Source organism: Fistularia commersonii, chromosome 21 (genome assembly GCF_037954325.1).
Source record: "Fistularia commersonii isolate RoL2024-O1a breed Wild chromosome 21, RoL_Fcom_v1.0, whole genome shotgun sequence".
Classification (NCBI taxonomy): Eukaryota; Metazoa; Chordata; class Actinopteri; order Syngnathiformes; family Fistulariidae; genus Fistularia; species Fistularia commersonii.
Window position 1 is genome coordinate 15,643,978 of NC_141304.1, and position 141,653 is coordinate 15,785,630.

Here is a 141,653-nt window from a genome sequence, read left to right on the forward strand (position 1 = left end):
GCATACACACACACATACATAAATATATAAATGTATACATACAACCATACATACAGTTGTATACATAAGTACACACATAGATGTATACATACATTTATCCATATACATATATTCATACACACCTACACACAAACATGCACACACATACATATATATGTATTGTACATACAAACTTACATATATTAATACAAACATACATATACATATGTACATTTAAACCAACATATATACAAATACAAGCACCAAAACACATACATAACAACATATACATATATACATAACATACATATATATACATGCATACACACATACATATGTGTGAGCATGCATGTATACATACACACATACACACAAGCATATGCATACACACAAGTATATGCATACATACTAAGCCACAAACAGATGCAAACATACTTTTACACATAAAAAACATATATATACACACATACATATATACATATATAAATACACAAATATATACACCCACTTACAAACATGCATATATACACACATTCACATATACATAAATTCATACACACTAACCTACAAACATTTAACAAAAAAATTAAATTTATAAATATACTTACATACGCACATACATACATGGATAAAGACACACATGAATACATACATACATACATACATAAATATAAACGTACATACATACATGCATATACATACATACATACATACATACAAACACATACATGAATAAATACACGCATAACATATAACCATACAAGCATATATTTATACATACAAATGTGTATATTCATACACACCTATATACATACATGTACACACACACATACATACATTTATATATCCATACATATCTATATATATCTACAAATATTCATACAAACATACATAGTCTTATACATTAACATCATTATACAAAAGCACAAACATACATAAGTACATATACACATACATACATTCATACTCTCAAAAATACATACATACATACAGACATACTTACAAACATACATAAATATACATATATACACGTACATACATATACACACAGGTATACAAATTTATACAAACATACATACATACATACTTATGTATTAACATAAATACATACATATGTACACATAAACATATATAGGTAAATATATGCATAAATACATACACAAAAAATGCACACATACATACTTGCACACACACTTACACATACATAAATACATTTAGACATACATACATATGCAAAAATACATATATATACATACAGGACTGTCTCTGAAAATTAGAATGTTGTGATGAAGTTCTTTATCTTCTGTAATGCAATGAAAAAAAGCAAAAAATACTTTCTCAAGATATTCTAACATTTTGAGATAGGATTCTTGCGTTTTCTTAAGATGTGAGCTATAATCAGCAATATTAAAATAATAAAAAGGCTTGCTATATTTCAGTTGATTTGTAATGAATCCAGAATGTATGATATTTTTGTTTTTGTAATAGCATTACAGAAGATAAATAACTTTATCACAATATACATAAATATGTATATATGTATATGTATACCTACATACATGCAAGCACATACATAAATATATAAATATATAAATACAACCATACACATATGTATACAAACAATCATACACAACTACATACATATCTGCACATACATACATACATACATACATACATACATACATACATATATTCATTCACATAAATATATCCATACATCCATAAATATAAACGTATACATTTACAATGACATTTAAACAAACACACATATAAACCTATTTAAATACATATACACATACATACATTTTTACTCACAAAATACATACATACATGCATACAAGCATATATACATACCTACATATAGACATACGTACACGCATACCTATATACAAACATACATAAATACATATAAACTGACAAACATAGTAACATACATAATATTACACATAAAAACATAAAAATACATACATACATACATACATATATTCATATAAAATACATACATACATACATACATTTATACATAAACATACATACATGCACACATACATAAATGCAAACATACAATCACACATGCATACATACATACATTCATACACACAATCATATATACATACATAAATACATACAAACACACACATAAATAAATGTATATTTACATACATAAAAATATATGCTATGTTGATACATATAAACAAACTTAAGTACATATACACATTCATAGACAGATACATACCTAAATATAAATATACATACATACATATAAACATACATAAATACATATATACTCATGTATATATGTATATATATGTATATACACACATATACACATACATACATATACACAAACATATACATACATACACACCTATATATTGACATACATAATTACATACATACAAACATACATACATACATACATTCATTCACACATACCTAAATTCATATATAAATACACACATACATGCATTTAAACATACTGAAATAAATATACACACATATATATATACATCTAAACATACATACATACATACATACATACATATATACAAATACATATACACACATACATATAAACGTATCTACATACATACACACATACATAAATATGACATGTATACATACAGCCATACATACATACTTTTATACATACAATTGTATAAATAGACACAAACATGGTACATACATTTATCCACACCTTCATTCATAAACATCTACATACATACACGAACAAATATATATATCCTCATACATTCATTAAATTCACATACATATATACATACATTCACACACAGACATAAATACATACATACATTTAACCATGCATACATACATACATACATACATACATACATAGATTCTTACACAATTTCATATACACATACATATCTATATACATAAAATATATAACTACATGCACACATATACAAAGATACAAACACACATTCATGCATACATATATTAACTTACACAAATATATAAACATATATATACATATTTACATACATAGAAATATGTATACATGCATACATATAAAAATATTTCAATGCATATACATATACATACATAAATATAAACATACATGCATACATACATAAACACACACATACACACATATATAAATCTACACATACATACACACACACACACACACACACACACACATACTTTTATACCAACACAAATACAAATGTGTACATACATACATATTCACACATACATACACATATACACAAATACATGTAGATGATTACATATACATGCATATATACCTACATACAAACATACACACACATAAATACATACATCTATACATACAACCATACTTACATATATTTATACATATAAATTGATACATAATAACAAACATACATCTACACGTACATATATCGATGTACATACATGCACTCACATACTTACAGACACATACATACTGTCATACATACATATATACATTTATAGCTCCATATATGCATACACACACATGCATTCACATGGATACATTCATACATACATATAAACATTTACACCTACATATCTACATACACATATGCATACATACAAACATACCAAGACATGAATACATATTCACATTCGTAAACACATACATACAAACATACATACACAAACACATACAAATCTACATACACAAATACATACAAGCACACACATGAATCCATCTATATTTACATACATAAAAATATGTATATATAGATACATACTTATATTTACATACATAAAAATATATAATCATACATACATGTAAAAATACATATAAACAAACATAAATTTATACATACGTCCACATACATCTATTCTAAAAAACATACATTGCAATTAATACATTTACACCGACATATAAACAAACAGACATATATACATACATACATATACAAACATATACATACACGTACATGCATAAATATATACCTACATACACACCATGTAAACATACATAAATACATATCCACATATATGCATTTATACTCACAAGATACATGCATACATAAAAACATATATACATACTTATACACATATATATCTACATATATGCATACATATGTAACAATATACATATATAAATACACACACATACACACATACAATATACATACATACATACATACATTCATACATACATATATACATTTACATACACATGAATACATACATACATTCATAAACACAAACATAAATACACACGAACATATACATACAACCACGGATACATAAATATATACATACACCCATACATCTACAGACATTCATAAATACATTTACACATACATTTATTGATCTATACATACATACATACATACATACTTACACATTTACATACATACATATATACATTTAAACATACATAGACATACATAAATACATACACACAAAAATGCAGAAGATACATACCTACATACAAACATATACATACATACATACAGATATACATACACAAATATATGCGTACATATATACACAGACATATGTATAAATACATATAAACATACAGACACATACATACATACATATACACACACTTTCATACAAACATACATACATTCATACCTACTTACATAAATGCAAACATACATACATTCACACACATAGATACATTTAACCATGCATGCATACAGACGCACACATACATACATACATACATATACACGTACATATTTACATACTTTATACCTACATACATAGAAGCATATATAAATATACACATATATACATACAAACATGCAGACTTGCATATAAAAATACATACAACTAAACACATAGGTACATGCATAAATACCTACGCACATACACAAAAACACATACTACACAAACATCCTTTCATACATATTCATACACACACATACACATACATACAATCACAAATACATACACACATATACATACATTATTATATAAATGCATACATACATATGTACATACACACCAGTGACGCGCAGTCAGTAGAGGCAGGGGAGGGCGGGCCTCCCTTGTCATCACGGAAAAAAAAATGCAAAATGAAAAAATAAATTAAATGGTTATATTTATTCAGTGATTTGTATTATGAAGTGATTTTCCACGATTTTTTTCAAAATCGATGTGCGGTGATTACGTCAGTGCCTCACCACCCATGAACCTCACCACACGTCACTGATACACACATACATATATACATACATACATACATACACTCACACACACACACACACACACACACACATACTTACTTAAATATATACATACATGTATTCATACATATAGACAGACAAATATGCATACATACATACACCGAAACATACATACAAACATAGATACGTACATAGTTTTACACATACTAACACACATATATAGATACATACATACATACATACATTGAAACATACCTAAATACACAGATTCACACATACATACATATATACTTTCATACATGTACATACACATACATACATATATGTACATACATATACCAACATAAATATACTTAGTTATACATATATACAAATACATACATACATACATATACACACATACTAACACACATATATATATACACACACACATATATATATATACACATACATGCATATATACATATCTATGTATAAATATACACGTAAATTCATATATATGTACATACATACATACATATAAACATATATATAAATATATGCACACACATACCTATATGTAAAACATTTAATTTCTTTTTCTCCCTTCAGGGGTCACCATAGAGAATCGACCTTCTCCATCTATTCCATTCTCCGTATCCTCCTCTCTCACACCAACTACCTCCATCATATCTTCTCTCACTACATCCATAATCTTCTCTTTGGTCTTCCTCCAGACCTCTTGCCTGGCAGCTCCAATTCCAGCATCCGTCTACCAATATATTTTCTATCCCTCCTCTGTCCATGACCCAACCATCTTAGTCTGGCTTCTCTGACCATCTCTCCAAAACATCTAACATGTGCTGATCCTCTGATAGACTCATCCCTGATCCTCTCCATCCTGGTCACTCCCAAAGAGAGAGTCCTGGAAAGGAGAGGAATGAAAGTTACTCGCAGCGAGACAGAATAGATGTATGAGAATGAGAGAAACCTGGGTGGAACGGTGAGGCTACAGGGAGAGGAGATCAAGAAGGTGGAGGATTTCAGGTACTTAGGGTCAACGATCCAGAGCAACAGAAAGTATGGAATATATAGCAATATATATACATACATACACACACACACACACATATAGATATATATATATATATATATACACACACACATACATACATATATATATACACATACACACACACATATATTTATAAATATATATACACACATATATACATACATACATATATATACACATACATATGTATATATATATACACACACACACACACACATATATATATATATATATATATCACTGGCATTTCTTTTTACACACACACACACACACACACACACACACACACACACACACACACACACACACACACACACACACACACACACACACACACACACACACACACACACACGTCAATAGAAAGTAAAATTATCAATATATCAAAATCTAATTCAAGTGCTTCTTTGGAATCAATATTTGATCATCAAAAGGAAAACATCAAATCCACTTTATGACACAAAAAAACTTTATTTATAAAAAACAGACATGTGAGAGTTGTGATGTGCTTTGATTCGCGATTGAGGGTGCCCCATAGCTTTTAGCAATAAACATAATTTTTTAGAGTTTTAAGGGAGATAACCAGGATTTATTATAACCAGAGTCAAAGTCTTCTCCACCTTTATTCAGTTTGATGGGTAAAAACTTCAACACTTGACATTTGACCTTAAGGAGTCTGAGAATATATATACATGTATATAAAAGTACAAAACTCGCAAGCAATAATCACATGACTGAATGGGGAAAATCCCCTGGCTGCATTTTGAAGAGAATAAAACCAAGGATCCATTAAATGGCAAGTAAAATAGAGTATAAACACAATAAGAAAAAAAATAAGAAATTCAACTTCATCTTCAGTGCAAGAAAGACAGTCTGTTTTAGAACAAACAGGTTTAAATCCTGAATTTACACTGATTGCAGTTTCTTCTTTTCACAGCAGGAGAAGCCCAGATGGTCCCCCGGGTGGAGGTGGAGCGCTGGGGGCCCACGGGCTGAGACGGGGCCCCTAAACATGGCTTCTCCCGTGGAGGCTGAAGAGGCTCTGCAGCTTGGAGACCATGGAAGACAGTCTGGTCTTGCAGCTGCAGACACAGGTGTCAATCAGTTCGCTGTCACAACACCAAGCTGCCAAATAATGAACCCAAACATCTATATAGATGATTTTAATCCACGGTTTTCTGCCACGGCTTAAAAAACCTATCAATAAGTTCCAAACTGTTTTTTTAGAGAACAGCAAACGTCTTAATTCTTTTTTTTTTATTCTATTAACTGCCTGTATTCATCGTCATAGTGACGTCTTCATTGGATGTATCGAAGAGTGTGTGTTTTTTTTTGTAATTAAAACAATTATCATTTACTTATTTGGTTTGGCCTTTTTTGCTGTTTTTTTTTTTTTCAAAATCTTGTTTCTAAATCAACACTCACAACTATGAATGTATTTTACCCACAAACAGATCTTGGGATTTTTTTTTGCCTTGGTGACTTTTGTGGGTAAAATTATATTTATATTTTATTCTATTACATATACATATATATACATACACAAACGCACACACACACACGCACACACAAATATATCAAAAATCACTTGAAACAATTATTTATGTAAAATCACAAGATTTTATTTTTCTGCCCCTCTGTGACGAATATAGGTTTTCTGATGGGGTGATTTTCCCTTTTTTTTAAAAAAAAAAACAAAATGTCTGAGCGACAATGGCTAAAACACAATTTGACAGTAAAGAAAATTTTCTTTTTTTTCATATAAAAGTCACGAGATACTTTTTTCCTGACCCCTTTGGACAAATAAAGTTTTTCTGAGTTTCACGTTTTTAAAATAAATGGTAAGCGATCATGGTTAAAACACAGAGTTTGAAAAAAAAAATTACCAGCATATACATAAATATATATTTCTTTATATATATTATATAAAATCACAGGATTTTTTTTCTCCTACATTTTTTTCTTTTTATTGATTTAAAAAAAACATTTGAGCAAATTTGGTGGCAAATAAAGTTTTTGTGATTGGGAGATTTTCACTTTTTTTTTTTAATAAATTGTAAGTGATCGTGGTTAAAACATAGAATTTTGGGGGGGGGGAAATGAATCCCTGAGAATGCATCCATCCATCCATCCATCCATGCATCCATGCATCCATGCATCCACCGCCTACGGGTTGTGCTGCTCAGGGTGGCCGGGGATGCCGCCACCTATCCCGGCTGCCTTCGGGCAGCGGCCGGTCTTGAACCGGCGCGGCCACATAAACCGACACACGACCGTTCGCTCTTTCGTCCTCAAATGCGGGCGACGAATCCGCCGTGCGTGTTTGTCGTGCGTGAGAACCCCCCCCCCCAGCAAACGAGTCTGAGTTGTGCTTACATTTCGGGCCGGAACCGCCGCTCCTCGACGCCGGGCCTCTCCTGCGTCGCCGGCGGCAGCGGCTCGTCCTCGGGCTCCGCCGGCGGCTCGTCCTCCAGGCGGTCCCACACGGCGGTGTCGACGTAGAGCGCCCCGGGCAGCGTCCGCTCGGCGGCCAGGCAGGTGATCCAGCGGCAGAGCGGGCAGAGCACGGTGAGCAGCCCCGGCGCGCCGCCCTCCGCCAACCGCTCCAGGCACGGCCCGCAGAAGGTGTGTCGGCAGTGGAGGCTGCGCGGGACGCGTCCGCCGCGGCTGTAGCGCCGCAAACACACCGGGCACTCCGGCTCCTCCATGCACGCACGCGTACACGCCGGGAGCGGAGTGTGTCTCCGGAGCAGCCGCCGTACGCGCCTTTTTAAAGGGGCGCGGGTCACGTGACCCCGGAAGCCGGTGGAATGACGTCACAGCGGGGACGCGCATCGGGGACGCGCATTCGCGACCGAAGCCGGTCTGGTCTTATTTACCCTTTTATGACATGAGATGAGATGAGAGATGAGAACAACTTTATTAATCCCGAAGGAAATTGTTGTGCCAGAGTTTCAAGTAAAAAAAAAAACAAAAAACATAACAGTAATAGATAATAGTAGAAAGGAGGAAGAATAAGAAATATAATGAAATATGAATTGTCCTAACTGTTAGCAGTAACTACAAAGATTGACATGCGTCCCTTTACTTCTTTGTTTTTATTCACTTATCTTGAAATTACTGTTTGCTATCCTATATTTTAGCCGTATAATTATACCTTTATAAATATTATCGCCTTTGTAGTGACGGTAAAACGTCTTTTTAATGAGCAATAGCTGTTGTTGAGCCACACAAGCCCGAAATAAAAATAAGAATAAGAATAAGAAGAAGAATAAGAACAACTTTATTCATCCCGAAGGAAATTGTTGTGTCAGAGTTTCAAGTAAAACGTAACAATAATAAATAATAGTAGGAAGGAGGGAGAATAAGAAATACAAATAAAACTATAAAGTGTCAAAGTCAAGGCTATAAAGTGTTTTAAGGTCTTAAAAAGTACAAAGATTTGAATATTCCCTTCGGCTGAAGGAAGAGGAATTAAAAAGTCTGATAGCCTCAGGTAGGAAAGACCTCCTGTGGAGTTCAGTATCACTCACTGTTCCCCCTCAATTCCAGCTAAAAAATAATTGCACCCCAAACCAGCCCCGCATCATTCCCAGCAACCCCGAAATCACGCAGAAAACAAGCATCAACATAAAACCCCAACATTCCTGACTCACTGCAATACATAGGTGTGATTATATTTGTTCTACTTCATGTGTTCTTGTTTTGTGCAATATTAGAATCTCATTGTAATTTTCTGTTTTGGTCGATAAAGATTAAAAATAAATTAATAAATAAAAATAGTTGGTTTTTTTTTCAGGATTCATTAATTTTTAGTAAATTTTCTCTCAAATCGATCCTTTTTTTTTCGGGTAAATCAACTCACCTCCAATGAAAAACAAACGAATTGAAGTTTTAATTATTATTGGTGTTACAATTTTAGTTATTTTCTCAATTTAAAAAAAAAAACTTTTTCAACTTCATATTCTCCTACAATTGTATATCGTAGATGTATAATGTATATTTATCATTAATCATGTGTCATGCCCTAATCCTTTATCTTTCTTGGTCTCAGCCCACTTGCATTCCCGCCTATCTTTGTTTATTTATTTTATCCTTGTCATTGCTAATGTCACTCTAAGTTGTCATTTAACTTTGGTTGTTCACCCTCACTGGCTTTTTTTCATTCTTATCCTTTATGTTGTCGCTGTTGTTGTTCTTTCTGCCATCTATTTGTGTTTTGTTTTTTTTGCTATTTTCTAATTGTCCCTGTTCATATCTATTGACACCGTTACACTGCTGCGAAAAATGAATTTCCCCAATGGGGATCCAAAAAATGTCTCTTATATAAATGAATATGAACTTAATGAAATAAGGTAAACAAATATTGACCTTCTAGCTGTCTTTTACCCTTCACCTTACTAGTAGTGATTTTTTTTCTTTTTTACATGGCCTCCACTGATCTAGCACTTTACACTTGACCTCATTCATCCATTCACTCAGGGCTGCAAACCAGACCATCGGGAGCAACTTGGCCGTCCGGTGCCTTGTTCAACAGCAAGCCAACACATTGGGGTTTCAACCCACAACTTCCTCATTGGCAGAAAACCAGCTCCAGTAACTGCTACATCTTGTCATGGTCTACATACACACACACACCGTGATGGATGAGGTGCGGCATTTCAAGCATTATGCATGAGATCTTACGTGGGCTAAAATAAAAACTAAGCATTTATAATCCTAACCAGGAAGTACACCGCTCTTTAAAACATCGAGACCTTTGACACGATGGGTCGAGTTTTATGCTTTGCTTGAATTGGAAAATGTCCCCATTGTCATTTGAGGACCTAAAAGCAGACGCGTGTTCGAGGGTTTCCTCTTGAAATCAACCCCTTCCCAGGGGCGGTTTGGGGGAAGCAGGAGGGTGAGGTGCAGGTCTGTGTGTTTGAGAAAATGTAAAAAAAAAAAAAAAAAGGACATGTTTCCAGACAGCCTTCCTAAAATGCCCCGCCAGGCGGGGAAATTTATTTGCATTTACTATGAAAACATACAATGTCACAAGATTAACTGAAGCATGAGACTCCGAAACATCTGCTGTAGAATCACACCAACGCGGGCCGGCGGCGCTCTCCGCCCCCGGGGCGGGCGGCGTTGATAAAAGAAGGGCGAGAACTAAAAGGCAAACGTGCTTCTGGACCTTCTCCCGCTCTCCTGGCAAAACATTGGTCATTATCTAAACATTCTGATCCCAGTGGTCACGATTCGCCCGTGTTTGTCCGCACCGCCGCGCCTCAGCGAAACACGGGAAATGGTTTTCTCATAGCCCTGGCTTCGCCGGTCGAGGCGTGATCTATAAATAAAAGAAATCAAAGAAAGAAGAAAAATGTGGGTTCTTTTGTTTGGACCTCATATAGGCTGCCGCTATACCGGTCTGCTCGGCCAATCGGAGAAAGAATGCGGGTCTTCGTGTCGGTGCCGACGCCGGCTTCGCTGATTGGCTCATGGGTTGACAAAAGAGAAGCTCCGGCGTTGCGTCACATGATATTTTTCTCATGATTTTGAAATATTTAAGATCTGGGGTGGGCGCATCTGCGGTGGGAAGCCTTTGCGAGTCCTGACTCGCTCCAACGCAGAACACGCAGATACTGTGGGCCCGACACATCAATCCGGAGGAGGCTGTTCTTTGACGCGTGGAGGGAAAAAAATAAAATAAAAATAAAGCACCGCGGGTGTCACGGTAGGGCAATTGTCCCACCGCTGGGAAACCTGGTCTGGAGGGCAAAGCGTGCGCAGCGCCGCCGTGCACCTCAGTGATGTAACCGACCGGTCGGGGAACGCCGACCGAAAGCCAAAAAACAAACACGTTGATCAGGTACGAGCCTGAGGAGACTTAAAAGTCCGGATAAGCGCCAGAAGTACTGGTTCCTTTTACTCGCTCTGCAAACCCGGTGCCAGATGGAGCGCCTGATAAAAAGCTCCGCCCGGCAACACTCTACCGCAACCCATGAGCCAAGTTCGTTCCTGCCGCCGAAGCACAGAGAGGAATCACGACCGTTTGATTGAGCCCCGGAAAACCCCCCGGGGTCCACTCCCCCACCTCCTCTCAGGCGGGAGGGCGGGCTTCGAGTTGAGTCTCCGTCTTCCGAGGGTCCGAGGTGGCGGTGGTCGAGGAGGGGTCTGGCCCAGGACTGGACTTAGTGTACTTGTCGAGTGTGGAGTCCGCTCGCCGGCGGGCCCGCTGCCGTCACTCCTGGGCTATGCTCCGCAGCACGTACTTCACCGTGTAGGCGAACGCCGCAAAGCCTACGATCACGAACAGGTTGGCGAGAGCGCCGCCTAGAAGTCCGTGGTTGCGGTTGGCCTGCTGCAGGCCGGGGGCGGGGTTGGCCCCGCCGAGCGGAACGGGGCCTCCGTTGAGGGCGGGGAGGCCGTAGTGGGCCTGCTGGGGGTCCCCGTCGGGCACCACGTCGGGTAGCGGGAGGGGCTGGGTGCGGGCGCTCAGCTCCTCCTGGACCTTCTGTTTCTGCTTCATTTCCTGCAATGAGAGGGCGGAACGTGAGTCGGCCGGGGCAGGAAGCCGAGGAGGAGGCCGATGCGGCGGCGCGCTCACGTCGACGACATCCGGGAAGAGCTCGCAGAACACTTTGTCCTTGAGGTTGAAGGCGAGGCTTTGGACAGACAGCTGTCTTTTCTGGAAGGTAGAAAAACACAAAGGTCAGCGCCGGGCGTCGGACGTCGGGGCCGCGTTCGCGCCGACCGCTCGGGACTCACCGTGTAGTCGGAGGTCTCGATGCTGCCGAGGGTGGGCCCTTTCTCCACCATGAAGCTGAGCAGACCCGTGAGGATGGTGGAGACGGACCAGGCGGGGTTCCACGTGTCCGGGTGGAAGTCTGTGATGGACAGGCATAACCTGCGGGCGCAGCGGACACAGCACACCGTTCTTACCTGCCCGGAGTCCCTGAGCAGAAATCAAGTCAAATAAAGTAAAACCTCACCTCGTGTTACACTTGAATCTCCCGTTGGGTGTTATCATGTAGATGCTCGGGGGTTTAAAAGGAAATTCCCGTGGAAATATGAGCTTTCCGTGATAATAACCCCCTAAGGAGAAACACAGCCAGCGGTCAAATACAGGCTGTTACAAAGAACAGGTTCGACATGTTTTTCTTGGAGGTGACTGAGGTTACAAACAGCAAAGTAAATTGGGAATACATATTTTTGGAAAAGTGCTGATATGTATTTTCTCTCAAGACTACTTGCTTCGATTGTTTTGCTCTGGTGTATTTACTATGACTGGTTGTTATCCCTAACCTGAACAAAGTTATCTTTTCATGAAGCGTGTCCAGGCTGCTATCTTTGTGATATTAATTAGAGCTGATAGCACATCAATCATTCGCCTTCAGCTGTGATGAAAAGCGCCCTCCCTTCTTTTGTTTAGCCGTGCTGTCAGTAGCAGATGAAACTCAACTCCAACAGAAAGCGTGACTCAAGTACCAGTCAGGAGCCTCAAGCCTCAACTTGTCCAAACATTGTGAATTTGGGGTCCCGACGGAGAACGGGGACGGACATAAAATCAGAAGTTGTTCTCGCTCTTTGGTGATCAGAAGCCACATTGTCACACAAACACTAAAATACTATCAGCCTCTGTGATTCTCAGCCCCGGAGGAAACGAGGCGTCGAGGGTCAAACGGGTTTTTACCTTCATATGGAGTTTTCTCAGGACCTCTGACCACATAGTGCCTGGAGAGGAGGGAGACAAGGAGGGTCAGTCGCTCAGCCAAAGTCCCATTCTGGGTTGTCGGTTGAATAAATGAGAAAACCGCTGGGTGGATTCAGTTCATGTTGGGATTTCCTGAATTTGCATTGTCTCTCTGTAGAGAGACAATGCAGAGACAACGCAAATTCAGGAAATCCCTGTGGAGGCTTTTGAGTGCCCTTTTGGCATCCTCATCAATCTCATGACTAATTTTCAGTAGAATTTTATGCTTCCTTGGTATCAGGTATGATAGAGTGGATGATAAAGAGCGTAGAAATAAAAAAAAACAAAAAAATAATAAAAACACAGAACAGACTTTGGACCAGGAAACTGTCCAATAAATGTGGCTTGATATCAAATCCAGTTGTTTGCTTTCACACCGATAACAACAGTTACACTGGAATATGTCAGACTACCAATCATCACTATTGCAAAAAAAAATTAGATAAAGACCTGTGTGCTCAGGTGCCTGAGGCTGGCTGCTATTTCACATGTGGAAAATGTTGAGTGTTTTAGTATTCAATAAAATAAATAAATAAATCAATAAATAAAAAGACTAGAACCAGAAGAGAGGTCAATGTGCGCTGGAAAAATAAATAAACAGCTTTTTCTTCTCTGGCACTTGCGAGAGTCCAGCAAGGACTGACCCTATATGAGCAAGAAGAGAAATTCACTGAGAATTTGAAAAAATCCTGTTTTTCCTTTTCTCCAGTACATATATACACATATCCATACACACACTTTGCTTGGGGTGAATTATTCATTTTCTGCTTAGGATGGCAGTTTTACGGCTGCTGTTTGTCACACAGGCCAACCTGAACCCAAAGAGATTCACCTGAAACCAATCCAAGGTAGAGAAAGGACCTCCTGGCCGTGTGTGTTTATGTGTTCGGTTGTCAGCTGGAGGAGGAACTTTGACACCTGAATATCTCCAAATGGCAAAAAGAGTAATCCAAGATCATCTCTATAACTGCCATAAGCCAGCCTTGATTTTTTATTAATCCCGTTTTACAGACGTACTAGATCTCAAAGGTGAGACTGCTTGAACACATTATTATGGGGGATAAATATGAGTGTCTGCTCGTGTTTTTTTTTCTCAAATCGCAATGCGTGTTGTTTATGTAAATTGTGAAAATCCTGAAAAATAGAAACAAAGTACAAGCAAATCGGGCACTAAGTTGTTGGGTTTGAGAAAAAGTGAGACTCATTTTAACTGGACTTACCATTCTAAGATGTTGGATGGGAGAGGTTCTGCACAGATGTAAGGCACAGGGTCTTTCTTTATCCTGAGGTAATCCTGCTTAAGTCGCTGAGTGGCTGTGGTTGGAGCTCTCTTATTCCCGTTGTTGTTCATCTAGGGATTTAAAAGACACGCAAGGGAGCGGGGGGGTATCTTAAATAAGACTGAGACCAACTGCTGTTCTCAGCAGTGACATAAAAAACAAAAAACAACCAAACAAACAAATATACATCTGAAATGTAGTTTACCTGAGTGTAAAGGAAAGGAACGTGATTTTATTGACCCAATGTGGAAGAGGCAGTTTTTTCAAGCAGTTTTTTTGAGTTCCCTAATTAAAAAGATAATATTTTGTCCTCAATGTTTAGGCGGATGATACACCAATAAACATTGTGCTTACTTAACGATGGTCTGGACAAATAACCAAAGTCCTCACACCTCAAGTGGCCAGCTGCACCGTTACATGACAGCAAATATAAATTGATCATTGTTTTCCATAGCTGTACATTTTATCCTATGGAGCCAATATTAGTGAGCTGAGGACAACTGAGATCCCCTCTGAGATTTCAATGTTTGACTAAAACTTTACTTCTGTGTTCAAGCCAAGAAGTAAAAGAGGGCTGATATTTTTATGTGTAAAAGGCCTCGCCATCAGTTGAGCTCTGAGTGAGTGCACAGAATTATCATTTCAAAATAATTCATGACTGTTCTTCTTCAATTTACTATGAGGCCTTTTCATCCAGTTTTTCGATATAGCAAAATTAAATAACTGATCTGTGGAGTCCTGGCATGAAAACGGTTAAATTGAGAGATTATAATTCCAATTGCATGCTCAAAGACTACCTTTTGGGGCAGAGCGACCACAGACTGACGTGCGAAACAGCACAAAACACAAATCCGGAACTCGCAGACAGACTTGCTGTCCACAAACGTCACTGAATCGTTTTCATAAGTAGATAACGAACTTTAAAAGCCGCTAAATTGTTTACAATTTGCGTTTGCGACTTCTGGATCACATGACCGGAGAGATACGTTGAGATGCCAGCTGGGTGAAAGGCTACATCTCACGCAGACGTAAACACTGGCTGTAGATCATAGATGCAGTTTAACCTCTTATCTTAATACGTCCATTCGAGATACCTTTGTCACGGACGTTCAGCAGCGAGTTGCTGTCATGCGTGTAACAGCTGACCACGTAACGCGGATTAGCTTAGCGTGAAGTGGAACGGACTCCGTGGGGTTTGGCAACAGCACCACGATCACTTCCCACTGGCTGACCGGCGACATAGCGTTGGAACAGCTTACGTTAGCCCCTACGCTGTTGTGAAATATGATCTTCTCGGGATAAATTGAAAAACACACAACACATCGGACGGTTACTATAGTAGCAAATATACAAGAAAATGGCGCGGGGGTTAATAACAAAGCTGCCAGGCTGGTGCTAATTCGTTTAAACACGAAATGTGAAAGCTAGCGGGAACAGGCTAACGCAGGCCAAAGCTATGAGTGGCTAGCTAGCGCTAGGGGATAGCTAGCGGCTACGGTTGTTGTCCGAACGGGAGCTGTGCCTCACATCACTCGAACTTACAAACTACAAGCCATGTCGTGCAGACATACCTCTCCAGAGACCCCCGTGGAAATAGGGATTCGTGAATGAACACGAAATAGGACCGTTCTTTGTGTTTCCACGCCCCAAAACCTGTAAGTTAAGACGATGACACCAACGGAGGGTTAGCAAGCGTTAGCAGGAAGAAGAATTAACGTAACACTTCCGGGTTTCTTCTTCGCTTGTATTAAGGAGGTTGAAACGATCCCGGAAATAAACACTACTGCCCCTAGTGGTTTGGCGGTGATGTGTTGAAAAGCATGAGGCGATATCTAGGACAATCCCGACGGTGCCAACTGGACTATATTTCATTTCTTGAGGGAGCTATTAAACAGAAAAATACTGGCATCACTTTATTGCACCCTCTGCTCTGTAAAAGCGTCCCGTGCTTTCATATGTGTTTATTTGAAGAAAAAACAACAAACAAACAGAAAACGTACATCGTTGAATTTTGAGCGATTCATTTTATTTCTATCATCTGCTCACACAGTTGGAAAATGATCCATTCTTTCGTTTGATTTGCAACACACAAAATTAAATTATACAGAAGATTCGATGTGCACCCCGCTAGATTGAAGCCAACATGTGAGGCTCTTACAACTCATCATAGAGAGTAGTTCTCAGTCTGTGAAGACTTTTGCCGGATTGGAGGAAAACATGAAGATATGGGTGGAAAATGAGGTGTTGTGTGTGCAGGAAGTGCTAAAATGTCCCTTTTACAGATCCGGATAATTTAGCAGATACATGCTAAGTTACTTATTCTCTATTTGGAATGCAGTATGTTGGGAAATCAGTTAGTACACCTGTGTTTTGTTTTGTTTTTTCAGATACCGTTGGTATGACTGACCCACTTCCATGCCAGGAGTCCAATTCTTGTTGTGGTTCTATCCACTCAGACGGTTGGAAACCACCCAGAAGGTAAACATTTCCCGGGAAAAGTCAAGTTGTATTAGGTAAACAAAACTGAAAGACTGAAAAGGTTATCTTCTGCGTGACACAGCAAAGGCACGATATACCCGTGACCTTCTTAAGGTCAAAATACGAGGGGATTTATGAAGACATCTGGATGCGTTGATGAAAAAAAAAAAAAAACGGTATGGGGTTATGTAACTATTTATGACCATTAACCAGCGCCGTTGATCTGTCTGCAGGTAATATAACCACTTATCTTTGCAGCTCTTTGTCCCCATCAGCAAAATGTCACAAATAAGAGCATAATTCATCTTTATTCCAGTGTGAACAGTAGCTAGAAGCAGAAGTGCACGGCGGCACCTCGGCTCTAGGGCTCCTCGCTGCAGCGGCTGAACTGGACGCTTCTCCTCCTCAACTTTTCGGGCTGGAGAGACGCGAGGAGAGAAAACTCGCGAAAGACATCAACACAGGAGATGTAACCTGCGGAGAATCAAGGGTGATCGTTCAGCGGAGGAGAAGCCAGGAGATGCATTGGCGGGGCTTCGAAAAGGGGAAACTCACAGAGCTGGAAAAGCCACGTTTTTCCTGTTTTCACACCTTATTTTTATAGCAGTTACTTATTTTGAGTCAGTACCGGACTTGAAAATGACCTCTCCAGATGGGACTTTGGGTTAGTGTGCAGAACACAACATTAGGAATTGACTGGGAGTAGAAGCGAAGAGCTTCCGGAGTCCCATTACTTCCAAATCCTGGGCTATTGCAGATTCCCTTCTTCAAGGTTCTGCATGTAGCGACCTTAGAAACCCAGCTGACGCCTCACATTCCCACACACAAACAAATAGTGGACTTCTTGTTAAAACTACCACCCTTGCCGTGCCTTTTCCCAACCACAACCACTCAAGATGACTGATTACATCTAAAGCGCCTCGTGACTTCTCAGCCACGTTTATGTGAGTAAACACCACACACTCCTCACACCACATTCACACCACGGGCCCCAAAGTCCACGTGTGCTTTTCCTTTGAACCATATTTGTTTTGTTATGTTTTTTAATATGAAACGAGGTCAGCGTCCGATATCTGCATTAACACGGGCAGCCAAGTGCACGTGTATCCAAAGTTGGCGTCTGAAGCAAATACGGAAGGGAGGAAACCGACGGTAAAAAAGGAATAAAGAAACTGCCGTCACCATTTGCAAACGATTGAGATGAGAAAAACAATAAGAATGCAGGAGGAGAAAACAGGGAGGCTCCGGCTGCCAGAAGGGATTTCACACCGCTGAAGTGTGTTAATCTCACAATACAAATGTCACCTAAGGGGACAGGAGCGTCCCTTTAGGGACACATAAGGACCCGTGACCATGAGATCTGATTGCACCGCTACCTTTGTGCAGGTTTCAGATGAACATGGCGGAGGCGCAAACCTCCCAGCGGCTTCACGACCTTGTTCGTCCTCTTGCGCTCTCCGCGGCGATAACAAATGTTGGATTTTTCGTTGCGACAAACAGAACGAGTAAAGCTCGAAGTACGGTGAGAGGATGAGCGAGCCCTCTTCTCACAAGTCAGGAGGACGGCGTCCTGGTAACATCTCAGACAGAGATGTTACTCCTTCATGAGTGGAGACACAGCGTTCACGCCGCCGCACAGGTCGCTCGCAGACCTCAAAGCTGAGATGGCGGATGAGATTGGGAGGAAAACCCCAAATTGTGTCATGAAATGTGCGGCGCATATTTAAAACAGCTCATCGCTGTTCTTACTTACCAGAGGAACACCGACCGAGAGCTACACGTCTATCAACCCAGCCGCCGTTAAAAACTTTTAATATCTCTTACGGACGGCGTGCAGAGAGGAAACATCACGCATTCCACGGTTCCACGCTGAGCGTGCGGCGAAGACGCTCCACCCTCTGTGCTGTGGAGGCCTTGTGAAATTGGCACTTGAAGAATGGCTCATCATCTCCACCACACTCCAGCGTGTGCAGAAGAACGTAGAACCCACAAGCTGAGGGCGCATATTTCAAACGTATGATGTCATTTTTGGACTAATGTTTCAATCACCATCTACACCGCGGACCGTTCACACACACACCGCGATGCACCGATTCCGTTAATTTGACTGGAGTCGTTTTCTCGTATCGTGCTACGCTGCGATCAAAGAATCACAAGCCGCATGTCACCGACAAGTTTTCTCCCCCTGATTTCTCCCCGGTAGACAGATAGAATCACATCCAGAGAGGTTTAAAATGCATTCCTGAGGAAAGCGTGTGAAAGACAAAGACACCCCGAAGTCCCCTCGCCGACACCATCAGAGCAGAGACCCAGAGGATCACACTAGACGGCCCAGGATGCTTCACTCACTCTATCCCGAACATCCTTGGGCTTTACGCTCCTGCTGCCCGCGGCAACCCCTGCGGTGACAGAAGCAGCGACATGTCAGTCACAGTTCATCCCCCCTGTTGGACATTTATTGTAACCCGGACAAAAATGGCGATCGGCAGGCGGGGGAGGGAGGGTTAGACATTTCTGGTATGTGAGCGAATGTGTCGTAAAGGCGAGGAGAAGAAGGTTTTACAGCAGGAGACGGCGAGTTATTCGAGGCACTTTGTCGCGGCCGCCGGCTGAACGCTCACGGCTCGGCCCCGACGCCGCCTTCGACATCCGCGTCCTCGACTGCTGCAAAAAGCCAGGATGTTGGTCCCGGCCCCAAAATAGTATTCTCTCAACACCCAGAGGCGTTTCAAAGTAATGGCACAACAAGATAATTAGCACGTCTGAGCTTCTCTGGATTTGAGAAGAAGCGCCAGGCGTCGAGAGAATGATTCATGTGAGAGATGGGACAGAAAGGAGCGAGAGGGAAGCGGAGGTTAGTTCATCAAGAGTTTCTCACTTTTATTGTATGCATTTTCTTTTTTTTTTTTTTTGATTTTCCCCTCAGTGCTTCTAAAGACAAGGTAGAAGTATACCAAATATATCCAAATGCCAGTGTGGAAGAAAAAAAAAAAAAAAAAAACAGTTCTGAGGAGAGGCGGCGTTGAGTGTTCTGCCCGACAGCTGTTTTTTTTTTTTTTTTTTGAAAGTTAAAAAGACGAATATAAGACGGATCAGTGGCGCCGCCTTTTAAATACACAGGTGTTCTATTTACAGCACGTTTTCTCAGGAACAGCGAACCTTTTACCACTCCTATGTCCATTAAACACCACGACACGACATTTAATACTTCAGCGAGGGGCCGGCGCCCCGACGGTTTCGGTCACAGTAGCTTCGCATCGTCCGCCGGACGCGTTTTCCGTCCACCGCGGCGTCTTTCGCCAGGACGCCGGGGCGCCAACAGTGTTTCTACCACTCTGTCACTTCACGGAGCGTGGCAAGACCTACACCTTCCATGGTTTTTATTGTTTTGTTTCTTTTTTCCTATGATGGTGACTCACGACGGACGCGTTCCCTTTAAAAAGTCTTTGGCAGTGAGACGTTAAATTAAGAAAAAAAAAGGTAAATGGCAGAAATTACTACTTCCGGCTTAAGTAAACGGCGAACGGTAACGCGAAAAGATTTTTGGTGACACGGGACGCGGTTGTCTGATCTCGATGGGCCTTCCTGATAAAATAGAGTGAACTAAAAATTACAAAGGAAAACCAGAAGGTTTTGTCGGTTCATGCTTAATCCACAGGACTGCACTGCACGATTCCACAGAAGAACATGATCATGCCAGGATTGCGGATGATGTCGACCGTAGAGCATGCAGCAGCAGCAGCGGCGGCGGCGGCGGCGGCGGCCGGCGAGGTCACCGAGTCCTTCCGTCCCGTGTGCGGAAACATGTACTGAGAAAGTGCATCGGCGTCTCACCACAGAAAACATCACGGGAGTATTTACATGAACCCGGAGGCCAGGTCGGACGACGCGCCCCGGGTCCGCACGGGGTCAAAGGGTAACGTTACGCGCTCGCCGCTCCGGTTTTGTCAAAACGCCTTCTTCACCTCGCGGCCGGCAAACGACAAAGGATCCGAACCTCCACGCGCAGGAAGACGCCCGTCGGACGGACGGCTAAAAATCTCTTTCGGTTGGTGCGTTTTCTACGTATAAGGCCTTTCCACGTTCCTAAAAGGGACGCCGAAATGTTTGATGACGGCTAGCACAAGGTAACGTCTACACACCCTCGCCGAGTTCTACCGGCAAAAGGTCGGAGACAATCATCGACAGAAATGCAGACGGAGACTGCACCCCAAAAGAAACGCATTGCACTGATCCCCGGGGAGACGGGACAAAAAAAAACCTCTGAATGGACGACAAACATAAAGACAGTTAATGAAAAATATATATATATATATATAATACTGTAGATGGGGAAAAGTGCACAGTTTTTCCGTTACATAATGTTTCATGGTCTCACATTTTTTTCTTTTCCTCGCTCAAAGCAGGCAAAAGTCCTGACCCGCCTCCCGCCCCCGGAAAAGCCCTTCACTTCAGTATTCTAGTCACAGTTTCTCAGAAAACCACCCGCCTTCACATTTAAACGGCGAACCCGTGTCGTTTTCCCCGGAAGGGTATATTTACATTTCGGCGCGTGGATGGAAACGTTGAGGGTTAACCTGCGCCGCGGGGAAACGAACCCCCCGCAGAAAAGCACAGAGTATGACGCGGCTAACGTAGCATGGCGGTGCGGAGGAAGGGCAAGCGGGGACACGGGGGGATGCAGAAGAACAGAGGTGGTGTCAGTAGAGTTAGAAAGGTCCATCAGGGGGTCTCCGGGTGACATCTCTCTCCAGACGCCCCGGGAAGTCGCCTCCGTCTACAAAACATGACCTCTCGGGGAGGAGGGCGGGGGCGCGGCGGCTACGGCTAGGTTTCGGTGGTTTCCGGACGGGGAGGTGAGATCTAATCGGAAGCGCCGGGCGAGCACTAGCACTCCTCTATGGTGAGACAGATGAACTCCTGGATGCACTTCCTATACTGCTGCTCGGTGGGGCTGCTGCCGGGGTATTGACCTGGTTGTCCCAGCGGAGCTTCGGCTTCTCGCATCTCCTCGTTCATCCTGGCCAGACGCAGCCTGGAGGGTCGGAGCAAAGACGCGGGTCAGTTCACACGGGACGCCGCGGGCGTGTCGAAGAGAAAGAGGATTTAGATGTTGATGTTTCGAAAAGCCAAAACCAACATTTCCAGCGGCTTTGGATTTATTGTCAAAGAAAGTATAAGGCTTAAAGGTGACGTCACAGTGCAAATATGGGCCGGCAGCCGCGGGGAAATTTTATTTTATTTAGGTCCTTATATTTTATACTGTAATTCAATGGTGATCTTGTCATATTAAAATAAAATGCGTGTAATTTCTGAGGGCTCATTAGATGATTTTATTTTACATGTTGCGGCCGCTGGACGCTGAGGTTCAGGAGCAAAAATCACATTCATGCATGTTGAATAAACATTTTTAACTGAAAATATTTTGCGGTGTCGTTTCGTGTCGCAGCGGCCGTCTATTTTATTTCCTAAATTAAAGGAGGGCTCAAATAGACGTCATTTATTTGAAGATAAACTTCAGCCCAAAGTCCAAAACTTTGGATTGAGGTTCAGGAGCAAAAATCACATTCATGCATGTTGAATAAACATATTTAACTGAAAATATTTTGCGGTGTCGTTTCATGTCGCAGCGGCCGTCTATTTTATTTCCTAAATTAAAGGAGGGCTCAAATAGACGTCATTTATTTGAAGATAAACTTCAGCCCAAAGTCCAAAACTTTTGGATTGCTTTGATAACTGGTTGGTTTCATAACCGCGGTACAGTTGACCTTGTCGGCCTGCACGGTTCGATCGCTGCCAGAATCATCATCACGATTTGTGAATTGGCATTTATGTGCAGCACGAAAACAACAAACGCTCTGTGGCCGCCTCTCCTTTTTAACAACTTGTGTAAACGTCGATTTCCCCCCGGGGGTCAGGAAATTGCGTTCGGGCGCCGAAACTCACAGGGTGACGATGTCGGCGTTGGCGGCCTGGACGGCGATGCTGAGCGGGTCGTGACCCTGCTCGTCCACCTCCGTCTGCGACGCTCCTCTCTTGAGGAACAGACACACCTGGCTGCAGGGAGGAGAGCTGGTATGAACGTTGCAAAACACCTGCCGCAGTTGGGAAAGCGGCGCTATCGCAAGACCCGGAGGTGTGATTTAAACCCTGCCGCCGAGGCCCCCGGGCGCCGGGCTCTTACCCGGTGTGTCCCAGGTAGGTGGCGTGATGCAGAGGCCCTCTTCCCCTCATGTCCCGCTGGTTGACGTCGGCGCCGTTCTGCAGGAGGAACTCGCAGGCGATCAGGGAGCCCTGTGGGAGGGACGGCAGGCGCACACAACTCCAGCCACGTTCCGTACTGTCTTTAATTTAATCCCATTTGCACCTGTTTTTAGTTTATCTACTGTTTTTTTTTTTTTTTTTTTTTTATTTGTACTGCCGATTGTATACTGCTCCAAAAAATAAAGGGAACACTTGAACAACACAATGTAACTCCAAGTCAATCACACTTGTGTGAAATCATAGTGTCCACTCAGGAAGCAACACAGATTCATTTGGACTTGTTTTAAGGACATTACATCAAAGTTGGATCAGCCCGGAGTTTGTTTTTACACTTTAATTTGGAGTGTGATTCCTAATCCAGACCTCCATGGGTTGATACAATTGATTTCCATTGATCATTTTGGTGTGATTTTGTTGTCAGCACATTCAACTGTGTAAAGAGCAAAGTATTTCATAAGAATATTTCATTCCTTTAGATCTAGGATGTGTTTTTTAAGTGTTCCCTTTATTTTTTTGAGCAGTGTACTTGTTTTTAGCTTTATCCACCCCACTTGTAGTTTTTAATTTGATCTCATTCTTGCTTGTTTCAAGTTTTATCTACTGCTTCCGTACTGTCTTTAATTTAATCCCATTTGCACCTGTTTTTAGTTTATCTACTGTTTTTTAATTTGTACTGCCAATTGTACTTGTTTTTAGTTCTATCCACCCCCTTGTACTTTTTAATTTGATCTCATTTTTTACTTGTTTCGAGTTTTATCTACTGCTTCCGTACTGTCTTAAATTTAATCTCATTTTCACCTGTTTTTAGTTTATCTCCCGTGTTTTATTTTGATCTCATCTTATTGTCGTGCTGAGCTCTGCTTTGCTTGTAAACTTGTCGACCCTGAAAATGAGGGAGACCTCAGTGGTCTTACAAGTATAAATAAAGGTTATTATTATTATTATTATTATCATCATCATCCACGTCACGTTCAATTCGCCATCCGGCTTCCGCGTGTCTCACCCCGATGACGGCCTGGATGAGGGGCGTCTTCGCGTCCTCCTCCTCGCCGGCGGCGTGCACGTCGGCGCCGTGCGCCAAAGCCTCGGCCATGAGCGGCAGGTTGTGGAGGCGGGAGGACCGGTGGAGGAGCGCCCCCGGGTGAAGCTCCCGCGGGTCCTCGGGGTCGGACGAGACCTCCTGTTCGATTTCCACCTCGCCGCTGGAGGACTCCTCGGACTCCTCCTCCTCTGCGGGGGAAACACGGTCGGTAAATCTGTCGGGAGCCGAGCGTCCGAGATCATGTGATCCGTCTGGAGCGCTTTAAGCTGTGTGAAGGTATGGAGACAAGCCTTTACACGCAGCTCATCCGCTTCTTCACAACAATTATCTGCCTTCTGGAGATAATTGTCGTGTTTTTAAGCCGTGTGACAATCTGGTCTTTACACGCTTCTCCCACACCACCTCACTTCCTGTGCTCTTTACCTTCATCCATAAACCTTCTAGACCTCCTCCAACTTGATCTACCCAGATCTCCACCCGTCCACGTCCAAACCATCCCGGTGAGACTTTATGGCCGGATCCTCCAGACCAGGGGTCGGCAACCCGTAACACCCAAAGAGCCATTTGGACCCGGTTTCCTCGGAGAAGAAAACACTGGGAGCCGCAATTAGTTTTTGAGGTCTAAAATAAAGGTACCGCTGTATATATTGCTTTTTATTACCTTTACACTTTGTATAAACAAGTGTGTTGTGTGTTGCTTCTGAAATTCACAAAGTATTGTGGAAAAAATTAAATTTTATTTATGTAATGAACTCATTTTAAGCTTTGGGCTTTCAGAGCGTGTAGCGGAGCCTTGACCTGAATTTTGAAAATAAATCAGGAGAAAATCACTGTGTCAGTAAACAATAAAAAATAAATATTTGCAAAATATCTTCATAGATATTTATTTTACCTGGTTTAAGGGACTTCTGCTCCTGAACTTCTGCACACAGCATCTGCAAATCGGGACTTTACCGGCTGGCGGGTATACCGGCTTCCGCCAGTGTGACGTTATTTTGTGCGGCAAAAAATAGTAAATATAATTTTATTTAATATTTCAAGATCACAATAATCTTCCAACTCAGAACTAAAAGTTAAAAAAAGGAATTAACACAAATAAAATACACTTCAATTAAATATTTATAATTTATTTTCCCAAGCCGCTCGGAGCCGCAGTGTAAAGATGGAAGAGCCGCGGGTTGCCGACCCCTGACCTTAGCGTGTGCCGTCTCTGATCGACTCCTTCCAGATCTTCTCCATCCTCCTCCACCTCTTCATCTCTGCTGCCCCCTGTCTTCTGCTCGGCATCTCCAAACCAGACAACATGGCCGCTCTCACCTTCTCCCCCTTTCCCTCTGTCCTCCTTTATCACACTTTTCACTGCCTGTTCCAACCTTCTCCAACTCCTTTCTTCATCTCAACACACCTGTTCTCCATAAGTGTGTGTGTGTGTGTGTGTGTGTGTGTGTGGATGCTGATGTCCCACCTTCCTCCGTGACGCTGTCCACCACGGATCCAAACACCAAGATATCCGTGCTGCCGTCGGTGCTTCCTCCCAGGCCGCTGTCGCTGCTGAGACCTGCAGGACCAAACAGCGCCAAGCAGCGGACACGTTAATCATTACCCACACACACACACACACACGTTTATTAACAATCAATGGCAAAAGAGCAAAGCGATAATTCCGTCGTTCGCATTTGATGCAGTCGCCTCAGGAACGAGGCGTTCTGCTGACTTACTGCGAGGGCCGGATCCAGTGTCGAAGTAGGAGAAGAGAGAGTCCAGCTCGTCCGGACAGAACAGGGAGTCTCTGCGGAACTTTGCTGCCGCCGCTGCCGAGGAGGAGAACATCAGCCGAAGCTGAGGCTGAGGTGGCCTCCACGTGTTACGCGTGGCGTCTGCGGACCCACCTGCCGAGAGGTTCGCGGGCGAGGCGCTGCCGGGCTCGTAGCGGTGGTATTTCCGGCGGACCTTGTTGGGCGCCCGGGCGGAGCTGCTGTGTCGCTGGCACTTCTTCACCGTCCAGGGACGGGACTTCCTCTCCCCTTCCGCCAGGGCTTCGCTCCCGCTCATCTTCTTCAGGAAACGCTTCTCCACGTACTTGGACTTGATCCAGGCCTCCTTCTCCTGTCTGCAAGGACGCCGGGCAGGGGGACATTTTCACATTCATTCATTCATTCATTCATTCATTCATTCATCCACAACGCCGACCTACAACCCGGGGAGCCGGAGCCGATCCCAGGTGCTGTTGGTGGGGTTCAACCTGGACCGTCACACACAAACATTCACCCTCTCATTTACACATAACATGGAGATACACACTCATTCACCCTCTCATTGGAACGTCCTAGACCAGGGGTCGGCATCCCGTAACACCCAAAGAGCCATTTGGAGCCGGTTTCCTCGGAGAAGAAAACTCTGGGAGCCGCAATTACTTTTTGACGTCTAAAATAAAGGTACCACCGTATATATTGCTTTTTATTACCTTTACACTTTGTATAAACAAGTGTGTCGTGTGTTGCTTCTGAAATTCACAAAGTATTACGGAGAAAATTAAATTGTATTTATGTAATGAGCTCATTTTGAGCTTTGGGCTTTCAGAGCGTGTAGCGGAGCCTTGACCTGAATTTTAAAAATAAATCGTGAAAAAAATCAATGTGTCAGTAAACAATAAAAAATAAGTATTTGTAAAATATCTTCATGAATATTTCTTTTACCTGGTTTATGGGACTTCTGCTCCTGAACTTCTGCGCACAGCATCTGCAAATCGGGACTTTACCGGCTGGCGGGTTTACCGGCTTCCGCCAGTGTGACATTAGTTTTAGCGGCGAAAAATAATAAGTATAATTTTACTTAATATTTCAAGACCACAATAATCTTCCAACTTAGAACTAAAAGTTAAAAAAAGGAATTGACACGAATGAAATACACTTCAATTAAATATTTATAATTTATTTTCCCAAGCCGCTCGGAGCCGCAGTGTAAAGATGCCGACCCCTGAACTAGACATACATTCACCCTCTCATCCAGACATCATATAGGTGGTGAACATTCACCTTCTCATCCACATGTTGCACGACACCACAATCATTCTTACTCTCACTCAAACATCATATAGACCCACAACCATTCACCCTTTCATTCACTTTTCATCTAAGGAGCAAATATTCACCCTCTCATTCACATGTATTTAGGGAGCAACCATTAAATCTGTCATCCACATGTGAGAGGCATGCAACATTCACCCTCTCATTCAAACATCATATATACACGCAAGCGTTCACCCTCTCATCCAGACGTCATTTAGATATATAACATTTCACCTTCTCATCCACATGTTACAGACATACAAGTATTTATCCTCTCATCCACACATCATCTAGTCCAGGGGTCGGCAACCCGCGGCTCTTCCATCTTTACACTGCGGCTCCGAGCGGCTTGGGAAAATAAATTATAAATATTTAATTGAAGTGTATTTCATTTGTGTTAATTCCTTTTTTTAAGTTTTAGTTATTATATTTATTATTTTTCGCCGCACAAAATAACGTCACACTGGCGGAAGCCGGTAAAGTCCCGATTTGCAGATGCTGTTCAGGAGCAGAAGTCCCATAAACCAGGTAAAATAAATATTTATGAAGATATTTTGTAAATATTTATTTTTTTATTGTTTACTGACACATTGATTTTTTCACGATTTATTTTTAAATTCAGGTCAAGGCTCCGCTACACGCTCTGAAAGCCCAAAGCTCAAAATGAGTTCATTACATAAAAAAAATTTAATTTTCTCCGCAATACTTTGTGAATTTCAGAAGCAACACACGACACACTTGTTTATACAAAGTGTAAAGGTAATAAAAAGCAATTTATACAGTGGTACCTTTATTTTAGACCTCAAAAAGTAATTGCGGCTCCAGGAGTTCTCTTTTCCGAGGAAACCGGGTCCAAATGGCTCTTTGGGTGTTACGGGTTGCCGACCCCTGGTCTGGAGGGCAAACAATCCCTCGCTCATTTATACGAAATGTAAACAATTCACCCTCTCGCCCACACGTCACGTCGAGGTATGAAACGTTCACCCTGTCATTCACCCTCGGCTTCACGCTGCCATATTGAGAACTACAGATATCGGCGTGCGGCCGTGAAGGTCGAGGTTGAGCTTCTCCCGGCGAAGACGGCCGGCTCACCTGGTGCTCGACGGCGCGGGTTTCTTCACGCCGAGCTCCTCGCAGGCGCCCTCGTAGATCTGGTTGATCACCGTGTTCCCCAACTCGCACATGAGCTGAGGAGCGGGAGGAGGACATGAAGCTCACGTCCATGGGAACAGAGGAGCTAGACCTTCGGGGAGACGCACCTTGAGAAGCTCCGGCTCCCAGGAATCCAACGTGAGCGAACGCACTTTGGAGCAGTGAACGCCGAGACTCCTGGAGAAGAGATGAACAGGACCGTGGAAAAATCCGCAAAGACCTCTGACCTTCATCTAGCGCATCTTCTACCTACCTGTGGATCCCCGAGCACTCGATGCACAGCAGCACCCCGAGGTTGATGGAGGCCCAACACGGCGCCGCCTGGCCGCAGTCGCAGCACAGCTCGTTGCCGGGCAGGTTCTGCACCCTCTGCAGGAGGCCGTCACCTCCTCCGCGCGCCGCCTTGTCCGCCCTCTCCCCGCGCTCCCGGGGCTCGCTGGCGGAGTCGATGCTGCTGGTGGACGGCGAGGCGGTGCGGTCCAGTCGCTGCACAGACCGTCAGACCGGGAGGTTTCCACAAAGTCGCCCGAAACGTCCGGAACCGCGGGCGTCCCACCACCGTCCGTACCTCTACGTAGTAGTTGTCGGCGATGTCCTTGTAGGCGGAGGCGATGCTGGCCTGCACCGCCTGGATCCACGCCTGCCGCAGCTTCTCCGACTCGGCCTGCAGCATGCAGCTCCTGCGGGGTCACCGGACGCAAGCGCTTCCTGTCAGGACCCGGCTGAGATTCATTTAGATGCTATTTTATGCTATGCTATTTATATGCTATTTTTCCTCCAGCAAAGATAGCTTTCTGTAACCACACTTTGGGTTTGGAAAGGTGCCCACAAATCAATGATTTTATTATTAATGTTATCCTTATTATTATTATTATTATGAGACTTTTAGGTTCACGGCGGTTCTGATACTCCCAGTTAAACTCTGCTCAAGATCAAGTTCAAACTCAAAAGTGACCTTGGGTTTAGAAATGTTCTGACAAATGAAATATTATTATTACTATTATGGTTACTATCTGTAGAATTGAAGATATTATGATAAAGAATTTGATTACTATTTTTATCATTATTATTGTTATTGTTCCTAGTATTATCACAAGTATGATTAGGAGTGTGATTTTTTTCTTATCATGTTATTATTTATAGTATTAACACAATGATGATGAATATTATAATTATTTCATTTAGGCAGTTCTGATACTCCCAGTTTCAGTCCCAAGTGACCTTGAGTTTGAAAATGTTCTCACAAATGAAATATTCTTATTATTATTGTTGTTGTTGTTGTCTACAGCATCATCACAGTTGAGATTACAACAGTGATTATTTGTACCATGATGATGTTATTATTCATAGTAATATGGAAAGATTGCAGAGACAAAGGCGAGTTCAAACTTTATTCTTCTGACACCAACTTAGAACTGACAAAGAGGTTCTTATGACCAAAATGCCTGGGACCTAAACCTAAATTATTATTATTATTATTATTATTGTTATTGTTATTATTATGAGATGTTTAGGTCCCCTGCAGTTCTTCTACTCCCACTTAAACTCTGTTGCAGTTTAAAACTCCAAACTCAAAAGTGACCTTAGGTTTAAGGAGGTTCCTACACAAAAAATACATTATTATTATTAGTATTATTGCTTATTACTATTAGTATATTCATAATTATGATGAATATTATTCAGAGCCATTCGGGTTCCCTGCAGTTGTTCTACAAACCCCCCGTGGCCGACGTGAGAAGAGCAACACTCACTTGGTGGGCGAAACCACCTCGAAGCAGAACCTCCTCTCGTTGTCCTCACAAGGTTTGACGGAGCAGAGCCTCAGGTCCTCCACCACCACCGTCAGAGCGTCCTGTCATCGGCAGAGAAGTGCGTCACAGACCTCGGACATGTGATCCGCCCAAAGCGGGTCACCTCATCAACAGTGTCTGCATTGATCTCCGGGTTCCTCCGAAAGCGCTCGGCGAGGGAGGCTTGGACCAGAGAATCGTACGCTACCTTGAGTTTCTTCTGGTAGACCAGCTGGCTGTTTTGGATGGAGAACCACCGCCTTCGGGGGACAAACGGGGAAATCGGTCGGAGAACTTCTTCAATTCAGCTCCTTCGGTTTGCAGAGAAGACCGAAAGTTACCTGTTCCAGGTCTTGAAGGCGTTGCTGGCCCTCTTGAAGAGGTAGCCCTCCATGACCACGCCGTTGGGCGCGTCCACATTGAACTCCAACTTCGGGTCGTCGTAGGAAAAGTCCTGAGGAGACAACGCAGGTGCTCAGCAGGTGCTTTTTGCAGTTCCTACAGCCTTTTCGAGAGCTCCTGATGCTTGGATAATCATCGGAGCTCATCGCCAGATGCTCCCGAAACACTGCAGAGCGCCATTTGCAAAACCTACGGCGGCGACGAACGGGAGCGTCAAGGAGGTTCCTTCTGGCCTGCTGCACCTCAGAGGGCTTCCACACAACAATACAGCCAGAATAAGTGTGGAGGTAGCTAACGGCTAACGGCTTCTTCACACGGCGAAGCAGTGCAGGGAGAGGATAAAAACACCTCAACCATCTGATGGTCCACAGTTGTGATTCCATGAACGCTGCGGTAGCTTCCACCTCCATGTTGTCCATCTCGTCCTCCTCTTCTTCTGTGGTGGTTCAGTTTGGAGTGTGGAGCTGGTTCCTACACTGGTTCCTACCTGGTGGTCCTTCGCTGTCTGTGGCAATGCTAAGCTAAAAGGAGACTACCTCCTGGACCCAAACTGGAGCTGGACGCTTCTCAAGGCGTGGACTTTGAAAAGTATTTCTATTTTATGCCATTTAAAACTTTAAAACTCGAAGCTTCAGCTGAACATCGGACGTCTTCTTCACGACGAGAAGGTGGACCCAAACATCCCGCTGAGGATGGCGAGATTTTCTCTCTGCCGCTCCAGTAAAGCTCGTGTCGCACCTCCGCTCGCTCCTCATCCGCTCCTCAGGTGACCTTTAAACATCTCATCAGATCTACGCCTCCTCAGCCGTCAGCTGGAAACACCTTCTCCGGTTTCTCCTCGACGGCGAGTCTGAAGACGCCACTCGTGCAGCGAAGCGCGAGACAAAAAGGGCGGATTCACAGGAGAGAGTTTCTCCACTGTGGACGAGGCAAGCAGAGTCTGACCGACCCTGGGGAGATGATCATCATCATCATCATCATCATCATCATTATTCCTAAAACAAATCAATAGCTGAACAAAGCTGCTCTGCACGTGAAGACAACCACGGCGTTCTGAACATCCGAGCACCGGTGGATATCTGAGGATCTGAGGAGGACACGGAGCAGATTTACGAAACCCGGGATCCTCCGGAGGAACCCCTTAAACCGTTAGAGGGTCGGGCTTCTCACCAGGGTCACCAAGTCCAGCAGGGCCCGGATCTTCATCTTCACCATTCTGGCGTGCAGCAGCATGTCCGCCGCGGGAACGCAGGAATAAATAATTGAAGAAATAATGAAGATAACGAGCAGTCGAGGCTGTGCAGCGCTCACGCCGGGCGGCCGTCGGTCACTGTCGGCCCACGGCGGCTCGCTCGCGCCGTATCTGGGGCGCCGAGCACGTGCGCTCCAATCGGACGCCGCCGCCAAGCGCTCATTAGCATACAGCTGTCTGAGCGCGTGACCTCTCACCCCGGATCAAAGCTGTCCAAAGCTGTCCACGCCCCAGCCTGAGGGCCCGGGGGGGTCGGAGGGGGTTCGGGGGGGGGTTGGGGGGGTTCAGAGGGGGTCCGGGGGGGTCGGAGGGCTTCCTCCGCGCCTCTGAAGGCCTCAGCTTCCATCTGTCTGCGCCTCGGAAAGCCATTCCTGCTCAATCAAGCTGACATTATGGCTCCCCGGACGCCCCGCTTCCCACCTTAAATCAGCCCGGGTCTGGAAGAATGCAGCGCACAAGTGTGTGTCTGCATCCCCACACACACACACACACACACACACACACACACCGCTCCCCGCTGGAAAGACGTCTTTCCTCCACGTGCGCACCGACAGATACTTGAGTCTGGAAGTACTCTGTCTTTTTTATTCTGGTTGTTCTCATTCGCTTCCTGCCTCGTTTTGTTTATTTCCTTTATCTTAAGAATAAGAACAACTTTATTCATCCTGAATAACATTGTTGTGCCAGAGTTTCAAGTCAAACATAACGATAATAAATAATAGTAGGAGATTGTATAAACAGTAAAAAAAAAGGGGGGGGGGAGAATAAGAAATACAAATAAAACGAATAAAACTAAAAGTATCAAAGTGAAGGCTATAAAGTGTTTTAAGGTCTTAAGTGCAAAGATTTGAAGATTCCCTGCAGCTGAAGGAAGAATTATCTTGTCATGTTTATCATTGTTATCATTGTTACTGTCCCTCTGTTTGTGTTTTGGTTATTTTTTTTTCCTTCTGTTTTTTTCCTTCTTATCCGCGATGTTGTTGTTGTTGTTACTCTCTCTGCTTTCCATTTATTTGAGGATGTTTTTTGGTTTTTCTAATTTTCTCTCTATTTATTTGCATTCATATTTATAAGACACTTATAACCGTAACTGTTCTCCTGCGGGGATCTATAAAGTTTATCTCACTCAGCGCTCGCCGTGTTTCAGAAACGGCGGTCGGACGGCTGCAGAGACGAGACCAGCCTCACTATTTCAAATTTAAAAACAAAACAAAAACAAACTTTATCGTAATAATATTAGACGGTGGATGAACGAGCCCCAAGGCGTCACTTTACTCTTCATCCTGCCGTTTAATGTCTCCGTCTCACCAAACAAAGTGGTGGAGATGCAGTGACAGGAGGAGGAGAAGCAACACCTCCCCTGGGAGCCACGCTGAAGATCTGCAGACACAAAAGCCTGCTGGCAACGTGGAGGCACGGCGGACGTGAACGTCCTTCCACAGAATGACGGCTCTCACGGTGAAAACGTGGAGACGTTCATCCGTTCACTCGTCATCGTCCTTGCAGGAAGGGAGCCGAACCCCCGCTGAACCCCCCACATGTGTCTGGACCGCAGGAGGAACCCTGAGAAACCCACAGGAGCCCCATGCAGACACGGGGAGAACCTGGAGAACCTAGAGAACCTGGAGAACCTGGGGGCGTTCTGGCTGAGGAGAAGCTCTCACCAGGCCACAGCCAATCCAAACCCTGTTCTCTGGATCCTCCTCTCTCACACCAACTACCTTCAGATCTTCTCTCACCACGTCCATCCATCTTCTCTCTGGTCTTCCTCTAGACCTCCAACTCCAGCATCCGTCTACCAATATATTGACTCTCCCTCCTCTGTCCACGACCCAACCATCTCTGACCTTCTCTCCAGAACATCTGCCATCTACCTAACCCTGGGATGGACTCCTCCCTGATCATCTCCATCCTGGTTGCTCCCAAAGAGAACCTCAGCATCTTCATCTCTGCCACCTCCAGCTCTGCCTGCTGTCTTTTCTTCATTGCCAGTGTTTGTAGATCATCTCACCAGTGTCTCCTCCACCTTTCCTTCTGGCTGATGTTCTTCTATCTCACATATCCTCTGTCTTCATTCCTCTCCTTTCCAGAGCATACCTCCACCTCTCTAGATGTTCTTCCACAGGTTCCCTGCTCTCATTGCAGATCACAATGTCATCTGCAAACATCCTTCCAATAAAAACACATGCTGCCCTCAGTGCTGTAAGTGGGATTCTTTTTATTGATATATTTTAAATAAAATAAAATAAAATAAAATAAAATAAAATAAAATAAAATAAAATTAAATGTTATTTTATTTTTAATTTTATTTCTATTTTTATTTTTATTTTTATAAAAAAAAATAAAAAAAACCTGTACATGCTCTGAGCCCGGACCTCATTGCAAAATTTAACTGTGCCTGCAAATTGAAGATTAAAAAAATCTTGGTTGTTGATTATGTCAGCGAACCAAAAAGACACATCCTGCTTGTCAAAGCGCCCGATCAGGAAAATCACCCGGGAAATATTTATTTGCATAATAACTCCAACTTTCAAGTGAACAACACAAAAATTCCTCCGATACTCACTTCCTCCCCGGTGAGCGACCTGCCCTTATAAGGAGGAACGTACCACATAAATCAGCGACGCCTTGCACCGACACGTTTGCCAGTTGGAAAGAAACGGCTTCCTGCGCCGGCGGTGAAGACCTTGCAGGACAGTCATGTTCACCAGGAGACCCGCGGAGGTCAGGACCGATCTTCTCATGAAGAAGAGGTCCAGAGTAATATCTGAACGCAGAGAAACGTTCATTCCGGTGCTCGTTCCTTCGTGCTTCTGAACCTCCACCACCAAAAGAGATCACCAGATCACACTCCGGGTTCTGGTGGGAGAAACCTCCACGGTGGAATACGCGCTTCTTCTCACCACAGCGAGTGTCTCCAACTACCTCCAAGATGAGGTCTTCTGCAGACCAAGTGAATCCCGACAACCTTCTCACGTCCTGAGAAGAACCTGAACTCCAACACTCGCATTTGCATCTAATGATTTGTGGTTTCTGCCCCCGAGGGCAAGAGGGAGATTTACATCGGCGCCAAATAAGCAATGCAACCACACACACACACACACACACACACACACACACACACACACGCCATCTGCAAAGACAATACCAGCCAGTCTATTGATTCAGGTTTATGGTCATCCCATGCTGGCGGCTGCTGCCGGAGCCAGTTTGGGATGACCATAAACCTGTTCTTAAGAGATCAATGCACACACACACACACACACACACACACACACACACACACACACACACACACACACACACGCACACACACACACACAATTGTGCTTAGTTAAACGGAAAAGGAAAAGCTAATATTAACATATGTATGCGAGCGTCTGCCTCCCAGCGTGACCCTCCAACTGGAAGGTTGATGGTTCATTGTACCGCTGCCGTTGGAATGTGTGTATATGTGTGTGTGTGTGTGTGTGTGTGTGTGAGGGTGTGTAAAAGCACTTTGGAGATGCAGGGTTATGAAAGGGTTATGCAACCGGAGGAGCAAACACCTGGTGAGGCTCTTCTCTGCACTGTGATTGGTTTCATGTCCACAACCAAGGCGTCAAATGGAGAGTGTGCTGCAGCTCCCGTCACGTGTGTGTGTGTGTGTGTGTGTGTGTGTGTGTGTGTACTGCAGTACTGGCCATGCTGTGTGTCTGGGGTTGGGTCGGGGGTAAAGAAACACAAATACAGAAATAAAACACTCTTACCTGCATTAGAGTCTGGGTTGCGCGGGTTCAAGCGAAGGCCGTGGAGGGAGAGAAAAAAAGGGAAAGCAGGATTTAATAGATTTGCAATAACCGATGGAGTTGCTGAATTCACAGATTTCATTCAGCTTCGTGCCGTCGAGGGGTCGTCGGGCCGTCGGGCAGAGCGCCGCCGCCGCCGACCGAAGCCGGGACGGGAAAAGACGCTGGCGCGGTGTCAGGTAGCAGATGGATGAGCTTTGTTTGAGAGCGAGCAGCTTTTGTGGAGCCCAGGGAGATAAATACATCACGGGCTCTTTGTGGGGCTTCGCTGCTTTATTACAGAGAAGGGATAAATTCTGCCCTCGCAAAAATAGGACGTCATTATTTTGGCGGCTTTGTGTTTCACTGGCCGAGGCCTCGGAGCAGACGGACGTAAAAAGCGGACACGGGACGGGACGCCGGCGACCAGACGGCCTTTTAAGAGCCGCCTCGCTCGGCCGGCCCAAACACCAGGGAACACGAGGACGCCGGCGCGTCGCCCCGGCAACAACGAGGACTCCAAAATAATAAAAATGATAATATTTCCTAATCGGCTCTGGCGTTCGAACATGCTTGTGCCAGAAAACAACATGTTGTTTCCCGCTCTCCCATCTGGGGGTTGGCGGTGCAAGACCTGTGTGTGTGTGTGTGTGTGTGTGTGTGTGTCTTTGGAAACATGCGTGACGTGCAACAATCCGTACTTTCACCACGGAGGGGGGGAGGGGCTAACACACCACGCTAACATTGCATTGCTAAATTGGAAATACATCATTACGCCATTATATTTTGGATCTCTTGGAGATCGTACTTTCTTTTTAGAACTTTGGTTGGTCCAAGGAGGTGCAGAGCTGAGTCCTCTGCTGCACAGGAGAGGATAATATGTGTGTGTGTGTGTGTGTGTGTGTGTGTGTGTGCAGGCGTGCTGCTGACTCACCCTCTGCTGAATGAGGGCATGTTTGTGCTCCAGCTCTCTCTTCTCCATCGCCGAGTCGATGACCAGCTGATCCAGCTGTTTGCAACCAGGGGACGGAAAAAAACAAGAAAATGATCGCAACAGAAAAAAAAAAGGGTAGAAATCAAATAACGTGCAGATGCTGCAACATCTGGACGACTTAACCGCCTGGATGAACAATAGTTTGATTGTTCTAGTGTGTGTGTGTGTGTGTTTTTATGCCAAAAATGCTTGTTACCATATGCTGTGTGTGTGTGTGTGTGTGTGTGTGTGTGTGTGTGTGTGTCCTGGCGTGCCCCGCTCTGCCTTGCCTGTGCAGCCAGTCTTTTCATGTAGGGGTCGATCTCATCCAAGATGTTGAAGCCCTGCTGGAAGAGTGTGTACTGGGCCCGCATGAAGGACAACATCTGCAGGGATCAGAGAGACGCTCAGCCTGATACCAAACACACACACACACACACACACGTGCAGAAACACACACCAAGGCGAAAGACTTACTGCATCCAGGATTTCAAACTTCTTCTTGGCCTGAAGCACATTGATCTGCCAAAGACAAAGAGCCAAGGTTCATGTTTCAGAATGGAGTTGGATCTTCATCCAGCCGCAGGGTGTCAGCGCCGCCTGCTGCACAACCCTGGTCCTGCCAGGAGATCTTCCCGCTCAGCGCGCCGTACCTGCAGGACGTAGTCCAGAGCCAGGTGTCTGAAGGCCTTGCGGCTGAGGACCAGGGCCTGCGTGGCCTCCTCGGCCTCGTGGACCTTGTTCCTGGGCGCCTGGGCGTTCTTCACCTGAGCCAGCTCCATGTCCTCGCGGACACGGTCGAACTGCTTCTTGGTGTCCTTGAATTTACGCACATCCCTGACGGACGGAAGAAACACAAAGGTAAAGTCCGGGCGACTCGGGGGCTACGGTGGACGTTTGAGCAGCTCAAAAACAACCTACTCTTTTATGAAGGTGTGAAGCTGCTGCTTGATGGACCTCTGAGCCTGGTCAAACAAAATCTGCAGACGGAGAGACAAGGAAAGAATCAAGGCACAACAGTGTTCGGATACTGTGACGATCAACAAACACAGAGGAATGAATTCTACAAACAGACTCAAGAAGGTGAACACAAAGATGTTCATTGAACTTCTAATGGGTCCGAAGTGAGTGTAGTACCGCACTTTCACCACAGGGTGGCGCTATAAACCTTTCACATGATTAATGGAGGATAACGTGTATACACACACACACACACACACACACACACACACACACACAGACTTAGGACATCCATTTCCAGGAGACTTGGATGTTTAACCTTGAAGACAATCTTCACCATTAGAATTGATGATGAACATCAATCATCCCGATGAAGATGGTGTGTCTCTTACATGTAAAATGCACACACACATGCATGCACGCACGCACACACACACACACACACACACGCACACACACACACACACACTTGGGTTTGAGTCACAGGGGATACGTCAAGGTATATTGGTATTCGGGCACGCCCGGCTCTTCCTGGCATGTTAACATCTTTCAGACATTCAGAGCCTCTGGGGTCCCATATTACACAACACACAAACACACACACACACACACACACCAAAACACCCACCCACACCCGGACACGCATATAAGTGCACACACACACTTCAAAATGTGACCTCACTCTGTGACAGTGAATCTGTCCACGCGGACCCATGTTTGTGTGTCTGATTCGAACCATATGCTTCCACAGATGTGTGCAGCAACTGAAACACACACACACACACACACACACACACACACACACAGGGTGACGTGGAGGCCCGAAGATGTGCGGGTGTGGATGCCCTGCAGCAGCTCTTCTCCTCCTCCTCTCTGGTTGCTGTGGAACCAGCGAAGGTCTGCACGTCTGCCCAGCGTGGAGTCGCCAGTTCGGCTGCGTGACGCTATTTTAATCAAACTTTGTGTGGGAGTGGGAGTGGGAGTGGGAGTGGGAGTGGGTGTGGGAGTGGGCGACCCGAAGGCCCGAGAAGGTGTGATTGACGGCGCGACTTCCCCCGTGAAACCACCTTTTCTTCAGGCTTCTCAAATCAAATCAAATCTCATGGCGGCACCGGCGGCCTCCCACTCTCACACACACACACCGGGATGACACTAATGGCTCATCTCTGTGGACGCGGAGGGAAAAGACACAGCGAGTGGAAATCTGTTGATGCCCCTGGACCACTCTCCTCACACACAAACACACACACACACACACACACACACACACACACACACACACGGTTCTTTTTTTTGTAAAACGTTACACAACGCACGTCCTCTTTTGCCCAAGCTTGTCCTCCTTTCAGGTCTTGGGTGGGTGAAGATGCGTCCTGCAGCTTCACCCACCAGCTTTGGACAAAACACTACGGGAATTGCGTTACCGTAACGACGGCTCTCTTTGTGCGACACGATTTTAAAGCACTTATTTGCTGAGGAACGGAGAAGCGCCTTTCAGATCAGCTCATCTGCAGGACGGACGGAGATGAGAATGACAGAAATCACAGCGAGTGCGACTTGAACCTTGAGGATCGTGGAAGAAACAAGACCCGGGAATCCACAGAAGGACATAGAAGTCTAGATGAATTGAGAGAAGACGTCTCCTTCTAAGCCAGATCTTCACCGTCCCTCTTCTGTCACGTCCAAACAGCATGACTTCATCTCCGGAACGACAGCTTTCATACCAATTGTCCTCAATATCTTCAATAAAACACACAGGCGTTGTGTCTGCATTTCTACCGCGACACGCGGACCGGATGGAGAAGATCAGGGTGAAGATCAGCAGGAGACAAAGTCACAACCGGATGAATTCTTGTCGGAATCTCCTCGCAGCAGCACCCGGACTCGAAAGTCTCCACTTGGAGACGTGAGAAGTCTCTTGGACGAAATTCAAGTCCTGTTGCCACGACGAGGAGATTCCTACAAGAATTCACCGTGAGCTGGATGACTGAGGACCTCCGCAGGAGATGGTCTGGACGTGGACGGAGGAGGGATGGAAGGACGCTGAGGTCGCAGCCCAGAGGAGGGAGATGTTCTGAGAGGTTCTGCTTTCAGCCCGGCCTCGAACGGTGTGTGTGTTAAAGTGACTCACCATGTGGTAGTTGACGATCTCCTGCAAGCTTTCTCCGCATTTTTCAAGGCATTCCTGCAAACACACACACACACACACACACACACACACACACACAATGAGCAGCAGCTCAAGCTCCTGAGAGCTCCTGACCTCGGAGACACGTGGCCAGACACATTCCCAGTCGTGTAAAGTGTTAGCAAACATCTGCTGCCCGCGGCGTCCTGGCAGCACAGTTTACACGCTCCGGACGAATCACGCCAGGAATCGCCTGAATGTCCGTCCTGCGCGGCGGCCGCGTCTCGGACGCTCACCGATATCATCTCCTCCTTCTTGCACTGCTGGGACAGGTCCTTGATGCCGTTGACAAAGAGCTTGTTGGCGCTGACGTAGGCCCGGCCCGCTTCGATCATCCCGCTGCACAGCTTCACCAGCTGAGGAGGACAAACGGCTGACGTTCAGACCGGGAGGGTCGAAGAACCGGACAAAGATGAGGAAACACTCGGGTCCCCTAAGACACACTGAAACCTCATTGGACCGTCTAAGTCACATGGGTGTTACACAGGTGCTTAGGGATGGTATACCTAAATACACTGCACACACACCTGTGTCATTTACATGCCTATGTATAATAGACATATACCTATGTATGTTGCACATGCACCTATGTATGCTGCACATGTACCTATGTATGATACACATTTACCTATGTATGATAGACATGTACCTATGTATGTTGCAGATGTACCTATGCATGTTGCACATGTACCTATGTATGTTGCACATGCACCTATGTATGTTGCACATGTACCTTTGTCTGATACACATGTACCTATGTATGTTGCACATGTACCTATGTCTGATACACATGTACCTATGTGTGTTAAACATGTACCTATGTGTGTTAAACATGTACCTATGTATGTTAAACATGTACCTCTGTATGTTAAACATATACCTATGTATGTTAAACATGTACCTATGTATGTTAAACATGTACCTATGTATGTTAAACATGTACATTTGTGTGTTAAACATGTACCTATGTGTGTTGCACATGTACCCATGTATGTTAAATGTACCTATGTATGTTAAACATGTACCATGCATGTTAAACATGTACCTATGTATGTTAAACATGTACCTTTGTGTGTTAAACATGTACCTATGCATGTTGCACATATACCTATGTATGTTGCACATGTACCTATGTATGTTGCACATGCGCCTATGTATGTTGCACATGTACCTATGTATGTTGCACATGTACCTATGTATGATACACATGTACCTATGTATGTTTCACATGTACCTATGTATGTTGCACATGCACCTATGTATGTTGCACATGTACCTATGTCTGATACACATGTACCTATGTGTGTTAAACATGTACCTATGTGTGTTAAACATGTACCTATGTATGTTAAACATGTACCTCTGTATGTTAAACATATACCTATGTATGTTAAACATGTACCTATGTATGTTAAACATGTACCTATGTATGTTAAACATGTACCTTTGTGTGTTAAACATGTAACTATGTGTGTTGCACATGTACCCATGTATGTTAAACATGTACCTATGTATGTTAAACATGTACCTATGTATGTTAAATGTACCTATGTATGTTAAACATGTACCATGCATGTTAAACATGTACCTATGTATGTTAAACATGTCCCTATGAACGTAACCCCGCCTGCAGGTCTGCCATGATTGGCCCGACTCACATGTTTGTCCTTGAATAACATATGTTGGGATTTTCTGCGAGCGGGCAGTGATTTGATAGTGATTTGATAGACATGATTTGCGTCTGGGAGAAGGAAGATGGCCGGTTATGTAACGGCGCTCCGATCCACCGGCAGGCTCGTAAGGCCAGTGATCCGGGACCGAAGACCACCGAGAGCCTTTTCTTCTTCATCCAGTCAGTGAGTGTGTCCTCAAGAACACTGCCTGTATTCCACCCTCATCCCGATGTGTGTGTGTGTGTGTGTGTGTGTGTGTGTGTGTGTGTGTGTGTGTGTGTGTGTGTGTGTGTGCACATCAGAACAAATAAACAAAACCATCGGTTTGACTGATTGAAAACGGCCACAAATTTCAGAGAAAAATGTCAGATTTCAAAAGAGCAGACCGCAGTTTGCATTCTGCGGGGAATATTCAGCATCACGGTGGGATTTAATCCTGCAGACAAAGCAGCCGAGATGAAAGTGATACCGGAGGGGCGATGCTTTGCTTTTCACTACATGTCGGAAACCTCGCTGTTTGGATCTCCGGGTTCCTCCACCACTCCAGAAACATCATGGAAGACGCCGGATGTTTGACTCTGCAGGTTGCAGGTGAATGACAGGGTGAATGGTTGTATGTGTGCAGTTCCCTTCACCTCGGGTCTAGTGGCTACCTCCCATCTTCATCTCCACAGTAAGATCAATTATCTCCGTGTCCTTCCTGAGTCCAGAATTCTACGTCTCGTCTTTCCTCGCAAGCTCCTGAGATTCCTGCGACTCAGATGGCCCCCGAGTCCAGAAATCCACATCTCGCCTTCCTTGCAAGTTGCTTGTTCCCGTGACTCCAATCGCCCCCAAGTCCAGAAGTCTACTAGTCTATGTCTCACTTTAACTCACCAGCGCCTGAGACTCCTGCAACTCCGATCGCCCCCAGGTCCAGAAATCAACATCTCCCCTTCCCTCCAGGTTCCTGGTTCCTGAGACTCCAATTGCTCCCAAGTTCAGAAGTCTATGTCTTGCCTTTCCCCGCAAGCTCCTGAGATTCCTGCAACTCCAATCGCCCCCAAGTCCAGAAATCAACATCTCCCCTTCCCTACAGGATCCGGTTCTCTTGAGACTCCAATTGCTCCCAAGTCCAGAAGTTCATGTCTTGCCTTTCCCCTCAAGCTCCTGAGATTCCTGTGACTCCGAGTCCAGAAATCGTCATCTTGCCTTCCTAACAAGTCCTCAGGTCCCGAGACTCCGATCGCCCCTAAGTCCAGAAGTCAACGCCTCGCCTTCCTCACAAGTTCCTGAGCCTCCCATGACCTGAGCCCAGAGGCAACCTGGATCCAGCACAGTCATCCTTTCACTTCCCTTGTAAATCAACCCCTTAAAACACCTCATGGATTTGGGTCAGGTGCCCTCCAAAGATCCTGACCACGAATGAATGAATGAATGAATGAATGAATGAATGAATGAATGGATGCCACTCTGGCGCTCCAGCTCATACAACCACCAGCCTGTCCACCACCGGTTGGCCCACAAGGACAAACCCTTCTCAGATGATGTGTGTCACAGTGTACCAACAACGAGGAGCGCCGGGTGAACCTTCTTATCACCTCCAGGTGGTGGTTCCTGGGTGTCTGGGAGGACAAACAACCCGCCGGACCAGAAGACCGTCTGGGAAAAAGATGTCCAGATGAATGTGGCGTTTGAACGAGGTGTTTAATATCTCCGCTATCTGAGGGCTTCCGAGCGCAGCTTGGTGGTTTCAAAAAGACGAGTGTCAGGATCTGCTTCGGCTGCTGCTGCCGCCGCCTCAGGCTGGTCTGACAACATATCTATCAGCCAAGCGGCTGATCTGGAGGACGTGATCTCATCACCTGATGGAAACCTCAACGCATCCATCATCAGCTCAGTTCACGTGTCAGGATCTGGTGATGACCGGTGGGGAGGAGCAAGATCTGGCCTCCCTACCGGGGCTCTGGGTGGAGAACCTTTTAAAAAAATCCACCGCGATCGTCCAAACCGGCGTCCATCTCGGTTTCAGGTTTCAGCCGGGACGTTCCTCAGGCAGCTGCGGAGCGACGCCTCATCAACGCCACAAATCACCCTGATGGATCCCCCCGACACCCCACTTCCGACCCCCAGCCTGCTGCCATCTCAGCTCGGGTTTCAGCAGCAAAGAAGTCAAAGTTCAATGGACAACAAATCATCTCCGAGTGTGTGTGTGTGTGTGTGTGTGAGTGTGTGTCTGTGCACCGGGCTAAACAAACAGCTGGAGACCTGAAGATCTTCTCGTCCTCTGACTGAATGAGGAAATATGGCCGCCGAGAGAAAAACAGCTGTGACTTTTGCAAAAGCACCGGCAGCTCTTGGAGCTGGTGGACATGAAGGAGAAGAACCGGAGATGTTCGGAGCTGGTGGACAAAGAAAAGAAAGACTGAAGATGTTTGGAGGACCAGCTGCTGCTCCACCACGTGGACGTGACCTCATCTGCTGGACCTCTCCGAGCTTAAACTCTATTAGCTTATCTGAGGAGGCATCGCCGCGGCTCCGAGTCTCCTCAGGGACGATGAGACATCCAACCCGGCGGAGCTCCACGTCTCCAGAACCCGCTCTGACAACCATCTTGCGTCTGGAGAGGAGCTTCAGACGCCCGGCAAACATCTCATTTGCACCTCCCTCACGTTCCTTCCTTCCATTTGTCATTTTTTCATTTAAAAAAATGACGTCTATCTCGGGGTTTTTCGGGATTTGCTTCGGTGATTTCAGAAAGCAGGACGTCGTCTAAGCACTCCATGAATATTTGATCTCCGTCCGCTGCTCCTCTGTTTCGGAGGAGATGTTCGGAGCTGAATAAACACCACAACGGGTGGAGAGGAGAACGTCTGCCGGTGTGAAAGGAACGGTGGAGAAGACGGGAGATGGAGATGTGAGGACGATGGAGAGGATCAGGGCGAAAGCACGGGTGAGATGTTCTGGAGATGAAGTCACACTGAGATGGTTTGGACGTGGATAGAGGAGGGTTGGAGAAGATCTGGGTAGAAGGAAGCTCAAGTTGGAGGAGGTCTAGAGGGTTCGTGGATGGAGGGGAAGAGGACAGGAAGTAAGTTGGTGTGCGAGAAGAAGGTGAGATGGAGGTAGATCTTAAACACGACAATTATCTCCAGTCAGAAGGATGCTGAGGTTGGAGGTCTGGAAGAAGACCACTGAGGAGATGGAGAGGAAGATGAGATGTGGAGACCCCTGAAGGGTGCAGCCCAGAGGAGAAGAAGATGAAGAGCCCGATCCTCTCCATCCAGTCTTCTTCTTCTTCGTCTTCTTCTTCTTCTTCTTCTTCTGAGATGTTCTTCAGAATGAGGGCCATGTTCAGTTTGGCGTGCGAGCCGTATCTTCCGTCTGAGTACGTTGAATATTTCATCCGTCCCAGGGTTCACCGTGAGGAGAGCGCTGCTGAACTCCAGGGCTTCTGGGCTTCTGGGTCGGGATCTCACCGGATCTTCTCGTATTCGTTGCTCCCGCTCGGACCTCCTGGACGAGCCCTCGGGCCTCGGCTCACTTTGACCGGATCCCTTTCACGGGGAAGGAGCGCAGAAGAACGGCAGAAGAACGGCAGGAGAACGGAAATAGATAAATCGTCTCTTGATGCCGTTTTTATCCCTCCGAGCTCCTGATCAACCTCATGCACCTCCTCGCAGCCTAAGAATACTCCTGACGGCTATATTTGGAGGTTCACGTCACGTTGTGGATAAAAATAAACTCCTCCGTGGAGGTTTGGAGCTGCGGGTCAGAAGGTCCACGCCGTCCTGCTCGGCGTGAGCCGTCGTGGTGACCTCCGAGCGTCTGGTCCACCTATGGAAGCCTGTCAGGAGCCGCCGGTCCGTCTTACCTTGTCCAGCTTCGCTTCGATCTCCACCACGTCCGTCTCCACATCGTCGATGCCGGCCCTGGAAGAGGAGGAAACGGGGTCAGGCGGAGATGTTTTTCAGAGAGAAGACCCCGGAACGTTCGGTCAGAGGATCTAGATGAACGGATCTGGAGAAATCCAAGATGTCATAAGATCTTCTTCTCCTTTGGGCTGCCGCCTTCAGGAGCCACAGCCAATCATCTGCCTCCATCCAACCCTCTCTTCTCACAACGACCAGCTCCATCCATGAACCTCCTCTCCGGTCTTCCTCTAGACCTCCTCTAACTTCTAACTTCTAGTGTGACTTTATCTCCAGAACATCTCGCACGTGCCGTCCCTCTCATTCACTCCCAAAGAAGAACCTCCACATCTCCATCTCTACCTCTGATCTTCTCCTCAGTGTCTCCAAACCAAACACTGTGGCTACTCTTCACCCCCACCTTCACCACCTTTCCTTCACCTTTACTCTTGCACATGTTCCTCCACCTCTTCTCCACCACCAATACTTCATCTCCTCCACCTTCTTCATCTTCTGCAACCTCAGCGTTCCACTCGTGTTCCTCTCATCCAAACACATGCATTCAGTGTTGCTGCGGCGAACCTCCACCTGCCATCTTCACTGCACATCACACCATCATCTCCAAACATCTCCATCCACGGAGATCCCCGTCCAACAAGAAGGTGGACTGCGTTCTTCTCTCGGAAGCGGGCGGAGTTGGTCTGGGGTTTCGGTGTTAATAAACAAAAATCGTTCCCGGCGTCGTCTTTCACGCACTTGAGGGCTCGGTTGCTATTGGCAACGGGGCGTCCGGGCCACAAAGGGTGGAGTCGGATCCTCACTCGGAGAACGTTAAAAATAATTCCACAACCACAACCAGCGGCTAGCAGCTAGCGGCTAACGGTTAGCGGCTAGCGGCTAGCAGCTAGCAGCTAGCGACAGCGAACACCTGCTCCGGAGAACAACATTCCCAGAATTCCTCCCTGCAGCTGAGACGCCCCCCTTTTTCTAAATAATACTTGGAAATGCACGGCTGATTCTCTCGACGTGCGCCTTCTTTGGAGCTGCACTCAAGCGGCGGCTGCACTGTTTACACAGAATGCACTTTGCCTGACCACATGACACCAACACATGTGTGTGTGTGTGTGTGTGTGGGGGTGTGTGTGTGTGTGGTCTGCATAGAAAGCAGAAGGTTTTACAGAGGAATCCAGAGAGCTCAGTTACAGGAGGAGTGTGTTGTTGTTGTTGTTGTTGTGTGTGTGTGTTTGTGCGTGGGGGTCATGCACTGATCCCAGCAGGATCTCCTGCTTCCACCTTAATCCCATCCAAGTTCTGAGAAGGACACGGAGAACCTCAAGGCCCGAGATGTGAGGACGATGGACGAGGGATTGAAAGTCAAAGCTGCTCCCGAGATGAAGGAGGAAGGAATGAGAAGGTGTGAAATTAAGGAAAAAAAAACAAGAAAATAAATACATATCAAGCCCAATTCATGATCAGTTTACTGAATATCTCTTATAGCACAGAAATAATCTTTTATCTTGCGTTTACATCCTAAAGAAGGATCAAAATCCAGAGCTTCCGCAGTTCTCCTGCCCATCGCTGCATCGGGGAAGTTAAACCATCCAGGCTCGGAACGGGAAACGATGCCGTTAAAGCACCGAGGCGGAGAAACCGGGTGTTTGACGCTTCGCCGACGCTCTCGGCTTCCACCCGGCAAAGACCCGCCATCCCACCAACGGGCTCGCGTTCCGGATCCTCTTCTCCACGGCGCCGACACGCACGTGTTTGACGGCGGAGACCGCGGATAAACGGGTTACGGGCCCGGCGAGGCTCAGCACCAAAAGCGGCTTTGCTGCCATTGATGAGTTGCGAGACTGTTTGTCCTCCGGCAGCCGCGGCGCTAATGTGTTTCCTGCCAACGGGGACGCCCGAGAGTTGGGGGGGGGATTAATGCAAAAAGGGACGGCGTCCGACCTTCCCGAGGAGGATTGTGGGTAATTCTGCATCTCCAGACGTCCGGCTGAAGATGCAGGGAGACGACGCAGAGGAAACGGCAGGGAGTGTTTAGAAAGGCTGTTTAGATTCATGAGAAACATCCTACTCTAAGAATCATGATGCCCAGTAGGGAGTGTGTGTGTGTCTGTGTGTGTGTGTGTGTGTGTGTGTGTGTGTGCTCATCCTTGTTGCCAATAGTAACTTACTGTAAAGGGTCTGACATCATCAGTAATGGGGGAGGGGGACCTCCAGCGCTTCACGAGCACTTCCATCAGCCCCAACAACCATCCAGAGTGTACAGTGTCTATTCTGGTCTCTGCACCATGTGTGTACTCTAGCATGAAGTGTGTGTGTGTGTGTGTGTGTGTGGATCCTCTCTCTCATCTCTGCACACGCACACACACACACGCCTTGTCCTCCAGCCCACGAACATCTGAGCTTGCCATATCTTCCAGATCCACAGCGTCACATGGCATCACATCTACACAGGGATCTGTTGGAGGGCCGGGGGCGACAGCCGAGCGGGACGGGCCGGACCCCCGCTTGCATGCAACCAGGCGTCACACACACACACACACACTCACACACACACACACACACACACACACGGATGTGTGATGCACATCCAGCCAGAGATATTCACCTGGAGAGAAATGAAAACAAATGCTGCTGAATGAAGGAATGGAGGTGTTTTTTTCCTTCACGGACGTCACCAACTCATGCATACAAGTTCTATATATATTATAAACACACACACACACACACACACACACACACACACACACACACAGTGCAGATGGATTGTCAACAGTTGTTTGTATAATCCCAGAATTTTAATCTGTGAGCATCTGGGATCTGACTCAGCAAGAAAGGCTGCGATTGGACATGACCTCATTTCCTGCAAACATCAGGTGGATCTCTGTCTCTCTCTCACACACACACACACACACACACACACACACACACACACACACACACACACACACACACATTGCCCCATTACCCTACTAAACACACGGTGTGATGGGAAGCCTCCGGAGCCGTAACACCAAACGCGTCTAAAATCCACCCATTTCAAAAAGAGGTCCAGTTTCCGACCTGAAGCTGAAGCCATGAGAAGAACGAGAACACAGAAGGTGAAGTTCTCCTGAACAAAGTTGGACCATCTTCTCCTTCCATCTTCCACACTTCCCTCCTTCCTCCAGCTCTTCCTGGGGAACCCTGAGGTGTTCCTCCCCAGGGTTTCCTCCTCTGCTGGTTCCAGCACCAGAACCTCATCCCAGGAGGCCTCCTGAGCAGATGCAGCCTCCTCATGTGGCTCCACTAGATGCCGGACACACACACACACACACACACACACACACACACACACGTACATATCTCAATCATCCACCAAGTTGATCTACTGAGATCATCTCCAAGAGAAATATTTCACCGTGAGTTTAATCTGGCTTATCTGTAATCACCTGTGTTTCCAGGGGAACCCCGTGGTATTATGGGATGTAAACCGACGGGATGTAAACCGTCCTCATTTATAATTTATACAATCTCTGGATCCTCCATCCAAACATTTAGACAACACACACACACACACATGAAAATATACCCGTCTCAGAATGGGAAGCAGCGGGCTCCATGGCAACCATTCATTGACCCCAATCACCATAGCAACAGGCATCACCCATCACGCTTTTTTTTTCTTTTTTTTCCCTCCCCCCCCCACTGACCATTTCCTCTTTGTCTGCTGGGCCGACATGAGTGTGATGTTTGTGGCGTTAGTGCGTTTGTGAGGTGGATTTCGGGGGTTTCGGGGCTGCAAACCCCAAACGATGTCTCATTTCTTTGTTCTTTAGTGCAACAGTGCCATTGATTTCTGTGTAATAATGTTTTACTGCACAACAACCCCACTTATACACAAAATGACTACATGTACATACACACGACATATATTTTTACATACCTTTATTTTCATTTCTGTCTTTCCATCCCTTCTGCTCTTTGTATTTTATTTTCATTATTTACTATTTGATTATTAATTTTAAACAGAGTTCTGTTTTGATTCTTCCCCACTGGACTCTCTGGCTGGAGCCGCTTTAACCAAAAGCAATTTTCTGATTTTCCACTCCACGCGAAAATCCGTCGGTTTAAACCTCCTCTGGCTCTGACGTGGATCCGCGGGGCGGCGGTGTGGATTTCCCCCCCGCAGGATACACACACACACACACACACACACACACACACACGCACGCACACACACACACACACACACGCCGGATGAGAGCTCTCCTCAGCATCCACGCCAACCCTCGCCGCTCGCACACCCGAGTTTTACCCGGGTTTGCTTGCGTGCTTTTGTTCTGTCGATCCATCCATGACACTCCTTTCCAAGCAGCTGTGCAGGAACCGGCGTCCGTGCACGGGAGTGTGTGTGTGTGTGTGTGTGTGTGTGTCCGGGAATATCAAGCCACACACTCCGACAGAGGAGGGAATTCACGGCGTGTGTGTCGACGGCGCTCGGCTCTTTCACGCGTCAAACAAAGGGTGAGGTCTCAATGAAGAGAAAACACACGGCCCGCACAGACCCGCCTTTCACAGCCACACACACACACAAACACGCACACACACACACACACACACACACACACACACACACACACACACACACACACACACACAAGCATCTTATGTGAGGTCGACAACGACGCCTTCACTGCCTCCCCTCTTGGCCTCCCGGACGCACAACAAACATCACACTCATCTCCTGGAGAAAGGAAAAACACACACACACACACACACACACCAGTCCGTCCTGATGAAACAGGGAGTCTACGAGCCTGAATCGTGCATTTGTGATGCTTCCCTTGGCCTGACACACACACACACACACACACACACACACACACACACACACACACACACACACACACACACACATACTCACGCCAGTATGTCCTGATGAAATAGGGAGACGATGAGCCTGAATTGTGCATTTGAGACGCTTCCCTCAGTCCATCACACACACAACGCAGACACACACACGCAGACACACACACACACACACACACAAACACATCAGTCTGTCCTGAAGAAACATGGAGACTACACGCCTGGATTGTGCATTTGTGACGTTTTCCTTGGCCTGTCACACACACACACACACACACACACACACACACACACACACACTGCAGCTCATCGCATCCCACACACACCAAACGGATTATTCACCTTTTTTTTGTGGAATCTCTGTATTTGCTTTTACAGTTGTGTAATCAGATTGACAGCCACGTACAACTAGACACTTCTGACACACACACACACACACACACACACACACACACACACACACACACACACACACACACACGGTTCAGTCCGCACCGCTGCACCTTTTCTCAGGACGGCTCCGTCCCAAGACTCCCGCCGTCGATGTAGAAATCCTTCTGTCTAATCAACCAGAAAGTGGACTGGCTGCTCCTCGTCCTCCTCACAACCAGAAGGTCCTGCTTGGATTCCCACAGTGTGTGTGGAGGCTCCACGTTCTCCACGTTCTCCATGTTCTCCACGCGTGTGCATGGGGTTCCTCGGGGTTCTCCAGGTTCTTCCGGTCCAAACATGATATGATGTAAATACGTATTGACGTATTCAGCTCTTACTTTATAATTCTAGCGTGTCCTTGCATGTTCTTAGCATGTTTCTGCTGCGGCTGCCCAATCATTTCCCAATCCTGGGATCAATAAAGTCCATCTGATGAGGATGAGTGAGCGAATGATCGTACGTCTCCATATGTCATGTGAACGGGAGAATGAATGAATCTGTGCATGACATGTGAGTGACACGGCGAGTAGTTGCACGTCTCTAAATGATCCGTGATTGGTCTGTGTGTTGCCATGTGTTTGTTCTGGTCCAATCACAGCAGGGAAAGGCTCTCATGAATGAATGTATGAATGAATGAATGAATGTGGGGCAAAGGCCGCGCCATAGATCGATGCAATCACACAAACAATAAGAAAAGAGTTTCTGGTCCTCCCTCCAGCTGACAGGCCGCCGCCGCCGCCGCCGCCGCCGCCATTATCCTTAACGCGATGCGTCTGTGTTAACATTTCTCACAAGTGCGGCGCTCTCTGTAAACACAATGCACTTCTAAATACTCCCTGCCCGAGTGGTCCGGGACGTGGAAACGCCATTATATAATTCCGGAGTGCATTCCAGCTGCGGGCCGACGGGAAGTGCGCTGGAAGCCTCCGAGAGCGAAGCAGGCGGGAACCGTGTCTCTCAAATGTATTGTAACTCCAACTCAAGCCAGGTGGAACGGCTTTCTCCCCTTTTTTTGTGTGTGTGTGTGTCTTGGAAAATGAAACATTTTCCTCTGTCTTCCTGCCAGGAGAGGAGGCCAGGAAGCCAAGCGGCGGGGGGGGAGGACTCGCCGAGGGAAGCTGCTCTGCTGACTCGGAGAAACCCCGCCGTGGATTGCGTCATCTGGACCGGCCTCTCGCCCGAACGTGAACGAGAGAGAAATATGACATTGTGAAATCAAACGACCCGACTGGAAAACGTCCCTCTTTCAGTTTACAGAAACCCCCTCGTTGTTGTTTAGCAGGCAGATAATGTAGATTTTTCAGAGATGATTCATGTGAGATGAATGCAAGGGGAGCTCAGGAGTTGTATGCTCATTGGAACAAGGTGTGTCAAATCTGAGGCGGAGCTACTTCCACGATACAGTCGAGCATTTTTGTCACATACGCTCGACCTTAAAGGGCCATATGGTCGAAGCCTGCCGTCTGACCTTCGCGTTCACTTCCTGCGTAATCCTGAGCTTGCGGATGCGAAGCCGAGCTCGGCAAACGGAAGAGTACCACTAGAGATTGTGGGGGCCAATGTTGTATGCTCAAGTGCCGCTGGCGAAAGGAGAAGAGAAGAAGGAGACGACAACATGGCGCTGTGGATTTAATGGCTCCATCCTCCGGCGGATGTATTGCTCAACGACCGTGGCGACGTCAAACACGCATGCGGGCAGTGACATTTGAAACAGACGTACCAATTTACTTACGTAACCTGAGCATACATGAGTCTCGGCAAGTTGGATCCTGCTCACCTGCCCGCCACCCCTCATACTGTGAATGTCTTCGAAAAAACTGGAAAACAGATGGACGGGCAGTCGAACTGAAACACAGGCCAGGCGTGTAACCTCCAGAAACCGCCGCTTTCATTTTCGAGTCTTTTTGCTTTCTTTCAAGACAATTAGGGCCTTTTGTCAGGAGAGTGTTTAGGCACAAAGGAAGTAAAAGCCCCTTCGGAAGCAAAACAGGACAGCTCATCCTGAACTGCAAGATCTCTAGGAGGCCAAGCTCCCCGTGGGGAACATCAGCAGCCGGCGTGCACAGATGCAACCAGCGTGAGAAAGGCAGGGGAGGAAGGAGACCCCTGCCGTCAATAAGCACTTCTTCCCAAGACTCCGACGCGTCCGTCCATAGGATCGGAAGCGACCGCAGAAAAAGAGTCGGAGAGCAAAAACATGGGATGGAAAGGTGCACGGGGTTAAAGCGGTTCATTGCACTTGCAGTTTGGGCTTTAGCCGTGAAGACCTCAGGATGAAGGCTAAACGAGGCTCTCGGGCTAGCGTTCAAATTTGGGAGGTGTGGATTTGACCCGCGGGCTTGGAGGTGGAGTGTGTAGCGTTCAGGGACATCTCTGCGCCAGATATTCACAATTATATAGTTATTAGTGCATCGTGTATTTCCTGTGCATCGTGTATTTGCAAGTGTATTTGCAGTCCCTATGTCCTCTATTGTAAGTCGCTTTGGATGAAAGCGTCTGCCGAATGCAATGTAATGTAATGTGATGTAATATTAGCCTATCACCTAAAGCTAACGTGTGTGTGTGTGTAAAGCTATCTCAAGCAACCTGGAATGGACAAACACCAACTGGGCCTGTTGTGTTTTTTCACAATTCTTTTGTATGTGTATTTTTAGAGGCGGCCTATTTAAGGCAAAGTACTCTCGGAATAGTCTTTTCCTTTTTCCTGACTGTGTTTGAGGACGGGCTTCCGAAGGCGCGGTATCAGTATGCGGCGCGGCGCTTCGGGCTCAAGTAAGAGACTTGCCGTTGAGCTGTGAATCGAGTTACTGTATCCGTCGGATTTGTATCCCGCTCTGTCGTTACGTCGGAGGAATCGCTTCCCCAGCTGGAGTTCAGCTTCCAGAACGACATTATTCGGCGCCGTTTACTTCACTGAGGAGTCACTGTTTATTCTGCTCGACGCCGTTTGATACTCCGACCAATTACGGCCGGACTGGATACTTTTGAACAATTACTTCTATTCAGCGACCGCTCCGGAGAGCTGAATGAAGTAATAAGACAGTAAATCCCTTGGGTTTCCCCCCATTCTGAACAAAATTTCCCAAATACAAATATCGTGTTGGGTGTTTGAATCAAGGCGAATCCCCGCAGGCCACCGTAGGTCCTCTCAACTGAGGGCTGCGTTTTAATAAAAGAAGCGATTGTATGAGTTCAGAGACAAACTATTCCGGGATTATTTTATTCCTCGGAGTGTGTCAAAAGGCAAGCGTGTTGAAACTCATCATATTTTAACATTCAGGTTGTTTTGCGATCACTGAAATACAAGCGTTTTCAATCTGACAAGCAGAACGCCGCGACAACCATCCTCGTCCGAAGGCCGGAGGACAAAAGCGGCGTTCGGCCCGTGGATTTGTACCCTGCGACGTCGTTACATCCACGGGATACATTTGCTAGCGAGAGGTTTAGAAGAAACAACTAGTCACCAGCTGGTAAACAAACTCTTGCGAGAAGCCGACCGTTTCAGGCCCAGAACTCAGGAGATACAACTGTGTCCATTATCAGAGCCTCGACCGCCCGCGGCTCCAAACCAGAAAGACACTTAAATGGGAGCAAATGTGCACGTTGTCCTGAAGGGAACCTCAGCTGTTTGTTTCTCCACAAACAGGCTTTTCAGGATTTACACACAAAAGGAAAACTAAAATCACAGTTGTCAATTTTGCAAGCGGCAAAGGTTCAGATCCGCACCTGTCCAAACTGAGCTGGTAAAAACACAGGAAGAAGAACCCGGCGATTCTAAACACCTGTCAGTTGTTGGCAGACGGCGAGGAGAATGTTAACGCGCTGATGGACGTCCAAAAAGAGAGGAGACCTCCAAACCTCCAAGGCTCCCGTTCTCCTGGAGCGTTTGAAGCCGCTCCTCTTATTAATGCATCTCAGTGCATGACTTGCATCCAAAAGAATGTGTGATTCAGATAAGACCGACCCTTTGTGTCACGCGCGCACACACACACACACACACACACACACACACACACACACACACACACACACAAAGTATACTATGTTAAAGAAAGGTAGGTCAATGTCTGCCTGGTCAGAACTTCCAGTAGGAGCTGTTGATGTCAACATGTTCTGTAATCAACATTTTACAAGTGAGAAGAGTTGGGGTTTGAGGCGTCCAATGAACCTCCTGCATGTTTTTGGACTTGAGAGGAAACCGGAGAACCCGGAGGAGCTCGGAGGAACCCCGCGCAGACCCGGGGAGAACATGGAGATCCCACACAGAAAGACCCCCTATGGGAACTTCTTGCGGCGAGGTGGAGGTGCAGTCCGCGCCGCAACGCCCAAAAAAGAAAACAAAATACGTAACACGGTGAAACTCAACACCACTCTGGACTCTGCGTTGGCAAACAAGCGGTTCTCCAGCTTTGCTTTAAAGAAACACCAGAGCAGCCTGCAGGTGAAGAGGTAGACCGTTCCACAGAGCTGCTGCACCACAAGATAAGGCCCCCAACATTCAGACCTTGGGGCTACAGGAGGCTGGAACCCGGCACGCCGGACCAGGCATGAACCACTTCGCCAAGTCAGATGGACTAACTCACCGCTGAGGAGAAACACCACAAGAGAGGCCGGCAAACACGGACTGCTACCTTCTCAAGAAGGTCTCGGACGCTGTTCTTGGACGAACCGGATAAAGCGACATTCCAGCAATCGGACTGAGCGATAACAACCGTACGGCATCAGGCGTTACAGATCGGGGCGACCGCGAGTGATTGACAGGTTTCCGGGCGCTTCCGTGTTTTCACTGTTGTTTTAAAGTAAGACAGGAAGTGCCGGACAGGCGGATGAAGGTCGCGTTCCCCCGTCTAAGATCCGCCAAATGCTGACTTTCTATTCGTGTACGTACGCTAACAAAAGCTTTCCGCTGCACTCGCTTCAGAACGGGTTGTTTGGACACAAAGTCCTTGGTCCCAAAGGTGAAAACGATAAACCTTATCTTGCCGGTACTGCGGCCTCAGCTCCGGTCTGCGCCTCAAATATTCCCTTTTTCTGGACGCGAACGATAAAAGGAGTCAGCTCGATTGATTCCGACTGTCTCGCTTTTTGCCTGCGGCGTCGATCCATTGTTTACCGCTTATCGGACGCCAATCGTTGGCTGACGTTGGGCAAGAGGTGCATCCGGGATCACATGGTCACATGTAGAGACCGGCAGCGGAACCAGGACCTCCCAGACCCGTCTCCGAACTCGCCGTGCTCATGGGCCAAATTAAATTTCCCTGGTTTAAATGAAGCGAAACACTATGAATCCGCTCCCGACATGCTTTTGTTACGTGCTTTTAAATAAAAAAAATGTCTAAAAAATGAACAATGAAAGAGAATGTAAAGAAATAAAGTGGTTTTATGAAGTGTATTTACCTTGATGGGACAAAGATGCTGGTGCTGGAGGAGGTCGGAGGAGTTTCTTTGGTTCTCTATCCTTTAACTCAACTTACTGGCATCACCCTTAACGTTACAATGCTATGCTAAATGTAGCGTGCACACTTTACTACACTTTGTCTGAGCGAAGCAGCTTCTCTTCTTAAAACCATCAAATCGTCCCAGACCGTCTTTAGACGACTCTTCCGACGCCTCGTCCGTCCACGTTCCCGCCGTCCGCCGCACCCAATCCCCGTTAACGTCTCCTGCCTTCTCAACAACGCCTCGTTTCGTGTTTTCCCGTGATTCACTCTGGTCTAGCTAGCAGCGGCCGCATCTCCCACCGTCTTTAAACGCCACGTCCCGGACCGGCTCCGGATCGATCTCACGTGGACGAATATGTTGTCACACGGTTGTCACAAGTCGCCGGTTTAGCGTTGTCTTTTTGGAAACACTTTGCCCTTCATTGTGGCTCCCAGGCGCAAGTCGGACTTCTCTGATGGCAGCGCTTCCAAGACGACGGCGGCCTCGTATCACGATAAAACCCCTAAATTAAGCTAAGCTAGGGCTTCATTCTAAAGCACAACTTAAAGTCATCAGTTACTGCTCTGCTTCGAGCTGCGGGGGAGGGCGGCGGAGAACCCGTGACAGAACCCGACCCGGTCCCGCAGGCGCAGCAGACCCGGTCCGCCTCCAATCCAAGGTCATCTGCGGTGGAAAGCGCTAACCGACGCATCGCCCTGTTGTCCCCCTTTGAGATGCCGTTTTCCAAACTACCGCTCGGCAATAACTGGAAAACAATCGTATGAGTGACGGCCATCACCGCGCCCGAGTGTGTGTGTGTGTGTGTGTGTGTAAAGGAAATGGAATCTGCTGAACAGCCCACACCGGCAGGACATGAGGCTCACAAACCGGACAAATTGAGTTTAGCGTAAACATTTATACGTGTAACGGACGCTCGGGACAATCCCGTTCCTGTTGGCCGGGTCGGAGATGAGCGATTATCCGGGCCGTCAGTGTGACCGGAGGGGGGAAAACACTGGTCCGATTCAGAGCGCGGTTCACGGGCGTGCACGCCGTCTCCCAGGGCGATTTCGCTCGACGTGAAAACCCCCCCCCCTCCCTCCCTCGCGTTAATGTACCGCGACAACATGTGACAACATTTGATCAGGAAACACATTTGTCTTTTTTCTTCCTGCGCCGGCCAGAAAAGTCAGGGTCGATGGAAAAGCGAGGGGAAGTTCCTGACGGGAGACGGACGAAGGCCAGATTCGCACCGGCACGAGGGGTGGTCCTGCACGAGACGCGAGCCCGGGACGGGGATGGAGTTACATTCGTTCACGGGGGAGGTCATAAAAAAAAAAAAATAAAACCCGGAACAATTTCTCAACAAGGAGAAAGTGGAAAAAGAGCAGAGGGAGATATTTGGAGAACTCCCAAACGCTCCTCTCTGGCAGCTCTGAAGGTAAATATCCCTTTACCGTGAACGGCAGAAAGGTTTCTCCCTTAAAGTAAACACGTCACGGACGGAGATGATACCTCAGAGGTGAGCCATCTTTCCACGAACGTCTTCTGGGCGCAGAGTGTCGACGTCTCACGTTTTATACGAAGGCACATAAATCTAAGAGTCAAGCGGAGGTCATGCGACGCACATGTTGCGTTCTCCAACCTCTTTTACGCCACCTTTCTGGTGCGTCTTTAAAGCAACGTGACCCTTGACCTCCAGGTCCTCCAACTGGAGAATCTGTGTGGAAAGTAACAAAATCAATTCAATCTAAATTCATTGATGAGAACCGGACTTTTCATGCTCCCACAATGGGCGACGCAGCGGTTAGCGCTCCTCCACCGCCTGCAAGAAGGCCTCCGTGCGGAGACTCCACGTTCACCGAGGGTCACCGGACGCCCGACGCTGTCCGGACATACGTGTCCTTGTCACGGAGCGGTCCAGGGTGCGCCCGCCTCCGAAGGAAAGTTCTCAACACGGAACATGTGCACGGATTCAAAGAAACCAATAAAAACAAACGTTTTTTAAACCTGTGATTGTCCTGGACGGCCAATGATGGACAAGTCTGGGTGGTTCGAAGGGCTTCTAGCGCCGCTGCATAACTTTAAAATGTTTTTCTTCTACGCCCGACTTCACAAATTCTGAGTGAAATCCTCAAGTAGCTGCGACGTCTAGAAGAAAAGCGATGACGAGGCCCATTGAACCTCCGAATGCTTCCCAGGGAGATAAACTGATTGCGATTACTTCCACAGCTGCTGGACACAATGAGCGCGGCTGCAGCGAACACGCAATCTTTAGCGCGCACGCTCTGTTGCGGCCTCTCGTTCAAAGTAAACTCGCCGGTGGCTTTTTACCGTGAAACTCTCAGCTCCGCCAAATTCACCCTTCCGGGACCTTCCCGTCCGTCCGGCCGGCTACATCTGTCTTCTCCGCGGGGACGTCGGGCAGCCGCTCGCCGCGATTCCCACCGTGACCGAACCGGCGCATTCCAGGAGAAATGGTAAACCCCGGCGCGGTCATCCTTCCTTACCGCTTGAAGACATATTGTCCATTATCCACCGCCGCGCTCCAGCTGTTCAGATTTTTCCGCCTGTACGAGGACGGAGGGCATCCGCTGAGCGAATGGAAGGAAGCGTCTCCGTGTGAAAGGAGGCCGAACGCCTGAGTGTGTGAGTTTGCGCGGGGGTTGGAATGATGGCTCCGACAAGAAGTATGAGGCCGCTGACGAGGCGGACGGGGTATGTTTTCATTTGGTTACATGGGATTGCACAAAAACGCGGACGTGACAGGGGAATCCATCAGCTTCTGAGGAAGCCATCACAGTTCCCCCTTCTCCTCCCGCGTCTTCCGAAGACGGTCCCGTCCATCACATTCGCGGTTTGGGCTCCGCCGGGGTGCTGAGATCCAGCGAGGACTGCGGCTGGTGGGCTGCCAAACGCAAAGCGGAGATCGGTGATACGCGTCTGCTTGACTTCCAAGGCCGACTAAGTAGAAAACCGTTGGGAAAAGTCATCTCGGCCAAATAACGCTTCTTCGGTGCTGGAATCGGGGGTTGGTGCGGCGCCGAGATACTGAAGGGGTCCGAGATTTGTGCCCGAGCCCACAGAGACCCAAAAAATGTACTCCGAAACTGCAGTACCGAAAAGATCAGACTCAGGAAAAAAAAATCCTGCCAAGTCTTCATATTTCTCTCCAACATCATTTCCACCCTGGAGTTCTCGGTCCAAAATGATGTCTCAAGCCCTTCTTTGGCGGCGACTTTCTGCATCACGCCAAACCAATGAACAACAGAGTCCACAGGGTGAAGGTTGAGTCAGTAGATGCGGCGTCAACTCCTGACTCATCAGAGGACTGCGCCCGACGCCGTGCGCGAGGGAAATGAATCACGACACGACACGGCGGCATTTCGTTTTCATTTTCAGACAACACTTTCAAACGGTTCCAGGTGCGCACCAGACCGCAGGGAGGCTGCAAGGCATATGGCGGTCCAGCAGCGGCCGCTGGGATTTAGGGATGAACTAAAACACGGAGTTCTACGGCGTCCGCCATCGTCGCCGCGGTCAAACCGTCTGTGTGCGTCAGCCGACGGCGACCTCGCCGAGCGTACCCGATTCCAAAAAGTGGCGTTCTCGAGGCTTTCCGCTCTGTGCCGTTCTGCTTTTAGGCGCCGCCGTGTGGACCGACGGCCTGAACGCAACCGAAGCTTTTCGTTTTCACCCGAAAACGTGGCAGTGTAAAACAGAAGCTCAGCCCTTCGGTGTCATTAATGACCAGAAAGGTCACGGGAAATTTGTAGGACGCGGTTCGGGAACTGAAAGGCCTGACGAATCCACCACTCGTGCGGCGTCCCTGCCGTTCAGGACGGCGACGGGAAACGGCCTCCACGGGAAGGAGAGGGCGTTGATTAAAGTGCAGACGCTCTGACGCAGCTTATTTCTGCCTCCTCCGCAGTCACACTGGCCCAGAAGACGGGCTGCGGTCGGAGGGAGAAACAAGACAAAGAATAAAAAGTTCAAGTCATAACAACAAAAAAAAAAAAAAAAAAAAATTGAAAGTACCGACCGAGGCCAAACATGTGTAAAAGAAAAGTGTGACGCTCCAAAATATGAGAAATCAGAGAAACCTGGAGTCGGGCTAAAATGTGAGCTACTCAACTGGACCCCAGATGTTGCAGTGAAAGTCCACACACACACACACACACACACACACACACACAGGGTCTCTCATGCCTGTTTGCTAATGTGAGCAGCGCCTTCCTTCTAACGGTGCAGCTGGTCCTCACTCAGGTGCAACAACCCGCCCGACGTTCCCCACCAGATCAGTTACCATGACAACCAGCCGCCGGTCGCCGTCCCTCTCAGGACGTTTGGTCAGACGCGCCTCTCAATGCAAGTATGCCTTATATTTCTACTTCATTTCGAGCTGTCAATCACTCACTTACGGACAAATTACGAACAACACACACACACGCACACATACGGGGTGAACACACACACACTCTTGAACCAGCGGACCACCTCCGGACCGACGTGTTTGAATGCAGCGTCACCGGAAGCGAAGGGAAAGACGGCGGGTTTGAAGCTGCCAGATGCTTCCCAGATGTTGTCTGGGCGACAAACATCGGCTCGCGGAGGAATGACCTCTTCTGGTGGGAACACGACGGTTCGTCGCCCCGACAAGGAGAGGGGATTTCACCGGTGTGATACACACACACACACACACACACACACACACACACACCCGCTGCGGGAAAATGTGTGTCTGATTCAGCGAGGACGGCCCTAAAACCTCGGTGGGACTGGATGTGAGTCACTTCAGCGGGACGTAAACCCTTCTGATGCTGGTTTTTGAAGAACGTTTCATCCCGACCCACAAATTCTTCAGGATGAGAAAGCGGCCCGCCGATCGGCGGCCTCGCCCTCATAAAAATGCACGAGAAATCCAAATAAACGCGGCGACATCAAGAGGGTTGTGTTTCCCTTCGGCCGAACCTCGCTGTTTTGTCTCGTTTCAGAAAGGAAGACGCGCCCACGGACGCCGCGTTCTCCTGGCTCTTCTGCGGTCTGCAGCGGAGCACCAGCAGGACATATGCCCAATCCACTGCGAGCGCAAACACACACACACACACAAGCTGCCACATGTTTCACACATCCAGTGTTTCTCCATGCGTGCCTCGGTGGGTCGCAAACGCATTCCGCATATTACACGCCGACCGGCTCCTGTGATTTAACAACTTCCCGAGGGGAAGTGAAATCTCCACGGAGATTCGGGGGTCTGGCGGTTTTAGACGGCCGAGTCGACCGGAGGAGCTGAGAAGGAAGCGGTGAAAGAGCGGAGGAGGAGGTCCGTTCACCAAGACGTTCATGGAGTTGAGCTGAAGGCGGCTGAACGTGGACCGAGGCGTTTCGTGCTCAGGCACGTCCAGAAAGCCTGCACATATTTCTCTTTTACACCTCCTGACAGGAACCGCTTTGGTGTTTGTCCTCGATGGCTGCAGATACCAACACAACTGTTGCGTTACTGTGTCGGAACCTTGTGGTCAGGAGATGATGGATGTGCGTTGTTAACGGGCCCGTCTGTTCATAGGTGTATCTGCCGGAGCGTCCTCTCCAGGGAGGCGACGACCGCGCCGATCAACTCTGATTCATGACTTCGGGGAATTCTCCGGTCTAATCCGGTCTGAGGAGAAACCGATCGAAGCTCGGACGTCGGGTGAACCATCTCCTACGAGAGAAATTGGTGCTTTGGTGAGACCGGGATCCGATCGAGGGCTACACTCGAAGCCACGGGGGAGCCGGAACCAATCCCAGCTGTCATTGGACGAGAGGCCGGTTTACCCCGGACCAATCAGAGGGACACTTATAGAGGCTAACAACCGTTCACCCTCTCATTCACACATCTGGCAAATTTAGGTTCTCCAATGAACCTCCTGCACGAGTTTGGACTGTGTAAAGAACCCGGGGAACCCTGAGGAACCCCATGCAGACAAAGGAGAGCAAACAAGTCCACGAGTTTCCACGGGGTCGACCCGCCGCGGCTCAAGGAGACGGGAAAGAGGCGGACAGAGTGTGAGCTTGTGGAACATCCAGATGATTTCATCAGAGCGCTGTTACCGCTAATCCTATTTCATATGTAGCATCCACGCTAAGTCCCCCCGCAGCACGTGCAGCGGAGGAGCAGCAAATCCGCTGCGCCGCGGATCGCTTCACGTGCTGCCGTGGACGCGTTAGCTCCCCGCTAGCCGGTTAGCCTCCCCGCTCGCTTCTGTCCATGTCCAAACCATCTCACCTTCACTCTCACCTTTTCTCCACCTTCTCCTTTGCTCCTCCGTCCTCTCCATCTCCACCCTTGGGTTCCTCTCATCTTGCTGCACCTAACATCCATCCCTCTCCTCTCCAGCTCCTCCCTCCGTCTTCTCTAGATGTTCCACCACCTGCTCCCTGCTCTCACTACACATCACCGTCCACCACAGGGAACCAGAAGGTCCTCCGAGGTGATCCCAGGGGGTTTTCTCATCCGGAATAGCGGCCTTATTAGCCCCGGAGACAAGCTAGCTAACATGATGATCCCCTTCCATCCACATGTGTGGATCAACACCGACCTCAAAGATCTCCTCACGCTGGTGTTCTCCTATCTGGTGCACGGACACGCTCTCCACCCTTTCCTAGAAACATGATGCAAAGCGTCCGGTCGGGGCTGTTGACCCACCTGCTGTAGCGCCGCGCAACTCTGCATGTCCTCTGCGGAGACCAAACATCAGCGTGGAATAAAATGTGTAAATGGGAGTTATATAACACACACACACACACACACACACACACACAATCCGGCGCAATCAAACCCTGTGACTCCTGCCGTCCCAGCGCTCTTTGAACTCGCCATAATTTGTCATGCTTCTTTCATGAAAGGCCTGTTTCCTGCCTCGCCGTTCACACGCGCCGCATCCCGCCAGCGCCGTCCAGATACTTTCACCAGCACTCGTGCGCTTCCTCGTGTGTGTTTTGGTTTGACGACACCAATGAGTTGATGGGTGGTTAAGCGGTTTCTTCCCTGGAGAGAGGAGGGACGGCTCAGCTCGCTATTCGGGCGAGAATAAGTCCGGTCGAAGCGGAGTTCCTGAACGCCACTGATCAGATTGAGATCGAGCGGCAAATCAGCCTCGGTGCGCGAACACGCTAACGACGTAGCGGTCGCGCGTGGCACTCCGTGTCGTCTACATCGTTCATCACTGTGTTCAACCGTTCTCTTTCAGTAAGCTAGCTCATTATGGCTCCCAGAAGGATTCAAAGTGCTCGCGGTGTTAAGAAATGAAGATTGACAGCGGATGTGAGGAGGGAAATACTAGCTAAAGGTGAAAGCGGCGTCGGTGTTACAGATCTCCCCAGATGCTACGACACGCCCGAGTTAAGCGACTGTACCATTCTGAGGAACAAAGATGCGCTACAGACGGCTGATGTGGCTAAAGGGGAGGCTACGCTAACCAAACGAAGGTCTCGAGTCTTAGAACAAGTAGAAAAGTTTAGCTTGGATAATGACAGACAGCTAGCTGGAGATAGCATTAGCGTTAGCAAGGGTCTCATATGTGAGCAGGCTTTGCTTTTGGTGATTTGGTGCTGACAAAGAACAGCAGAAACACAGCAACAATCCAGGTTAGCTCTTATTCCTTTCTGTATTTTTGCCACAAATAAACCCTTAAAAAAGGTTCAGTCTGATTTTGGTGCTGGAGAACGGATCGGTGAAACGCCGATTCGGTCAAAGAAGGAACGACATCGGTGAGCCGAGGTTCTGCCGGATCTCCTCCGCCTCTTTGGTTTGCAGGCTCAGGACGGCTAACGGACGATGTGAAGTCCAGGCCCGGCGTCTGCTCGTCGTCCATCTCGACGAGCCGTGCGCCAGAAGGTCGGCCGGCCCGCACGCGCTCCGCCACGACCATAATGAAAAACTAAAGCGGCCGCTGCCCTTTTCGCAGATTAACCCGCCCGAGTCGACAAAGTCTCAGAAGATACACTCCCACTGATGGACGGCCTTGGAGATATTAAATCCACGTAAATAAAGCCGTCCCACCGGATCACGCTGTGATGAATTGTTTGACCTTCCCATACCTTCCAGCGACCTACAAAACTAATCCCCTTGAGATTACGGACAATCGAGAGAGAGATTTGCGGCAGTAAACGGTTAAAAAGTCAGGGGAGTTTGGTGAAAAGGCCTCCGGAAATTTATTCAATTTGCTCAATCGCCTTCGTCTCCATATACGGGCGGGAGGAGGGTTCGGAGGACACATCTGGGCGGACGCGTCAGGAATGACTGACTTAACACCAGCAACTTAACGCGAGCGGTCTGGGATCCGCGTTCCGTGGGCTGATGTCACGGAGAGGGTTTATTTTCTAGGAGGGACGTTCACTCAGAGAAGGACGCCGCGCTCTCCAGCTTCCATCGCGTCAACGTCGGCCGGCTTGGCAACAAACCATCCTGTTCAGCAATTCAAGACGTTTTCCTCTCGACTGTTAAAGCACTGGCGCTGTTTCAAGGTCGCCATGTGCTGCGGCGTTTACTCTCACACACACACACACACACACACACATCGTACTGGAGGCACGCTGGCAGATGTGTGGAGCTGGTGAGCAGATAAGAGCCTACACCTGAATCCTCTCGGTGGCGGCCCCAGCAGCGCGTCTCCTGCTGCTTGTTTCCATATCTGGGAAATCCACCATCTCCGGGGAATTAGGGCGCGGTCGCAGAGCGAAATCCCAGACGGTTACCGGAAAGCCGGGCTGCCAGACGTTTAAATTCAGGAAAACCAAAACTAAAGAGGCGACGGAGCCGCATCCTCGGATGTCCGATCACCTGCTTTCAAACGTGAAGCCACGGGATTCCTGCAGAGCGAGGGGTTTCAGCTTCATCGCCGTGGAAACAATAGAATCGCGTTTCCACTGCTACGGCGAAACGGGAAAGTCAGAACTGGCGTGCGGTGCTGTACGTACGCGCCTCGGACACACGACCACGCTAACAACTACACGCCATTCATCAACGACCATCTCCCAGACAGGCGTGCGACTTGGGCCGATGTTTTGCACGTTTAAGATAAGATAAGATAAGAACAACTTTATTAATTCCAAAGGAAATTGTTGTGCCAGAGTTACAGAAAATATAACAATAATAAATAATAAAAAGAAAAGGCAGAATTAGAAATAAAAATAAACTATAAACTATAAAGTGTCTCAGTGAAACTTTAAAGTGTCTTAGTAAACAAGTGATAAAATTAAAAGTGTCTTAGTAACAAGTGAGGTAAGGAGTGCACAATAGTATGATAAAAGGAAAAATTGTTGTGTAGCTGTTATGAAACCCTGTTCCGAGGGTTTTATTTTATCTAATTCCACTTGCACGGACGGGGACTCCTTTTTCTTCAAATCGCTGCCATCAGAGGAGTCTGACTTACGCCTGAGAGCCACAGTGAAGGGCAAAGTGTTTCCAAAAAGACAAACACCGACCAGCGACCGTAAGCGGAGCCGCGTTAAAACAAATTCGTCCGCGCTGTTGAAAAACACTTCCTGCGATAATTATTGATCTGAAAGCGTGCAGCTTTGGGTTCTGCATGGAAACACCTTCTGCTGATTTGACGGTTGCAATAAAAGGACGGTTTCACTCCGTCCATAAATGGAGTTTAGACAGAAAGTGTAATTCAGTTTAGCATAGCATTGTAGCATTCAGTGTGCAGCCAGTAAGTTAAGGAAAGGGTAAATAAACCATTTTAATCCTTAACATTATCTTATATTATCTATTATTATTATTATTATTATTGATACATTAAGATAAGATAAACTTTATTGATCACCACAGGACATATTCTATTATCACCGCAGTGTAACAGTTGTAGTATCAATAAATATGAATATAAATAGACACACAATTAGAAGACTATTAAAAGATAGCAAAAGAATTTGATGTTATTTGTGATTTTTTTAAATGTATTTTACTTATTTAAAAAAAAAATAACAAAAGCAGGCGTCTGGAGCGGATTCATAGCATTTTAATTATTTTAATGCCTATATGGAATGACTTAGGCGGACTTTGCACACACACAGCTGTAAAATATAGATGTTTGACTCGTGGGTCTGACAAAGGACCAGGGACAACTCTTCAATGTGTGTGTGTGTGTGTGTGTAGTGTGTGTGTGTGTGTGTTGAGCCTGAGCACATTGTAAGCACTGCCGCGGTCAGGCCGGCCTCCTATCTTCACAACAGGTTTGCTATCACGGCTTCAACATCTCCAGTCAACATCTAATCCTCCAGTTGACGTCCACCTTCAGCTGCCTCCAGCCTCCAGGCCAGCAGTATCTCCTCCACCATCTCGCTCGCCCTGTTCTCTCCGGCATGCTGAGCTGGGAGGGGGAGGAGGACCGGTGCGGCCGGTTCTTCTGCACCGACGCTGACCTTGGACTCGCTGCACGTCCCTGAAGGCAACACCTGCGCGTCTACTCATGAAGTTTACATAGGACGACCTCCGGCGCGGTGGAGTCGCACCTTCTGCGAGCTCCATCTAGCAGCGGAAGCTAAAACGCAGGCGACTGAATGTTTGGAACTTTTGCGGTAACATCTGAGTATCTCCAAACATCTTGGTCCCGGAGAAGGTGGAGGAGTTCGAGAGACGTGCGAGGAGGGTTGGAAGGGAGGAGCCACGGTGTCTGCTTGGAGACACTGAGGAGAAGATAGGAGGCAGCAGAGGAGGATCGAGAGGATCAGAGGACGGAACGTGTGAGATGTTCTGGAGATAAAGTCACACTGAGATGGTTTGAACGTGGACAGAGAAGATCTGGGTAGAAGGATGCTGAGGGTGGAGGTCTAAAGGAATATCTAGGAGGAGAAAGATGTTAAGAGGATGGAGAGATGGAGGCACGTGATTGGCTGTGGAGACCCCTGAAGGGAACGGCCCGAAGGAGGAGAAGATCACGTTCAGCTTGTCCATCCTAACGGAACCTTCTGAAGGTCCCGCCGAGCGGCCTCAGGTCACTTTTCTAAGAATCCAAGCACTTCCTTACGAGGGCGTTAACGAGCTGGAGGCAGGTGAACCAAGGAGAAGCCCAGATGGAGCTGCTCAACATCTGGGCTCCTTGTAAACATCTCCTCATGCTGCTAACAGCTCAATGCTAAGCTAGCAACCGCTTAAAACATCTCGCTCATGTTAGCACGCCGTTAGCTGCGGCAGGTGGCCGCTGGGTGACGGGCGGGTTGGAGGACACAGGACCTTCAGGTGGTCCATCAGCTGTTTGTAGGAGATACTGGAGAACCCTCAACACCCTTTCATTCACATGCAATCACACATGGACACATGAAGGACTGCTGCAAGCGACGACCAGCTGGAAGTCTGTGTGTGTGTGTGTGTGTGTGTGTGTGTGTGTGTGTGTACGGTTGCGTGTGGGAAGGCTGACGAGAACATCTCTCTCCGCCCCTTTTCCCGGAGAGGAGGGACAGAAGGTCGAGAAGCCGCTCGTTCACTCATCGTCAGAAGATCGGCCCGTCTCTCCTGACGCCGCTCCACCAGGAGGACCAGAAGAGCCGTCTGAGGAGAGAAGATCTGGAAGCAGGAGGTCCAGGCTGTGTGTGGAGGCATCTAACATCTAGTCTGCAGCGAATGCGCCGTCATCTCCTCCATCAGCGGCCAGTCGGAGGAGACAGACCTTCTGTCAGGTGGTTCTGGTGGGTTCTCCTGCCCTCGAGCCGCCGCGGCAAACCGAGGAACGAGGGCGAGCGAGAAGAAGCCTGGAGAGCAGCTGTGAGACGCTCACATGTTGGAACATCAGAAGAACCTCCTCTCTCTCTGGACCTCCTTCCTCCCCACCAAAGACCTGGTGGAGGACCTTCTCCCAGGTTCTCTTCCCGCTCAGCAGAGCCGCCAGACCGGCACGTGGGCCGAGCGTGGCCTCCATCATGGACAGGCAGAGCAGCTGGATGTGTGTGTGTGTGTGTGTGTGTGTGTGTGTGTGTGTGTGTGTGTGAATGAGAGTGTGTGCACGCACACTGTCCACTGCTGCTGCAAGGACATCCACCTTCCATCCACGCAGAAGCCTCCTGTGATAGCGAGGGAGCAGACTGCACCCCAACCCATGTGCCATGCTGCAACACACACACACACACACACACACACACACACACACTCACACTCACACACACACACCTTCTCCCCTGAATACGTTCAACCGCCTGACTGAAAATCATTCACGATTTTTCTTCTCGACCAAAATGGCCCCTTGCCGTGCACGGCGGCAGGCGTGTGCGTGTGTGTGGGGCGCCCAAGAACATCCATAGCCGGAACACATTCACAGATCAGACACGCACACGCACACGCACATCCATCACCAGCCGCCGCAGGATTTGCGGATCACGACGGAAATCCGTGCGAAAAATGTCGAAGAAGAGACGCCAAGCTGCGTGGATCTCCCGCGAGGGGACGTGTGTGTGTGGGGGGGGGGGGGGGTCTTTCCAGCCGAGGAGGAGCCCACACCCACACCCACACACACACACACCCACACACACAGCCCGTCACCTGACGGAGCTCTGCGGGGAACCGTGCGTAAAAAAGGAAAGGCGCGCCGCGGTGCGCACCGCACCGCACCGCTCCGGCGGGAGGGGGAGGGGATGGGAGGGGGGGGTAAGAGTGGGTGCGGGTCGTGCGGTTCCTACCTGAATCGGGGTGAATCCTTGATGCACTCCTCAAAGTCCACCGTCATGGTCGCGTCTGGGTTGCTGCTCCGCCCTCAGGCTGCCAGGCGCATCTCCCGCCGCGGGGCGTCGCTTCGGCCGTGCGGGGCGGACAACCGGCGTGCGGGGCGGACAACCGGTGATGCGGGGCGCGCGGCGGAGGCGGCGGTGTGTCGGCCCTCTCCCGGTGGCACCGTGACGCCGAGTACGGCGGGAGGGCGGAGAGCGGGGAGACGGAGACGCGGCGAACCCCCGCCCCAGAGACGCGGAGGGGCGGAGCGCAACCGCGGAGACGCTGCCCGGGAGGAGAGAGCCGAGGAGAGGCCTCACTCACACACACACACACACACACACACACACACACACACACACACACACACACACACACACACACACACACACACACACACACACACACACCTGCACTACAGGGCTGTCTCGGAAAATTCGAATATTGTGATAAAGTCCTTTATCTTCTGTAATGCAATTAAAAAAAACAAAAGTTACTCTTTCATGATATTCTAATATTTTTTGAGATAGGATTTTTGAGTTTTCTTAAGATGTAAGCCATAACCAGCAACATTAAAATAATAAAAAGGCTTCAGTTGATTTGTAATGAATCCAGAATGAATGACATTTTTGTTTTTTGTAATTGCATTACAGAAGATAAAGAACTTTACCACAATATTCTAATTTTCTGAGACAGTCCTGTAAACTCCACATACTCCACCCAACCCCACCATCGATACTGCACTGTACTATACTACACCATATACTACTATACTCTGCCATGCTATACCATGCTATGCTATGTTTTGCACCACCCCACCATACCATACTAAAATATACTATCGTCCTATTTAGACTGTTTTATCTATATTACATTCCAGTCATTCAGCAGACACTTTTATCCAAAGCGACTTATAAAAAGTGTAATTCAGTCGCCGAAGATCCAAACCGCCAGTAGTCGTAAGTCAGAAGTGATCACTCTTTCAAAGAGCCTCTAAAAACCATATACATACATACATTTCTTTGTTTTGTTGTTGTTTTTTCGGGGGGGTAAGTGCGATTATTGGGGTAGTGCTTGGTGAGGAGGTATGTTTTCATCTTACGGCAGAAGATGTGCGGCGACCCCGTGTTCTCACCTCCATGGTGGCAAATCACCACGGAGTTGTGTGATGACACACATGGACCTCACTCTTGAAGATGCTACAGAAACACAACGCCGCCTCTTACCGATGCAGAAACTTCCGTCCCAGTCCAACGGTGGCGAGGACGAGGTTCGAGGAGAAGATAAAGAGAGGCGGACAAAGCTCCTGCAGGTCTCCTGGGCAGTTTGTCCAACCTCCTGGTGAACGACGTGTCCACGTGTAACTCCTAAAGTCAAGCGTGCACGTCGTGCTAGTTGACGGGGTATTTACCCGCATTCTGTACCGGGATGGTTTTGCTCCAGATGCGTCTGATTTTTGCTTTATCTTATTTTCATTTGGATCATTCGGATTTAAAGCCTTCGGTGTTTTCGTCTCTTAAACGAACGACTCATATTTTCCTTCGGCTCTTTATATTTCCGTTTAAACGCATTGGATTCAAATGGTTTCCGAGTCTTGCGTGTCAAACGTGTTAGAAACCCTCGCCACTAGTGATCCATCTTCTCGGTGTAACATCTCTGGTTGTCCGCCGCTCCCGCAGCTGGTCTGGAGCCGAACACACCCCCGCACCGAGGGGGGGGGGAACCTCCACGCATGAAATGGAGTCTTCGAGAAGACACTTGGAGTTCAATCGTCAGTGTTCGTATTGAAGCCCGCGTTGTACCACGTGTTCCGAGGTGAACCCGGAAGTGCGTGGGGGTTTCCGCAAAACCGGCCGCCGGCGCGGGGACGGCTTTCCCTCCGCTACTTCCGGACTACAAATCCGACCGCGCTCGTTTCCGGCGCGCACGAGGCTCCCGGCGCACCGCGCGAATCACATGTGGGGAACCGGAAGAGAGCGGAGGGTGTCATGTGTAACGGGACGCGTTACCTCATCTTCTTCCAGTACATCGGAACCAAGTACTGGTAGGTGACCTTGGAGGTCTCATGGTCGGAGGTCCAACATGTCCGCCTGCTAAAGCTGTGCCTGGTGGTCCCACAGCGGAGCGGCGAAGGTGCCTCCACACCAGCAGAGAGGAAGGGGGGTCCTGGACCACATCGAGGTAACGACCTGGTCTCCAGATCACCGACATGGTAATTGGCTGGGATCACGGCTATCTTCTCCCCCGTGTGCAGGACGCCATCAGGAGGCTGAAGCCCGCGGCGCCCGTCTCCCTGTCCGTCTCCAGCAGGACGGACGCCGGCGTCCACGCCCTCTCCAACTCCGCCCACTTTGACTTCCGGCGCCGACGCGATAAGCCGCCCTTCGGCGAGGACATTTTGGTGGAGGCGCTCAACTTCCACCTCCGGACGGAGGACATCGGGTACGTCGGGAACGTCCGTAAACGTAAACCTTCAACCTCCAGCAGGTTCTGCAGAACTTCACGTGGTCACAACCAACATTCATCTCAGCGGCGCCGGGAACAATGTAGAAGAAGTAGAAGGTCGCGGGTTCGAGCGACAGCTTCACCTGTCTGCATGCCGAAATGCCCTTGGGCTAAAACACTGACCACACACACACACACACACACACACACACACACACACACACACACACAGATAGATGGATGACAAACAGTGAGAGGCAACAAAGGGAGGAGGTGTTTGGGAAACAGATGAGAAGAGAGGAGGAGGGGAGCCTCAGCGTCCTGCTAATCCCCAAACCTGCAGAGAGAAGGTTAGGAAGGATTATCCCTGCTCTGCTTTTTGGTCTGTTGCATCCATTAACACAAACACACACACACACACACATTTACACACACACACACACACATTCGGCTTGACAGAGATGAAATTCTCCACCGCCGTAAACACCTGACGCCGTTGAGCCCTGAAAATGACAGCGGCGATGGCGACGTCACGGGGGGAGCGAGTCGCCCCAGAGGGCAGACACGGGTCGGGGGGGGGGGGGGGCGGAGACTGCGTTGCCGTGGAAACGGGCCTCCGTCAGGCTCAACGAACACGGCGTCACGGGAGGAAACTGCTGAGTAGCAAAATGGAGACTCGCCGTCCCACTTCCCAAATGTGCCAGGCTGTGCCTGAACACTGCTTATGAAACTTTGATGTCTGTGTGTGTGTGTGTGTGTGTGTGTGTGTGTGTGTGTGTGTGTGTGTGTGTGCGTGTGTGTGTTTGTTTGCGTGGGCTTTGGGTGGGAGGGCGCTGTCACTTCCCATCGGAGCAGGTGCCGAAGGCCTGCAAGACGTACATGGGCTTCCTCTGCCACGTGTCGCAGCCCATCTCCCTCCGGAAACATAACCTAGTTTCTCCAGTCGCACACACACACACACTCACACACACACACACACACGTGCACAAACACATGGATGATGCGGCGCACAGCAAAACATGCCGCGTGTGTAGACACACATACACGACACATCGTTCTCACGCTTCCAATTTTTCCCGAATGCCGACACACTCCTACATCAGATGCATGAACACACACTCAGACACACACACACACACACTCACACACACATGCTTGAATGCACCGAACCCGTAATGTGCGCTCTCGCTCCGCCCCAGCTGGCTGCACCTCTTTGTTCTCCCGCTTTTACAGATGTGTTTGTTTTTCTTGGAGGCTATTTCACATCCTTCCAGTACAGTCACCCGCGGTGACCTTTCACCCCCGGGGACAGGAAGTGAGGACAAGCAACCGAGCCCGGGCGCCAGGTGGCGTTCACCGGTGGCACCCCAAGAGATCAATAACCCATTATCAGTTTTGAATGGGTAATTAGATCAGAATCAAGCGACAGGTCTTGTGGAAGCCTGCTTCGCTTTCGTTTGCCCTGCGGTTTTTAGCATTTCGTTCATGAAGCCGGGAAACATTTACTGCTGTTAGCATGCATTAGCAGCGGTTAGCACAGGTTAGCATGGGTTAGCAGCGATTAGCACGGGTTAGCAGTATCGAGAATGCGTTAGCATCAATTAGCATGCTTAACCAATGGCTTGCTGATAGCTCAATAACGCCTGAAGTTAGCAGTTAGCATGTTGTTTCGTTGACAAAAATATCCTTATAAACATTATCATCATATCAGTCGTGCATGTTTGTGTGTGTGTGTGTGTGTGTGTGTGTGCATGCGCAGAGACTGCCTACACACACACACACATACACACACACAGTAAACTGATGTTGATCCTGTTCCGGTTTTATTTATTGACCCCACGGTCGACAGTTTCCATTTTTCTTTTTTAAATTTCAAGGATACTTATTTCAGAACGCATTTATTCATAAACCCGACTATTATCTGACATATTTGAACAATTACGACGTGTTTGAAGTGGACCGTCGTCCTCTTTCAAACTCTCGATCCATTCAAGTGATTGTATGACAAATATCATTGAAATGTGTGTGTCTGTGTGTGTGTGTGTGTGTGTGTGTGTGTGTGTGTGTGTTTCCACAAACTTTGTGGCTAAAATCATCGGCAGTGTTTCTGAGGTTTCTGGATGCACTTCAAGTCCTCAGACGGCCGGGGGAGCGGAGGAGGGGGGGTATCGATCCCCGCTTATTGATTTATTATCAAAAGAAAATGTGTGTGTGTGTGTGTGTGTGTGTGTGAGTCTGGGCTGCGGCGTGGCTGGAGTGTGATCAGAGCCTCGGCCATCAAACCGCCTGGCTGACATTTGCAGAAGAGGCTTAGTTTTCCCGCACAGCCGTTGTTCTCGTCGCCGGCCAGAAACAAGGGGACTCGATCATCAGGGTCCTCAGAACCTCAGAGATGTTTACCAACCCCACAGGCAGAACATCTCAGAGGTTTATGTCCACATGCAAGGGCTCTCCAGTTCACACACACACACACACACACCGCCGTGGAAGGCGCCATCGGGAGCATCACGGGGGTGTTCGGTGTCTCGCCGGAGGAGCCGGGGTGTCAAACCGCCAACCTTCCAGTTCCAGATGAAGCTTTGGAGCTGCAGCTGGAGGAGAAGGTGACACCTCCAATCATCTCCAGATGTTCCGCACACCGGGTGGAAATTCCGAGCGCCATGAGAGAAAATAGTTCCCGTCGGTGGATTATCTCGGCGTTCGGGGCCGAGGTTTCCAGCCGGATTCTTCTTCATCCGCTGTGACAGTTTGAGCCCCAGAACAGGCGTCGGCAACCTTCAGCGCTCAGAGATGTTTCTCCAAAGTGAAGAAACACCAGGAGCCTCAGAAAACCTTATGAAATTTAAAAGAAAAGAACACGCCATTTAACATCATTTTTGGCCTTTATGCTGTGTAAAAATGAAATAGGTCGCTTTTTTTTTTTAAAACCGCAAAGAAATCGAAATTGCATCTCCACAATTTCTTCAACGCCTATTTGAGGCCTTCTTGTATTCTTGTATGTCACAAGATCGCCATCATCTTCTAATTTAAACCAGGATCGCACTAGAATAAAATACCTTTTAATTAAATTCTGATTTCAGAAACCACAAGGAGCTGCGGGTCGCCGACCCCTGACTCAGCGGGGTTTCAGACCGAAAAAAAAAAGGCGTAAATCAAACGTCCCGGTTCGCCCTGGACAGGACGGGTCAGAGCAGGATCTCCTTCCTGAGGAGGCCAAGGTTCTTCTGGCCTCCTCAAGACCTTCCAGTCGTCTTCAATCCACCTGGTGGAGGGTGAAGGCCTGCCTATTTTTATTTATTTTAATCATTTCCATTTCTTTGTGTCGCTCTTTTTACGTCGTTTACTTCTAGCGGTGTATTTTTCCCCCCGGCTGTTCCTCGATGCTGCCCATCATCATCCCCGATGTCGTCCTCGTCTTCTTATCTGCTGTCGATTTGTCTTTTTGCCTCGCTAGATCCTGTTTTCTGCCTTCGATCAATAAAGTTTATCTTCTCTTTCGCCGCCAGGATCACTGGCGCCCGCCTGGTGCCGCCGGACTTCCACGCCCGCCACCGGGCTCGCTCTCGGACCTACGTTTACCGGCTCGCCCTCGGCGTCTCCCACCGCTCGCAGCTGCCCCTCACGGAGCGCCGCCTCTGCTGGGATCTACGCCACGCGTAAGACCCTCAGCTCCACACACACACACACACACACACACACACACAGTCAGTAAGCTGCTGCCCAGCCTTCCAGAAACAACAGCGTGATGAACACATGAATAATCCACACACGCCTCTGTGGGAACGCAAATTAGATGCTCACTGGAGCCGACGGAGGAGGAGGATGGAGAGAATGTGAGGATGCTGTTCTTTTCTGGATGGAGGAGGAACGTGGAGAACCCGGCATATGCGCACACACACACACACACACACACACACACACACACACACACACACACACACACACACATGCTTGGATCAGCGTTTGTCTGCTTGCCTCAATTTTTGGGGGAAAAGTAGGGCAAGATAAGCTGCAGGCTTGCAGGCTCACACACACACACACACACACACACACACACACACACACACACACACATCACCAGGATGCACAGTGTGTTTTAGACTCTCCTTCCTTCCCTCCTTCCTTCCTGGGTTCCCAGCATCCATCTGGTCGTGTTTCCCTGGAGCTTCTCTGCTTCAGCAGCTTCTCCTCTCTTTGTTCTGCCCCTTTTTCCTCGTCACCTCCTCCTCTTCTTCTTCTTCTTCTCTCCGGAGCTCCTCCTAGATGCTTTCCACCTCCCAGAGGTTCTGCCGGGTCCTCCGGGTGGCCGAGCGGGTTTTCACACGGTCGCGTGGATCTCCGCTTTAGTGACAGCGTCCAGGAACACGGCGGTTCACGCCCGGTTCGCTCAATCATCCTTTCATTATGAGCGGCTCGGCGACGTCCAGCCCAGACGTGTCCTTCAGGAGGATTCCTGCTTCAGCCCTGGAATGTGTGTCTCCTCAGAGAGCTGGACGTGGCGTCCATGAACGAGGCGGCCGCCTTGCTGGTCGGGACCCACGACTTCAGCAGCTTCAGGGCCCTCAACTCGGACGCGCCGTTCAAAAGCCCCGTGAAGACCCTGGACCAGGTCCGGGTGGAGCCTGGAAGCTCCTTCGCACCCGCACACTTCCACAGGTGAGCTCGGGACCAAACGCTGGGTAGGCAGGTTTTTACAAGATGGTTCCAGATGTTCTCCAGTGACAACACGTTGACGTCGCTTGACCGTCTGGCGGTCGAGGATCGGACCGGTTTGACTGGTTTGGAAAAGGAGGACGCGGAGAAGTTGGAGGCTGCAGGAGACCAGAGCAGAAGCTAGAAATGATGCTTCCAGAAGACACAGACTGCAGCTTTAATAGTGAACATTACCTGCACGGGTTCCACCCGATGGAGCCTCGCTTGCAGCCAGAAGGTCCTCGCTTGGATTCCTCAAGGTTCTCCGGGTTCCTCCAAACACCTGCAGGAGCCGCAGTGGAGACCCTGAGACCCCTTCAGAGGTCGATGGTTCACATTTGTGAACCTCCTGTTCCGACCGGCGCCGACGCCGAAAAAGTCATCTGCGAATCCTGAGGGACCTGAACCTGCAGGCTCCTGAGCAAACCTAAGGAGCTTGTGTTGGCTCCTCGTGGCCTTTAAGAGGTCACGTGACCACGGGCGCCTTAATCCGCCTGAAAATATGTTGCACGCTATGAACACGTGCACACCGTCGGGAGCAAATGTCACGACGCCTGGTGCTTTCCCCGCCATCTGGGTCGCAGATCTTTTCTTTTCTCCTGTTCCAAAAACATCTCCAGGGGCTTCCCCCCGGAGGAAGGCCCGCAGACGAGCCGCGGGAAGCTTCGGCTCGGCCGCCGCGAGCCTTTCCGTCCGGCTTCAGTGTGACGGCATGGAAATGATCTTCACGCAGCATCTGGTCCGGTCCTGGTGGCTTCAGGACATGATCGCTTCTGATAAAGACTCCGGAGTCCTCGTCCATCTGGGGACCTTCGTTCCTCCACAAAGAAGAACCCAAGGCTGATCCCAGCGGCTCCTCGCCACCTTAATTCCGCCCAAGGTTGAAATTCGCACCTTCCCGCGCCGCTTCCGACCTGTTTTTGAAGATGTCGGCGATGTTCCGACCCTTTCGGTTCACCTCCAGATCCTCCAGATCGCGATCCTCCTGGCGTCCACGTGCGCAGTCGTTCCATCAGCCGTCTTCATTTCCAGAAGCCGGAGATTTTAACGCCGTTCGAATGCGTTTCGGCCCGACGCAGAGGAGCGGGAGGAGTTTGGAGTGAAACGTACTCAAGCTAGCGGCCGCGCCGCACAAATCCGCCGGCGCTCTCTTGAGCGTCAAATGTAATCAGAGAGCCGGCGCTGAATCACATTTGCATTTGACCCAATTCTCCCGCCCGGTTTTCCCGCTCAAAACACAAAGTCAGCCGGAGTCGGGACAAAAGGCCCGCGGCTGCCGAAGAGGCCCGACCGTGTTCTCGGTGGCGTTTTCGCATAATCCGGCGGCGCCTGAGCCGCACCGGCGCGACCGGAGAGGCCAGGAGATCCGAGGAGCTCCGTCCAACCGGAGGGAAAACAACTTCACGCTTTCTGCATTCCGAGTGATGACTCAGCTGATTTTTTTGCCCGACGTCAACCGGTCAGAAAAGCCCGGCAAATATTTAAGCTCTCCCCCCGCCGAGAGTTCGATTCACGACGCGGGACGTCTTTTTAGGAGGTGTCTCAGTCAATTTCACCTGAAAACCCAAATATCGTGAGGGCGATTCGTCCAAAGACTTTGTGTTAACGTTGTTCTCTTATTTTCAGAGAGATCAGATTCTGGGAGCTGACCTTTAGGAGCAGATCTTTCCTCTACAAGCAGGTACGTTCCCTGGCCTCTCCTGCGAGTAGCGCCCTCTGCTGGCCGAAACTAGGAATTGCAGCTCTCAAATTAAAGCTTCAATTTAAGGGATTTTGTTTGTGAAACGTCTCAGGTGAGGAGAATGACGGGCGCGCTGGTGGCGGTGGGTCAGGGGAAGCTCTCGCTCCTCCAGCTCAGAGAGCTCCTGGAGGCCCGGGACTCCCTGGCGTTCCCGCAGGGCCTCGCCGCTCCGGCCCACGGCCTCTTCCTCACCGACGTGGACTACCACCTCTCCGGTGAGCGTGCACGGAAAACACCTAACATTTCAAAAAGAATCCGCTTTGCTCATATTTCAATACGTCGCTGATCTCACTGCTGGTTCTACCAAAATAGCTGTATCACAACTTCACATGGACTCGTACCTGAATGATCACAATTCTTCGGCTCGTTGGTACTAAAGCCAGGCGGGCTGAAGGCACAGCGAAGGCATCATCTGCTATTTTTTGTTTTTTATTTTTATTTTATTTGTATTTCTTACCCTCCCTCCTTCCTTCTATTATCTACTATTGTTATGTTTTACTTGAAACTCCAGCACAACAATTTCCTTCGGGATAAATAAAGTTATTCTTATTTTCCACGCTCTATTTTCCCGTGACGCTCTTCCGTTTGTGCCTCCACAGATCTGGATCCTCCCTCCGGCAGCAAAGCCGCCTCCTGACGTACTCGTCCCGGACGTTGGTCCTGAAGCCGCAGCCGCCGCGTTCCGAATAAAGCTGGTTTTTCCAACCGCTGACTTTTCCATGCGTTCACAAACACACGCGAGCCGGAGTTCTGAACATCTACATGTTCCTTTAATTCCACATATAAAGAATACATCAGTGTCCATGAACACATGGGCTACAGAACATCACACACACACACACACCTTGCACCCTCACACACACACACACACATATACACACACACACACACGCGGGGAGCGGTGTCATGTTGTGTAGCATAGCCGCTGTGCGGTACAGAGGTCTGACAAAGTGCAACACTCTCACGGCTGGGGTTTACATCCAACTGTCCAAAAGGAAACTGCATACACGGCTTCTGCGCCCCCTCGCACTACTCTAGGGGATTATCAGCAAACACACACACACACACACACACTTTCAATTTGGCTGCATTTGTTCAATGAGCGGAGTGATTTCTGTAGTTGTCCATAAAAAGTCCATTAAAAGCCGTCTTCGGATGAGGTGGCGTGGAAAGCTCGGACCGACCCGCCGGCGGCCTTCGTGTTCTTTACAATTTGTCCTGATTTCCGTCAAGAGAGCCGAACCTCACGAGGAATGTTTTCTCTCTTTTTTTTTTTTTTTGCACTTCTCAGAAGCGACACACCGTCGATAATAATTCAGCAACACCGTTTATTTGACCTTAAATTTTTAAATATGTACACAAGTACATGTCCCGCGTCACCGCGGTGAATCTGATTGGCATAGGTCCTCGAGTCAAATCAGCATTTGGTTTCAAAATAATCCGCGCATCTTAAGAGATGACACAATATAGCGTCAAAATTTCAAGTGTTACTCAGATTATTAAGCCCAATGTCTTAGAAGATCAATAACAAAATCATATGTATATATAATGCACTTGAAAGGAGGCATTTTTTCAAACTCACAATCCTTGGCGGCTCAGGCCGGGCGCAGGACGTGGCTGAGACCCTGACTGAGGAGGTCGTGCAGGGACCGCCAAACGCGGGGGAGACTCGTCACGACGCGCAGAATTTGGAATAAAACGAGGTTATTTTTTTACGAGACAGGCGGTGGATTGATGTGACAATAAATAATGTGTGTGAGACGTGCGACCGGCTGATGATCCGTTACTAAGACAGACGTCTAGATGCTCCTGGCGGGGAGTTAAGTTTCTTTTTTTTAATTTTTTTAATTTTTTTTTATTTTTGGCATTCGACTACACACCCTGACGCTAAAAGCTGAGGTTAATCCGGGATTCATTTGTGTTAAGTGAATACAGGTTACGTTTGCATAGACCCTTGAACCTCAACCATGACCACTTTAAAGAGATTTTTAAAATAAAAATGAAGGAAAAATAAACAAAAACAAAGCACTCCCGCTCGGAGAAGAATACCCGACTTCACCCCTTGTGCTGAGTTTGGGTGGCGCGGTGGTAAACACTGCTGAAGCCCACGGGAGACGGCTACATTCAGGTTTGGTCGTTTTTTTTTTTGTTTTGTTTTGTTTTGTTTCTTTGTTTGTTTACGTCTAGAAAAATCAACAAGTCTGTGGCACAAAATGAGCTTTTTTTTTTTTTTTTTTTTTTTTTATCCCCAAAGGGTTCTGGTTCCAGTTCCGCCAGCTGACAATACACAGCGATAAACTCAGACTTTATTCAGTGAGGTACAAAGAGTGAAATGGGGTATGTCCACTTGGGAAAAAGCAGGCTGAAGAGGAGACATGTCTATGTGTAAACATACGCAGTGTTGGTGGTGTCGCTCTTTTCTTCGACAGCTAAAATAAAATAAAAGCATGAGACATTCTTGGGACGTACGGAGGAGGAGGAGAAGGAGGGAGCCGGTCCCCGGCGGGCGTCCGAGTTTTCTTTAGCTGGCGATTTTCTCGATTTCGTCCAGGTCGTCCGTGTCTAGCTTCTCGATTTTCTTGTCTGCAACGGGAGAAACCACAAGGAGACTGTGGGAGCAGGTCCACCACGACAAACACCGCTGCACTCGGGGGGGATCCTGAGCTGGAATCGTAGTTTCACGGCTTTGGGGAGGTCAGAGGTCAAAGAGCGGACCTTCTGCCGACGTTCTGGGTGATCCGGGGCCGGAGGTCCGGCGGCCCCGCTGACTGCGGCTCAGGCTTCATCTGCCCGGGTTTTACCCTTTTTTAACAAATCGGAATTTGCGGGCGATGGAGCACATCTGAATAGAAGCTGCACCGGCTTGCTCATCAATGAGTATTTCATTTGATTTAAAATGTCATTTTAAATTTGAAGACGATGGAGACCTTGTAACCTGAAAACTGAACCTTGACAATTTATATTTTATTGTATTTCTTATTCTCCCTCCTTCCTACTATTATCTATTGCTGTTATGTTTTTGCTTGAAACTCTGGCACAACAATTTCCTTCGGGATAAATAAAGTTGTTCTCATCGCATCTCATAACATCTAAATAAACGGGTTAAAATATTTTTGTCGCTCTTAATAAGCGACCGCACGTGGCATTTTCAGTTTGCTGCCGGTGGATCGTTTAAGTTCGGGTTTTCTTTTCATTAATACAAGGACTCAAATAGACATTGAGTATTTTTCTTAAAAGTAACCTTCAACCAGGTTAGTTAACCTTCTTTGTTCCAGAGTTCAAAATGTTTGGTTGCAAGCAGAAAAGTCATTGCAACACATTTTGTTTATCCATTCAAAGCGTTTATGGTCACGTGCACGTTTCCCTGCACAGTGAAATTTCTACTTGCCGTGTTAAAATTCGATTTTAAATTTTCTTTACTGTGGGGAAACGGCTCTTTGAGCGGGGAAGGTCGCCGAACCCCGGGCTCTCTGATCGCACCAAAACCGTTAAAAGTCGTCTTCTTCGCCGTCGGAATCGAACGGCCTCGGAATTTCACGCTCATGTCATCGGTCCGCTGTGACCAGGATAAATGTTTTGGCGGCGTGAAGCTCGCTGGCCCCCCAATAATCTATCGATTAGTTAAGCCGCAGCGTTCAAAGCCTGTGAAAGAAGCAGCGGCTTCTAGTTCAGGAACGACGGAACTTCTTTTAAACACCAGCGAATGTGTGAGGACAGATTTGTTTGGATTTCCTCTCTAAGAGATGCAGCTGAACAAACACCCTTGCACTTCTGATCCATGACATTCACTGAAAAAAAAAAATAAAAAAAATCCCGCCTGATATTCATTAGAATTGGGCTTTAATTAGTATTTCTCTCAAGCAGAGATTGCAAGAAAACAAAGTTCTAAAAAGATAGAAGTTCAAGAGTTCTGACTTAAAGAGGCTCAAACACAAGTCATGATTTCTTTAAAAGAAATATAAATAAAATAAGAAAACCGACGGAAGGACGGACGAACGGACACACACACACACACACACACTGGATAGGAAGTGGACCATGAATTTCTGAACATGACAGCGTTTGACGAGTAGAAGGAAAAGCACAGAGAAGCTCTCTGTCCCAACGATTCCACAGAAATGGATTTTATCAAATATACATCGACCAACCTTCTTCATATATCTGTACGTTGTGTTTTGTGCTTGTAGTCTTTGGAAGTGTGTGTGTGTGTGTGTGTGTGTGTGCTGGACTTACTGAAATGCTCCTGGATCCTGTTGAGGATGTTCATGCTCATCCTGCTGTCCACCATGTTGATGGCCAGCCCCCGTTTGCCGAAGCGTCCCGTACGTCCGATTCTGTGAAGGTACGTCTCGTTGTCCGGGTTACCGTCCTTGTCCACCGGCAGGTCGAAGTTGATCACCACGGAAACCTGCTCGACATCGATGCCTGATCGGGAGAGGGGACGGCGGTCAGACGGAGCTCAGGACTCCTGCCAATCATGCGATCGATCGATCGATCGATCGATCGGGAGGACGACCAACGGAGCCGCGGCGCCTGAATTCATTCACAAGGACCCCTTGTGGTGAAACTAGGTATTGCAGGCAAACGTTCCCCCTAACGAGATCTTCTGCATCTTTCACCAGACCTTCCATCCTTCTTCTCATTGGGTGCAATCCATCAGCCTTCTTTACGCTTGTTTATCAAATTAAAATTTATATTGCAACGCTATTAATCTGTTGCAGCCACCTGGGTTTCTCACACATTTTCAAATGGGAAAAAATGTACTTTAAACGCCACTTGCCGGACAGCGGCGTCCACATGGGTGTCAAACACTCGTCCGGCTCGCCGCTAACTCAGCTAACTAGATGGTTTTCCACGTACGCATGTTGCGGGTGGACGTCTCCACCTAGGATTCTACCGGTCCTCACCTCGTGCGCAGACGTTGGTGGTGACCAGAACCTTCTCCTTGCCGTCCCTGAATCGTTCGATGACGGCGGCCCTCTGCTCCACCTGCATCTCCCCGCAGAGGAGCGCCACCTGGTGATTCTCTCTGGAGAGCTCCCCGGCCAGCCAGCCCGCCGTCTTCCTGGTCTGGGTCGCACACAGGAAAGAGGTTTGTCCAGACGCGATCTGCGACGCCCCGTTTCTGCTGATCGACTCTTCCACACCCACAACGAGCCACCGTAGTTTTAGACCCGGCCAAACACCCGGACGTTATATTCGGACGCTCATTAGAAGCGAAGCAGCCTCTGGGTCGAGGGCTGAGACGTATTCAAGTGAACACATTCAAGCCCAGATGACGAGACTAGATATTTACATCCCGCGTCAATAGCGACCCCATTTGTCCACCAGGGGGAGCTCTAGGCTTGGAGTCCGACCGGGTTTGAGGGAAAACACGGAGACCAGAGGGAAACCCGGAGTCCAAACTGGGAACCGACTTGGGGAAGTTAACCGGAGACGATATAGCGGTGTAGCAGAAGGTATGTCGGGAGCAGCGGACAAAGATGGATCCTGTCGGGGCTGAGCGCTCGGAGGCCCGATAAACACACTTCCTATCAATAAAGACGAAGGTTCTGCGGCCGAACGCGCCCTGCCGGTCCACCCACACGCCATGACAGCCGGCTATTAAGGACCGGCAATTTCAGTGAGGGAGGAGGTGCCAGATTTTTATTTTTGACCATCTGGAGAAAGCAGAGGGGGGGGGGGACCGGATGCTGACGGTCGGGAGGCCCGCCAGAAGACCCTCCGCACACCTGGTCCGGAACCGCCGCGACGTCGACCGACACGCAACCCGCAGACTTAAGCCCGAGACGCTTTGCGTCCGAGATGGAGACTTCGTGAAGAGACAAAGAAACGCAAAGAAAAGCCCGGCGGACACGATCGGAATCCCTCTCTGCTTCGGGAACTTACGTGGCAGAAGATCATGGCCTGGGCGATGGTGATGGCGCCGTAGATGTTACAAAGAGCTTGGAACTTCTCCTCCTTGCTGTTGCACAACACGTAGTACTGCTTGATGGTGTCCAGGGTCTCCTCCTCACGCTTCAGCTTGATGATGTTGGGGTCGGGCACGATGCGCTTGGCAAAGGCCCACACCGTCTCTTCAAACGTGGCTGAGAAAAACAACATCTGGCAGTTGTTGGGCAGCATCCTGCGCGGCAGAGGGGAGAAACACAGCTTCAGCCGCCGGTCCGGAGGAGACGCCGGAGACGACGGGCCGGCGGCTCTGACCTCTGAATCCGAATGCTCTGGTCCTGGTGGCCCTGCGTGGCGATCATGACGTCGGCCTCGTCCAGCACGAACACCTTGATCTTCTTGGGGTCGATGAACTTGAACTTTAAGCACCAGTCCAGCATGGTGCCCGGCGTGCCGATCACGATCTGCTCCTGCAGCTGCATGCCGCGCTGCACTGGAGCGTTCCCGGGGAAACGAGAGCTCATTAGCACACGGAGCACATCGGGTAGCGGATGCAGAAACACCTCCGCTTTTCAGACGGACGGCCGGAGGGTGCGCGAGCCTTACACTTGTTTCCTCTGATGGCGTAGACCAGCTTGACCTCGGGATAGTTCTTGCCCATCTGCTCGATCACCTTGCCGGTCTGAAGTGCCAATTCGTAGGTGGGCGACACGCACAGGCACTGCGGAGGAAGAACACCGACGGTGGAGGGTAAGCGCTCTGACCGCAGATACCCGGCCGCGGCGGCCGGCGCAAAGCCAAAAGCGCACAAATACATTTCAGGTTTTCGCAGGAATGACATAAACGGCGATATAAAAGAGGAGTCGTAAAAACTCTCCTTTCGGAGTGTGGCCGAGGCAGGGAGACTCCGAGGCTCCGCGAGCTTCAACACGCCCGCTGCGTTTCGGAGTTTATAACCCGCTCCGGCTGGAAATCACACCCCCGAAGGAACACTTGTCATTATCTCTTTATCTAATAAGATTACGCTCTCGTTCACTTTTACCGCAATGCAGCTGGAAACGGTGCCGACGGGAAGCCGATTCAGCCGGCGCTCTCTGCGTTTACGCGTAAAATGTGAAATGTTAAGTTCCAGTGAGAATCTAAATATCAGGCTTCACAATCCAACCCGGTATGGAGACGTACAGAGACACCTACAGCGGTGCGATACGGCCCGACCGCAACTCTGATTTTAAAAGTGTCATTGGAGCGACAGGTCTGAGAACCGACCTGGGGATATTTGTTGTTGGGATCGACGTGGCTGAGCATGGCCAGCACGAAGGCGGCCGTCTTCCCCGTCCCGGACTGCGACTGGGCGATCAGATTCTGTGGACTGGAGTGAGACGGAGCAGAAAGAGGCAGGTGAACACCGAACATGGTTAGATCTCTTCCGGCTTCGTCCGAGTGATGCGTAACTGTAGCATTCTGACGTCTCCGAAGCTCGGCCGAGCAAAGCTGAAGCCGAGTGCGATCTTCCATCAGCGGGAAGGTGTTGTGTTTAAGGGGAAACAGGAATCATTTATGATGAGATCCTGCGATCCAGCAGAGACTTCCAGGTGTTACTTCATATAACACACGCTTGTTTGGAAGAACTACATGGGAAATAAGCGTCCTGAGTTTTTCCTCTGATTTCAAACGCTGAATGTCATCTTGGAAAATGCAGAGAAGTCGTCACCGATTTGCAGCTCAAATGAGCTTTCACACACACACACACACACACACACACACACACACACACACACACACACACACACACACCGGCCAGGGCTGGACAGCACCATCCCAGAGCCCTTAAAATGCAGTTCAAACACAGCATGAATCTTTCAGTCCAGGGTTGACCTGTCTCTGCAAAGCTCTGGATTTGACCTGCTCCGCTACGATCTAAATGTGACAAACACCTATTAAAATGCTGAACAGCCCACCTTTGTGATCTGAATTTGCATTTTAGATCGTCTTCTATGGACTCAAGAGTCCAGATAGGTTTTGTCTGAGTGCATCTGCTTTGTCTCATCCAGTAAACATGGATGGCATTTCATTGAAAACCATTTTATTCAATGTATTTATGTGAACACCTGAACCATCCAATGTTTTGGCCGCCCTGGTTGAAAACACACAGGGAGGAGGCCAAACACAGCGGAACAGCATTATCGTGTTTCAGCCTCACAGCATCGCGGTCGGTGTGATCGCAGCCCCACGAGAACAAATGCCTGCGTATTCATCGTCTTCTATACGTGGAGTGCACGTTACAAACACACACCGGGGCTTAATGAAGGAAACGCGACATTATTTGAACACATCTGTTTGCGTCAGAGGGTTAGCACGGAGGAGGAGGAGGAGGACATCCCAGCCCACAGGGTGTCCTAGCATACTCACGGTTCTGCTAGCATCATAGGTAAGGCAGTCTCCTGGATCTTGGACGGGCGGTTGAAGCCCATGCCGTACACGCCCTGCAGCAGCTGTGGCTTGCTACAAAGACATGGATATTTGAAAACAATCAACAGGAATGGACAACTAATAACACTATCGCGAGCATTTGAATAAGATAACACACTTACAGCCTCAACTCCTCGAAGGATTTGACCGAGTAGAGCGGAGAGTTTGGATCCTTCTGAAGGACCTCCACTTGATTCGTGTTGTTGACGAGATTATTCCGGATCAGCTTGTTCAGCAAGGATTGCGCCGCTTTGTCCTCTGGGAAAGATTCATGACAGAGCTCACATAAGAAGCCCGATGTAATCTTCCTGGGATTGCGGAGAGCAAACGAGAAGCTTAATATGACTGAACATCCCAATGGACTCACCTGCGTCCTCCTCCTCTGTGGCCTTGTCTCCTTCTGCATCCGTCTTCACCGCTGCATTCCTGGGTTCCGATGTGTTTCCAGAGGTGCCTTCGACGTTACATTTTACACCATATGAATACTTTTAATGACCACTTTAGGACTTGTCGCAAGGCCACCATACTTACCATTTTCTTCTAGTTTGTCTTTCAGTTGGAGGCTGCCGATCTGTGAACGGGGACGCAGCATTACAGCCAACACTTGGCTCATAACATGACGCCACGGACGTCGTAACGTTTAGTTCACAGTCAAAGCGGATTTTAGAGAACTACGATATTTACAAGAAACTCCTGAAGTAATCAGGAACACGGAGTGTCCAAAAGTCCGATGTTTGTGGCTCTCGCTGCACTGACTTTAGCCCCGGTGCCGGTTGTAGCTAGGAACTCGCTGAGCACGCAGCATCTCGCCTTGAGCTAACTTCACTCCGGTCGGTGCTAACGCCACACCGGGGCTGGGCTTGTTTATTTGTTTGTTTCCTTTCAAATGAACTTAAACGGGTCACGCCGTAACACGAGGAAAAAAGACCCGCAGCCGGCAAAAATCGTATACTTAGTTAAACTTTGAAAGACAAAGTGATGGGACCGAAGTGTAGTCAAGAGCCCCGGCGCAGGCCAATGCATTATCCAAACAGGCTAACAATACGTTAGCTTCAGTTGCGTAAGTTGTTTTACGTTACCGATTCCGCCGCGGCTTCTTGCTCGTCCACCGCCTGGGCCCAGGAGTCCGTAGCCATGACTTGTTATCGTGCGATTTTCAGGATAAGTCGTTTTTAAAAAGAGGAGTAGCTCAAAGACGGGAGTCTTTAACGTGACAGAAACTACTCCACAATGGCGTGCCGAAGGCGATTCAGAGCAACTGTCCGTCGACTAATGCTTCCGACTGGAAACAAAATGCACTGGACAAAAGGTCCGGCCCTGTTAAAGGTTCCGGCACCCAAAGTTTCCAGCCGGAACATAGAAAGACGCGCCGCCTCAGGGAAACATTACTGAGCCATTCGGACAAAACGTTGATAATAATTATTTCTTTCCTCTTCTTTTTCTTGTTCTTCTTCTTGTTCTTCTTCTTGTTCTTGTTCTTGTTCTTCTTCTTCTTCTTCTTCTTCTTCTTCTTCTTCTACTTTCAGCTTCTCCCCTCAGGTGTCGCCACAGCGAATCCACTTTCTCCATCTAATCCTATTCTCTGGATCCTCCTCTCTCACACCAACTACCTTCATATCCTCCCTCACTATGTCCATAACTCTTATAATAATAATAATAATAATAATAATTATATAGAGAATAGGGTTAGATGGAGAAGCTTGATTCACTGTGGTGATCGCCGAAAGTGGAAGATGATGATTATTATTATTATTATTATTATTGTTATTGTTATCATTATGATTCACTGTGGCGACCCCCGAAAGGGGAAGAAGAAGAATATTATTATTATTATTATTATTATTATTATTATTATTATTATTATTATTATTTTGTGGTGATAACAACAATAATAATAATGATGATTGTGGATATTGTAATATTATTTGTAATATATATCATCTCATCGTGATTCTATCACAATCACAGCAATAATAATATCAATACTACTACTACTATTAATCATAATAACAATAATAATAATAATAAGGTATATATGATAAACGGCATCTGGCATATCAGTTGTTGATAATAAAAAAATGTTTTTCTGCTAAATTTCTAGGTTGGTTTATCCCTCCATAGTATGGTCCTGTATATGCCTGCGGTAGAATAGTCACTCTCTCACACACACACACACACACACACACACACACACACACACACACACACACACACACACACATACACACAGTCAGGCAGGCGGGCAGGCAAACAAACAAACCAGCACACACAAAATGCTCCAGGTATTTTGGTTTGGTCTGTAATAACAAGCAAGATGACTTACAGTGCATCTGCCTCTGATTCTGCAGCCCAGATCCAGCGTGGCATAAAACACCCCGCTTTCACCTTCAAAGTACCCAATAAAAACACTGCGACAAAGAATAAAAGGGCTTTAAAAGTCTCACAAGTTTATGATGAAAAATGATTGAAAACAATGCAAATTAATCCAATATAATGAGGGAAGACTTCAAAAGGTGAAGACCAAAAGAGAGAAGAAACTCGCCCATTAACTTTCCTGTGACACGTGACGTCGCCATCGTGAAGTTGTGGATTTCATCCGATTCGACGGCAGCGTGATCTGCTGGCCTGTGAGCCGCGGGTTTGAAATCTTGATTTTCTGCCTCATTTCACAGCTGTGGCTTTTGAGAGCGAGCGAACCCGAGCAGGAAAACACAAAACAAAACAGAAAACGGATCCCCTGCCGTCCCGAAACCAGTGACTCGCAGCAAACGGCTCTGGTGTTTGGTGAAGTTATTCATCCCGCCAGGAGTCGGCTCACTTTCTTATCGCCCTCGATAGAATGGGACTTTAGTCAAAACCGGAGTTCGGCTCTGGGCTGGATTCGCTTCTCGATTGGCCCGGATTCGCCATTTTTGGTCGAGTGACTTGACTGAATCTGTAATCTCATTGCACATATTCATTCATTCATTCATTCATTCATTCATTCAGCCATGCGGCCTGGGTCGTGGAGGGTCCTAGTCCAACTGCCCTTGGCCGAGAGATGGGGTTCGAATATAGAGACGGGCGAACATTCCCCGTTTTATTGACGCAGGTTAAATGAACCTGGAGAACCTGGAGGAACCCCCCGCAGACGCACGGAGAACACAAAGACTCCACACAGAAAGGCCATCCAACCGTGTTGGTGTGAGCCAGAGCCGCTTCAATTTGAATTTTCGTGTTTTCCGTCACAACCGTGATGTATTTTTTTGAACCTTACATGCGTGCGTAATCCTGCTGACGGACGGCAATTCATCCAAAGTGAGTCCTCTTCGCTACCAGGCGTCGCCCAGGTAGATGTTCTGCGTGGTAGTTCGCTAACGAGCGGCGTTTCCTCCTCCCTCTGCGTTTCGGAGGAAATATGCCTATTAACCAAACCTGGCCTGGTCACCTCTGGAGCTGCTCTGCTTCTCAACCGAATGCACCATTGATTTCACACACAGCCCTGCTTCCAATGAGATAGATATAGAGAAGATGACGGTGGCTTTGGATTGCACATAGATCTCCGCCATCAAGCGTGTGCGTCCGCTTACATATGCACGTATGTGCGTGCGTGTGTCCGCATGCAGGAGAGGAAGCGGGAAGTCACTTAGATAGTCGGTTCGGAGACAAATTTGTCAAAGGCTCGAAAGAGCCGAGTTTATTGTTGTGGCCAATCAGCTCTCTTGCTGGAGGTATCCATGGCAACTGAAAGAGTAAAAGTAAGGTTTGAGGTCCCCGGAGAATTTGGAAGAGACACAGAGAAGGACTTTGAATTGCCACATAAGGACTCATTTCAAGTTCATTTAACGGCATATGACGGAAAGGATAGCAAAGTGTGTGTGTGTGTGTGTGTGTGTGTGTGTGTGTGATGGGGGTGCAGTGAAAATCGATTTCCTGTATGAACCTCTGAGAAAAGACAAACACGCAGCCCTTGAATACAAAGAAGAATTTTGCTCACACACTTCTCCATCCAGGAGGTGGACGTGAAGACACCTGGCAGCTTCTCATATCTGAGTCACACCAACATGGAGCTTCACTCCGACGGCAGAGCCTCGTTGTTCTGCTCACGGACAAGACGGCAGGAGGTTCACAGGAGGTTCCTCCTGTGATTTGACGTCCATCTTCCGGGACTGTTATCACGTCCGTTCCATTGGAATAACACAAACATTCACTCATCCACTGCTTCTCGAGCTTCACCCAGAACCCACCTGTGGAGATATGCAACACCTGGGCCGGTCAGACTCTCCAGTGGTGTGTGTGTTTGGACTGTGGGAGGAGCTCGGAGGAACCCCCTGAGGAGAACACGGAGGCCTCCTGCGGGAATCCAACCGCGGACCGAGATGGAGCGCTAACCGTTTTAGCAGCGCGCTGCCCTGACACAAACAATTCAAAAAAATCAATACTACATGTCACGCTTTTACCTCAGTTTCAGCCGACCGGCATCGAGAAGCCGGGCCTGGAAATGTGACGGAAAAGCAGGAAAAAAAAAAAAAAAAACATCTCGGTTGGTTTCCAGCAGGATGGACGGGGGACGAAAGGACGGCGGCCTCTGCACAAGGACGCAAACTGCAGGCGGGAATGCTAGCATAACAAGTGCAGACTCGCAGAGACAGGCTGAGAAGAAGTTCGCAGGCTCTGCCAGCAACAGATGATGGTGCAGAGCGGGCGGCGGCGGAGCGCAGACTGTGGCAACAACACGTGGGAGGGTGTTGGAAAAGCAGACGTTAATATGTATATAATACATAAAATGCATGGTTAAGCGGATGCCGTGTTTCTGACGGGATCCACGGCAGGGGGCGATGACAACCACGGCCCGGACGGAGGAAAGGTCGAGACAGCAGCGCCCACGTCGGGTTGAAGAACATCTCGTCCCACAGGCCTCGTCGTGACGTTGACGTCCGGCGCCGGACGGAGGTCGGCCTAAAAGAGATCTCGCGGGAGGATCTCGCATCATCTTCGTGTTCGAAGAAAACGTTCAAGCTCGGAGGATCCGGATCGGTTCCTGCAAACCACCTGATGATGCACCCCACTGAGCAGAAGGTACCAGGTACAGGTGAAGACGTGTGAGGGACATGGAGAGGATCGGGGAACGAGTCCAACGTGAGATGTTCTGGAGGTAAAGTCAGACTGAGATGGTTTGGAGGGGCGGAGAAGATCTGGGTGGAGCTGCCGGGCAGGAGGTCCAGAGGAAGCTCAGAGAGGAGGTCCATGGAAGTTAAGAGGACGCAGAGGAGAGGGTCACACGGCGACTGGCTGTGAAGAACCCGGAAGGGAAGAAGATCCTACTCAAGGGCAGGAGAACAATGAGTCACACCGCAGTAATGAAGCTCCAGGTTCTGATCCCGACCCTTGGTGATCCATTCCCATAATGAGGAGGCCGAGGAGCCTCCTCCTGTGGGGTCTCCTGGTTTATCTCCAACATGGAGAAGGAAGGCCTCATGCGAGACCTTCACGGGAAGGAGGTGAAGGGCGGCTCCCGCTCCTTCTCATCCCAAGTCCTTAAAATTCACGGCCGTGATCCCGCCGGCTCCCCGCGGCTCCTCGAGAAATAAAAACTGCATCCCCGCTCCGGAATGAAAATGGTGATGCAGCAGTTGTGTTCTGTCAGGGGGAGGTGAGGCTGCACGGCGCCGAGGGCGGACGCCTGGTTGGTATTCCTGAGGCTTCGCCGGGGAGGCGGCTGGTGCAGCGCGGACATCACCCTGGAATGTCAATGTTCCGGCTCCCGATGCGCTGAGGTAAACACAGACGTGCTGGAACCCGGAGGAACGCGGGTGAAGGTTAGAGCTCCACCGTAGAAGCATCTGCTCAGAGACTTCATTTAGCGCTTTACCCGTCACGTGATTTCGGTAAAAGGACCCATGTTCTCCCCGTGTCTGCGTGGGGTTCCTCGGGGTTCTCCGGGTTCCTCTCGCAGTCCAAACACATCCAGGAGGTTCTTTGGAGACCCCGCGCTGCCCGGGCCTGTGAATGAGAAGGTGTCCCCGTGATGGTCCGTCCGCCATTGAGAGGAGGACGTGGAAGCCACGTCTTGACCTGATCTTCACGTGCACATCCCTGGGAGTCGACTCTGTGAGGTACGCGGGCAGATGTCGAGACGCCTCCTCAGCCTCGGTCCAGGGGGTCGAGTGTCGATCTACCGCAACATCTCGCCACATGTTTTTCAGGAAACAAAGGACCCACCTGAACCTGGTCACCATCAGGGGAACAGAAGTGGACGTTGTGGACATCTACAAGTACCTGGGTGTCCACTTGGACAATAAACTGGACTGGACCTTGAACACCAACGCCATCATCAAGAAGGGTCAGAGCCGACTGTTCTTCCTCAGGAGGCTCAGATCTTTCAAGGTCTGCAGGACCATGCTGCAGATGTTTTACCACTCGGTGGTGTCCGGCGTCATCTTCTACGCTGTTGTGTGCTGGGCAGCAGGATCAAGACAGGTGACACCAACAGACTCAACATGCTCTTCAGGAGAGCTGGGTCTGTCCTGGGAGTGGAGCTGGAGTCTGTGGTGCAGGTGTCAGAGATGCTCCTCAGCATCATGGATGTCCATCACCCCCTGCATGGACACTGACATCCTCTCAGAGCTCTTTCAGTCGTAGACTGATCCCACCGAGGAGCTCCACTGAACGCCACAGGAGGTCTTTCCTACCTGAGGCTATCAGACTTTTTAATTCCTCTTCCTTCAGCCGAAGGGAATCTTCAAATGTTTGTACTTTTTAAGACCTTAAAACACTTGATAGCCTCAACCATGACACTTTATATTTTATTGTATTTCTTATTCTCCCTCCTTCCTACTATTATCTATTATCGCTATGTTTTGCTTGAAACTCTGGCACAACAATTTCCTTCGGGATAAATAAAGTTGTTCTTATCTTATCTTATCTTAACAGTATCATCTCAGCTATTAGCATGTAGCCATTAGCACAAGCGGCATTAGCGGTAATGGATCATTTGTGCTTCTTCTTCACCCGTCCGGTCGAGGCAGAAGGCCGCCGCGGTCGGCTGGGAGAGGTCGTCAACTGCTCGCCGCTGGATGAACGTCTCGACGATTCTAAAGAATGTGACCCGGACCTTCTCCGCATGGAACGAGAGGGTTTTACTTTTGCACATGTGACCCTGTGATTGGTCCGGGGTGAAGCCGCCTCTCGTCCAGTGACGGCTGGACGGACTCCGGCTGCTAACTGGATGAGTGAGCGTGACCACGTGGTCACCCCATCGCACAGCTTCACGCCGGCTCTTCCGATCGGCCGCAACAGGCGCGACGGAGGCCCGGAACGGATTGAGCCTGAAGGATCCAGCCCGGTTTGGCCGCGGCGCCGCCAACATCTGGATCCAGAATCCCTCCTCCCTCCTGGGGAACCGGCTCTCTCCGCATCCGACTAATCCACTCACGAAACAGCTGGATTGTTATGTAACACGCGGCGCGGGGCTAGCTCCAACTAGCCGCGGGCCCTTTGGAGAACGCGAACAGAGATTAAGTCGAATTTCCACCGGCTCACGCGGTTTGGACGTTACGTCCATTGACGGTCATGTGCGCGTTCATCTATCAGCGCCAAACGGCTTTAAGGCTGTCAAGCCCCGGCTCAACAATTTTCAATTCCTTAATAATTTATTGATGGCGGGCAGTCAAATTGCATATCAATAATGTAGAAGGGCTCAGTGCAATGTTGATACAAAACACCCTCGGCTCATTCATGCTCGCCGACCTGCAGACGTACGCACTACGCTCAGGCACGGGTCCGAGCCGCGCCGCGCTAGTCGACGGCGCCGCCGCGCCGACGCCTCTGGCTTCTTCCCGATACGTCCGTCTGTCAGAAAAAGTCGCCGACCCCGAGGAGCGAAGGTAGGGGGTTAACGGAGCGGCGCCACACGTGCGTCGCATCCTCCAGACACGTATGCATGGGATTTTGAAGAAGAACGTAGCGGATCTGCCAATCCGGGCGTCCCGCTATCATGGCGGCCCCCGCCCTCGGTCACGCCGCCTGTTTGGGAACGGGCCAATCACGCATGTAGGACAAATGAAGTGACCAATGGAGGATTTCCATCTAGGTCAGCATCTTTTATTCAGAAGGCGGCGTGCACGGTTACATGCCATCCCGCCCCGGGGGCCCTGTGGAGACCCACTCCGCCACCGAGAGATGGCCCACCATTTTGTTCTGCTTTGAAAATGATCTCCATGCATGAGATTAGCTGGGGGGCCCACGAGCTCTTCCCTTTGTTGTGCATCCCACTTTGGATATTTCCCGGCCGGCGTGTGTGTGTGCGCGTGTGTGTGTGTGTGTGTGTGTGTGTGTGTGTGCACCGTGCCAGGCTGCAGTGGAGAGCATGCGCGTGCTTCATCTGTGTTCAACGCCGGCTGAATCCCATCTCAGAGGAGACATCTGATGCCCGTTCGCCGCGTGCAGACGTAGAGGAAAACCTCCATCGGTCTGCATCCAAAACTGTGCACGTTCATGCATCTCATATGTGTGCGTGTGTGTGTGAGTAATGTGGTGTCAAAGATAAAACTTGACATTTGAAGATCACAAGAGGCTCTCACCGGTGCCATTTTGCTGAACTGTACATGAACCCCCCCCCGCTCCGGTCCACGGCTAATCACTCTGAAATATGGGCTGCTCGCGCTCGTGTGGGGGAATGACAACACGGGAGGCGGCGGCGGCGGCGGCGGCGGCGGCGGCGCCATCCTCGGGCTCTCCGCTCGCGGACGCCGGAGGTGAGAGGTGAAGCTCCGCCATAGCACTGCACCAAAATGGAAGACGGCGTCTCTCAGCCGCCGGTTTCCCTGCACAGACTTCAAGCAGAAGCGAAGCAAGTCGACACACAGTGTGTGTGTTTGTGTGTGTGTGTGTGTGTGTGAGAGAGAGAGAGAGAGAGAGAGAGAGAGAGAGAGAGACTGGGGATGTGGTTGCTATAGTAACCATCTGGTGGGTCTGAACTGTTCCTCCCTGGCATTCATTTCATCATATTGAACCTCTGTCTCTCTTCCTCCACTCTCACTTTGTTTATCCCCCCTCTTTCCCTCCTTCTCTCCTGGCACTCCATCTCTCTTATCTGTTCATCTCCCTCTCATGATGCTCTCGCCTCCCGCCTCGGCCCGCCACCCTTCTTCCTCTCCTCGCCGCTTCTCCCCTCACTTTTCCTCCCGGTGCGTTCGACGCCGTCGGACCTGGACTCCCGCCCTTTTGGAGCGCGGCGCCAGGACGATGTCCAAGAGTTAATTCGGGTCTTCGAAAAAAAAAAAAAAAACAGGGTCTGGGATCTGAGGGGAGACGGCGCTGAAAGATTGACGTCATCCGGAAGCGTGATTAAGACGGGGTTCGGCCGCCGTCCCGTCACGACGGTCAAACCCTCGCTCACGCCTGACGTAGATCCTTCTCGCTGAAGAAGACAGAAAGCGCCGGCGTGTCACAACGGCGGGTATATTTATTAATTTCTCCTAAAAGATAAAAAAGCCAGACTGCGTTTCCTCCCCCCTCTCCTGTTAGCGGCTGTCCTTGTGAATCCCTGACAGAGGCTCCATCGGCAGGAGAATACCTGAGCCCAATGCCAATAGAGCCACAACACACACACACACACACACACACACACACAGATTCATGCGTGCATCTGCACACAAACACAAATGTCTGAATGCACACACACACACACACATTGTGGCGTGTAAACCCGGTTGATGGAGGAGACGAGGTGCTTTTTCCTTTTCGCTCCCCCGTGGCTCGGTGTGTGTGTGAGGTCACTGCGGGTGTTTCCCCGCTGACGACACAAAGGTCAGCCGGAGGAGCTGCGAGGAGAGGATCTGCGCGGCGTGGAGCGCAGCAGCGGTTGGAGGTCGAGCTTCTCCTTCCGGGCGCCGCCGACCCGCGGACGCTTTCCCGCCTCTCCCCGGTCTTTTCGGTCCTCCGCACCCTCACGTCGCTCCTCGCCTTCGTCCTTCCTTCTCCTTCCGCACCTGACGCTGCTTATGTAACCTCCCAGATTTCCACATCCCGGCTTGTCCCTGCCTCCTTCCGCTGCCAAAAGCCAATGCGATAAAATATCGCGGGACGGCTTATTAAGACAAGCGAGAGTGGATTTAAACGCCCATGCAGAGGTGAGAGGCGTCCAGAGTCATTCTGCTCTTGAAGTCCGAACCCGAGGCGAGCATGGTAGAACTTCTCGAGGCCTCGGGAGGCTTCCGGGACGTGTGAACGTCATTATGATGGCGCTGTTTTTTTGTTTTGGTTTTATCTGGCGTCAAAAGTCAGCTCAGATCAGATGTGGAATCACGACGCGGTCGTCTGGAGACGCTTTCCATGTGGAGCAGGTCCGGACCACAAGACGTTCATCCAGCGGAGAGCGAGTCAGGTACAGAAGAAGCACAAACGCTCCATTACCGCTAATGCCACTTGTGCTAACGGCTACGTGCTAATAGCTGGTATGATACCGTTTAAAACATCTGGCGAGATGTTGCGGTGGATCGGCACTCGCCGCCCTGGACAGATGAGAGAGCCCAGGGACTCTGGAGAAGATCTGAGGTTGCCGCACTGATGATGGGATGTGAATGGATCCTTCAGCGAGGAAGCCTCTGGTGGCACCACCAGAGGCTAGGCTAACGTCAACTGTTAGCTTCCTCGCACAGAAGGTTTCTGAAGCAGAGAGAGGGTGTCCTCCTCCCAGGATGGAGATCTGAAGATGGTTCTCCGGAGGAGGAGCTCGGTGAAGGTCCTAGAAAACCAAAGTGGTTCTCTCGCTCTGCAGCTTCTCCAGGCAGGTTCCTCCTCAGAGGTCACACCGAGGCTGAGGAGGCGTCTCGACATCTGCCCGCATACCTCACAGAGTCGGCTCCCAGGGATGTGCACGTGAAGATCATGTCTAGACGTGGCTTCCACGTCCTCCTCTCAATGGCGGACGGACCATCACGGGGACACCTTCTCATTGACAGGTCTTGGCAGTGCAGGGTCTCCAAGGAACCTCCTGCTTGTGTTTGGACTGCGGGAGGAACCCGGAGAACCCTGAGGAACCCCACGCAGACACGGGGAGAACATGGAGACTCCACACTCTGTGGGAGCCGGAGACCTTCTAGCTGCGAGCAGGTAGTACTCACTGCTGCGCTGCCTCTTCCATCCAGTAACATCTAAACATCCAGGAAGTCTTGGTGTCATCCTTTAGATCCCATTTTGGTTTCATTTCCACATTCCAACGTAGAAGCTCCTGGACACTTAAGAAATCGGGACTTTTCCTGAAGATGCTTCACCTCTGAGGAGCTTCTGCTCTCCGTTGAGTCGGCGGAGGGGGGCGTCAGATCTCATCCCAGCTCCTCCAGCTCAGCTCCACGTCTGAGGCTAACATTCAGCCTCCATCTTCTCCTCCTTCCTTCTGCTGCTTGGACGATCCTCCTCCTCCTCCGTTCATCTCCTGAGGAAACAGCAAGGCTCCATCTTGGGGCCTTATGGATCCCACCTGCCTGGTTCCTCCTCCCCTGAGCTCTTTGTCCACCTGAACTCACCAGCCGCTGTGTTTCTGAATTAAAAGCTCTCCCGTCGCAGCGGCGACTATTCTAGGAGGTTCGAGCGGTGGAGATAAGACAGCGTGGTTTCCATGGTGTTCCACGCCGGAGGAAAAATACACCCAAGATCCATCTCACGTTGTTTGGGTTCCTTCCTTTTCACAGCAGCATCCTTCAAAAGAACATACATTTGATGACATGTGAATGAAGAAGGTTCCTCAGGGTTCCTCCCACCATCCAAACACATGCGGGAGGTTAATTGTTCAAAAATGTGAGTGAGAAGGCGAATGGATGGATGGATGGATGGATGGATAAAGGGAAAATGTATTGATGGATGGATTGGATAGATGGATGGACGGATGGATGGATGGACGGATGGATGGATGGATGGATGGATGGATGGATGGATGGATGGATGGATGGATGGATGGATGGATGGATGGATGGATGGATGAATAGATAAAGGGAAAATGTATTGATGGATGGATGGATGGATGGATGGATGGATGGATGGATGGATGGACGGATGGATGGACGGATGGATGGATGGATGGACGGATGGACGGAGGGATGGACAAACACCCTCCTCTGTGGATTCCACCCACAGGAATCATTTTATGACAGAGTGAGGTAGCTTCTGCTTGATCCTCCTCGGCTGAAGATCACGACCAACCCCGAGCGAACGTGCAAAGCACACCGACGTGCTGATGGACCAGAAGCTCCTTCAGATGGAGTTGCAGACCTGCATCTAAATTCCATCTCCTTCTCCCCAGCGGGAGCTCATCTTCTTCTCCACCCGCCAAGATGAACCTCGGGGTGGTGGCGGTGGAGCGGGGGCTCCCATCCTGTGCGGGAGGAGCGACGGCCGCCATTGTGGCGGTTGACCGCTGTCTCAGAAGAAGGGACAGCCTCTGCAGGATAACACGGAGAATAGGGGGTCTTGAGAGGAGAAGGTGGAGATAAGGGAGCGGAGAACATCCCATTAAAGACGGCGATGCTATCAAGCTGAACCTCAGGGAAGACCGTTCTGCTCCGAACCCGTCCAGAGCGAGGTGCATCTGTTGCCATGGTACCCGGCCCGGCTAGCCCCTTTCATGTCTGGTGAAGGGGGGGAAGGGGGGGGGGGGGGGGCGTACGCGTGCACGTGTTTCCCGGCGTTAAGAAGCGTCTCGTCACACCGCATGAATCATTCAGTCACCGCAGCAGAGTTGGAAATGTCGTGCCTCATCAGCGTCCCCGTCCCCCCGGGAACGCTCCACGCCATCCGGATCACGGGGAACTCGATAAAAGAGAAGAGGCCGAGATTTCCCCTCGGCGGCGGCGGACGTGCACGTCGCCTGCTCATCCTGTAGAGGGTCTCACCCCGGAGCCGTCACTGGACTCGCCACATTCACCCTCTCGCTATCACCCCCGACACCCCGCCATCCGAAGGTCGGGTCGCAAATAGAGCCGCGCTAGCAATCGGACATTTCCGGGGTCTCCGGTGAAGCTCCTGCGAGGGTTTGGCCCGCCTGAGGAACCCTGAGGAACCTCACGCAGACACTCCCTCATCCACGCGTCTGGACGACGCCGTTTCCCCGGAGAACCCTGAGGAACCACGGCTGGAGACTCCACACCCGTGGGAATCCAACCGCGGACCAAAAACCCCCGCGGCTTCATCCCGGAGCGCCGCTAAACCCGACGCGCACCTTCCCGGCCCTGACCCTTCCGCGAAAATCCCTCCAATCAGTGCTGAGCAGCCAGTGGTACTTTGCCATCGTCTTTATTACAAGATATTAGGCCACTGTACAAGTCGGCGTGAGTCGTACAGTACAACGCAGAGTTAAGACCGTTTCTTGAGGTTTGTCATTCAAAGCTGTATACGAGGTGCTTCAAGAATACACAAGAGTTCAGAAACTACTGCCGGGGCATGCATGATTTCATATTCGCCATGCATGAGTTGGTATTTTCAGTGTTGGTTGGTTTTTTTTGTTTTGTTTTGTTTTGTTTTTTTTTTTTCTTTAAGAAAAGAGCCCTAGAAATGGCAACCCAACCAATCGATAATCCATTATGAGTAAACGTATAAAGCACGAAAAAAAACAAGTTCTCGGGTACAGTATATGCCCTCATGAGATTTGGCACGCACGATAATGCACAATGCAATATAAATAGTTTATCAATAGGGTGTGTGTACAGTCAGGTTACAGGATCAACCAATCCAGGTGAAGCCCGGGAAGCTTACACACAGGTGGGAGGGGGCGGGGCTTAGAAAGGAGGATGAAAAAAAAAACAAAAAAACACACTCATTTGTCCGTCACACACACACACACACACACACACACGCAGTCCCTCTGGCTTCACCGCAGAAGAAAAAAAAAAACAACTAATAACCGATCGATAAATGACGTCTAAATGATTTCCAAGGTTGTGCGCGGAAACGAGCCGCCGTGTCCGTATTTACAAAACCTCCGACTCGCCGAGGAGGAGAAAGAGCGCTGCCGTCGCTGCTGGACAGGAGAGCTGTGTGCTTTAGGTTCCATCTTCATCTGCTCCTGCTTCCTGGACCTGATTTCTGCATTTCCACAGCATCACACACACCTCACTCACACACACACACACACACACACACACAGAGGACTGCTGCCTGCTTCTCCCACTTTTTGAATTTATGGCGAAAAACCCTGTCAGCGAGGGTGTGTGTATGTGTGTGTGTGTGTGTGTGTGTGTGTCGAAGAGGAGGAGGGGGTCCTGCCATCTCCTGCCCCCGCTGCCCTGTCACCCGGATGCCCGCGACCGACTTTGGGGGTTGGAGGTGGAGGAGGTGGAGGTGCTGCTTGCTGCCACATGAGAGAAAGTGCTTATATACAGTGTCTTTGGATTGGAACTGCTGGACGCCGCCATAGAAAATCTCCAGAGTGTCTGTCAGGGGTCGGTGGGCTCTAAGCCTCCGCCGGGGTCTTCTCTGTCCCGCTTTTTGCTCCATCTTCTCCAGCCTCATCCTCGATCACAACTGTGGATGACAGGAGGAGGAGGAGGAGGAGGAGGAGGGTTAATGAGGAGGGCTCGACTCGGCGTGGCGTCTTGGAAATTCATCCCGTGGGGAAAGAAGGAGGAGGGGGGGGGGTGGAAGCGCCTCACACGCACGCGCATGCGGGAACGCGCAGGAGGGAAAACAAACAAACAAACAAACAAACAAACAAATAAACAGACGATCTGAAAAGGCGCTCCTCCTGCAGACCCCGCAGCCCGTGCACGCCGCGTGTTGTTCTCGTGTTGTGTTTGTGCGTGCGTGCGTGCATGCATGCGTGTGCGTCTAGGTTGTGCACGCACGTACGAGCCAGCGAGTAGAACCGCGACCGCCGACGGTCACGGTTTCATCGGATGCGGCGGGGGAAGGAGGGGGGGATGATTTGAATCACAATTTCACTGCGAATAAATACATCACATCAAGAAGGAGGGAGGAGGAGGAGAAGAAGAGGAGGAGAAGAAGAGGAGGAGAAGAAGAGGAGGAGAAGAAGGGGGCATCCATCACAACTCCGTTAGCGGCGTTCAGGAGGCGTTTAGCGGCGCGCACTGCGCATCCGACGCGCGTCGAATGTTAAAACCTCCATGAATCCCACGGGCGCTCCAGACACCCCCCCCTCCCTCCCCTCCCCCACACCCACCCACCCACCCACGGTGTCTCCCGTCTGGCTTCACACACGCACACACACGCACATACACCCCCCCCCCCCCCAAAAAAAAAACAAAAAAAAAACGTGCGCCCTCGCCGAACATGCAGGCAAAACGAGCGGCCATAATTACCCCTTTTGCTGCGGCCTATCTGCCCCAGCTTCGGGGGCCTTTTGCCCTGCGAGCCGCTGAAGAAGTTGTTGGTGTCCTGCAGGCGGCAGGTGAAGGACAGGTGTCCCTCGTCGCCTTCGCTCCCGTAGTGGCTCATCTTGTCCTCGCTGAACGGCAGCACCTCCGACATCTCCGAATGCGTGTTCTGCCGCCGCGGGGGCGCACGGACTTGGAGGCGTGGGGTGGGGTGGGGGGGTGGGGGGGGTCGTGCGTGGGGTGGGGTGGGGTGGGGGGTGCGAGCGGCGCGTCTCCGGGCGTCAGCCCGCTGGACGGAGGCGAAACGACGGGAGGAAAGGAGGTGGAAAAGGGGGGGAGAGGAAAAAAAAAAAGAGGGGAAAATAAAAGAAGGAGCGACTCTGCAGCCTTCCGACGCCCCTCTGTGCTCGCCGCGCGCACGCGTGTGCGCGTCCGTCAGGAGCGCGAGTGTGCGCGGTGCATGAGCGACAAAAAAAACACGCGCCGGGAAAGGAAAACAAAATCCTGCTCTTCGTGTCCTCTTCCTCCTCCTCCTCCTCCTCTTCCTCCTTCGCGCTCTTCCTCCGTTCTGTGCGTGCGCGTCGCGTCGGGAATGGATGCGCGCGTCCGCGGCGGCGGCGGCGGCGGCGGCGGCGGCGTTCCCGCGGCTCCGCGGCGCCGGGAGGCAGCGCGCCGGAGAGTCCGAGGGAGGGGGGCGGAATCTGGGAGCGACGCAAAACCCGGAGCCGCTCGGGGACGCGCTTCCGGTCGGAGTCGTGACGCGCGCCGCCGCGCCGCGGGTTCGAACGCACGAGGGGGGGGGGCATCATGGAGGTCTGGAGGAACCTGCTGCCGCAACACGCCACGGGAGATGTCTGGAGGAACATGCGACCTTCTTCAACCACAAGTGTTGGCAAACTATCTCGTGGCAACCATCACTAACATCTCCAACCATCACGAACATCTCCAACAATCACTAACATCTCCAACCATCACTAACATCTCCCACCATCACTAACATCTCCAACCATCACGAACATCTCCAACCATCACTAACATCTCCCACCATCACTAACATCTCCAACCATCACTAACATCTCCAACAATCACTAACATCTCCAACCATCACGAACATCTCCAACCATCACGAACATCTCCAACCATCACTAACATCTCCATCATCACTAACATCTCCAACCATCACTAACATCTCCACCACCACTAACATCTCCAACCATCACAAGCATCTCCAACCATCACTAACATCTCCAACCATCACTAACATCTCCAACAATCACTAACATCTCCAACCATCACTAAAATCTCCAACCATCACTTACTTCTCCAACCATCACTAACACCTCCAACCATCACTAACATCTCCAACCATCACTAACATCTCCAACAATCACTAACATGTCCCACCATCACTAAAATCTCCAACCATCACTTACTTCTCCAACCATCACTAACATCTCCAACCATCACTAACATCTCCAACCATCACAAACATCTCCAACCATCACTAACCTCTCCAACCATCACTAACATCTCCAACAATCACTAACATCTCCAACCATCACTAAAATCTCCAACCATCACTTACTTCTCCAACCATCACTAACATCTCCAACCATCACTAACATCTCCAACCATCACAAACATCTCCAACCATCACTAACATCTCCAACCATCACAAACATCTCCCACCATCACTAACATCTCCCACCATCACTAACATCTCCAACCATCACTAACATCTCCAACCATCACTAACATCTCCCACCATCACTAACATCTCCAACCATCACTAACATCTCCAACAATCACTAACATGTCCCACCATCACTAAAATCTCCAACCATCACTTATTTCTCCAACCATCACTAACATCTCCAACCATCACAAACATCTCCAACCATCACAAACATCTCCAACCATCACTAACATCTCCAACCATCACAAACATCTCCCACCATCACTAACATCTCCAACCATCACAAGCATCTCCAACCATCACTAACATCTCCAACCATCACTAACATCTCCAACCATCACTAACTTCTCGAACCATCACTAACATCTCCAACCGTGTCTAACATCTCCACCATCTCTAACAATCACTAACATCTCCAACCATGACTAACTTCTCCAACCATCACTAACATCTCCAACCATGTCTAACATCTCCACCATCACTAACATCTCCAACCATGTCTAACATCTCCACCATCTCCAACCATCGCCAACACATCTCCCACCATCACTAACATCTCCAACCATCACAAACATCTCCAACCATCACTAACATCTCCAACCATCACTAACATCTCCAACCATCACTAACTTCTCGAACCATCACTAACATCTCCAACTGTGTCTAACATCTCCACCATCTCTAACAATCACTAACATCTCCAACCATGTCTAACATCTCCACCATCACTAACATCTCCAACAATTTCTAACATATCCACCATCTCCAACCACCCATAACATCTCCAACAATTTCTAACATGTCCACCATCTCCAACCATCGCTTACATCTCCAACATCACTAACATCTCCAACCATCACAAACATCTCCACCATCTCTAACATCTCCAGCCATCTCTGAGATCTCCAACCACCTATCACATCTCTAACCACCTCCAACCTTCTCCACCATCTTCAATTATCTTAAAAGGTGTCCAACCTTCTGTAACCATCTCAAACTATCTCCAACATCTCAAACTATCTCCAACATCTCCAACCATCTCTAACATCTCCAACCACCTCTTACATCTCCAACCACCTCTAACATCTGCTCCTACCTCAACCTTCTCCACCATCTTCAATCATCTTAAATGGTGTCCAACCTTCTGTAACCATCTCAAACTATCTCAAATGTTCTGCCAATGATCTCCAACCATCTCTGCCATCTCTTACCATCTTCGCAATCTCTAACCATGTCCACCATCTCTCGCAGCTCCAGCCATCTCCAACATCTCCAACTACCTCCAACCTTCTCCACCATCTTCAACAATTTCTAACAATGTCCAGCCTTCTCCAACCATCTCCACCATCTCCAACCATCTCCCCTATCTCTAACCATCTCCACCATCTCTAACCATCTCCACCATCTCTCACGATCTTCAACCATCGCTGCAAACACGTGGAGCTTCAGGACACCTGCTGGTCTCCGGGTTCCTTCCTGCCGCCAGCCTGGGTTCCCTCTCAGAGACAGGAGGTCCTCAACCGGAGAAGGTTTTCCACGGGGCTGCGTGAAACGCTGATGCGAAACGTTCCTGATGCAGAAACCCAACACCAGCTGAGGGACAAAGGAGGGCAAGGTGAGGCGCCTTTCATACGCCGTCCACCATTCATGGCGGAGGAGACACACCTTCTCCCTGCGGACCTCTGGAGGCCACGGCTTTCACCGGGCTTCCAGAGGAGGACCACGGCCGCCCCTCGGTTCCTGTCAAAATAAGGAATGATGAAGCTCTGAGGGAAGGAGCTTCTGCCCCGGGGCGGACAGAACACCTGGGGACAGATCAGATGTTATCTTCACGGTGGCCTATCACCACAGGGTGGAGAACACTCTTGAAGATGATCCATAGGAACCCAATGAACCCAACCATATCTAACCATCTCCAGCAATCATGAACCAAAACCATCTCAAACCACCTCCAACCATCTCCAACCACCTCCAACCATCTCCAACCATCTCCAACCATCTCCAGCAATCACTAACCAAAACCATCTCTAAGCATCTCTAACCATCTCTATCCATCTCCAGCAATCACTAACCAAAACCATCTCTGGCCATCTCTAACCATCTCTATCCATCTCCAGCAATCACTAACCAAAACCATCTCTAACCATCTCTAACCATCTCCAGCAATCACTAACCAAAACCATCTCTAACCATCTCTAACCATCTCCAGCAATCACTAAGCAAAACCATCTCTAACCATCTCTAACCATCTCTATCCATCTCCAGCAATCACTAACCAAAACCATCTCTAACCATCTCCAGCAATCACTAACCAAAACCATCTCTAACCATCTCTAACCATCTCCAGCAATCACTAAGCAAAACCATCTCTAACCATCTCTATCTATCTCTATCCATCTCTAACCATCTCTATCCATCTCCTGCAATCACTAACCAAAACATCTCCAACCATCTCCAACTATCTCCATCCTCCAGTGCTGCTCCTCTGACTGCTCTCTCTGACCTGATGGACCTCTGACCTCGCATGAGAAGCAAACACTAAACAGGTCCACACACGTCTCCTGATACCTCCTATGTGGAGCAGGTCTGGTCCACATTCTTGAAGATGATCTACAGGAACCCAGGTTCCCCCCAGGAGGAAGCGCTGCCTTTTACCCGAGCAGGAACCACGGCAGATCCTCGTGACGTGAGGGCGACCTTCTGCCTGGACCAGAGAGAGAGAAGGATGGCGAGATAGAAGGTGAGGTGGTGATGGAGATGGAGGAGTACGGAGGATGAGAAGGACCAGCGCCAAAGATCTCCCGCTACCAGTCCAGCTAACGGTAGCGCTAACAGTAAGATGGAGTTCTTCAGAACTTCTTCCAGTTTGGCTGTGAATCCAGCAGATCCAGCAGGAGATGTTTCCTCAGCCAGGTGATGGACAACATCTGAAAAACGTGCAGGTTCTTCTACATGAATGCGCCACAGTCAGGGTTAGCATGTTTTCAAACCGGTTAGCCACGCTGGCTACTTCCTGTAGCAGGATCTTCAGGTGAAACACCAGAGGTCAGGCCATGAGCTCTGGAAGCCTGGACAGGAACATCTCCGCTCAACCTGCGTGATGATCTGCAGGACCTCAACATCGCTTGACATCGTCTCTTTCGGAGCAGAGCCAGCAGGTCCACTGCAGGTCTGACGTCCCTCTCCCATCTGCTCCAGATCTTCTGGAGGAATCCCGAGGTGTCTCCGGTCCGGCAGAGAGTCCTGGTCCCTCCAGCCTGTCCCAGGAGGTCCCCATCTTCTCCTGGAGGCCTCCAGGAGAAGATGGGGACCTCCTCTGGATGCTGAGGAGCAGCGGCTGGACTCTGAGCTCCTCCAGGATGGACTGGAGCAGCAGCTTGTGCCTCCAGCTCACAGCCAGAAGGTCCCTGGTTGGATTCCCTCCATGTTCTCCGCGTGTCTACATGGGGTTCCTCCCAGGTTCTTCACAGGTTCCTCCCGGTCCAAACACACAGGATCTTCACTGGAGATCCTGCATTGTCAGGACGTGTGAATGAGTCTCCAAATGAGACCCTGTGATTGGTCCAGGGTGAACCCGCCCCTCGTCCAATGACAATGACAGCTGGGATAGGCTCCGCCCCCAGCGCAGATAATGAATGAATGAATGAACGAATGAATGAATGACTGATTCTAAACCTGGCAGAAAGCCTGTGTGTGTGTGTGTGTGTGTTTGTGTGTGTGTGTGAGGAACACATCTGAGGAACATTGAAAGCATCTCTGAAGGTGAAATGGAGTTGAAATGGACGCAGGGACGTCTTTCACGGCTGTTTGGCCTCTGAGCAGATGTTCTGAGGAAGCTGCTTCATGGACACCAGGTGTGTTTTCAGCGGCTAACACGGAGTCTGGAGGAGCCACGCGAGTGTGTGTGTGTGTGTGTGTGTGTGTGTGTGTGTGTGTGATGACACACTCCCAGCAGACGGCAGGCAGTGGAGGTCCAGGGCGGCAGGGGGCCGTGGAGATAGAGGGAATGGGCTGTCAAGGAACAAGGGCTTGGTGTGCAGGACACACACACACACACACACACACACACACACACACACACACACACACACCGGATGAGTCAAGGTCAGCTGACGGCGTTGCATCTGCTGGAGCGTCCAGTGGCCTGGCTTCATTAGCATATGGTCCACTGGCATGGTTTCCGGATGCTTCCTCGCAGAGGACGCTCACGCAGAAGGTCGGAGATGATTGCTCAGAAATGACCTTCCATGCCAGGACTTGGTCACGCATGTTGCTGAGCAAAGCTGGGGATCGCCTTCAGATCTTCAGGTCCAAGATGGTCCTGGTGATTCTGCAGCAAGTGAATGCAACCTCTAGAAGGTCAGGATCTGACCGGGGTTCACCACAGCCAATCATCTGCCTCCATCCATAAACCTCCTCTCTGGTCTTCCTTGAGACCTCCTACCCGGATCTTCACCGTCCCTCCTCTGTCTGAGTCCAAACCATCTCAGTGTCCCTCAATGCCGTCCCTCTGATCTTCTCCACATCTCCACCTCGGCCGCTCTCACCTCCAGCTTCTCCACGCCGCCCGATACGCTTGACGTGAGCAGCTCCACCACATTTTTCTCCTGATATAAATATCCAACCTGGGATGGCGGTGATCTCCGAACCAGATCCGTGCAGAAGTTCCCTCAAAGCCACGGCAACCCCCAAGGTCTCACCCAGGCTGGAAGGAGATCCCAGGTGTGGATTTCAGCCGTACGTGGAGAATCCTCCAGAACAAAAGGAGGCCTCGGCCCCGGGCTGGAGACACCTGACCTTCTAGAGTCACACCAGGACTCCGACACATGGGGAGGGGGGTCTTACGTAACATCTCACCTGCTGCATCTCCGCCTCAGGTTGTGCGGCAGGTGAGAGCACTGGTGGCCTCCGCCCTCCTGGAGAAAGATCTGGAAACATCTCTGAAGGCTTCCTGTGAGGCACTACTGATGGTGATGATGATGGTGATGATGAGCTGCACGAGGAGATGGAAAGGTCAAGAACAATCAGGCTAAACATGAGAAGCTGAACATCTCCCTGAAATCCATGTGAAGGTGAAGCAATCGTGTTCTGGTGTTATTCAGCAGGAGACCTCAGTCGGGGTCAGAAGGGGCGGAGCCTGAGATCATCCAATCACAGGACCACATGTGCAGACCTTCTCATCCACAGACGTGGACAACACGTGGTCTCTGTGAAGCTCCTGCAGGTGTTTGGACCGTAGGAGGAACCCGGAGAACCCTGAGGAACCCCATGCAGACGTTGAGAACATGGAGGCTCCACACCTGTGGGGATCCAAGCGAGGATCTTCTGGCCGCGACCTGAAAGCGAGAAGAATCGCCTCCCGTCATCTGGTGTGTGTCTTCTAGACCTTCATCACACCTTCACTCACTGTCATGGAACAACAGGTAAACACAATTTAACCCTGACGGCAGCGGCCAGCTGGAAGTCCAAACCGAGAAGGACCTTCTGGAAGAGGAGGAGGAGGTGGAGGTGGAGAAGGATGGATGTTCAGACCACGTCCAGGAGACCTCTGCAACTCCACGTTGTTGCAGGCCATTATCTCCCAACCTTCCATCCTCCATCTCGATGCTGCGATTCAACACCGGTGTTCGACAGTTAACCTTCAGAGACGGGCCAGAAACACCCCTACACACACACACACACACACACACACACACACACACACACACACACACACACACAGCGGCACGCTGGCAACTCATTCTCCCGACTCCCCTGACTTGTCGGAGGCCTTGCATTGTTGCCATGGCAACACGGGCTACCGTGCCGAGCGGGTTCATGTATACTGTATCAGCGCTCGGGCTGTGTCATCAGCGAGGCTCATCCACGCGCAAACGTTTCATGGCCCGCTGTGTGTGTGTGTTTGTGTGTGTGTGTGTGTGTGTGTGTGTGTTGTCGTCTTTTGATTTGTGGCTCCAGGGAAATCCCGTCTGAAGACAATACAGAGGCACAAGTGCTCGTCTGAACGAGAGCGAATCATCAGTCATCAGTGAATGATTACGAGTCGCCGCCGCCGTCATCATCTTCATCATCTCCATCATCTTCTCCATCATCTTCTCCATCATCACCGGGCGAGTCCACGTCCCCTCCAGCAGGACCTCCTCTGACCTCCGCTTGTCCCGCCATTTACAGCCGGATGAATAATTGACGCTCAGCTTTGTCCGGCCTCCCGCTGTCAGGACCGGAGAAGGTTCCAGAAGAACCCGGAGGTCTACATACGCCCGGATTTTTCCTGGCACGGAAAAAATCTTTACGGGACGACACGTGCACTTTCCGAGCGAGGGAAGCGTCCACCCACACCCACACACACACACACACACACACACACACATGGCATTGTTTGTCACGCCCTATCCCCTTTCACCTTCACGCTTGCAGCGGCGCCCTGCGGGACCCGGGCTGTATGGAGGCCAGGGGTTGGACACCAAACACTCCCTAAGAACGCAGGTGTGGAGGCAAAAAACACCAACCCTGCTGGGAACCTAAATAAGAGTGACACCTTAGGAGATGGACCAGCATGGGAAAGGAACACACACACACACACACACACACACACACACACACTGAGCTGTCCGTGTGACGGGCCATGACAATGATTTGGCACTTTTTTGGCCTTTTGCATCACTGCTGACTCGGGAGTCATCCGAAGCGACGCGGAGTTGGGAAAACAACTTTTCCGCCCCCCCCTTTCCTTCCTTCCCTTCTCCTGTAACGTCACTGGATACACAAACATGTCTGGCACGGATAGCCTATCATTTCTCTGGCTTGTCGGGTTACATATCTGCAAAGCTTGGCTTTATCTGCGCGACCGGACAATGGGCCGAATCTGCCGGAACAAAGGCCTTAGAAGGAGAGGCATAATAAAAGAAGAGGCAGCTTTTTTCCTGTACTAGGTCAGACTCTCGCTTTCTATGCGTGACAGGCCCGCGGTGTGACACTCAGACATATGGCGGACAATGGCGGGCGAACAATGAACGTGACAGGCACGGCGGCGGTATAAAAGACACCTGAGAGTTCCCGAGCCCAACTGTACGTCCCGGCATGAGAGAAGGCAGCGAGTGTGTGTGTGTGTGTGTGTGTGTGTGTTTGTGTGTGTGTGCCAGTGCGGACGCCGGACTCGGATTGTGTTTTCACTTGACTGCTAACGCGGTGAGGCCACGTTGTCGCTCTCGCCCGGCCGTGTCGTCGCGAGTTAGCCTTTTTCCGGCCCGCGCGGCGTTAGCGGGGTTAGCCCTCGTTTGTTTTTTTAATCCGGGAATGAAATTAGGCGTTGACAGCTTTCCGGACGGGACGCTTGTTTTTTTTTTTTTTTTTTTTTTTTTTTTTTTTCCCGGCGCGGCTGCAGCGAGGAAAACACTGAATTATGCAGGAGCGGAGCGTCTTAACGCCGGGCCTACAAAGTGCTTGATCCGGGGTTTATTCTAATACAGGACACTCTAATCTGCGTGGGGCACGTTTATTAGAATAAGACGAGCCGGCGCGCCGACTCTTTCGCGTCTCCTGGATTTTCTTATCGTTTTGAAGCTTACAGTTGTCCCGAGCGTGTATTTTTAATTTCTCCTGCAGCGACCAAGATGACCTGGGCTCCAGCGGGTCGCCCCTCGCCGCCGCCGCCGCCGCTGCTGCTGCTGCTGCTAATTGTGGTGAAGCTAACAGGTGAGGGGCAACGGAGGATTCGGACGGCGTCATCGGAGCCACGCTTGGGTTTTGACCTTGACGCCTCCCGTTCAGGCGCGGAGGAGAACAGGATCATCGGGGGTTCGGAGGTGGATCCCTACTCCGTCAAGTATCAAGCCTCCCTCCTGTTCATGAAGTACCACTTCTGCGGAGGCACCCTCATCCACCCGCAGTGGGTTGTGTCTGCTGCCCACTGCTGGAGACCGTAAGTTAATAGCTTCACGCCGGAGCGCCGCTTAATGGGATTCGGGCTCGCGGCCCCGGGGCGTCGGAGGCCGCCGGGGAAAAAAAAACAAATAAAAAAAACCTCACGTGGCCCGATACGAACGAACGAAAAGAGGGGGGGGGGGGTCTGAACGTCCGTCTCTCCCTCGGCTCCTCCAGGAGCCACCTGATCCAGGTGGTCCTGAGCGACCACAGCATCAGCAACAAGGAGGGCTTCGAGCAGTGGTTCAACGTCTCCCTGGTGGTCAGGCATTACCTCTACCACCACTGGACCTTCGACAACGACATCATGCTGCTGAAGGTACGGAGCGGCCGCGGGAGTCGGGGTCGGGGTCGGGGTCGGGGTCTGGATTGGGTGGAAACTAATAATCCACCGTTAAACCTTGGCTGTCGACTTTGTGCTCTCATACCGGGGAGGTGGAAACGTAAGATGAAAATATGTCCAGCCGACCTTCAACCTCCAGATCTGTTTGGAAAAACTCAACATGCGCGAATCTGAAGCCCCACAGGCGAGGAGGAAAGGGATGACATCTGGAAGAACCTCCGGCCAATTGGACGAACCAGTGAGGAAACGACATTAAGTGATCGGTCACAGCCAATCGCCTGCTTCCACCTTAACCCACAGCCAATCATCTGGCTCCACTTTAACCTCCGGCCAATCACCCGCCTCGGTCTAACTTCCCGTCCCTTCATCCTCCATCCATAAACCTCTGTTCCTCCAACATCATCTCAGCATCCTTCTACCCAGATGTCCCTCCTCCGCTCCCGACCCCCTCGGTGTGACTTGTATGTCCGGAGCGTCTCCAGCTCCTTCCCGAAAAGTGTATTTCTGCGACCCGTCCTCGTGGGTGAACGCCGGTTGACGCGCCGTCGTTGACGTCGTCTTTGCTTCATGTGTGTCAGCTGGACCGTCCGGCCACCATCAACGCCCGGGTGGAGCCGGCCGCCCTGCCGGACCCGGATTCGGGCCCTCTGGACAGCTTCGACCGCTGCACGGTCAGCGGCTGGGGCGTCACCCAGATCAACAGCTTCAGCCTGTCGCCGGTGCTGAGGGCCGTTCCCGTGGACCTCATCCCCAACTGCTGGTACTACTACTACTTCAGGATCACCGAGAACATGATCTGCGCCGGGTCCTTCCTGGGCGGGAGGGACTCCTGTCAGGTACCCCGGCTCTCCTCGCTTTCAGAGATCCTCCTCCTCTCAGAGCAGAAGGTCCCGGCTCGGGGTCGGGGTCTCCGTGCTCCACCCGGGTCTGCGTGGACTTCCTCCTGCGGTCCAAACACAAGCAGGAGCTTCAAGTTCACAGAGATGACAGGCTGAACGCTTGTTTATCTAGATGACCTGTGAATGAGAGGGTGAATGGTTGTACGTCTACAGGTTTGTCTCAGAAAATTACAATATTGTGATAAAGTTCTTTATCTTCTGTAATGCAATTACAAAAACAAAAATGTCATACATTCTGGATTCATTACAACTGAAATATTGCAAGCCTTTTATTATTTTAATATTGCTGATTATGGCTTATCTTAAGAAAACTCAAAAATCCTACCTCAAAATATTAGAATATCGTGAAAAAGTAATTTTTGTTTTTTTCAATTGCATTTCAGAAGATAAAGAACTTTATGACAATATTCCAATTTTCAGAGACAGTCCTGTATATAACATAAATGAAAGAACGCTTATTTGTCTCTATAATCTGTGAATGAGAGGGTGAACGTTTGTCTAAATAACATATGAATGGTTGTATGTTTCTATAAGACATTTAAATGAGAGAATGAATGATTGTTTATCTCTATAACAAATGAATGGGAGGATGAATGTTTGTTTATCTCTATAACGTGAATGAGAGGATGAACGCTTGTATGTTTTTATAACCTGTGAATCGTTATGTGTCTAAATCATGTGTTGTAAACGGTTGTGCGTTTATTACATAACTTCGGCACCGGTTCGGATTTGAAATGAGTGACCAGCAAAATGAAGATAGTTGTGGATTTAACCACTATTTAAAGTTTCGCTCTCTAAAACTCCTTGAGCGTTCTTCTAATGAGTCTCCACCTGTGATTAATGAACCAATTTAAAAGTGAAAAAACGGCGGTCGCTCCGATGACACGCGTTCACGATGAAACACCCGGGAGTTGTTGAGGACGTTTGTCGGGGTGCTGTGTTGAACCCCGTCTGTCCCTCCGTCCTCCAGGGCGACTCGGGGGGACCCCTCGTATGCAACGGCAAGTTCGAGGGCATCGTGTCCTGGGGCATCGGCTGCGCCTACGCCTACTACCCCGGCGTGTACACCAAGGTTAGGAACTATCTGGGATGGATCAACTGGGTCATCCAGAACAGCTAGTGAGACTTTCCCCGAACCCCCCACGAATTCCATCTGTTTTGTATATATTTCATTAAAAAAGAAAAATGATTGACTACAACTCGGCTACCCCTTTGTTTTTATTCGGAGCCGGGCTCTCGGGTGGTCTGAAGGTCCGGTGAAAGTGCAGCGACAGAATGGGATTGTTCAGTAACTTTATAACCGAGCGCCATCCCCTCCTCCCCCCAAAAGGGGTCAAACTCCACCTGCGCTGCTTTTCGGCGACATCCATACACCGCTGTTGATTTTGGTTTTCACCGCTTCCTGACTTTTGCACCGAGAAGCTCCGTTGTATCGCACGCAGGAATAAGCCTTTCAGATTTAGCCGGGAGGGCAAGTCACGGTGAAATGCAAATTTGAGGTTAATACCCCGGCAGAGGCAGTGGGTGAGGGCAACACCACCAACGCCTCCCCTCGACCCATGACAGCGCAGGGAGCCGACATCCCGGTGAGTGATTGGCTGCGGCTGCACCCTCTCCCCCTTCCCACCGGCCTGCTCGCATTAAAAGCCCGGCTACAAAAGAGCCATTCACTGGATGTGGAAAAAAAAAAAGGAGCCCAAGATCAAGTATGGACAAAGCCAATTTCGCCGGAGAAGTGATGCACATGGAGGACTTGCCCGGGGAAGTGGTGCAGGATCTGATCCGCCAGTCCCACGAGGTGAAGAAGCAAGCCCACTGCCCCTACAGCAGCTTCAGGGTGGGGGCCGCTCTGCTGACCGCCGAGAACCACGTATTTAAAGGTAACGGCGGTGGGACTCGGGGGTTCTGGGACGGAGAAGGTCCTGTTAGCATTAGTGTTTTCAATTAGCCGTCGAATAACCTCTCGCTCTCTGCGGCGGCCGCTGTTTTCGACCGGGGGCTCGAAAAATGGTGCGAATCGTAAAGAAAACAGCTGTAAAAGTTAACCGTGTTACTCATTAACCGCTGTGATAAATGACCGGTCAAAAACCGCCGCCGGGAGGAATCGGAAAACCCGAACGTGATGCGACTCAGGGGATACCGCTCGCTCCTGCGCCGCCGGCCAATCGGTCATCGACAGTCGACCCCTCAAGTCAGAACCGAATCAAAAGTTAGCTTCCGTTTCGTCCCTGTTGCTGAACCCTGTTGCCCGCAAACGGCACGTTTTCAGAGAGGCGCGATCCCCCGACGCCAAGTCGCTGCAGGGGTTTTGGGGGGGCGGGGGATCTGGCAGAGGCCGCTGTCCTGCCAGTGTTGTTGGGACAAAGCTTAGAGAGTCACGTGTCGCTCGGGCAAAATGCCTCGGGGGGGGGGGCTAGCCGACAAACAGCTGCGAGTGCAAAGACCCTCAGAGGGGTGTTTGACCACCAGGGAGGTAAACAAACAGCACGGCGTTGCTGGTTCTTTCTCCACCTCCCCCCCCCTGATACCGCCTGTTATTTAGCGTTTTGGTGTCACTTCCCCACGGCAGAACGCACCGTGTCTGTGCACGCTTTCCCCGCAGGCTGCAACGTGGAGAACGCATGCTACAACCTGGGCGTCTGCGCCGAGAGGAACGCTATTTCCAAGGCCATATCGGAGGGCTACTCTGACTTCAAGGCCATCGCCATCGCCAGGTAAGACCGCAGACCGACGGCGGGGGAGTTCGGGTGAGAGCGCCTCGTCGTCGGCTCTAGTTTGATCCTCTTTACGACGACGCCCGCGTGTCACAAAATCGGCGTCACCTCTAGCCAAACGCAGGTCACGGCGGGCTCAAACGTCCTCAAGGTGGAGGACAAACAAAGAGGGGAGATGTTAGAATAAAAGTCACGTTATCCAAGAAGGTGTGCCTGTAAAACACGTCTCCTGGCTGTGCTCTGCAGCGACCTGACCGAGGAGTACATCTCCCCGTGTGGCGGCTGCAGGCAGTTCATGAGAGAGGTACCGTTTCTGGCTTCCTTTCGCTAATCCTACGCGGATACGCTTTTTAAACGCCGCCGTGACGACCCCTCCTTCCTCCCCGTCAGTTCGGCTCCAACTGGAACGTTTACCTGACGAAGCCGGACGGCTCGTACCTGAAGAAGACCGTGAGCGAGCTGCTGCCGATGTCGTTCGGCCCGGACGACCTGTCCAAGAGGAAAGTGTTCGACATCCCCGAGTACTGAGTCGCTATTCCTGCGGAGACGCCGAGCACACAAATGCAGAACCTCTGACAAGATGCCTGCGCGTCACGTCTTCATTTTTACCTGGACTTCTATTTATAGCGTGATGTTTGCTCCCTAATAAAACCTGCTGTGGTGTGTGTGATGTGACTGAGGAGAACATCATGCTCATTTCTGAGCCGCCGGGTGACAAAAGTGATTTAACCCCCGGCGCCCGACGACTCCGCCGTGAGCTAAGGAGCGTCTTATTTTTGATAAAAGGTATTTATTGAGTTCAAAGAGGCATGGTGTTGAATTGCAAAAATATCAAAGCAAATGTATCTACATGGTTTAATAAATAAAAGTCTTTGAATGGACCGTTACACAAACACACACACACACACACACGAGACAGGTCTCAGTGCACCGCAAACATTATTGGAAAGACAATTTGAGGACGGGACGGGAGGCGGGGGTGTAAGATGCCAGTGGATGTACGCGCGGTTGCAGATTCACTCATTTCATGCATCGATATTTACAGCGCTTTAAAGGTCAAGGCCCAAAAACAAAAACCAGGCCAAAGGTCGGGCTCTCCGTGCCTCTCCGTGCAGAGGCTCCATGCATCTCGGGACTTTCTCAGCGTTGGCCCGAGAACGTGTCGGTCACGCGTCTTTAAACGTGCGAACGGATGCATCTTAAAGGCGGTGACGACGCGCCGCTTCGAGCCGTCAGCTGGAAAACCAGGTCCGACGGCTCCCTTGCACAGCGCCGGGGAGCTCAAATGCATCTTCGGGGTCCCGGGTTCACACCCGGAGCTGGCGCGCGTATTAAATACGAAGGGACGGGAGGCCCGTCGACTCGGCCGGGATCGATTTGCAAATTGGCGTTTTAGTTGGCGTGCGTCTGACGGCGTTCAGCCAGCGGGGGGCAGCAATGCACTTCCTCCGTTGCAGACGGAGCTTCTCCACTGTACGGCAAGCCAGCTAAAACACCAACATGCCTGCCGCAACTGAAAGAACTGACCGATGTTAGAGTAGAAGGTTCTTCATTCGGAGAACGTCGCTTAGATCGCCGCCTCCTGACGAATCTCTTCGTATTTAAATTGCATTCAACGTTTGTCTCACGGCGATCGAGTAATCAAAACGCACTTTACTGCCGGGATGTAACTCGGGACCTTGAGAAATGGTTTAAAAGTGTGTTTCTGCTCGGGGGTTATCTACAGTAACAACTTAATTGGAAGGCGTGTCCACAAAGGATGGCGGCGGCGGCGGCGCTTCCTTTGACCTCAGCTCTCTGCAGAGGAGCGGTTTGCCGCAGCCTGCAGGGACGGCCAGGACGGGACCTGGAATCTGGGAAGCGTGCCCTCCAACAACCTCTCCATCCACAGTCCCAGCCTGTCCAGCTTGTGATGGACTTCTATGCTGGTGGCCCGGCCCGAGCCTCGTTTGGAAGCCGGCCCTTCCTCCCGGGAGTGGGACCGGGACCGAGACCGGGAGCTGGACCTGGACCTGGAGCGGGACTTTCTCCGGTGGGCGGCGGCGGCGAACGCGGCCTCCGATAAAGACGAGGCGTCGTCCCCGGTGAAGACGGGCCTGAAGAGGCAAAAGTATTTCTTGTAGCCGTTCATGGCCAAGACGTGGCCGGTGAAGTCCGAGGACTCCTCGTCCTCGTCGGGGTGGCCCTCGCCGCGCGCCGCCGAGGACGCCGAGAGGAGGAGCGTCGGCATCCAGTGGCGATGCTTGTCGGCGTTGAGGAAGGAGAAGTGAATGGTCTGCGTCCTGTGGCGGCGGCGGCGAGGGGGGTTCGGGGTCACGGGGAAGAACAAGAGAAGATAAATAGCTCGTCAGCGTCCGAACGAAAAGCCCAAAAACATCCTTTCGGCTCTTTTTAAAAGGCCGGCCCTTCCTTGAAATCCATTCTGAGGAAATCACTGACGCCCACAAACGCATCGCTCATCGCTTCTATCCTCCTATTCTGCGTCATTATTTACCTTGGCGGAGAGGACGCGCAAGACTCCGCTGACCTCGTCCTCGGGCCGCTGAATCACACTCAACCCTCACTTTGCGCGGAAAATTCGCTTCCCCGGACGCCCGCGTATCCCCGCGCTGCCGGGGGGGGGGGGGGAGGAGGGCGCTGCTAAATGCCACGGCGCGCGGCAGATTTCTAAATAACAGTATTTTTTAAAAGTCGGGTGATTGACATTCTGCACAATTCACTTGCGACGAGGCGAGCGTGCAGGTCCGGCCGGACCACCGCTGGACTGACAACTGGGCGTAAACATGTGAGTCGGGCTTCTTTCCCCAACTTTACTGCTCTAAAAACCCTGTCATTTGCCTGTCATTTGCATGCAGAGTGTGTGTGTGTGTGTGTGTGTGTGTGTGTGTGTGTGTGTGTGTGTGCACGTTTCTCTTGAGAGCAGAGCAGCGAGTGAGGTCTCCATGTTGTCGGGGGAAGCTTTTGTCCTTTATAACCGATATCTTTGCACGAGGGATGCTGCCTCCTCCGTTGCAGGTCAAGTATGTTGTTAATAATCTTCTTCTTCTTTCGGCTTTTCCCTTCAGGTGTCGCCACAGCGAGTCCACTTTCTCCATCTAACCCTATTCTCTGGATCCTCCTCTCTCACACCAACTACCTCCATATCTTCTCTCACGACGTCCATAAATCTTCTCTTTGGTCTTCCTCCAGACCTCCTGCCTGGCAGCTCCAATTCCAGCATCCGTCTACCAATATATTCTCCATCCCTCCTCTGTCCATGACCCAACCATCTCCGTCTGGCTTCTCTGACCTTCTCTCCAAAACATCTAACATGTGCCGTTCCTCTGATAGACTCATTCCTGATCCTCTCCATCCTGGTCACTCCCAAAGAGAACCTCAACATCTTCATCTCTGCAACCTCTAGTTCTGCCTGCTGTCTTCTGGTCATTGGAACAGTTTCTAGTCCAAACATCATCGCTGGTCTCACCACTGTCTTGTACACCTTTCCTTTCATTCTGGCTGAAAGTCTTCTATCTCTTGGTACCCCTGACACTTTTATGTTGTAATAATCTACCGGTGTGAAACCAAGACTTACCCAGAGAAAGAAAACACCTCCTTGGCAAACTTCCTGAGCAGGGCGGTCTTGGAGGCGTTGGTGAGAACCAGGACCACGTTGATGTGCCCGGGCCGCAACTTGACCAGGTTGCTGGTGTACGTGAGGTCCGTCAGTTCCGTCACCTCCACAAAGTCCTTCTTGGGAGGGCGGCTACAGGAACCAAGGAGAGGGACGGAGCAGATTGAAGCGAGGAGGAATACGCCACGCGTGAACATCTCCGCGCTGGCTTCATGTCCCCGCTGTACCTGGATGTAGTCGCCCGACTGGACGCGTCATCTGCGGCCTGCGGCTGCTCCTTCTGCGGAGGCTTCCGGGGTTTGTTCTCGCCGGGCTCGCTGAAAACAGAAGACAGGTCCGGTATCTCCGCTGGGCCTCACTTGACCAACGCTCTCAGAGACTTAGCGGGTGAATTCTGAAAGGGGGTTTCGGGGCTCCGTCTCACCTGAAGGCCTGGATGATGACGGTGCCGAAAAGAATGAAGAGCGCGGAGAAGATCAGCGACAGGATGGGCATCATCTCTCGCCTGGAGGGGGAGGACATGAACGTCAGCGAGATCACAAAACACGGGTCGCTGTTTGACCAGCGGTCTGTTTGTTTGTTTGTTTAGAAGTTTATTAGGACGGTGTACAAATACATTAAGCACAGAGGCAAAGATGTTTGTACCAGATTATAGCTCATAGATAATCTCCATCTGTAGTCCTGGACAATACAAATATAAAACTGTATAAAATAGACAATATATATACAATATATAAACAGGCAATAAAAAAATTATTTTGCAAGTTGAAAGTGCTATTGTTGTGATATTGTTACTTTGGTCATCAAAATACCCGTCTGGCATTGTTAGCATTAGCATGTTTGGAGCTCCAGAATCCAATTTTTAACGTCCCGTGTAAAGGTGTGAAAATCAGTCATGATCTTCAGATCGTCTGGAAGCCCATTCCGTTCTTTGATGGCTTTACAGGAAAAGGCAGATTGAGAAAAGGCAGACTTTCTTTTAGGAACATCGCAGTCTCCTCTAGACACCGACCTCAGCACTGGACTTATGAGTTTGAAGCGAGGCTCGATGGAGGTCTTAAGAGGAGGTGGGGCGGCGTTATGGAAGATTTTGTGGACCAGACGGATATCAGAGTACCTGATCAAGTTGTCAAAACTTAATAATTTATATTTTTCCAAGATATGGCAACGATGGTAGTGCCTTGGCTTTTTATCAAGAATTTTTAGGGCTTGATGATGTAAAGATCTCAGAGATTTTAGGGTTGTCAGGTTAGCCTGAGACCAGGATGATATGCAGTATAAAATGTGGGATATGACGGTGGCATCAAGGTAGGACTTTGCAGCTTCTAGTGATAGCGCGTTCCTGATATGTCGAAAGTTCGAAATGTTAAACTTCAAGGCATTACAGATCTTTTTAATATGATTTTTAAAACTAAGTGAGGGTCCATGGAGTTGCACGGAGCTGCGACGAGCTCCGCGCAACGCCTGCTAGCGGCGGAGTTTCCTCACTTTACCTTCTGTGAGAACGCGCCGCTTCTGGCCGCCGCCGCCGAGCGTCGTCTTACCAGTTTGAATAGAGGAGGTCGTCGTATATCTGGAGGAGGTAGTCGTAGGCGGCGTTGAGCCACTGGATGAGGAAAATCTGGCAGGAAGATGGAAAAGACGGTTACCGCTTGGTTGGCGCAGCTGTGACGGGGCGAGTACGAATCTACGGAGATCTCCGGGGAGGCCGGGAGAGAGCGCGTCCTTACGGGGGCAAACTCGTTGTTGAGCTCCGGCAGGGTGGCGTCCGAGCTCAGGTACGTGGGGTCTTTCTGTAGAAGCTCCAGCTGTTCGTGGAGGCGGTACTTGTCTTCCTCGCTGCCGTTCCAGCCGCCGCTCACCGAGCGGTACAGCACCTTCCCCGCCTGGCTCCGCCTCTCCAGAATCACCACCTGTCAGACAAGGCCAAGAGCACTGGTATGACTTTCCATTTTGTTGGTCGATGAGAAGAAAGGTCTATCGGCGATAGTAAAGCTGGCTTAGCGCAATTGAAACGTCGGTGCGGCGGAGTGTGTTGGCGTAATCTTTCCCCTAATCCAAAAAACACAGGTCCAAATCAAACTCTGAGTGTGTGTCCAGGAGAGTTCCACAGAAATCCCATGCGAGTAAAGCACCGACATGTCGGCTTTCTGAGAAACCGTGCAGGAAAGTTACATAAAAGCGAACGCTGACGCAAAAACCCCGGATGGGAAGGCTCTGTATTTTCCTCACCTGTTCGTTTGTAAACACAGAGACCAAAGAGCGACGGTTTCAAACGCATTATAATTCAGTTCAATATGGATTTTCCTCTGTATTTCCAAAGAGGAATCCAAGTCCGGGTATTTGATGAACTGCGATGGCGTTTGGCTCGCTTTTTAAAAGGGACGAGCACAGAGCGCCGGATTCAGAGGCGGAGGCCCATAGAATTAGATTTGAAGAAATCGCCTTGTTCGCATTCGACAATCTTTCTTTGTCTGGTCGCCTCGAACGTCTGTAAATAAGCTAAAAGCCGATTCCCTGCGGTGCTTCTGAATCTGACAGGACTGAGTGGATCCTGGCAGGAACACCTGAAACCCTCAGCCGGGGGTTCGCTGACCCCTTGACCCGGGAGCAGAAGGGGTTCTGTGACCCAGCCAGAAACTCATTGCGCTCCTATTTCAAATTCAAATGCTATTAATTTGTCTAATAGTCGTTTAAAATCTAATTTTTTTCTTTATGAATAACAAATAACATATCCAAAAACAGCAAAACAAAATAAATGTAAAAAAAAAATGAAAAGGGGTTTACCTTGACGATGGAAAAAAAGACGCCGGCGGGGGTTGCAGACCAGGTTTGGGGAGTTTTTCATTGGTTCTCTATCCTTAACTTACTTACTGGCTCCAGCCTTAATGCTACAATGCTATGCTACAATGCTATGCTATGTTCAGTCGTAGACTGATACCACCAAGGAGCTCCACTGAACGCCACAGGAGGTCTTTCCTACCTGAGGCTATCAGACTTTTTAATTCCTCTTCCTTCAGCCGAAGGGAATCTTCAAACCTTTGTACTTTAGAGCTTAAAACACTTGATAGCCTTAACCTTGACAATTTATATTTTATTGTACTTCTTATTCTCCCTCCTTCCTACTATTATCTATTATTGTTATGTTTTTGCTTGAAACTCTGGCACAACAATTTCCTTTGGGATAAATAAATTTGTTCTTATCTTATCTTATCTTATCTTAAATGTAATGTACACGGTTTGCTACATTTAATGTCTAAACCCCATTTATGGACAGAGTGAAGCCGCTTTTTCTAAAACCATCAAAACGTCCCTGATCGGCTTTCAATGACTCTTCCGACACCTCGTCCGTCCAGGTTCCCGTCGTCCCGCATCAAACTGCCGTAAACATCTCCTGCCTTCTCACGGACAATGTTCTCGGCCACCGTATCTCACCCACAACACGGACCAGTCCACCACACACACGCCTCGCTGGTGTTTTCCATGATTCTCTCCAGGCTAGCAAAGGGCGGGTAGCGCGTCCCACCATCTTTAAACGCCACTTCGCAGACAGCAGCGTCCGTGTGTGTGTGTGTGTGTCAAACACTCATCCCGCTGCTCCTAACTCTGATCACAAAGCAGAACGTCCACTGAGCCGCGGCTCGGGTCGCTGAAAGCTGCTAAGTCCAAGCGCTCGAAAATCGAGGTTTCACTGTCCATGGATGAAGGAGATCCATGTTGATTTCAGCACAAATGCTATTTCAGAATGACTCGGAGCCCATCTGTGTGTGTGTGTGTGTGTGTGTGTGTGTGTGTGTGTGTGTGCTCCACTGACCTGCGGTGTGAGCACTGCCTGGTTGGGAAGCAGCGCCTGGCAGAGCGGCTGCTGCTGACGCTGGTAGACGTACGCAAACCGCAGCACCTCCCGTTTGTTCGCGGTGGCAAAATCCAAGAAAGCCTTGTTTCCTGTGACGAAGTCTTGCTCCTCACTGGTGATGAGCAGCACGCAGTACCTGCAGAGGAGAGGACGACTGGAAGCAACCGTTTCATGGAGGGACCTTCTCCTATCCAAAGTGTCTTACTTCCTCCGTCTGTGGAACTGCTTGACCGGACACAGCTCGTCGAACAGCTGCTGGTTGACCAACCGCGGAACCTGGAGGAACTTGTTGTTGGAGACGAATTCGTCCATGATCTGCCGCTTCATCCCCCTGGCCTGAGGCGAGGAGAGGCGAGGAGAGGACAGACGCTTTGTGGAGCAGAACCACGCTGAACGTTGTTTCAAAACAATCCAATGTTTGCCACTTTCTTCACAGAAAATATCATGAGATGGACGTTATTAACGGTCACAGCCGCGTTGCAGGGTAGGAACGTATGCAAATAACAATGATAGAGGAATACGCAAATGAAGGATATAGATACAAAGGGACAGATATACAAAACGCCTTGTGGAGGGACTGGTTTCAGCACCTCCAAGTGAAACAGAAATACACCCTGGAGGATGTATAAATATAAACTTGGCAGGTAGAGCTGGAGGTCATGTGATGCCTGGAAGTAGCATCAACACTGAGCTACAGTAAAAGAGATGTTTGTGTATTTGTGCCGTCAATTGAGTATGTGTGTGTGTGTGTGTGTGTGTACCTGGATGATGTCAATCGGCCGCTCTGTGTTTTCCTTGAACAGCAGCATGGTGGGCGCGTACGTGTTTATGTTGAACTGCCTCAGGATCTTGGCGCTGTGCGTCTCGCCCTGGTCCACGTAGCCAAAGTGAACATAGTGCCTGAAGGCAAACGCCGTGAGCTGGAGACACGGGCAACGTCATCAGGGGGATCAAAATGAGAAAAGACGTCGTGAAGCAGAGTCCAGAGATCACCAAGTGCTTTTTTTTTCCCCCCATTCGGGTGTGGAAACCTTGATTATTGCTTAGTGAATCTCCAAGCACAAACGTCAGCACAGACTTGTGCTTCCCAAGAGAAGCTTGGTGTCCCGTCACGTGATGCACTTTGAAGATGTACACATGAATGTGTGTGTGTGTGTGTGTGCAGAACTGTGTGGATATATGGTGACATGTACCTTGTAGAGCAGAGGAATAACGGGGACCTGGTCGAACAACAGAACGGCGGGTTTATTCTCCACATGCCAGCTATCCAGGAAGGACTGGCAGTTGTTATCTGTGATCTGGAGACACCACACAGCATGTCAAGAGACACCTTTTTTAATGTTGAAGAGCCGCTGGCCGGTGACACCAGGTGGGCCGGTTACCTTCTCCACCATCTTCTGGGGCAGCAGGTCTTCCACGAACTGTCTCAGGTGCTCCCGGACCACGGCCTGATGGAAGAAGGTCACTCTGCCGTTCACGAGCCCGATGATGGAGGGAGCCCGGTGAGCCCCGAGCTGGTTGGCCAGGCGACGCTCGTAACCCAGATCCACGATTCCGATGCCAACGCCTGAGGTAAAAAAAAAAAAATAATAATAAGAGGACAATTCATAAAATACAAACGCTGTGTTTCCTACTGGAGAGCAGAAAACTGCACTTCAACACAGAATCACTGGTGTAAAGAGACAAACACAAAAACATATGCCAGACCAAGCGCTCAAAATACCAACTTTTTAATTTGCTAACAATTTAACATCGCTCTTTTAGTCTAATTCCATTCCAATGACAGAAACGCGTCCCCTAAAGAAAGCTCTCTAATCTGCAATAACCAGTTTGCATAAAAAGAAGGATGACTCCATGCCGTGGGACGTTTATTGATCTGCCTGAAAGCAGCGCGTCTTTGCCTGATGGTGCACGTTCATGAAAGATGCATGTGTCTGCACGAGTCCCCCGGGCCGGCCCTCCGCCAATATTCTCAGGCAACATTTAAGACAGGGACTGAAGAGTCTCAAAATGGTTACGACTCTGAGAGACCGTTTAGGGGGAAATACAGAAGGCTAATCTTCCGTCTGTAGAATATATCGCTTTTAAAGCGCGCGTGCGGACGAGCCCCTTTGCTGGCGGTACCGGGATAAGCGGTGATGATTCAGAATCAGCCACGGGCTGGACGCTGAGGAGAAGCGTGCACGCCGCCATGCAGCTGGAGATGTGAAGTGGTGACACACCCTCTGTCTTTGGCTTCCTGCGTGAAGCCCTGCGATTCCTCACACTGACACGCCGATCCCCTCCCCCCACTCCATCAGCGGCCAGCGCCCGGGGATATGAACAGATTATGAACTACTTTACAATTATCATCTGGTCCTGTTTCCAGGGACAGAGCATCACGGATGCAGCCTGTTAGCGTCAATGACATGTGGATAGCAGGACGGGTATGTGCTTTTCATTAAATATCACACACGCTTCTTTTTTATTTAGGTAAATAACACAGCAACCTATTTGCTGGCCCCTGCTGTGCAGACCGAAGAAAATATTGCCCAGTATTTTCACATGTTTGCATTAAGAAATATACAAGGCAAATAACTAGCATGAAATCAGCTGTAGGTTCTAAATGCCAGTTTCAATTCATTTGGGGTTGAAAGACTAATCAAAGCTTGACTTATAAATCTCTGACTAACTTCTCATCAATCCATGGTTACTGGCTATTGGCTGGAGCTGTGCAGCTGTGTCATAAATAAGGACGTGTCTGCCAAAAGAACCCTGAGGAGCAGCAAGCAAATATCTGTCTGAGCACCTTGAAAGCAACCCAGAGGTCCAATCCATCTTGCGGCGGTGTGACCTCAGCAAAGGGTGCAGTGTGGATAAAAGCTCACATCACGACAATAACATCTCCTGATGATGTCTCACCTCGCCGCTATATAAACGCTGGGATCTGCGGTTCAGTGTGCAGGACCAAGTGAAACGGCTCAGAAAAACCACATATCCTGTTTGCCGTTGGAGTCCAGTGCCACGGAGGACCGAAAACACCACCAGCAGCACATCAAGCACCAGAAGACAGAGTGATTATCAACCAAAGAGCCTCCCACTGAAAACCTAAATCAATTTCTTGTGGCTTATTGAAGTTAAAAATCTGTGAGAGTGAACGCTACTCTGCAGCAGCATCAGGACAAACGGGAAACGTGTATCTGGGGTTTTATCAGGACAACAGAAACCCGAGTGAGTGTTACCAATATGCAATTTTTTAATATGCAAGCCCTTTGGCTCCAGCGTGACGCTCGAAAGCAAACGCTTTCATTTTCAATCTGAATCATTCTGGTCGTCACGGCGTTGGCACGTCGACGTCCAACCTGAGTGGACGGGTTTCATTTTTAACAACCACAAATTGCAAATCCCGGCTCGATCACCAGCAGCGCAAAGATCGGCTGTCTTTCCCGGAGCTTCGTCGTGTTCCGAGGAAAACAAACCGTTCGTGTTTACTCCTCTTTTATCAGTTTCTCATTCTCTATTGAAAGCGACACATTCTCACATACCGTAACAGAGCAAACATCGCCCTCATGTAAAACTGGTTTCAGAAATAACAGATGTTTCCCAGAAAGAGCGGCGAGCGCGCTGACGTGCACAGCAGCCTTACCCAGCGGCTCCAGCTCCAGCACGGCCTCCTTCCACACGGGCTCGATGTGGATGCAGGCGAAACACCACTCGGAGGTCACTTTGATGAGGTACGGCCTCTTGTGACTGTCTGGGAGGATGTCGCTGTTAAACTGCGCGTGATGAAGCAGGTACTTGCTGTCCGCAAAGTCCCTGGACCTAGGAGAAGGAGCAGAGAGTGAGCCCCGGAGAAGACAAACAGTCATCATAACAACCATCTATACTGATAAGCTTCCCTTCCTAACTGACACTTTTTGTTTTAGTATTTAACAAGGGATGCCGGGGGGCGGCTCGGATCCAAACATTCTGGGTTGGATTCCCGAGCAAAGCAATCTGAAGATGCCCCGTACCTGGGGAAATGGAAGAAGGACTCATCGAAATAGAAACTGTTCTGGAAGCTGCGGAAGCCCTGATGCGGGGACTGGCCGAACGGCTGGTTGTCCTCCATTTGTCCGTAGCGATCAAAGTTGGCCCTGCGTTCTTCGTTTGACAAGATCTGTTTACAGGAGAGAAGAGGTCAAAAGATGAGAAGACTGCACTCCTGGTATCTGAGGAGAGATCCCGACCGCTGTCGCCAACCTCATAAGACTTGGAGATCTTGATGAACATGTCCTCAGCCTTGGGATCCTTGTTCTTATCCGGATGCCTGCAAAAAAATAAACACCACAATCTTCTCTGATTCCAGCAGCAGGTCAGGTGGACTCCATGAAGAAGGCTGCATGAAGACGACAGGCTACAGCCAAGATGTTCCTGCTAGCTCGGGTTGGCGTCAAGTCAGTCACTCACCATTCCTTGGCCATGTTCTTGTACGCCTTCTTGATCTCCGCCTGGCTGGCGCTCCTGCTGACACCCAGAATATTGTAGGGGTCGTAACCAGAAGCCGCTTCCACCCACGGCCCCCACGAAGCTAGCAGGAAGATGGCGAGCACCAGTGGACATGTCCAAGGATGTCGGCGGTTCCGTTTAACCGTCATTCCTTGTCGGTTAACCGTCGCTAGCCTAGTCAAGCACCGTCATTCAATTATCCGCTAGCATAAATAAACAAACAGTCAAGCTAATCCCTTACATGGACGCGTCCGTGGAAATGCTAATGTCGTGTTTCACCACGACGAGGACATTACTTCCCTAGCTTGCACTGGACACTCGAAATGTCTGTGGACGGTCCACGGTGAAACACGGAGCTTCCGGTACAACTTTTCAAAATAAAATATTCACGTCTCGACGGCTGATGACGCCAAGTAAAGTTTTCAGGCGGATTGTAGGAGTATTTTACGATCCGCCTTCGGTGATGCGTTTGGTAAATAGCGGATAAGATACGAGGTCTTCATGTTTTAATTCAAAATATGGCGATTTTATCGAGTCATAGAAATAGGACTTTTTAAACATTCAAACAAGATATGCAGAAAAACACGCGTAGGCAAGGAGAGAGAATTAATATCTCTAATCTAACGCCAAATAAAAGGCTTCATTTCAACATTTATGATGAAGCTCATTGTGTAACTTCCGGTCTAATATACGGTATTTCCTGCACATAGAATATGTGTGCGGTATACATATGATTTTTAATAATAATAATAAATCATCTAAATTATTTTCTTGTGAAATATCCGTGTGAAGACGTATCAATCAATTTTACTGACGTTATTTTGCTAAAATAAAAATCCATGAAGTTAGCCTTTTTTTCCGTTTTCGTCATTCGGTGACCTCACTTCCGTTTCCGCTTTCGTCACGGCGGCTGAAGGTATACACACACACACACACAGTGTCAGAGTGGGGGGGATGAATTGACGGCTAGCTCACTTCGCATATTATGTAAACTATCTCTTTTTTATGAAATAACGGACGAACGCTGGTAAAGTCCTTGGTTTCCGTGCCGCGGTGGTCCAGCATGGACGCCCCGTGTTTGTGCTCTCTTCTCGGGATGAGCTCCCAAAGTGCGCAGGCGGTCCCCCGTCGGTAGCTGACCCGACACTAGCTCCTCCAAGCTGCCGCCTCTGCTCGCCGACACAGGCGCTTTATCATCCAGGTAACTTACAAGCAGCCCTCACACACACGCACACTTGCTAAACGCACGCATATAAATTCATATATAATGTGAGAACAGCTACCGACCAACAGTGCAAAACAAAAACTCAAAATTGTAGTGATGCTCTTAGCAGTTCAGGTGTCTCGTTTGATGTAAACACACACTTTGTATACATGTGTGTCTGCCAGACTAGTGTCACACATTTAACTATAAACATTGTCCTTTGCATTTGTAATGGTTGTAAACGCTACCCTGCGCCCGCACTCAGGTGAACCAATGTCATCAACGAGAGGATGGGAGTAATCCACGTCATCCATAAATACAGATTTGCAATTTACTGTGATAGATTTACTTTCCTTGTGACCTAGTTCCAAGTTGTATTTCTGATTACCCTTGTTGGGTCTCTCCCGTATCACAGACTTGGCATCATGAATTTACTTCGCCTCTTGTGCCGCCACAAGACAGCCCTGGTCATCGGCACCGTTTGCAGCTTCGCTATAGTTCTTGTCTTCCTGGCCAAATGTACCTCCGAAACCCTGAAGCAAGGCCAGCAGGAGCCGCCGGGCCTCGCCCCCCGTGCCAGTGCTTTAAAAGCCCACCCAGAGCCGCACGACCCCTCCTCCGCATCCAAAGACTTTTCCGCCTTCTTGGCGGTCCTCATCACAACCGGACCCAAGTACACCGAGCGCAGGAGCATCATCCGAAGCACGTGGCTGGCCAAGCGGGACTCCGATGTCCTGGCCATGTTTGTGGTCGGGACACAGGGGCTCTCCGGCGATGACCTCCAAAACCTTAACACCGAACAAGGCCGGCACAAGGATCTGCTCTTGCTTCCCGACCTGCGAGACTCGTACGAAAATTTGACGCTGAAGCTCCTTCACATGTACTCCTGGCTGGACCAGAATGTCGAGTTCAAATTTGTCCTGAAAGCAGACGACGACACGTTCGCCCGCTTGGACCTCCTGAAGGAGGAGCTGAGGGCAAAGGAGCCCAGCCGGCTGTACTGGGGCTTCTTCTCCGGCAGGGGTCGGGTGAAATCAGCCGGGAAGTGGAAGGAAAGTACGTGGGACCTCTGCGACTACTACCTGCCCTACGCGCTCGGCGGCGGCTACGTCCTCTCCGCCGACCTGGTGCATTACGTGCACCTCAACGCGGGCTTCTTCAAGACGTGGCAGAGCGAGGACGTGTCACTGGGGGCCTGGCTGGCTCCCGTGGAGGTCCGGCGGACGCACGACCCGCGCTTTGACACCGAGTACAAGTCCCGCGGCTGCAACAACAAATACCTGGTGACGCATAAGCAAAGCTTGGAGGACATGCTGGAGAAGCACCAGACTCTGCAGCGCGACGGCAAGCTCTGCAAAGAGGAAGTCAAGCTGCGGTTGTCCTACGTCTACGACTGGAGCGTGCCGCCCTCCCAGTGCTGCCAGCGGAAGGACGGCATTCCCTAATTTCTGACCTTTCCTCGAAGAAAGATGGCGTCTCCAATTGATGTTTCTTAGACGGTCCCCTGTCCTTACACCGTTTTACAATTGTGAAACTAGTATACTACATGGTTGAAGCACGTTCCACCTAATTGCAAAATTCAGGAAAACAAATTCAACAATTCCAGATTTGCATTGCGACTCTCAAATAAAGAGAAGGAGCTGCTCCGGTTGTTCTCATGAAATCTTTCTCTCAAACTGGAGATAAAAACAAGACACTCGAATCAACACATTTCCTCCACTTGTTCAATCCCAGGTGTTCTTTTCAAAATCTGTCACAGATAATGAAAAAGAGCCAAAACAAAAGTCCAGCCCTTTGGGGAAACCTATTCTTCTTTTTTCATTTTTAAAGGGAGCAAATGTTGTTCAGTCATTTAAAACTCCATTCATTATACAGAGCGGTGGCATTATATCAAATACCCATTTTACACTGTTAATTCTCTCCAGCGAAATGCAGGAGGTTCATTGGAGACCCTAAATTGCCCAGATGTGTGAACGGTGGTGTGTCTCGGAAACTGGACTTAGATCTTCTCCTGGAAAGACATTCCTTGAAGATCATTGCAGCTTTTCTTCTTTTAAATTGTCATGTTACTAAATGAGAGGTCTCACCAGTCCCCGATCACCGGCGTCGGATTCTTTTCATGAGAATGACCTTGTCGCTCTTTCCACTGACCGAACAGGGATTCTTCCTATCACCCAGTGACAGTTTCACAATTTGAAGTGGTGTTTGTGATGACTTTTGACAAAACTCCCCCGAGTAAATCCCTCTCTGGCCTTGTGTGACCTTCTAGACCTGCGTCCTTCGTACTGTGAGCCTTGTTGTCCGGACCGACGGTCACGTCGGTTCTTCGCCACGATGGTCGCCGCCTCTTCCGTCTGTGCTCCTTCTGCCGTGCGTCTGCCTGGATGTCGTTTTTTCTTTTCACATCATAAGATATGCTTTAATTTATTTTGTTCTTTTTTTTTTTTTCATTCCCGTTTACCGGAGGGGAGAGTATAATCCTGCCGTCACCATATCGACCGTTTTGTCTCGTGAAAGTATTTGGTATTTTATTTATTATTAATTTATTACGCAGCTAACACAAGACACGGGTGTGATATCGGAGATGAATGCGGAACGCCGTAGATGTTCGGGGACTCGCATCCACCGGACAAACTGCAAAGAAGCGCTCGCTCGTGTTCACGGTAAACGGTACGGAAGGTTTTCATATGTTGGAAAGGCACCAGAATGTGTGAAAAAGAGGCGTGAATATGTTTTATTCCCTCTCATACTGGAGCGTCTGCGGACAGTTTTATATTTGCATTATTTACTCACCGGAGAGAAAATGACTGCGAATGTCCGCACATTCACACTGAAAGGCGGGATGTACGCCACCAACTGGCACTCGGTCACTTTTTTAAAAACTTTCAAACACTCCTAAGAAGCCATGGATGATGGCGTCATCTATGTTTTCTAACGTTTGGCTCGCCAACCCAAATTCACGTGCGGTTCAGCGTTTTGGAATCTGGGGTGGATGATATCGCGGTGCCGCGAGAAAGAAACAGTTGATGTCAAGCTCATCTCTGTGGCTGCTGTTACATTTTGTGACTCTTTTCTTCGTATTATCGCCGGCCCGTTCTGATTTAGTATTGTTTTTTTGTTTTTTTTTTGTATATGTCGTGCCTCCCTGGATGTGCTATTAAAACTTTTTAAATGTGCTCCTCACTTCCACCGTCCATTGCATGCATGATTACCTGTAGAATTGTCTTAAAGAGGCAGCTGCGTTGAAAGGATTTGCCTTGATGCTACTGTTAATAAAACAAGAGGAAGCAGCTCGGTCCATGAAATACTGGAGGACTTCTGCCTTTTTTCTCGTGACACTTAGAGACGGTTATCTCAAACATGCCGACTGTTGTATTCTCAGTTTTGCAGATGACATCTCGATATTCCCGACAGTAATGCATCCCTGGAAGCTGAGATGAATTTGCTGTAACATTGGAATTCGGTTAATATTCAGTCAATCAGTGATAATGATTACGCCCGTCTTTTCAACTCTGGAAGAAGTCTGGATTTGCTTCAGGCAGTTACATTCGTCATGTAAAGAAATAATGGTATCGCAAGTCGAGGGGAGACTAAAATAATGAACACACGATCTCTTATTTTCAAATTATTCTGCGTCACATAATTTCATCTTAATATAATTAAGGGTACAATTGTAAATTGTGAATACAGGGCTTTCAAAGTGCTTTGCCCAAGGGCACTGCGACATGCAGACCGGTAGGAGTTGGAAATTGAGTTGGAGATTGAGGGATTAAAAAGTCATCAAAAATAAAAGTCCAGAGGGGACCAGTGGAAACAGAAGGCCTCAAGGAGACATGGCATTGGCATATTTGGATGCAAAATTAATATACTGCGAACATCTTCATGTACGTATACAATGTTAAAAAGAGGACAAAAAATGGAACACCAAAAAGTAAGTGGCTATGAAACGGAACGATAATGTGCAGAATAGTGACATCGCTGATCTCTTCAGGCAATTCTACTGGTCAGTCTGATTTGCAATATCTCCTCGTGAACCAGACATACAGAGAGGAGAAGACGTTTCTCACTTTTCCAGAGCGTTGTGAAATGAACAAAATAACAATAGCGTGCACAGTAACAGAAAAGTGCAATAAACATTAAACCAAACAGTAGAAAGTGTAGTGGATACAATCTACTGGGACTGAGGTGAAAAGATGACAGATTTAAACAACCTGAAATGTATAAATATATCATTTGAATTAGACTATAGAGAGCAGCAGCAGGGTTTTCTGGACAGTTTAGTGCAAAAGCCAGTCAGGAAGTAAAAGCAGACTTCAGGTTAGGGCTGAGAAATAGATGGCCACACTCGGACACGACACTGAAAAGCTCGATTTGCGGCGGTGATATTTACCGACGTATCCGCTGCAGATGATCCAGTAGACGTCCATCGGATCGCTTCCCCGGGGGAAATAGGAAGCGGGATACAAACAAACTAAAACCCTAGTTCTCCTGACATTTCACAAATATTTTCTTCCATTTCATAATATCATAATTCTCCATATTACCAAAAGAGAAGATCGACGTTATTGCGGGGAGCTTTTAATGTGCGACCGGCCCTTCTCCGGGGCTCTTCTCCGTTACACTCAGTGAGACGGATGATATTAAACTGTAATCAAGAACACAAGGGACGGCGCATATTGCACAAAGCAAATATCACCTTGGAGTCGTCCCGGCTCCCTCTGCTCGGGCCGAGCTCATTACGCGCCCAGCGCACACGCACGGCGGCCCTCGCCTTTGTGTGGGAAGCAAACAACCTCACCGCTTGCCAAAACGAAAATCCATCCACGATCCGAGGCCCTGGGTCTGACAAAGGAATAGTAATGAGTAACACTGGAGTTCAACTGCATGTTTGCTTCTCCGTCCCTGAATGTCAAAGAGTGTCGCTGTGAAAGTGTGAAAGGCGTAGCGATGACTCCCTCGCTTTCCCGTGTCCTCCGTGCCTCTTTTTTTGTGACGACATCCTGAGCAAAGAAGTCTTGCATTTATTTTGGAAATGCCGTGCCACTTTGTGAAGCTACCTTATATCACAGTGCAAGCAAGTGCGACGGAACAGTACTTTTCAAATCCCCGATCGAGGGATTTTATCTGAAAACAATTAGCAGGAAACGCCGTATGCAAATAAATATCGAAGCCCGACGTGTTCTCGACGAACGCGCACTCGTATTGCATTTTGATCATGTGTTTTTCATGCGACTGCGTTTGTGCTCGGAAATGATCGATTGCTGTCGATGGAAGCGGACGGATAATAGCGACACACGGAGAAGCTTGCCACGGCCTCTCTGAGAATAAAACCTTGGGAGACCAATGACTGTTTTGTTTTTAAGGATTCCAGGATTCAAAGCGTTAGTTGGGATTTGCACAATCAGGATATGCATTTCCCTGTACAATAAGTACACAGGAGACAAAAGAATATATAAAAGGCATAATAAGGACAGTATTGGTTTTGCAAATTCGTAAAGTGCAGATTGAAATGCGAACAGTCGAGTGCAGTTTTGAGTGTCCACATTGACAAATTGCGGGTTGCTTATAAAGTAAGGAGTAAAAAGTAAAGAGTTCAGTACAGCACTGGGTGTGCCGAATGAAAAGTGCAAGAAAAATAAACACCAGGAGTGTGATTGCAGTTGGGTAGAACAATTTCTTCAGTCAAAATCTGAAATAATGATTTTGGCTGAAAATACAAGTGTAAGCGTGTCGGTCCAGACATTTGCCTGCAGTATGAGGCCCAGAGCTGTTGTTCCAGTTCAATGAAAGGCATGTAAACAAAACAAAGTGGAACAACGCTATTTACCAGAACTCACGAAGGTTTTTTCCGCCATTTTTTTCCTCTCTTTTAAAAAATGGCCGTATTTGTCAAGTGACCATTCTCACAGAGACTGATCGTCTGTTTACTAAATACGACATTTTTGTTTTGGAAATGTTAGTTCCCCGCCCGACCACTAGGGGGCCCTAAAGAGCGCGCCGGTCTGTTGACAAGCTGCGAGTGACGTCAAAGACAACGAAGAAGAAGCAGCAGCAGAAACCGGAAATGTTGACGGAATGACTATGAAGTAGACTATTTCCCCTCTGACTGAATTCTACTTTACAGAACGGGATGAATTGTTAATTAAAACAAGGAAACCGTTTCATATCATTGTGTAAGAGAAAACTGCGAACATGACAAATGGTAAGTTTTTTTGTCCCGGAGCCGCCGTAGGAGGTGTCAGCCTCCGAGCAGGAAGCTAACGTCGGGCTAGCTGTAGACGTGGCCCTGGGCGACCCACAAGTCGGGCTACTCTGCTCACTTGTGACACTTTTACTTTATACATTGAAAAGTTACTGAAACGAGGCATTAGGGGAAACCTGTTCGTTTGTGTTTGTTTGTTGTTGTTGTGTGTATGTGTGTGTTTCTGGCAGCCTACCCGCAACTTGCTAAATAGCTTTCTCCAGGGGATCGGTGACAGCTACTGTCACCGAATCCACATGGTTGCATGAGAATAAGATAAAAAACATGCAATATATTTCCCTTGCATCACTTTCGAATAGACGCAATAGATGCAATATAAACAGTCAACAACTCGCCTTGTCCCGGTCGGTTAGACGAAGTCTATTTGAATGCCGATGTGTTTATGTTGCTAATTGAAATGACTGGAAAAGCAACAGACACACGCCTAGAAATGACTGTACTCGGTTGCTCATGTTGTTGAACCTGTTCATGAGTATTGAGATCTGGTTTGCATCTCTGCACTCAAAGACGCAATTATTCCCGTGTTGCACAAATTAATGGTGTAATCCCCGAATAAACCGGTTCACCAGTTTGATTTCTATGTGGTAGGAGTTTAAAAACAGCCTCCCACCATTGTGTTAGTTCTTGTAAGCACTTGTAATTGCAGGGCTTTGGATGGTTCCCAGATTCAAACCCAAGCCCTCAGGTAGGACCAGAGGAGTCCAACGACAGAGAGAGACCGCTTCGGCGCACTGACGTTGAATTACTTTTGTCACACTATGTTTCCAAAAAGGAAGCGAAAGTTGCTGCTATACAGTATTTATTTGTTTCTGATTTAATTACATTGGAGTTTGCAGCAGAAAAAAAATGTAAAGCTTGAAATTCTTCAAATGGATTACAGGATCGCATCAAAATATTAGTCTGTGTATAACCTATACACATATATACATAACCTTTATATATTTGTAGGTAGGTTTATAAGCTACTATAAAAAAAATAGGCACGGAAAAAGAGTCTTTAATGTAGCCTGTCACAACTCAGAATTTTAGCAGATTGTGTTCCAAGTTGCATCTTTTTGAAATCCTTGTGTCGATCTATATAAGTGTGTACAGCACCCGCCGGTTGCACTCTTAAGCTCTTGAGTGATTCCCGTCTCCCTCGCTTTTACAGTGTACTCTCTCGACGGCATCCTGGTGTTCGGGCTGCTGTTCATCTGCACGTGTGCGTACCTCAAAAAGGTGCCTCGCCTCAACAGCTGGCTGCTGTCAGAGAAGAAAGGAGTGTGGGGAGTTTTCTACAAAGGTGGGTTTGTTTGAGGTGGATTTGAGACTCCTCTGTGATCGCTGGATAGTCGTCATTATATGATGTCTTGATTTTCGTACGATTTTAACTTGAATGTCTCTAAGTTAAAATGCAATGATTGATGTGCTGTGGGTTTTCTGTCTGTCATTATCACGATAATTGTTGAAATCTACGTTTAAAGTGGTGAATGGGATCCACAGAGCTCAGCAGTTACCTCTTGTTGTTGCTCTGGAAAGGACATCAGAGTTTTGTTTGGAGCCACGTACACTTGGCTGTCCGAGACGGACAGTCTCGGATGCTCCATGAGGCATCGCGCTTGTTTTCAGAAAAATTAGTGCTATTAATTTTAATGGAGAACCACTTATGCCCACTTATGCTCTTAATTCAAATGTCTGATGGGTGTGATCCATATCTGCTGGCGTGCTGCCTCCAACACAGGCTTGAAGAATTTTTCAAATCGTCCCAAAGGGGAAGCAAATGGGGAATACAGTATACCCTTGTTTTTCGCGGGGGTTACGTTCGGAAAAGAACCCATGATAGGCAAAATCCGTGAAGTAGAAACTTTATTTTTTTTACAATTATTATACAATTAAATACTCTATTATACATTGCTTCTGTCGTCCTTATGTTTTTTTCTTCCTTCTTGATGGAACGAACGGAAGATTCATTCATTCCGTAATGCCGACCTCCTGCCGCATAGCTTTTACCTTCCCATAGCATGTCCAGAAGTTTAACTTTATCTGCGATAGATAGCATCTTCCGCTGCCTTTTGGGCCCTGCAAGGTGCTTTTGTCGCTCCAGAGCGTTTTGTCAACATTATGGGTTTTTAGAGAAACTCGAAATTGCAAGAGAATTTGCACGTACGTCATGTAAATTTTGCAAGCTGTTTTACGTACGTGTACATATTAAACTGCGACGTTATTGACGCACAGGTAGAGAAGAAGCGGAGTGACTTTTTAGCCACTCAGAATGCAGAACACAATGCACCATGCAAATCCGTGAAGTAGCGAAACTGAAAAGTAAACGGCGTTATAGCGAGGGATCACTGTACACCTCTGGAACCAACACCGGAAACAGCGTGACGGTCACTGTTCAGACGTGAGTGTGATGGCTTTCAAGGGCTCCTGTGAATTTGTGCCGAATGAAAGCGAGTCGTAAAGCAGCGTCGAAGAGGCTCTGAAAGCTCGGCACGGAGCCTCTGATTGGCTGCATGGAAAGTCCTGAGCGTCGGGAACGGACTTTAAGCCAATTAGAGCGGACACGAAGTTAGCGGACCCTCTGACGGCGAGGGCTTTTGTTTTTTATGGATTTGCTCCCAGGGAAATCGGAACTCGTGTTTAGCAGAATATGGATTAATACGACTTCACGATTGGTTTGTTGCACTTTTTCGGATTTGAAGGAACTTCAGGCTCAGGGTGAATGTAATTGAAACGGATGTGATCTTATCCGTCGTTCACAAGTCCACATTTAGGCTTAAAGACATTACATTACATTACATTACATTTGGCAAACTTTTATCCAAAGCGACTTACAATAGAGGACATAAGGACTGCAAATAACACTTGCAAATACAAGATGCACAGGAAATATACAGAACAGTAAGCTGGATTTTTTTTTTTTTTTTTTTTGTTTTTTTTGGACAAAGACTTACACAAACGTACACACACACACACTCTTCATAGCCTAACTTGGTGGACGACAGAAAAGGCGACTCAGGCCGTTCCAGATATGAGCACTGTTATCGTAATCTGTATTTCAGAATGAGCTGGAACACAGAGATTGAAATGGGTTTGCAAATGAGCAGATTGCATGTGTGTGTGTGTGTGCGTGGTTATTAATAATAATAATACATAGGATTTGTATAGTGCTTTTCATGGTACTCAAAGACGCTTTACAAGAGAAAGACACAGGATATACACACAATTATTGGGATATTATTATTATTATTATTATTATTGTTGAGTTGCCTACCCGTTCCCATTACCACCACCAGCGATGTAGTGACGGACCTTGCTAGAATCCTCTGTAATGTGTTTACCTCTGATTTCCTGCACAAATCTTCTTGACACACACACACACACACACTCTCCTCTCTCCTCAGCTGCAGTCATCGGGACGCGGCTCCACATCGGCGTGGCGATTTCCTGTCTGGTCATGGCGTTCTATGTGGTCTTCTTGAAAGGATAGAAGCGTCCAGGATGGGAAAGGACTGGAACGGGCCGGGGGTCGGGCTCAACGCTCGTGTGTCAGGACACCACTAGTATATGTACGACCTGCAAAGCCCCCCCCCCCCCCCCTCGCTCTGTGGATCTCCGACGAGCCAGTGCCGCCCCCTTCTGGTGTCGGGGCGCCCCGATCCAACCCCTCACGTAGAGAGGAGCCGGCCCGTCGTCCCCCCCGACCCCCCCCAGCCACTGTTTCTCGTTTCCATCCATCAATAACACGGTTTGGTGCAGAGTCTGGAAGGGCGGCGCGTTACAAGTGTCAAAGATTGCACTCCCCTGTTGTACCACCTAAAATAAACCCAGATGTATATAGTTGAATCAAAAGATGACCAATGCTGACTCATCAGAGGTTATGAGTGATCCATAGCGCTCTCTTCCTACTACGCTGTTTCTTCTGTACTTCTTTATGGGTTGAGGTGCAGGAGGATAAATCTAACATATATATATATATTGTATATATATATTTTGTGTACACCGCATAATGATTTCGTTTCCACTGTTCTGTTTAACTTACCCTTTTTTTTTTTCAGTTGCTCCAAACAAATTTTGCACAAGTGTCTGTTGTATCTATGAAGCTCATCATGAGTCTCCACAGCAGGAAAAGGCTGTTTAATTTAATGTTTCACATTGTTCGTCAAGGGCCGACCTGAAATCAGAGGGTGACACGCCTGCTTTTAGAAGTTGGAATAATAACTTTGAAAAGTCCAAATATGGGGCGGTGCGTTTTGGTACCACCGCCATGCTTCTTCTTTCAAAGGTTAATACTCCCGCCTGCTCTTTGTTAGGGGAAGAAGACTTTTATTTGTGAGGGGATGTGATGCAATTTTGAGTAAAATAGAAACAAGACTAATTCTGTGTGTTGTTTTTTTTCTAGTAACACTAGATAACAGCAAAACTGTGTGTGTGTGTGAATCAACAGAACATGGAATTTACAGAAATGAACAACAATGGATCATCAGTGCCAAGACACCGAATGGATTTACAATAAAAAATGGATTCTGCTCAACTCTACAAAACTCCCATGCAACTCATTCTGCAACTTCTTAAAGTCATTTCGACACATCCACTGACTCCATCAATAAATAAACTACTGTCCACGTAGGAGAGAAGTTCCACCGAGGAATCGCTGCCTTGTACCGTGTGGAGAAACCTCGGACGGCCTTCTGCCTCGACAAGTTGGCTAGCGCTGCTACATGCTACTAGCTGACGCGATACAATAACAGCTTAAATATTCATAGAAGAAATGAGACGCTGCCGACGACGGAACAAAAAGGGGTGATGAAGTTCTTCCTCCTCCGGGCGTCTCGCCTTGAAGTGGGGGGTTGCTGCTCCGACTGTCACTGGTCGGTGTTCTGAGAGAACCGTCCGAGCAAGGGCCTTCACGCATCCCGCTCTTCTACAAACTGGTTTCAGCGGCTTATTTCATAAAAATAAGAGACATGGATGGATAAGGATTTTTGAGTGCTCCGTGAAACACTCCTTAAATCGACTTGCAGAATGTGAATGTATTAAATTGAATTACTATGAATTACTACATACTATGTGTTAGATTACGTTCAACTTTGTTGCCATTTCACATGCAAAAAGGGCAACCACATGCAGTTAAGCATGTATCCAGGAGTGCAAAAGAGCAGCGGGTGCAGATTCTGTAAAAATAAATATAAATATTATAAAAAAGAAATATGAAGTCAATCATTTACCGGCCACTATTTGCTGTGCAAATTGAAATTCCCCCCTTGTGGCACAATTACGGGGTCGCTCTATTCCACATACATTCACAGAACGAGATGAATAATATCTGAATCTGCTGGAGGTGAAATAAACATCTGCAACATCTAGAAAGAAACTGTTCAAGTGAATAAAAAATACTTCTGTACATGTGCGGTTATTCTATACAGTTGTTTTCCTACTTTATTTATTTTTGTATTTTGTGCATATTTCTATAACTGCACGCTGTCTTTGATTCCCGAAAAAGGCACCTTAAAGAAATCATCTTATTTCTAGCTGTTGAATAACAAGCGTTTACGTTGAATAACGTGTAGTTCAAGCACCCGAACTCTCGCGAGATGACAGATTTTTTTTTTGTTGTTGTCCCGGGACTTGTGACGTAGTCAATTCCGCGTTCACATAGGCGCGCGTCTGCGAGTCACCGGGCCAGAGCGGATGTGCGCGGCGGAGCAGGGTTGCGGGACGCGGGTCGGAAACCCAGCGACGGCGAGGAGGAAGCGGAGCCCCGCAACACAGCAGCCCCGCAGCACCGCAGCCCCGCAGCGGGGCGCAACTTTCCGCCGCTCCCGCGGTGTTTTTTTTTTTTCCGGTTCCCCCACCGGGATGTCGCAGATGGAGAGACCCACTTTCTACCGCCAGGAGCTGAACAAGACGGTGTGGGAGGTCCCGGAGCTCTACCAGAACCTGTCCCCGGTGGGCTCCGGAGCCTACGGGTCCGTGTGGTAAGCAGGCGTGCAGGGGCCCCGGGGGGAGGGCGGGGGCGGAGGGGCTCCGGGGGCTGCGGGGGCGGAGGGGTGGGGGGGGAAGGCGGAAATGTCAGCGCAACCCCGCACACCGCCAGCACTTTGTCAAGAACCGTGCAGGTTTGCGCCGCGCTCCGGTAAACAACTCCGGTCCGGCCCGGGCGGGGGTGTCGGTGACTCCCCCGCGGGTTAGCTCCGGTAAGTCGCCCCGCCGCCGCGGTTATTTGTAGCCACGCACGCGCGGGCACAATGCGTCCTCGGCTGGCGTGCACGCGTGCAGGCACGCACGGCTCCCGGTCGCCCTGCGGGTCACGTGGTTGGCGGAAAGTAGGCCCCTCGTGCTCGGAGAGGGCTTTGAATAGGAGCGGCGATGACTCCGCGATGATGTCACCCCTTTGCACACACTCACACACACACACACACACACACACACACGCTGCACCCATGACTCACCGGCCCGTTCCGGCGGTGCCCCCCCCTCCCTCCGTCCCCCGGTGGCCCCCGGACCCGGACGCCGCTTAGTCATCACCCATCCGAACCGCCGCCGAACAAAGGCTGACCCGTGACCCGGTGCGGGGTTGCGGGTTCGGAGTCCCGGAACCGCACGTTTTCACTCGTGCGTGATTTGCTGCTCATCGAGAACCAGCTGGTGTGTGTGTGTGTGTGTGTGTGTGTGTGTGTGTGTGT

The 141,653-nt window shown here is 48.9% G+C and overlaps 12 protein-coding genes across 16 annotated transcripts in view; 6 read left to right on the forward strand and 6 right to left on the reverse strand.

Moving 5' to 3' along the window:
• Positions 1-6,623: 6,623 nt before the first annotated feature.
• Positions 6,624-8,903, reverse strand: LOC147222455 (uncharacterized). Its single transcript, XM_086168524.1, has 2 exons — positions 8,533-8,903; positions 6,624-7,238 (listed from the first exon to the last, which is right to left on the reverse strand). The coding sequence occupies exons 1-2, from the start codon at positions 8,862-8,864 to the stop codon at positions 7,163-7,165; spliced, it is 408 nt and encodes a 135-aa protein (XP_086024650.1). The 5' UTR covers positions 8,865-8,903; the 3' UTR covers positions 6,624-7,162.
• Positions 8,904-11,129: 2,226 nt separating this feature from the next.
• ube2j2 (ubiquitin-conjugating enzyme E2, J2 (UBC6 homolog, yeast)) lies at positions 11,130-16,898 on the reverse strand. Its single transcript, XM_086168509.1, has 7 exons — positions 16,743-16,898; positions 15,112-15,242; positions 13,832-13,872; positions 13,131-13,233; positions 12,907-13,045; positions 12,746-12,826; positions 11,130-12,670 (listed from the first exon to the last, which is right to left on the reverse strand). Exons 2-7 carry the CDS (start codon positions 15,240-15,242, stop codon positions 12,380-12,382), a joined length of 786 nt encoding a protein of 261 aa, XP_086024635.1. The 5' UTR covers positions 16,743-16,898; the 3' UTR covers positions 11,130-12,379.
• Positions 16,899-17,181: 283 nt separating this feature from the next.
• On the reverse strand, positions 17,182-69,690 carry LOC147222457 (arf-GAP with coiled-coil, ANK repeat and PH domain-containing protein 3-like). Of its 2 annotated transcripts, none has more exons than XM_086168671.1 (26): positions 69,441-69,690; positions 46,034-46,091; positions 40,744-40,863; positions 40,451-40,504; positions 38,281-38,339; positions 38,013-38,196; positions 37,837-37,881; positions 37,650-37,745; positions 37,321-37,395; positions 36,369-36,380; positions 31,307-31,419; positions 31,174-31,225; positions 30,927-31,027; positions 29,744-29,855; positions 29,429-29,661; positions 29,283-29,352; positions 29,116-29,210; positions 26,845-27,065; positions 26,674-26,766; positions 26,421-26,513; positions 24,917-25,143; positions 23,834-23,943; positions 23,596-23,706; positions 22,623-22,684; positions 19,999-20,048; positions 17,182-18,123 (listed from the first exon to the last, which is right to left on the reverse strand). In XM_086168671.1, the coding sequence occupies exons 1-26, from the start codon at positions 69,485-69,487 to the stop codon at positions 18,055-18,057; spliced, it is 2,562 nt and encodes an 853-aa protein (XP_086024797.1). In that variant the 5' UTR covers positions 69,488-69,690; the 3' UTR covers positions 17,182-18,054. The 2 variants fall into 2 exon arrangements, with proteins under 2 accessions (XP_086024797.1, XP_086024796.1); XM_086168670.1 differs by having other exon boundaries at positions 26,421-26,520; positions 26,672-26,766.
• Positions 69,691-71,205: 1,515 nt separating this feature from the next.
• On the forward strand, positions 71,206-79,051 carry pusl1 (pseudouridine synthase like 1). The gene is made up of 8 exons (XM_086167750.1): positions 71,206-71,512; positions 71,589-71,649; positions 71,723-71,910; positions 75,420-75,569; positions 76,399-76,569; positions 78,232-78,286; positions 78,399-78,561; positions 78,946-79,051. Exons 1-8 carry the CDS (start codon positions 71,457-71,459, stop codon positions 78,981-78,983), a joined length of 882 nt encoding a protein of 293 aa, XP_086023876.1. The 5' UTR covers positions 71,206-71,456; the 3' UTR covers positions 78,984-79,051.
• Positions 79,052-79,094: 43 nt separating this feature from the next.
• On the reverse strand, positions 79,095-87,974 carry ddx19b (DEAD-box helicase 19b). The gene is made up of 12 exons (XM_086167749.1): positions 87,787-87,974; positions 87,239-87,278; positions 87,075-87,161; positions 86,830-86,965; positions 86,648-86,740; positions 85,505-85,607; positions 84,845-84,959; positions 84,554-84,731; positions 84,236-84,473; positions 83,254-83,416; positions 82,580-82,771; positions 79,095-80,929 (listed from the first exon to the last, which is right to left on the reverse strand). Exons 1-12 carry the CDS (start codon positions 87,841-87,843, stop codon positions 80,868-80,870), a joined length of 1,464 nt encoding a protein of 487 aa, XP_086023875.1. The 5' UTR covers positions 87,844-87,974; the 3' UTR covers positions 79,095-80,867.
• An 11,986-nt stretch (positions 87,975-99,960) lies between these two features.
• On the reverse strand, positions 99,961-102,670 carry LOC147222460 (calcium/calmodulin-dependent protein kinase II inhibitor 2-like). The gene is made up of 2 exons (XM_086169086.1): positions 101,998-102,670; positions 99,961-101,203 (listed from the first exon to the last, which is right to left on the reverse strand). The coding sequence occupies exons 1-2, from the start codon at positions 102,164-102,166 to the stop codon at positions 101,133-101,135; spliced, it is 240 nt and encodes a 79-aa protein (XP_086025212.1). The 5' UTR covers positions 102,167-102,670; the 3' UTR covers positions 99,961-101,132.
• Positions 102,671-110,557: 7,887 nt separating this feature from the next.
• LOC147222461 (trypsin-like) lies at positions 110,558-114,048 on the forward strand. Of its 4 annotated transcripts, none has more exons than XM_086168077.1 (7): positions 110,558-110,640; positions 111,314-111,403; positions 111,479-111,629; positions 111,809-111,950; positions 112,114-112,212; positions 112,553-112,810; positions 113,844-114,048. In XM_086168077.1, the coding sequence occupies exons 2-7, from the start codon at positions 111,322-111,324 to the stop codon at positions 113,991-113,993; spliced, it is 882 nt and encodes a 293-aa protein (XP_086024203.1). In that variant the 5' UTR covers positions 110,558-110,640; positions 111,314-111,321; the 3' UTR covers positions 113,994-114,048. The 4 variants fall into 4 exon arrangements, with proteins under 4 accessions (XP_086024203.1, XP_086024202.1, XP_086024201.1 ...); XM_086168076.1 differs by lacking the exon at positions 110,558-110,640 and adding an exon at positions 110,681-110,776; XM_086168075.1 differs by lacking the exon at positions 110,558-110,640 and adding an exon at positions 110,784-110,896.
• A 208-nt stretch (positions 114,049-114,256) lies between these two features.
• On the forward strand, positions 114,257-116,468 carry cdab (cytidine deaminase b). Its single transcript, XM_086168466.1, has 4 exons — positions 114,257-114,753; positions 115,476-115,587; positions 115,834-115,891; positions 115,978-116,468. The coding sequence occupies exons 1-4, from the start codon at positions 114,582-114,584 to the stop codon at positions 116,113-116,115; spliced, it is 480 nt and encodes a 159-aa protein (XP_086024592.1). The 5' UTR covers positions 114,257-114,581; the 3' UTR covers positions 116,116-116,468.
• Positions 116,361-127,894, reverse strand: dnajc16l (DnaJ (Hsp40) homolog, subfamily C, member 16 like). The gene is made up of 15 exons (XM_086168465.1): positions 127,485-127,894; positions 127,278-127,344; positions 127,049-127,194; positions 126,682-126,857; positions 124,439-124,623; positions 124,250-124,354; positions 123,818-123,976; positions 123,262-123,392; positions 123,015-123,192; positions 120,931-121,113; positions 120,745-120,821; positions 119,625-119,705; positions 119,428-119,517; positions 119,162-119,332; positions 116,361-117,869 (listed from the first exon to the last, which is right to left on the reverse strand). The coding sequence occupies exons 1-15, from the start codon at positions 127,670-127,672 to the stop codon at positions 117,377-117,379; spliced, it is 2,430 nt and encodes an 809-aa protein (XP_086024591.1). The 5' UTR covers positions 127,673-127,894; the 3' UTR covers positions 116,361-117,376.
• Positions 127,895-128,423: 529 nt separating this feature from the next.
• b3galt6 (UDP-Gal:betaGal beta 1,3-galactosyltransferase polypeptide 6) lies at positions 128,424-132,032 on the forward strand. The gene is made up of 2 exons (XM_086168709.1): positions 128,424-128,724; positions 129,143-132,032. Exon 2 carries the CDS (start codon positions 129,153-129,155, stop codon positions 130,170-130,172), a length of 1,020 nt encoding a protein of 339 aa, XP_086024835.1. The 5' UTR covers positions 128,424-128,724; positions 129,143-129,152; the 3' UTR covers positions 130,173-132,032.
• A 2,756-nt stretch (positions 132,033-134,788) lies between these two features.
• Positions 134,789-139,345, forward strand: tmem167b (transmembrane protein 167B). The gene is made up of 3 exons (XM_086169088.1): positions 134,789-134,929; positions 136,139-136,270; positions 138,372-139,345. Exons 1-3 carry the CDS (start codon positions 134,920-134,922, stop codon positions 138,455-138,457), a joined length of 228 nt encoding a protein of 75 aa, XP_086025214.1. The 5' UTR covers positions 134,789-134,919; the 3' UTR covers positions 138,458-139,345.
• A 1,307-nt stretch (positions 139,346-140,652) lies between these two features.
• The window catches only part of mapk14b (mitogen-activated protein kinase 14b), a 13,767-nt gene continuing 12,766 nt past the window's right edge, over positions 140,653-141,653 (forward strand). The window contains exon 1 of the mRNA XM_086169087.1: positions 140,653-140,945. Within this exon, the coding sequence (XP_086025213.1) occupies positions 140,659-140,945 (287 nt within the window). The 5' untranslated portion in view covers positions 140,653-140,658. The remainder of the gene's footprint in view (positions 140,946-141,653) is intronic.

Coding starts and splice junctions, on each gene's coding strand:
- LOC147222455 (XM_086168524.1), bottom strand. CDS start 8,864: ATGGAGGAGCCGGAGTGCCCGGTGTGTTTGCGGCGCTACAGCCGCGGC. Junction 7,239..8,532: donor CGGCGGTTCCGGCCCGAAAT/GTAAGCACAACT, acceptor CTGTGTCTGCAG/CTGCAAGACCAGACTGTCTT.
- ube2j2 (XM_086168509.1), bottom strand. CDS start 15,242: ATGAACAACAACGGGAATAAGAGAGCTCCAACCACAGCCACTCAGCGA. Junction 12,827..12,906: donor TCGAGACCTCCGACTACACG/GTGAGTCCCGAG, acceptor TCTACCTTCCAG/AAAAGACAGCTGTCTGTCCA. Junction 12,671..12,745: donor TCTTCCCGGATGTCGTCGAC/GTGAGCGCGCCG, acceptor CTCTCATTGCAG/GAAATGAAGCAGAAACAGAA.
- LOC147222457 (XM_086168670.1), bottom strand. CDS start 69,487: ATGACGGTGGACTTTGAGGAGTGCATCAAGGATTCACCCCGATTCAG. Junction 26,521..26,671: donor CTGGATCCGGCCCTCGCAGT/AAGTCAGCAGAA, acceptor GCGCTGTTTGGT/CCTGCAGGTCTCAGCAGCGA. Junction 20,049..22,622: donor AGCTCCGCTGGGACAACCAG/GTCAATACCCCG, acceptor CTGTCACCGCAG/GGGTTGCCGCGGGCAGCAGG.
- pusl1 (XM_086167750.1), top strand. CDS start 71,457: ATGTGTAACGGGACGCGTTACCTCATCTTCTTCCAGTACATCGGAACC. Junction 71,911..75,419: donor CTCCGGACGGAGGACATCGG/GTACGTCGGGAA, acceptor TTTCGCCGCCAG/GATCACTGGCGCCCGCCTGG. Junction 76,570..78,231: donor GCACCCGCACACTTCCACAG/GTGAGCTCGGGA, acceptor TCTTATTTTCAG/AGAGATCAGATTCTGGGAGC.
- ddx19b (XM_086167749.1), bottom strand. CDS start 87,843: ATGGCTACGGACTCCTGGGCCCAGGCGGTGGACGAGCAAGAAGCCGCG. Junction 85,608..86,647: donor CCTATGATGCTAGCAGAACC/GTGAGTATGCTA, acceptor GTCTCACTCCAG/TCCACAGAATCTGATCGCCC. Junction 80,930..82,579: donor CAGGATCCAGGAGCATTTCA/GTAAGTCCAGCA, acceptor CTCCCGTTGCAG/ACAAGAAAATCGAGAAGCTA.
- LOC147222460 (XM_086169086.1), bottom strand. CDS start 102,166: ATGTCGGAGGTGCTGCCGTTCAGCGAGGACAAGATGAGCCACTACGGG. Junction 101,204..101,997: donor GATAGGCCGCAGCAAAAGGG/GTAATTATGGCC, acceptor TGTCATCCACAG/TTGTGATCGAGGATGAGGCT.
- LOC147222461 (XM_086168077.1), top strand. CDS start 111,322: ATGACCTGGGCTCCAGCGGGTCGCCCCTCGCCGCCGCCGCCGCCGCTG. Junction 111,630..111,808: donor GCTGCCCACTGCTGGAGACC/GTAAGTTAATAG, acceptor CGGCTCCTCCAG/GAGCCACCTGATCCAGGTGG. Junction 111,951..112,113: donor ACGACATCATGCTGCTGAAG/GTACGGAGCGGC, acceptor TTCAACCTCCAG/ATCTGTTTGGAAAAACTCAA.
- cdab (XM_086168466.1), top strand. CDS start 114,582: ATGGACAAAGCCAATTTCGCCGGAGAAGTGATGCACATGGAGGACTTG. Junction 114,754..115,475: donor CGAGAACCACGTATTTAAAG/GTAACGGCGGTG, acceptor CTTTCCCCGCAG/GCTGCAACGTGGAGAACGCA. Junction 115,588..115,833: donor AAGGCCATCGCCATCGCCAG/GTAAGACCGCAG, acceptor TGTGCTCTGCAG/CGACCTGACCGAGGAGTACA.
- dnajc16l (XM_086168465.1), bottom strand. CDS start 127,672: ATGACGGTTAAACGGAACCGCCGACATCCTTGGACATGTCCACTGGTG. Junction 126,858..127,048: donor TCCTTCTTCCATTTCCCCAG/GTACGGGGCATC, acceptor TCCTTCTCCTAG/GTCCAGGGACTTTGCGGACA. Junction 124,355..124,438: donor CCCAGAAGATGGTGGAGAAG/GTAACCGGCCCA, acceptor TGGTGTCTCCAG/ATCACAGATAACAACTGCCA.
- b3galt6 (XM_086168709.1), top strand. CDS start 129,153: ATGAATTTACTTCGCCTCTTGTGCCGCCACAAGACAGCCCTGGTCATC.
- tmem167b (XM_086169088.1), top strand. Junction 136,271..138,371: donor GTGGGGAGTTTTCTACAAAG/GTGGGTTTGTTT, acceptor CTCTCTCCTCAG/CTGCAGTCATCGGGACGCGG.